Consider the following 144,179-nt stretch of genomic DNA (forward strand, 5'->3'; position numbering starts at 1 on the left):
TCCAACTCGAGACCTACTGAATCAGAAACTGAAGTGGGACCCAGCCACCTGAAGTTTAACAAGCCCCCTCAGGTGACTCTGCACATGCTCAGGTCTCAGAACTAACTGCAATAGAGCAAAGGTTCTAAAGCAATGGTTCGCACGGTTGCCTGCAAATTGGAGTCACCTGCAAGCTTTTAAATCTAAATGCTTAGGCTCTATCCCAGACTATTAAATCAGCATCTTCATGGGTGGAGATTTTTAAAGAACCTCACGTAATTTCGGGGCTTCCCTTGTGGCTCAGCTGGTAAAGAATCTGCCTGAAATGTGAGAGACCTGGGTTCGATCCCTGGGTTGGGAAGATCCCCTAGAGAAGGAAACGGCTACTCACTCCAGTATTCTGGCCTAGAAAATTCCATGAACTGTATAGTCCATGGGGTCGCAAACAGTCGGACATGACTGAGCAGCTTTCACGTAATTTCAAGGGCAGCCAAGGTTAACAACCATTTGTAGGAAGTGGGGAAACTGAGGCATCAGCAGGACTGTCTCACAATAAATAAACCCTCCCTGCTGGGATAGCCTGGTATTGTCCCCAGCCTGAGCCTCTCTGCAGTTGTAATCCTTACTATGGATGGGATAGGGTCCCCTTACCTCTGTGTGTTTGCATGGATTAAAGACTGAAATGTAGGACCTAAGACCATAAAACTCGAGGAAAACAGGAAACACCTCCTTAACACTGCTCTTGGCAATGTCTTTTTAGATATGACACCAGAAGCACAAACCACAGAAGCAAGAATCAGCAAGTGGGACAACATCAAATTAAAAAGCTTCTGCACAGCAAAGAAACACATCAACAAAATGAAAAGGCCATCTGTAAAGTGGGAGAAAGTGCAAACCATATATCTGATTAGGGGTTCATATTCAAAATACATAACGAACTCATATAACTCAATGGCAAAAAGCAAGCAATCGATTTTAAAATGGACAGAAGATCTGAACAGACATTTCTCCAAAGAAAACATACAAATTGCTAACAGGCACATGAAAAGGTGCTGGGCATCACTAGTCATCAGGGAAATACACACCAAAACCAAAATGAGATATCCCCTCACACCAGTTAGAATGGCTATCATCAAAAAAAAAAAAAAAAAACAAAACAAGAAATAACAAATACTGGCAAGGATGCAGAGAAAAAGGAATCCTTGTGCACTGTTAATGGGAATGTAAATTGGGGTGACCACTATGGAAAACACTATGGGGGTACCTCAAAAAATTATACCATATGATCCAGTAATTCCACTTTTGGGTATTTATCTGAATAAAATGAAAACACTAATTTGAAAAGATGTCTGTACCCCCGTGTTCAGTGCAGCCTTATTTTAGCCAAGATACAGAAACAGGCTATCCCAGCAGGGAGGGTAAGTGTCCACTGATGGATGGATGGAGAAAGAAATGTGATATATATATATATAATTCAGCTATAAAAATAAAGGAAATTCTACCATTTGGAACAACATGGATGAATGTGAAGGACATTATGCTAAGTGAAATAAGTCAAAGAGAGAAAAACAAATTCTGTCTGAAGTCTTTATAAGTAGAATCTAAAATAGTCAACATATGGCAAAACCAATACAATGTTGTAAAGTAAAATTAGTTAATTAATTAATTAAAACAAAGAATCGGTCAGTTATCTATTTTATATATAGTAGTGCTGTACATTTGAAACTAGCACAACACTGTAAATCAACTCTATTTCAGTGACAAAAATATTTCAAGTGTAAGGAGAAGAGGAAACTCCCTCCAGAGTATCATTCTGAATCAATAAGAATCGGTCTGTTCCTTTTCAACAAAGAAATTAAATAGTTCACTTTTGGGGGGAAGGTCTTTTTTAAATTTATTTTTTAATTGAAGGATAACTGCTTTATAGAATTTTGCTGTTTTCTGTCAAACACCAACAAGAATAAGCCACTTTTTCACCATGAAAATCAGCAAATACCCATCAGCCCTTCAGCATATAGAGCTGCAATGTCCAACAAAAATGAGTCACATATATAATTTAAATTTTCTAGCTGCCACAATTAAAATGTAAAAAGAAGCAGATAAAATTCAGTAAAATAACATATATAACCCAATATGGGCATCCCTGGTGGCACAGTAATAAAGAATTCACCTGCAGTGCAGGAGATGTGGGTTTGATCCCCAGATTGGGAAGTTCCCCTGGAGAAGGAAATGGCAACCCGCTCTAATATTTTTGCCTGGAAATCCCATGGACAGAGGAGTAGTGGGCTACAGTCCACCAGGTCACAAAGACTTGGACACGACTTAGTGACTAACACAACCACAGCCTAACCCAGTATGTCAAAAATATTATGTAAAAATGTATATATGCGGTTACTAGAGATATTTTATATTTTAAAAAAAGAGAAAGAGTCTGCCTACCAATGCGGGGGATGTGGATTTGATCCCTGGTCTAGGAACTAAGATCCCACATGCTGCAGGGCAACTAAACCCATGTGCCATAACTACTGAAGCTCATATGCCTAGGAGCCGGTGCTCCATATCACGAGAAACCACTGTGAAGAGAAGCTCACACCACAACTAGAGAAAGTCCGTGTGCAGCAACAAAGAGCCAGCACATCCACAAAATAAGTAAATAAGTTATAAAAAGAAAATAGTCAATTAATTTTTGACTATTAAAATTTTTGACTAAAAAACAATTTTTTAATTTTAAATTTTAATATAAAAATTAAATAGTCAAACTCATAGACTCAGGGAGCAGAATGGTGGTTACCAGGGGCTAGAATAAGGTGGCTGGGGCAAATGGGGAGATGTTGGTCAAAGGGTACAAACTTCCAGTTACAAGATGAATAAGCTGAGGATCAAATGCACGGCAAGATTATTACATTAATAGTACTATATTTTACACTGGAAATTTGCTAAGAGAGTAGATGTTAAATGTTCTTACCACACCCGCCCCCACAAAATGGTAATTATGTTGGGTGGTGGATATGTGGTAATCATTTCACTATATATGTGTATATTAAACCATCACATTGTAGACCTTCAATATATACAATTTTTATTTTCCAATTATGTCTCAATAAAATCAGGGAGAAAAAGAAAAAGGAAGGGAAAAAAAGAAAAGAAAACCACCAGTCTAGAGTAACATACGTCAACTGCACATCCACTGATAGTAATGCAGTTAGTAAAAACATTAAGATTCTGTTTACACCAAACTATACTAAATATCCTTTGTTTAAGAAAGTCAATTAGGTGCAAAACGCATGTTCATTTGTTACTGGGTACTAATTGCCTGCATAAAGTAACAACTGTACTTGAGACTTAAAATCATGAAATTTTGAAGCCACCAACTATCTTGAAAATAGTGCAACCAGAGCTCTGATTTATGAGTTTGGAAATTGCACATGTTCCTGTTTAAACATGTGCCATGTTCAACCATATGTGGTTCCTTTAAATCTATTTATAGACAGTAAGTATATTTAAAGCAGTCACGTGTAGCAAACGGGTTGTAGATAAAATTGCACAATGTCTTTTTCTTCTCTTTGACTATCAGACTGGAGACTTGCTTGTTAGTCAACTTTACTGTGCAGGAATCACCCGGGGACCTGATTCAGGAGGTCTGGGTTGGGACCTGAGACTCTGTATTTCTAACAAATCCCAGAGGGTCACTGCCATCTCTCTCTCTCTCTCTCAATTAAATGGGCACTCCGCAGTCTTCATCTTCCACTTCATGTCAGCATCGTGTGACATTGTCCTCATCACTCTCGATTCCTTGATTTCTTGGACACTGCTCTCCTGATTTTTCTTCTCTGTCTCCTCTTTCTCACTGTCCTTTTCAGGCTCATCTTCTGCCAGCTGTGAACAATTAGAAGTCTTCAAAGTTCAATTCCCATCATCTTTCCCTTTATTCCAAACATTGCCCTTAGGTCAGTGGTTCTCCACTGAGGTGTATTTTGTCCCCCAAAGGACATTTGGCAGGGATGGATGGTTTTCACAGCTTGAGGGGAGGGGAGGTGCTCGTGGTATCTAGTGGGTAGAGGCTGGGGATGCTGCTAAACACCCTACAATGCACCGGACAGCTCTCCCCTCAAAAGCATCCCCCCACACAGTTCATCCCAGCAAAGGACTTTTTGTCAGTAATGGTGAGGTTAATAAGCTCTACCCTAGGGCAGTGCATCTCACACTGTAATGAGCCTGGCAACCGCCTGGGTCTGTTGTTGAAATTCAGATTTCTGATTTAGCACGTACAAAGCAGGCTTTTCTAAGAAACTTCCATGAGGTGCCAATGTGGCTGGTCCAGGGACCACAGTTTGAATAGAAAGGCCCTAAACTATATCATTTCTGTGCAAGGCATCCATCACTGTCATCACCACAGGAGACCTGAACGACATATCTCCAGTTCACAGCTCTCTTTCTTGAGCGCCATAGACGATGGTCAACTACTGACTCAGCATCTCCAATGTGGGTATTGGAAACCTCTCCAAATCAATATTCCTAAGCCACACTTGTGATCTCCTACCTCCAAATACTGTCCTCTTCCAATGCTGTCTTGTTCAGTTAACTCATTTTCACATCTCAACTCTGGTGGTCTTCCATAGGCTGCCTGCTCTTCCAGTTTCCCAATCTGACTCAGTTCTCTGACCTGTAATGTGAGAATTATATAATCTTCTAGAACATTCTTCCTTTTCTCCAAAGTACTTGAATCTTCCCCAATATGATTATCTGAGTAATGAGTTTCTGAATAAGCTCTGAGGAAATGAAATATTTCTATTTTTGCTCATCAGCGTCTCCTGGGGCCCTAGAATGTATGCCTGGTCCATAATAATATTTATTGACTACCTGAATAAAATGAGTAAATGAATGAGTGAGTGAGTGAATGTAATTGACAGCTTATAAATACATCAATGTAATGCAGAATACAAATTCTAAATAACTTATTCTGCACTATCTCATAAATGCTTAAAAGGAAATTATGGCACCCAATCAATAATACACGACTGAGCGACTGAACTGAACTGAATCAATAATAAGGAGTCTTAGAAATGATAACTTTTTTTTTTTTTTAGAAATGCTATCTTTAGTGCCCTTGAAGGTAAGGACTCTGTCTGTCTCCTGAAAGGATGAGAAAACTTTAAGTTTTGGTGTTAGACTGTAAAAAGAAGAGTCGTCTTCATTTCATGAGTCCAAGCATGGCCTGATGTTGTAGAGGCTAATTTATTAATATAGTACATTTAATTGAGATTTTATTCATTTCTTATTGATTCAGAATGGTACTCTGGAGGGAGTTTCCTCCTACTTACACTAAAAATTTTTTTTATTGAAATATAGTTGATTTACAATGTTGTGCTAGTTTCAGGTGTTTAGTTCAGTTCAGTTGCTCAGTCATGTCTGACTTTTTATGACCCCATGGACTGCAGCACGCCAGGCTTGCCTGTCCATCACCAACTCCCAGAGCCTGCTCAAACTCATGTCCATCGAGCTGGTGATGCCATCCAACCATCTCATCCTCTGTTGTCCCCTTCTCCTCCCACCTTCAGTCTTTCCCAGCACAGGGTTTTTTTTTCCAATGAGTCAGTTCTTTGCATCAGGTGGCCAAAGTATTGGAGTTTCAGCTTCAGCTCAGTCCTTCCAATGAACATTCAGGATTGATTTCCTTTAGGATGGACTGGTTTGATCTCCTTGCAGTCCAAGGGACTCTCAAGAGTCTTCTCCAACACCACAGTTCAAAAGCATCAATTCTTCGGCGCTCAGCTTTCTTTATAGTCCAACTCTCACATCCACACATGACTACTGCAAAACCATAGCTTTGATTAGACAGACCTTTGTTGACAAAGTAATGTCTCTGCTTTTTAATATGCTGTCTAGGTTGGTCATAGCTTTTCTTCCATGGAGCAAGTATCTTTTACCTTCATGGCTGCAATCACCATCTGCAGTGATTTTGGAGCCCAAGAAAATAAAGTCTGTCACTGTTTCCCTTGTTTCCCCATCTATTTGCCACGAAGTGATGGGACCAGATGCCATGATCTTCGTTTTTTGAATGCTGAGTTTTAAGCCAGCTTTTTCACTTTCCTCTTTCACTTTCACCAAGAGTCTCTTTAGTTCCTCTTCACTTTCTGCCATAAGGGTGGTGTCATCTGCGTATCTGAGGTTATTGATATTTCTCCTGGCAATCTTGATTCCAGCTTGTGCTTCATTCTGCCCAGCATTTTGCATGATGTACTCTGCAGATAAGCTAAATAAGCAGGGTGACAATATACAGCCTTGACATACTCTTTTCCCGATTTGTAACCAGTCTGTTGTTCCATGTCTGGTTCTAACTGTTGCTTCTTGACCTGCATACAGATTTCTCAGGAGGCAGGTAAGGTGGTCTTGTATTCCCATCTCTTTAAGAATTTTCCACAGTTTGTTGTGATCCACACAAAGACTTTGGCATAATCAATAAAGCAGAAGTACATGTTTTTCTGGAATTCTCTTGCTTTTTCCATGATCCAACAGATGCTGGCAATTTGATCTCTGGTTCCTCTACCTTTTCTAAATCCAGCTTGAACATCTGGAAGTTCACGGTTCATGTACTGTTGAAGTCTGGCTTAGAGAATTTTGACCATTACTTTGCTAGTGTGTGAAATGAGTACAGTTGTGTGGTAGTTTGAACATTCTTTGACATTGCCCTTCTTAGGGGTTGAAATGAAAACTGACCTTTTCCAGTCCTGTGGCCATTGCTGAGTTGTCCAAATTTGCTGGCAAATTGAGTGCAGCACTTTCACAGCATCATCTTTTAGGATTTGAAATAGCTCCACTGGAACTCCATCACGTCCACTAGCTTTGTTCATAGTGATGCTTCCTAAGGCCCACTTGACTTCACATTCCAGGATGTCTGGCTCTAGGTGAGTGATCACACCATCATGGTTATCTGGTCATGAAGATCTTTTTTGTATAGTTCTTCTGTATATTCTTACCACCTCTTCTTAATATCTTCTGCTTCTAATAGGTCCATACCATTTCTGTCCTTTATTGTGCCCATCTTTGCATGAAATGTTCCCTTGGTATCTCTCATTTTCTTAAAGAGATCTCTAGTCTTTTTCATTCTCTTTCTTTGCATTGATCGCTGAGGAAGGCTTTCTTATCTCTCCTTGCTATTCTTGGGAGCTCTACAGTTTCAGGTGCATAGCACCAGTATATATAAAATAGATAACCAACAAGATCTTCTCCTTAGACAGTGACATCAAATCCTGAAGTGGGGTGTGTGGTCTGCTATGGGCCGATTGATGATAGTTGGAAAATGGTAACTGCTCCTGTCCATCCCAGTCCCCTGGCTCTTGTTCTATCAGGACAGCCTGCCAATGGAAGGGCACACCACCCCCCCACCCCTGCTTCTACCACCCTGAGGTAAGCCCTATATAACAGGGCACCTTCGCTCTGGATTGAAGGTTCTTCTTTTCTGCCTGTAGCTGGGTGGGCCAACTCCATGGAGTCGGGGGGTTGGAGAGGTGTCAGATGACAAGTCTATGCGATGGGCATCAAATTTAGCAAATGCTGTGTCTTAACCCCACCTGACGCTAGAATGTATAGCTCAGCAGGAGAGAAGTGTAAGGAAGTCGGCCCCCCCAGACCCCAACAATTCTGCAAACTTCACGTTCTAAATGGAATCCTAAATGTCCAAGGAAGCCTCACCAAGGCAGGACTTGATGCACATTTGGTATCCAGCACCTCTTAGGGAGAGATCAACCCTGCCCATCACATTCTCAGAAGAGAGCACTTTATACTTTTGTCTGTAAACCTTGATACAGTCTCTCTCCATAGGGCTTTTTAAAAGAAGTTTTTGGAAAAGAGCTGATATCAGGAAAATTGTAAACTCACGCGTGACAATGGAAAAAACCCATTATATCCAGAGTCAGTGAAAATATCAGGAGAGGGTGGGGGAGGGGTAAGAACGGGAAGAACTGCATCCTGATTCTTGCCAGTAAAGAAGCACACAGGCTCCTATGCAGATGAACATGGAGCTCCTCCAGACTTGTGGATTTTCTTCATCTTCTTGTAGGATCACAGGAAAAAGCAGAACTGGTGACATGTGGGAAATTGGATCAACGAAAAGGGACTTTCCTCTGATAAGTTTTGAGCAGGAAGTGGTCAGCGTTCTCATGGTATGAAGATTATGGAAAATGAAAACTTATATTTACAAAACAGGCCTAAAGAAATGAACTCTGGGTATCTGAGACATTTCTGGAAAGTCTGATGGACTTCAATTCAAAGAAAGCAAGAGACCAAACAGTGAGTGAGAATATGTAATGCCTGGAAGCACTAACAAATGAAATATCACCCTTCAAATAAAAAAATTTAATTATATGAATATAATACATGAAATACATAAACTTACACAGCAGAAAAGGCCAGAAGAAGAAAATTTCCAGACACTGTACACTAAGAGCAAAAGACTAAAAATATTAGTGAATATGAGGAATGAATTAGTGAATAAGAGGAATGTTCTATATATATAATAGCAAGTGAGCATGCCATCATCTTTGACTTGTTTAATGCTGCCTGTGGGAAGTGGTCATGAAACCCCCAAGCACCGTGCCCACCCAGAGACAGTTTTCATCAACTCACAGTTAAGTAGGATGGAAAAGACCACTAATCCTCAAACTATTAAATTACAGCAGGCTTTAAAGATGCCATTCATGGGCTGAGGGGGATGAGGAGGTGGTGGAGAAGAATAGGTAGATTAGTCAGAAATAGGAGACAGAGAGAGAGAGTGCTTAGTGAGTGAGACTGGAGTCAAGAGAGTGACTAAAGGGTGTCACTACTACACAAACCACAGTTCAACATGGCGGCCATGTTACATGAAAAGAGGAAATGTGTCATAGAGAAAAGAAAGCCACTCACCCGGTTAACTCAGGTTTTTCATTTACACCTGCACGTGCAAATGGCAATGGATGGCCAGCCCCATCTTGAGACAACAAGCCAAAGCAATGGAAATAAGTGGTTGAAACAAAGATTTAATAGTCTATGGTCCTCAATATTTTTATGTAGCCCTTTCATCAATAAAAAACATTGAACATACAGCCTTACATATTTCTGTATTAACACGCTGGGCATATGATAAAATAGCCACAGACACACTTTCTAAAAGATGATTATATCCATTATATTCTCTGTCCACCCCCCACGTTGGGACCTAGCCAAAGGTCGCAGTAGCAGACCAGCAACACACATGACATTCCACTAGGTGGCGCTCTGCACCGCATATGTACAACTACAGTCAGCATGGAACTCAGTCAGACACTAGGAAAACGACAGTCAAGACATCCTTGAAACCATGAACACAAGCAGCAACTCTACTGGTCAGGATCCACAGGACTTCGAATCACTTCGCCACCTGTCTCTGTCACTACTCAAATCTGTTCGGTGTGCCTGCCCAAACTGTCTTCACATTTTAGCCCTGAACGGAACTGCCAATCCTATATGGTCAGACTATGTCCCTCCTGAAAACAAGCGCCAAGAGGGAAGCAATTTGAGTTGAAGGGCAGTGGGTTAAGAGCGCCGAGGTTTGGACGCAGGAGAAAGAGAAATCGAGCATACCTGGGAGCTCGGGCTTTCCTTGCTGAAAGGATCCCCGTGTTGACCGTCCCTGGTATCCCAAAGGAAGGTGTGGTGCTTCCTGCACGGGCTCCGCAAACCAGCTGCTTCAGAAGCGCTTAGGGAGTTTCCAAAATGTCCTGGGTACGAGATCAGGATCTCTGGTGTGAAGGACTGGAACCACATGATATGTAAGCTCCTTGGGTGACTCTGAGCCCCTGTAAAATTGGGAGAACCAACTGGTCTGAGTGGACAGAGCTGGGTCAGTTTGGGGTGGGGCCATTTCCAGCCTCACAGACCTTGGCAGTTGACTTAACACATCTGATCGCACCTTCATCTCTGAGTTAATCCGTCCTCTTTAAGATGGAGCCCCTAATACCACCTTCAGGGAGCTGCTGTGAAGGTTTAATGGAATAAATGAAGCACTGAACTTGGCGTTCGCTGCTTTATAAATGTGACTCCTTCCCCTCCGCTTCCCTCTCCAGACCCCACTAGATAACACTGGCCAGATACCAGTGACTTCATCTTATGCCCTTCTTCCCAAGATCCTTCTCGTTCTCTCCTCGCCTGTCATTCCCTTGGAGGCCTGCCCTCAAGAGGAAGAGCAAATTGGTGATGATTTTAGTTCATTCTTCCCATTCAGCTTTCATTGAAGGGCAACTAAATGGTGGGAAATGAGGACCCAGGGGAGAGAGATGAGCACTATAAATGATTGTTATTTAATGCATTTCTTGTTGTTTAGTTGCTAAGTCATGTCTGACTCTTCTGCAACCCCAGAGACTGTAGCCCACCAGGCTCCTCTGTCCATAGGATTTCCCAGGCAAGTATACTCCAGTGGGTTGCCATTTCCTCCTCCAGGGGATCTTCCGGGATCAGGGATTGAACTCATGTCTCCTGCTTGGGAGGTGGACTCTTTAGGGGACTGAGCCACTGAACCACCTGGGAAGTCCACTTAATGCATACCACCTGATTACAAGGTCCTGCTTGGTGGGCCACCATTTGGGCCTGGCCCAGGAGTGTTACCCACTGTTTCCAGTTGACTTCAGGACAGCAGGCTGGTTCTAACTGTCAAAAGAGTCCACCCCCCTCACTCCCTGCCAGTTTTCTTAGCAGCACAGTCACCCTGGACAAAGAGTCTCAGACATGGGTTCATGGAGATGTTCCTACCAAGTTCTACGGCTCATGCAATTCACTACTGCAAAAGCTTGTGGGATGTCTGACCTGCTGCATTTCCTTGGCCGGTGACCAGTGAAGCAGTCATGTGTATCATACAAGACAAAGATGGTGTCCTAGTTGTCTGTCTGGCCTTTGCTTCAGGGCTACCACCAACCAGGATACTGAGAACCGTCTTCTTGTGTTAGAAGCATCTGCCCATCTCACCGTGACCGCTGGTGGGCTCTAGGGATGTCTGAAAATTGCCACAAGGCCACAGGGACTTCCTCTTACCCTCCAGAAACAGTCGAACTAACAGACTGTTTCTGGAGGGTGCTTGTGAGACACTGGGACTCAAACCTCCTCAGCCAATTTGTCTGGGCTCTTCCAAAACAGTTAATATAAATCACCAAGAGGGAGGTGGGATGTTTATACAAAGAAATACAACCACTGAAATGTCATGGCAAACATGCTAGAAGCTACAAATACTTACAACCCAAGAGCCGGGTAATCTTGAAGGCAGAGCACCAGATCTTATCCAGTTTCTTAGCCCACAGGCTTGAAAATTGAGATTAGTTGAAAGAATATGAATTTGAATGTGACAGAGAGTCTGACCCGTGTCAGCCAGGGAAAGTTTCACCATGTCAATTCAGAAGCTCAGGCTCACTGAAGCATGTGGGGATTGACTCTGCGTGTGTAGGAAAGAGACCAGTGTTACACCAGGACTACACACCAAACCAGTGCTTCCCAACAGAAGAAGCCACCTGCAACGACGGCTCCTTCTCTTCATTCTTGTGCAGGACACGAGACTTGCCATGGGCCCTAAAGCCGAAAAGGAAACTGAGAGGGAGGGGGAGACAAAAGAAGAGACAGAAAACCCTCAAACAGGGTGCAAGTGCCCTGCTGTCATTTCACTGTCACCAGCGTGGATGGGCCCCGTGTCACCAGGCCCTCCACCACGCAAGCTCCTCACAGGTTTGGGGCTTTTTCACTCTGTGATCCTCCCTCTTCACCATGTTGGTCGGTTGGTGCGTCTCACGTTTGCCTTCATTTAACTCAGTGACATGGATTCATTTTCAGGCCTCGGGTTCTCCAGAGAACATCTCCTTTGGAGTTGCCCTCAGTCACGTTCTTTGGTCGTTTTCCTCCCACACTGATATTCATACTTCCGGAGATACAAGGAATTCCCAGTGCTTCTCAGGCTCAAGGGTTCAGACTTCCAGCAGAGGGGACTCGTGTCCCACTACCAATTGCTCCTGAGGCCTGGCATCCCACCGCCCAGCTGGTCAATCTGCCCCCTAGCTAGGGTTCTCTGCCTGCTTGAGTGTGTGCAGAAGAGGTGGAGGACAAATCAAACCTTGTCCCCACTCCCCACTGTAAAACAGGGCCATAACTACCTTACAGGAGATGCAAGCTGGAGACCCTTGGTGAGGACCACAAGAGGTCAACAAAAAGCATGTTTCATGGGGGGGGGGGGGCGGTAGGGACAGCCTCCTGAAAAAGAGGCGTGCGCATCCTTGCTGTCCCCGCCAGTTTCCTTGGGAACAAGACAACAAGACGCGCAGACTGTTACATCACTGCGGCCCCTCTCATGTACTCTGTACTCCCTGACTACATGTAAGAGATCAGCTGGACCTAAGACTGTTTGGACAGAGCTGAAGTAGACGTGAGGATGGGCCAAGAGACCTTAAGAGACCCTGACTCAGCCGTGGGGTTGCAGTCAGACTCAGCCTTTCTCCGCTCTACAGGCTGCAGGTGTGTGCTTTGCCTTTTCCGCAGCCATAACACCTGCCCAAAGCCTCTCTTGGCTCGGATCCTACAAATGCCCAAGTCGTGCTAAGGTACAGTCTCTATCCGAGGAGGAAGAACAGGTTCAGGGCTGGAAGAGGCTGGGAACCCCTTCATGGTAGCATGGGATTCATGGACAATCCAGAGTCTCTTCCACACTCAGAGCTTGGCAGGGGACCTAGCACTCATGTTCTCCTGGTGGCCTGAGTTGGTGGCTTTCGATCTGAGTCATCTATGAACGGCTCTAATGGTACAGGACTCCACAGAGGACCCTCAGGAGATTAAAAGAGTGACTTGTCAAGATACAAAGGGATTAAAATGAAAACCATCTGTTAATGTGCTTTGGGTCATTTCCTACAACAAACCACTGTGCACAACCTTATGTTGAAATACACTGTGGTTCCTGAGTTGTGTTGTTTTCAGTTTCCCTTCCTCTTGATTCATTTCAGAAGATGCTTAAGTCATCTTTAAGTGCTTCATGGTTTATAAATCACCAAAATAACTTAAACCTTGTATAGTTATGTGTTTTAATAGAAGAAATTTATGATGCCAACAGCCAATTTCTATGACATTATCTTTGTTTTCACGTAGGCACCTGTGAAGTACAATCAAGTTTACCGAGGCTGTCAGATCGTTGACTCTGGTGATTCCAGAGATTAATTTGGGAGTTTGTGACCTTTATTGATTACATGTCCTTTGGAAATAATACATATAGCCATCTCAGAGTAAAACCTTTGGCTTTTCCATATATGAAGAAAACACAGTTATCTCCCAGATAATAGTCTGGGATTTGAAGCGATCTTCCAAAGGGCACAGACACCTCTGTAGATAACGTCTTTCATGAAATAAAAACAAACAGATCACATTTCAGACTTTGAACTCATGCAAATTTATACACACTTAGAAAGTATGTGTGTCTTCAGAACATCTTGGTCCTTTCTGGTGTTTGTTTTTTTTTTTGAGTACTGAAGCCAAAGCTCAAGACTGAAGCTTTCTCAGTGTTAATGGTGATAAACCTCTATTCCTCCCCCAGCCTCCAAATTTAAAGGAATCCACGTGGCTGTCATCCCTGCTTGCTAACTCTAAATAAATATATGCTCTTGGGGTTCTCCTTTAGAGTTTACCATCAAAGCTGTCTGACATTGATGGATCAAGTTTTCAGATAATTACAAGTATACAGTATTAGTTAATAAAGCAGTCTGAAAGATCACTGGATGAGGCAACTTTTCTTTGGAAACAGTACTTTGCCATGCAGATAAAAATATCTGTCTTAGCTCAGCTGCTGTAACAAAACATCACAAACTGTGTGGCTTAAAGAACAAACATTTATTTCTCACAAGTCTGAAGCGTGGAAGCCAGTCTGAAGGAGATCAGAGTGCCAACATGATCTGGTTTTGCTGAGGGTCCTCTTGTGTGTTACAGACTGCCAGCCTCTCTCTCTACCCTCACACGGTGGGAACACAGCAAGTGAGTCCCCTGACTGCTTCTTCTACGGCAGTAATCCCATCAGGAGGGCTCCAGTCTCATGACCTAACCACTTCTTAAAAACCCCACCTCCCAACACCATCACACTGGAGGATTAGGATTTCAATGTACAAACCTGGGGGGAAGAGAAACATTTAGTCCAGAGCCATATTTAAACAGGTGAATTATCGTCAAAAGTAAAGAGCATGACTTTGCATACAGAGCGCTTTATTCTTCTCCCATTTGTAAGCAGACTATGTCCATCGATGACAAAGATGTTTCTGTTTCCCCAAAGGACCCAATAACAGGCCCAGGAGAGAAAGAGCAAGGAGCATTGAGCCACAACCACCTGCCGGATGCCACACTTGGTCTGCACAGAACAGGGCACTAGATGGTTGAGTCAACTGGCTGAGGAATGAACTGTGTCTTTATTTTTACCACTAATTAACTGGTACATTTTAATGCCATATAAGCAGACTCTGGGCCTTCTTGTAACCCTATTTCTATACATACCAGTGCCTCTTAAGGGGAGAAGTGCAGTTCTTGGTGACTGTGTGTATATGTAATAATCACAATTACAGGAGAATCAAAGTCCCCCATCCTCTACCTGCCACCCTTCTCCCAACAGTATTTTATGCAAGGGCAGAAGACAGAGACTCAAGTGCAAATGGAGACAGAGAGAGCTGAGAAAGATGACTTGACACTTATATAAATCCCATTTTTCTGCTTCCTGTGTCATGTATTGGTGACTCCTCTCCAATACGGGCAATCCCAGGGCTTGGAGAATCTTAAAACGCTCTTCTGGCAAGACATGGATGAGCCGATGGAGGCAGCCGCGCTTCTCCTTGGTAGCAGTCATATTCGGCAAAGAAGGGCTAGGCTGTCTCTTTGAATACCTGACTGTAGGTCACGTGATTGTCTGTGGCCAGGGTGTTTTTCAGACACTGCCAGAAGTACGGGTGAGCCTGTGGGTTTGTTGGCCACTCAAGGACAGAACTGCCACAGAGCCTCTTCCGGAGTTGGAGAAACTTGGACTTCTGAAGGGGCTTCTCAAGGAATATCAAGATGATTACATCCACTTTTTCATCCATGAGCCTCTGATGGGATAAGTAAAATGCAATCTTAAAATTCTCAGTCTTTGCATACTTGTCTGTCATCACAAACACCGTCTTTTTGCTAAGCTGTATGCTCTGGGAAAGATTTTCCAGAACAGGCTGCCCTGGTAACCAGTCCCTTTCCTCGAGACATAAATTAAAACACTTCTCTCTCGGGTCTTCCAGTTTGGCCACCAGCTCTTCCAAAACCCACTCTGTCACTGCTGGGTCTTTAGTGTCATATACAATGAAAGCATCATAGCAAGAATTGGGTGATATCAGACGTCGATACCCTTTTATTTTGGCTTTACAGAAATGATAACTATACCACACATCCCAGAAATAGAGATGGTTTGCTGTTGTGATCATCATCAGAAAGAGAACTGCTGATATGGAAAGTGAGAACAGGATGAAGTTAGTCAGATCTAACTCACAGGTATATAGATCCAGAGAGACTACACTCTGGCCCTTGTGCGCTCCTGGTCCCATGCAAATCACATCCGTGGCCAAGTAAGGAATAGTCACCTCAGTATGGTTAACCCACCAGACAAACCACACAGCATCACAGTTGCACAGAAATCGATTGTGATGCAAAAACAAAATGTCCAGATTGTTGAGGACATTTTCTGGAAAACTTGTCTTTTGGATAATCTGAATTTTATTTGAGCTGAGGTCCAGATGTCGCAACTGGAAAGCACCTTGGAGAAAATACTTTGTCAGGCGCCTGATTTGATTATTCTTAAGTATGAGTTTCTTGAGGCTGCGGGAACAGTTGGATAATCTCTCAGGGACAGTCTTCAGCTGGTTGAAGCTGAGGTCCAAAGTTTCTAGATTCTTTAGACTCTGCAGTCTTCCCCAACTGAAAGACTTGAGCCCATTTTTGGCTAAGGAGAGAGTCTTTAGATTGGGAGGCATACTATCAAAAACTCCCACAGGTAAGAAACTCAGAGAATTTTCAGAGATGTCTAGCTCTTCTAAGTTTAGCAGATTCTTAAAGAATTTTAAGTATCTGTTATCACCATCTCTCCATAAAATATCCAAATGGTTGCCTCTGAACTCCAGGATTTGAAGAGATTCACTCTCCATGGTCCTGCTGGTGGAGGTAGCAATGTCATTATAGTTCATCATCAGTTTCTTCAGAACCTTGAGGTTCTTGGTAAAATTTAGCATGTGAGTAATTCCTTCTGACTGAAAATAATGGCTGTTACTACTTATATCTAGGACTTCCAGGTTGCGCAGTTCCTCAAATGCTGTTGAGTAGAGTAAATCAAGCCGATTGTTAGAGAAGTCCAAATATTTCAACTCCACTAAAGGCTGAAATTCACTCCCATTAAGTGTCTGGCTAATGCTATTTCCTGATAAGTTTAAGCATTTGAGGAAAGAAAGATGCTGGAAATCAGAAGACTTGATAAAAAATATATTATTTCTACTAAGGTCCAAGGTCTGCCCATACATATAACAATCTTCATTAAGAGGTAAGAAAGAAGGTGGCTCTTTGCTTTTGGACCGGCAACTCCTTGCATACTCATCATATCTGAAATAATGCAATGCTTCAAGGACCTGGGGCCCATGGCCTTCTACAGAAGTTCTCATGTTAGAGCAGAAACCACCTTCAGTTGAATCTCCCGAAGGTGATATTTTATTCACTGAAAGATCTATGAATTTCAATGTTTTAAATTGTTTAAATATGCTGAGGTCAGCAATTTTTATAAAGTTAGTGCCAAGATCAAGAACTTCAAGATTGGGAAGATTACATAATGGGGAGAGGTTTAAACTCTTCAGCTCTTTAAAGACATAGCCTTTGATTCGCAAAACTTTCAAGTTTTTCAGTGAAGAAAATGCATCTGATAGATTTATAACTGCATGGTAGACCTGAAGATCGTAATTGAAAGACAGATCTAAGTTGACAAGATTATGAAGAAGATTTAAAAATTTGGCATCCCCAATTTCTTTGGCCAAGAAGTTTTGGGAAAGATCTAGTTCTTTAAGTTTGTTAATGTTTTTAAACCATCTTTGGGGCACATGCTGAAGAGAGTTACTGTGTAGACGTAAAACTTGCAATTCTGTCAATGCATCAAAAGCATTTAGATCAATCTGTAGGGGAGAATTATTTTCACAGGGTGTGCAAGGAAATGGAACATTATAGCAACGAGGGCAATTTCCACTCAGGTCAAGAACTTGTAGTTGACTGAGGTTATTAAAATCATCTTCTTGGATTTTTGTAATGATGTTATTGTAAAGATAGAGTTCTGTCAAACTAGAGGGCAAAACAGTGGGGACAGCTGATATATTGTTATCTTTTAGGGAGAGCAATTTTAAATTTCTCATATTTAGGAAAGCATCTTTTTCGATGGTAAATGAAACATTACAAGGGTTACGATAGTAACAGTTCTGGCCCAGGTAGAGTATTTCTAGGTTGGCCAGTTCTGTTAGATTCTCCTTCATGATCAAAAAGATGTTGTTGGCCTCCAGGCTCAGCAGCTGTAAGCTGGGAGGAAGATCCTGAGGTATTTCTAGAAGCTGGTTTCCATCCAAGTAAAGAGATTTTAAATACGTGAGTTTGCTAAAGCTGTTGGGTTTAATCTGTAGCCTTTTGGTGCACACGTTGTCTTTTGGTCCCAGTCGAACAGGTACGCAGTTGCATCTGAAATCGATCTCCACCAGATGGTCCAGCCGGTGGAAGGAGGCTGGAGAGATGCCTGCTATGTGGTTAATGGTGAGGGTGAGGTTGGTGGCATTGGCGGGAATACCTCCAGGAATTTCTGTCAAATGCTTGTCTGTGCAGTCCACAATCACATGGGCATTTGGGGCATCCAGAGTGACATCACAGGGCAGAGTTTTAGGAAACCATCTATCCCCAAGGAGTCCAGAAATTAGGATCATGTTAAAAAGGATAGGAAACTGTCTCTTCAATGTCCACATTGGAAACACCTGAAAGTATAAGAAAGAAGAAATCACCTGTTTAAAATACACCAAGAATCAGAATTTAAAAGTCCCATTTGCTGCCTCTCTTTTGCTCCATTTGAAAAATAAACAGTTCCGGTTTATTGTTCTCAACTGTCTAAAGAGCATCCCTGCCCCCACCCCATGACTGTAGTTGTCAATTACTGAGGTTCATAAAAACTTACATATTTCGCTTTTAGCGTCTTAGCTTTTCAGTTATATTGCTTTTCAGATGGGGGAAGCAGCATTTTCCTGTTCCCTGTTACTTAGGATGTTACAATGGAAGAGCCATCAACATGCTGCCAAAGTCTGAAATGCAGCTACATCTGGTGAGAAAACCTTTAGTGCCATTAATGTTTGCTTGTTAAGCCCACTCTGGTACACGTTACAAGAGTCCTTTACCACATCTGAGCCTCTTAATATGCTAAGTAGAGAAACAGAAGTGATCCACTATGCCCATTTTACAGATTGAGACACAGCTCAGAGATATTAACTGATCTGTTTATGGTCACCCAACTCCTGACATTTTGGCACTGCTATCTATAAGCCCACTTTCTTCTCGGACTATTTGTGGAAATCATCTCCAAGATGACTTGGGGATGAACATTTTCCCTACACATTGGGTTGAAATTACACATGTTTATATTACACAGATTTGGGAAGGGGGTAATATAGTAGGGTACTGCCTGGGTGATCCCCAATTGATCAAACAGGATACTCATGGGGATGAAAGGGGAGGGCTTTAATAATTTATGCCAAGACTACAGGCATAGACTCTCTCAGACCAACTGGGACATGTGGGAACCTACTCTTACTGGTAATTCTTGGGCATCTATGTTTAGTATGAGAAACACTTGGACCCCGGGCAAAAAAGACCTTAAGAGGGAATATGGGACACACGGAAGAGTTTTACTAACCACCCTATTAACTCGAGCTTGCCTGGCATAGAGGGTGGTTTAACCATAGACTCTCTCTCAAGTTTCAGAATTTCTATCAATATTTTCCTCCAGAACACTGGTTTTCATTTCACCTGTGTTCATCCATGGGATGATCTAGCCTGGGTCTCTACAACAGTTTTCCAGCTCAACTAATGCTTTCATCCCCCCAACTGACTGAATCAACCAGTCATGCCCATATCCAATAAATCCACTGCCTACTTCCCTTAATTCCTTTAATAGGGGATAAATAAGCAAAATTTTCCCTCAGCATTTCCTCTACTGCAAGATGGTTAAAGAAGGAGTTCAAAGAGCTTCTTCACACATCTTTACACGCCTAAAGCTTGTTAATTTATTATCATTTTATTAAGTCTTTTCCTCCCATTTCTAAATGTTTTCTTGCACCCGTCCACTTTTCTCCTTGTCTACTCCCACCCTCTACTCCACTTCGCCATGAGGTTTCACCCGGACTATCATCACACTGGACTCAAGCCTGGTCTCCTTGACTCCCAACCTCCTCTACAATTCATCCATCAAGAGCATCAGAGCAGTCTTTATAAACATGAATCAGATCAACTACAATGATCACTCATTACGTTTTGAATGGAGTCCAAAGTCTTTGCCATTGTTTATATCATGCATGTTCTGACTCTAGCCTACCACACTGACCTTGAACCACTTTTCCCCTTCTTTGACCACATGGCAGATATCCGGCCTGTTTTCTGTTCTGCATTTGAGCCAGTCTTGGCACTTGCTGTTCCCACTTCCTGAAATGATCTTTCTCCTCTTCCTACAGCCAGGTCATTCTCATCCCCTGGGTGTCTGCTTAAATGACACATCCCCAGAGAGCCCGTCTCTGTGCAACTTTTCTAAATACCCTCCCATGTAATAACAGTGATAAAGACAGGAGCAGTAATTAACTTAGATAGCATTTAGCATTTGCTGGGCAAAGTTTTCAGTGCTTTACATATATTAACTCACTCATTTCATCTTCATATTAACCACATTAGGGCAGCATTACAGGTCTTTGATCCCTTATCCACAACCTTTGCAACTAGATGTGTTTCGGAACTCAGAATTTTTCAGATTTTACAAGGTAATGTGAGGCATGTACCTCATATTACATAACACTCGAACTGGAATCTGGGGTAGCATCTCATAATCAAACACATAAAAATGTCTGCAAGCAAAGCACAGGACTATCCACTCTAAGTGGGATTTAAAAAAGAACAAAAACAACAAACACTAGATCATCTGGTTCTGGTCTAAGATTCACCTCCAAATGAGTTCAGATTAAGTTGTGCTTGCCATCAACTGAGTTAGGACAAAGCTTTCAGTTTAGGGATCCTGGAATTGTAGACCTCTATTATTGTCCCCATTTTACATATGAGTCAACTGTGGCTCAGAGAGGTATATGTACTCTGTATTAGACTACTGGGCTTTATTTCTTTCATAGTCTTTAGCACAATCAGAAATAATCCTGTGGATCATTTATGCACTTCTGGTTTATGTGCTTATTTGTTTTATATCTATTTTGCATGAAAATGTTAGCTTCAAGAGAGCAGGGTTTTGTGTGCCCTCATGTAAAACAATGTCTCGCACTTAATGCTGATTATGTTTGCAAAATACATGAATGAAAGAATAAATGCATACATGAATGAATATTGAAATAGAGCAAAATAGTTAAAAGAAATTCTCCTTGGAGTAGGTTAGGTGTATAACATAATGATTTAATATATGTATATATTGCAAAATGATCACCACAGTAAGTTTAGTTACCACACATAGTTTCAATTTTTTTTTCCTTCTGATGAGAACTTTTAAGATCTACTGTCTTAGCAACTTTCAAATACGCAATACAGTATTATAAACTCTAGTCATCATACTTACATGGCATTCCCAGAATGCCAACTGCAGTTTTACTCTAAGAGGAAATTGCTTGACAATATTCCTAATGACGATTATGTGGTGATGACTCCTAACTGTTCTAGGCAATCTTATGACAGAAATGCCCTAGGGCTGAAGTTAGCCTGGGGGGGATGGGAAGCTAACTTTATTCTTACTAAATTCATTTATTTTAATTGGAGGATAATTACTTTACAATATTGTGATGGTTTTTGTCATACATCAACATGAATCTGCCACAGGTATATATGTGTCCCCCTCCAACTTGAATCCCCCTCCGACCCCACCCTATCCCTCTGGGTTGTCCCAGAGAACCAGCTTTGGGTGCCCTGGAAAGCTAACTTTAGTTTTAGTTCTGCAAGCAGGGATGGAAGGAAATACAGCGTCGCTAAGTGAGGTTTTCACTGCCTGCAGCCTGAACGCTAAAGATGATTAAGACTTCCTTAATTTGGGGCCTTCTGGGGTTGAAAAAGCCAACTGCCTTACCCCAAACAACAACAGATGTCATGGATACAGCTTTAAGAGGAAGTAAGTGTATGCTTACACACATTATTCTAGCACTTTCCATTAAACATTTTCTAGCAGACAGTTAAAGCCAGTCCAGGGCCCCCAAAATCTGATTAGGAGTGCTGCCTTCCCTTGACTCAGACAGCCTCTGGGAAGTTGATTAAGTTGAGAGACAAAAACACTGACAGAATACAGAATCTTCAGACTTAAGTGGTCTAAAGCTGCTCTGGCCAATGTGATGGCCACTGGTCACGTGTAGCTGTTTCAATTTAAATTGAAGTGCAAATTAAAAAATTAAATTAAAAATCAAATTAAAAAAAATCAAATTAAAATGAAGTGCAATTTTCAATTTCAGTCTCTCAGTCACACTAACCATATTTCAAGTGCTCAAAGTCACATCAGGTTCGTGGTTACTGTATTCAAGCATACAGATACGAAACATTTTCAATCACTGTACAAAGTTCTAGTAGACAGAGTGGGTCTAGACTAGGGTTTGGCAAACTTCTTCTCCAAAGGGCCAGACAGTCAACATTTTAGATTCAGTTCAGTTCAGTTCAGCCGCTCAGTCATTTCCGACTCTTTGCGACCCCATGAACTGCAGCACGCGAGGCCTCCCTGTCCATCACCAACTCCCAGAGTCTACCCAAACCCATGTCCATTGAGTCATGCCATCCAACCATCTCATCCTCTGTCGTCCCCTTCTCCTCCTGCCCTCAATCTTTCCCAGCATAATTGAGGCTATTATGTGGGTACTTAAATAACCACTTAGAACATAATCAATCAAGGTGGTAAAAAATCATTCTCAGCTCACAAAAACAGGTAACAGGACAGATTTGGTCCATGGGTTGTAGTTTTCAGGGCCCTGGTCTGGGCAAAACCTTCCACTTGCACATGGAATTACCTCGAAACAAATTCAGTTCAAGTCTGCCAAATATGAGAAGAAATCATATCACCTGTAAATGTCAAAGTTGCTTCATGGGCCACTAATTTCAACCAACAGCATTTAGCCAATTATTTCATCCTCATCCCAAGAAATAGGCTCACTGACAATGAGGACACTGAGATGTAGATTCTATAGAACTTGCCTGCCGGGAGATCTAGGTAACTTAGATGCATCGCTGGCCCTCAGCAATTCTCCTGGCTTACCCTCCCAGAAGTCTAGGTATCAATTCACCCATCTCTCCCTCTAGGGGGTAAAACACTCTAGGGGCTGTGGCCTTATCTGTCTTTACCATTTCTGATGATGCCTGCCACCTAGTGAGCACAAGACAAATATTGGCCGAGTAAACCAAGGCTTTGAACATTCTTAAAATCCCGTGGAAGGCTCTCATTCAATAATCACAAACAGTAAAGTCTTTCCAAAGATCAGATTTTTGATAAGGTGGTGAGGAGGGACCAGAAGGGCTGGGGGTCTTCTCAAAGAAGGGCTGAAATTGGAAAAGAGCCACAGAAGAAAAGGAGATGGTATCCAAGGGAGGCCCTGGGGAGCAGACCTGCAGAAGGACTCCTCTGCAATCTGTTTTGTCAGAAGTTCTGCCCCCCTGGAACCTGAAACCCGTAGCACAGAACTCATTTGTCTCTCCTGGGAACAAGCACAGCCAGGATGGGACTGTCCCTGACTTGTACTCAATCGCTGAGTCCCAGCCCAGGCAAGCTGGATGCCAGACAAGCCTTCTCTTGGCTCTCTGTGCCAGCTGCCTGGAACTCACAGATGGGTTCTGATCAAGCAGGAGAGGAAGAAAACTGAGTCAATGAACAAAGCCTTTTAAATTTGTTAATGGGAAATAATACCTTTCAGGCTTCCAAACAGAAAAGGTATGTTTGAGAAGATGATTGTAAAATGTGAAATAGTCCTCTACTCCAATTCAAATTTCCCAAAGTATGGAAACTTCCCCTTTCAAACCATGGGGAACTACATGGCTTCAGAATGAAGCTAGGACCTTCGCTTCAACTAAAGGCTATTTTTAAATGTAAGTGTTCATTCAGCATGATTCGAGGTCTGTTTTTTCATTTCATACAAATAACCCACATTATTTTTTTTTCATTTTTTTTGCAATAATTGCCAAAGACATACATCTTTCAGGAATTTGATTTGTAAAATAGCATAATTCACCATAATAGGTCTGGCTTTAGTCATGAATCGTAGCTGATTACACATGCAAATATACTGGGTAAATTTGGATGCTCAATTAGCAAGCTAATTATGGTAAAAATGGGACTGTTTGATTCTGTACTCACAGGTGTTCTGTTCTCTCAGTAAATCACCTCTTTTAAAATGGAAAATGTAAAATTCACATTGACTAGTCATCAGACAATCATTTGTGTTTTTTTATAATTGTCAATTATCAGATATTTATTATGTTCTTAGATGCCAAAGAAGATACTTTGTTTATATTACATCACTGAGCCCTGACAATGAAGTTGAAAAGACATAAATATTCCCATTTCGCTGATGAGAAAACAGAGATCAGAGAGGCAGTTTCAAACCAAGATTCAAACTCCATTTGACCAATCATCTTCCAGTTATTTCACATTGTTCCAACAAATGCACTTGGTATGATATATACATGCATCTTGGTTAATTTCCTTTTCAGTTAAAGGATTCTTGGCCATCTAATGTTTTGATATTGTGCTAGTTGGAGTTTTCATAATAAAAATGTCCAAATATTATGAAAAGGTATTTATGATTTGAGTGGGACCAACTCGAGGGAAAAAAGGCTTTTCAGATCATATAGTTCTTAGGTGTGCATTCATATCCAGTAATGCTATGCTAGCACAGTTCATGGATTTATAAATTTAAGGGCAGACTGAGCTTTAGCTTCCTAATAAAGAAATATATGCCAAGGCCCCCAGGTGCAAACATGCTGGAATCACCACAAAAATGGCAACAAAGGAGGAATAGAGAGTGAAAGGAGATGAAGTCAAAGAGGGAGAGGCTGTAGTCCTACGTTGAGGGTTCCTACAGGGCCTTGTCAGCCATCCCAACAAGGAGAGGAAGGTCGATCCATTGCAAATTTTTGAGTCAAAGAGTGCTGGAGTCTGACTTCCATGTTACAAAGATCATGCTGGTTACTGCCTTGAAAGAGACAACAAGGGGTGAGGTTGGAAGCGTGGAGACCAGTCAAGAGGCTATGACAGTAATTCAAGCAAAAGCCCTAGCTGGCTGGGGTGGAGGTGGTGAGAACGAGCCAGATACTTGGATAGATTTGGAAGGTAAAGCCAAATCAAATAGGACTTTCAAGTTCTTGGAAGAATGTGAGAACGGGGTTGGAGGCAGCCAGCATTTCTGAGAAGCCTCCTGCAAAGGGGAACAAAGATGCTGGCGGTAGTTCCCGGAGCCAAGAGGGTCAAGAGGATTTATTTGAGGATGGGAGGAATAACGGCACATTGTAATGCTGGTGAGAGGGAAAAAAAAAAAACAAACTTTTTTCAAAAAACCCCATCATTAATAATAGTACCGATGACAATGCAGGAGAGATGTGAGAATGCTGGTGCATGGAGCCCAGGGAGGGAAGCGGGGAGGTGACCCAGTGCACTAGTAGGGAGATTTGGCTTTTGTAAGGAGCCTAACAATTCCATCCTTAGTATAAGAGTCTGCAAACTGTTCGGCTATCTCCCACCTCCTTGGAAGCTGGGCAGGCTTTTGGGACTGTCTGGAGGACAGCAGTGAAGCAGGACTCCACAACTTCCCAGGCAGGGACAGACAAGGTGGGAGACTTTCATGGCACCCGGGACTCCATCTTTCCCTGTCTCCCTCTCCACCTGGAGTCCTGAGCCACCAGCCTTGGAAGAAGCCTGGGGACAGCACAGCTGCCATGTTGGAGAGACCAGCCGGAGACAGGGGCAGCCTGCAGCTGTGGAGCTTGCCCATCTGGGCACCAGACCTGTGTGGGCACAGCCCAGCCCCTGACATCAACTGCAAGGCGAGGGGGAACACACCCAGCACCAGAGCCGCCTTGCTGAGCCCAGTCAACCCATGGGCCTGCCACACCTAACACTCGAGAACAGTGGTTGTCTTGAGCCAGTGGGTTTGGGGGTGATCTGCTCCACCGTGGTGGGTAACCGGACCGGAAGTCAAGCAGGACGGGCAGGTGCAGAAGCTCTAGGTGGGCACACAAGTGGGGAGGAGCAGGTGGATAATCTCTTCCAATTGCTGTGATGCTCTCAGGGAGACAGGAGGCCAGGGCATCAGCGAAACAGTGAGCAGCCAGGAGGGACTGGGGTGGGGGGTGAGGGAGAGGGGAAGGTGAGTCCTCTAGGCAGAGGAAGTCAGGTGTGATTACCTGGTGGTAGGGAAAAACCCTTCACCTTTCGGTATTTCATCTGCATTTCGCTCGCAGTCTTTATTATGTAATTTTGCATAGCCCCTGATCTGGTTGGATGAAAGGCCTACAGAAAAATTCTTCACAGAAGGAAATTGACCTCAAGGTGAGAACGTGTGAGGCCAGGGAACACTCACTGTTATACTCAGCTAACAGAAGATCTGCTCCCTCCTTCACTCATCCACCCAACAGACTGTCTGAAAGGCCAGCATACTGGGCACCCCCTGCGGGCTGCAACATGCCAGCCTTCAGGGGACCACAGGTCAGTGCCCTCAGATGCTCCTCCCATTTATTTTCAAGAGGACAGAGCAGGAAAAAAAAAAGACTACATTGCTTGAGTTGAAAAGGAAGTGTTGGAATATGCATTTCCGGTGGAGGGAGTCACTGAAGCCAAGCTACTAAAGCAAAGCAGACCATCGCGCAGTGGGGTTCTCCCATATGGATGGGCTGGGTTGAAGCAGAGGTGATGGCGCGCTGGAGAATCATGAGACAGGGACCAGGAAGAGACAAGGAGTGGGGCACAATTGTGGGAAACCCTTGAATTCGGATTTAGTAACCTTTTGTCACGTTGCTGTGACACTGAATTGTTGATAACTAGATAAGCGTTGTATATATCACCCTAGGGGCTAACCGAAGTCTGTGAATAATGGAACTTAACAGATGTGATATAGTTTTATAGGCCAGACTCCACTGGGAATTCCCCTACAAGACTTACAATGACCAAATATCCCCTTTTTGCAAATTTTGAAATATTTCTAATTATATGCTAACCTCTGAAAAGTGTAATTACCATGGACATCAAAGTTTCATTATATAACAACCAGAAGATTAAGTACAAGGACATAACCTATTTACTTAAAAAATAAAGACACTTTTTATCATTTCGCTTCTCCCATTTTAGCCCAACAGACCTAGCTTTCAAAATAAGAGTCAAATGATATAAAGGAATCTTATATAAATTAGAAATTCAACAGCTACTTTGCATCATAACAGGCACCAAAGACCAGAAGATATTACATCTTTTTTGACCTCATACCCTACCCTCTTTTTTCCACAAAGAAAAACCTGTCAACTTGGCACACTTTTTCAGTAAAGAGCCAGTCAGTAAATATTTTGTTTTGCAGGCCATACGGTCTGTATCACAGCTACTCAAATTTGCCACTGCAGTACAAAAGCAGTTATAGACAATATATAAACAAATATGCAAATACTAAAGCTAACTGTGGGCACAAAAATTTGAATTTAATATAACTCTTAAGGGTCACAAAACAGTATACTTCCTTTGACTTTTTCAATCATTTAAAGAGATTAAAAAAAAAAACTCTTAGCTTGTGGGCTATACAAAAACAGGTGGCAGGCTGGCTATGACCCACACCCATTATTTGCCATTGCAACCTAAACTTTGAGGGACTTCTGAGATATAAGAATGCTCTATTCTTGGGGTGCAAAGACACTGGTTGGTTGGTTGATCTGTAATGAGTGCTTTTAATTTTAGTATGACTTTCCTTATTTTTAAATAATCAGTTTTGATTAGTTTAGTTAATGGACTGCTTATTATCTCTTTGTTTGGCCATGAAGGAGTATGCTATAATTAAGAGCAGAATAATGTTTTTATTTGTAAAATCGCTTAACGACTGTTACATCTTGGCATATTGCCTATAACACTCATCTCCCCCTTCCTGTATCTATTTCAAATAGTGGGAAGCACTTCAATACTACCAGGTGCTTCGTCTAGTAAAGATTTGATTTTAAGTTCTTATTCTGTCACCTAAACTCTCTCTGACATTAGTGAATCACTTTCCCTTATGAGCCTCTGATTGCTCAACTATAAAATGGTTTGAATACAGGGCTCTTTCGTGAAACTATTGAGAAAACTATTGAGAAACGATTGAGAAAAACTATTTATTCATGCAAACTGTCATTCCAAATGAACCAACATTTAGCAAGCATCTAGTATGTGCATTTAAAACATCAGGAATAAACAATACTTCACTACTAGATTGTTTTTTCCATTTACCATTTTATCACGAGTACTTTGTCATTCAGTATTCTTTTAAAAAATATGAGACTTCCCTGGCAGTCCAGTGGTTAAGACTCCGTGCTCTCAATGCAGGGTCACAGGTTCAATTCCTGGTTGGGGCACTAAGATCCCATATGTCAACCAGCGCAGCCAAAAAGACAAAATTAAATAAATAAATAAACAGATGATCTGATGGTTACATAACATGCTACTTAATGAGTGGACCACAATTAATGAACCCTTTCCCAACACCAGACATGAGATGTTCTCTTTGCTATGCTGCACAGACTACCTTCATAAATTGCTTGCGACATCCCTGATTTCTTTAAGCAGAGTTTCTAGAAGTGGAGTTTCCATATCAAAGGATCTGAACTATAACTATTAATAAGACCGAATAATTTCCCTATGTTTTTTTACCTCTGGTTTTTTAAAAAACTGTTTTCATGTTTTTTCTTATAAAAGATATCCCAATTTTTTTCTTAAGGACTACATTATCATACGTGAAGCCCACATTGACTGACCATGTCCTGAGTAGGAGTGTGTGCTGGGCTCGGTCTAGGTAGAACAGATGGGTCTCTAGCACGGCTTCCAGGGTTGAGCTGCCCAGCCAAAAACCAGAAGCTCTTAGGCTCTTGAAGCCCCGGCTCCCTCATCTATGACTCACAAGGCTGCTTAGAGGGTGAAATCGAAACAGAGACGTCCAGCCCTAAGCACAATGCTCACTGTAGTAAGCAGTCAATAAATGTGAGCGCTCTCTACTACCATCAATCCTATCACGCCATCCCTCAAGGGGCACAGGCAGATGTGGGCCTGGGTTTGCCTAAAAACAGACATCTGAGTTTCTAGGAAATGAAACTCTACGCTGTTGCTTCTCTGTCACAGAGCATCCTGTGGTTAACTCTTCATTAGACCTTAGACATGAAATGAGCCCAGGAGCCCACCTTCTAATCTAGAAGTCAGAGTGGGTTCCTGGGGCAAGTACTCCGTTGTGTCTCGTTAGGGTGACAAAATAATTTCAGCAAGAAGTCACTGGTGTCTTTTTCTGATGAATTTTGTGGCATGCCTAATAACTCACACCACATGCAAAGGATCTGAACACACATTCTGTTATTTGAGCCTCCACAATGGCCCAGCAAGGCAACTAGAGAGCCATAGTAATGGTCATTTTATAGTATAAAAAAAAAAAAAGCTGAGTTTCAGGGGGCTTAAGTGATAAACCTAAGGATCCCCCACTAGTAACTGGGAGAGCGAACACGGACAGAGTCTCTCCTTGACTAGACTTTAGTCAAGCTCCTCTGACTCAGCCTTGACATTTGGACTTTTGTGTCCATGTGGCCAGTTTTCGCAAGGATCCTGTTAGGTTGGTTTAGGAAGAGCCCCTCACCACAGTTTCATTATCCTTGCTATCTGATCAAATATCCCATCTCTACCACCCCCCAGGGGACAGTCCATCTGCCTGGCCTGCTTTCAGCAAGAACCCTGTAAGGTGGGTCGAGTCAGAACTACCCCACGCCCTGCCACCCCTGATGTTTCCTCTTAGTAATTTTCCACCCGCTGATCCCCACTCTGCTCCTGGACTATAAATCCCCACATGCCTCCACACTATTTGGAACTGATCCCAGTCCTATACTGCAGTCTCATTTCCCCGATTGCAACAGTTCCTGAACAAAATCTGTTTTTACAGCTTTATCTACTATCCGGTTCTGGTTTTCTTGGACTGCATGGGAGCCCAGGCTCCCTGTATTCCTAGTCCTTTGCATCCTGCCCCCTCCCTCCCCTGCATACTCGTTTAGACACCACCAAATGCTAGACAAACACAAAGGAACCTCAGTAATTTGTATGGTCATAAAGCCCAAAACGAGGGCTTCCCTAGGGGCTCAGTTGGTAAAGAATCTGCCTGCAATGCAGGAGACCCAGGTTCAATCCCTGGGTCAGGAAGATCCCCTGGAGAAGGAACTAGTAACCTACTAGGCAACCCACTCTAGTACTCTTGCCTGAAGAATTCCACGGACAGAGGAGCCTGGCAGACTACAGTCCATGGGACCACAAAAGAGTTGGACACGACTGTACGACTAACTTTCAAAGCCAAAAACGTAGGGTGAAAAAAGTTAAGACCCATAGAAGCTATTTCCCTAATTCAAACATTTGTTCCTCCTCAGGAAAGGATGCATTAATTCTTATAGGAAGGAGAACACAGCAAGTATTGATTAATCTTAATTAACTGAAATTACACAATACCCCCATGATTAATCTTGGTTATGAAAGATCATGAAAGTTTTCCTCAGTAAATAACTGAAGTACAGACAACTTAAACATCTCTTATGCTAGCCGGTTTCAGTTCTTCCCACAAAAAATGACAGATAACACTTTTTAGGGATCTCTTAGCTGTCCTTACCATTTTTAGTCTTCTTCCAAAATGAAACAGAGAAGTCTGGTTGAAGACAGCAGAACATGAGAGGTGTCAAGATCAGCCTGAGATGGACCCAGTAGCATCAACTAAGATAAAGAGAAAACACCAAGCTTTACCGTGCAAAGACAGCAAAGGATTGAAGCTTCAAAACATGCTAGAAAGGCTGCTTTAATATATGCTGTTGAAAACACCTATTAATAGTATTTACTTCCTCAAAATTATATAGACGAGAGACACACTCCAGAAAACCATTTCCAGCATTATTGTAAAAGCCTGACTTTCTCTTCAAAGAAGTGACATTTGAGACTACCAAAACTCTTCTTTAGATTCTAAAAAAAAATTTTTTTGCATATGATTTGGGTCCCCTCCCCTCTCCCCCCTTCTCTCTGAGAATGGCTCACAGATCTAGGTACTTAAATGATCTGAGTTTTTCCCAATGTTTAAAATACCTTTCTTTGCTGCATGGAGTGAGTCCAGGTCTGGAGTCTTCTGAGGTGAAGAGATGGGCTGTGGCAAACCTACCTAAGTCACGGAGACTCCAGGCTGCCAGTCGTGAACTTTCCAAGTGCAAAGACTGGTTAGGGGGAGGAGCGTGACTATTTAAGCCATCTCAGACATGAAGTTTGCAGAGGCAGCAGGTTCCTTCTATTTCTACCACCACAACCAGGGCAACCTCATGTCTAAATTCAAGTGACTTGGCTGACTGATTTTTTTCCAGAAGTTTCTCAACTGGCACACTCCTGCCATTTCTGGTAAGATACATCTTTGTGGCATTGTAAGACGCTGACAGCAACCCTGACCTGAACCCACGAGATGCCAGCCGCACTGCCCCTCGACAGTCACAGATGTCTCTAGACATTGTAACATAGCCCCTGCCTCTGACTGAGAACCATCATTCTACAGTTATCTTTGAGACATGTCTACATTTCCCTTGTTCTCTCTTTGGCTCAGCTGAAAGAGACTCTGGTTTCTAAGCAGGGGTAGACTTGGTCCTCTCACTTGGGTGAAACGAGGGCAGCTACACTCGCAGTCCAGGGTCAGGTACAACCTGTTTCTCAAAGTGGGGTTTCTGGGAGACTCATTCCCTTCTGAAGTGATTACTGGGCCTTTTAGGGGGTAGAATCAAAATATTGGTGGTTATGTTTAAAGGTCTTTAGTCCACCTAGTCAATCCAGAGAGAATTTGAAAATTGCCAAGTGTGCCACAGGAAAATCCGTTGATAACCATCAGTGTTACCTACTGGATTGAAAAGCAAGCAGTGCCCTAGATCAGCTGAAAAACTACTAGATACAATAATAAGTGATCTTTACTGGGAGTTTATTTTGAACTGGACTGTTCTAACTGCCTAATATGTATTATTTCATTGACTACTAAAAAGAATGAACTAAATATCTTCCTAGCCTTTTAAAAAAAATTTTTTTTTTACAAATAATGTAATTAATGCAGAAAAGATACTGGACTCTTCTCAGGTCACATATCATGTAAATGATATTCACACCAGCAAAAATTAAATGCCTTCTTATCAAACCACTTTGCCATGCAAATAATACGTAAAAATCAATAGCTTTCTCATATATTTTGTTGTTTGGTTGCTAAGACATGTCTGACTCTTTGTGACTCCATGGACTGTAGCCCACCAGGCTCCTCTGTCCATGGGATTTCCCAGGCAAGAATACTGGAGTGGGTTGCCAGTTCCTTCTCCAAATAAACATTTCCTTCTCACATATAAACAGTAACTAATACAGATGCCTAATAAGAGAACTTCCATGTAAAAGAGCATCAAAACATATGAAATATTTGGGAAGAAAATTGACATGAAACGCTTAGGAATGAAGAAGGTGGTAGATGGGCAGGGGACCTCGCAGGCTGCTTCCTATCCATTTGCCCCTCCGAATCCAGTTTCCATGCCTTCCTACCCAGCTGTGTGCCTGGGAAGGCTGAGTTGTGTGAACTTCATCACTAGCTGGCACACTTCTGGCTGAGTTCAGCCAATGTGGAGAGAGGTCAGAGTATCCCTGGGCTCCCTTCCTCTCTGAGGCTGTGGGTTGGCTGCAACCCTCCAACGAGGCTCTCATCAGGTGATGTTCCAGGGCCACTCTTTGTGAATTCCACTGTTTCCTCACCTCGCCATTTTAGGCCTGGGGTTGTAAAGACTCAACCCTTGAAATGCTGAACCCTTGTTTTTTATTTCCCTATATTCTGTGCACACTATCAAGAATAGTGACTTTTCCCAATTCATCAATTTCTTATTCTGAGTGTGCCACATTTTTTTCTTGTCAGGACCCTGGAAGACACAGAGAAGATGTAAAAAGATCAAGAGAAATAGATCGTTATTAGGGCGAGAGGTCACAGCGAGGCATTTTTGGTTTATCACAAAGATTAGGGTTATGCTATCCATAAATGTCATCTCCTCTGGATAGTAAAGGGTACATGACCAGATAGCTCTTATAAAAATGAGCCACTGGATCTGACTGAGTTAAGATCCCCAGTGAGAACAGCCAGAATGAAAAAGTAACAAGGGGAGGATGTTTTTTCCTGATCTCTAAATGCTTCATAATACTGCACTGCCTACAATGGCATAGTGCCAGCACATCAGTGAAAGGGACGAGACAGCAAAGTTTAGTAAAATCATATATGGGGGGGTGGACCTCACTTGTGGTCCAGATGTAAAGAATCCACCTTCCAATGCCGGGGACATGGGTTCAATCCCTGATCAGGGAACTAAGATCCCACATGCCACAGGACATCTAAGCCCACGCACCAGAACAAAATATCCCACATGCTGGAGCTAAGACCCCATGAAGCCAAATAGATAAATAAAAAAATTTTTGAAAGCACATCTGGGGCATTAAAGTCACATCAATGGCAAAAGGAAATATTAAGATAACATTGGGCAACTGGCTTAAAGTTTGGAAAAAAATTAAGTGGCAGTCTTACCTTGTATCTTACGTCAAAATTAATTTCATATGGCTCAAAAATTTAAATGTTAAGACCCTAATGCTGGGAAAGATTGAGGGCAGGAGGAGAAGGGGATGACAGAGGACGAGACGGTTGGATGGCATCACCGACTTAATGGACAGAAGTTTGAGCAAACTCTGGGAGTTGGTGATGGACAGGGAAGCCTGACGTGCTGCAGTCCATGGGTTTGCAAAGGTCGGACATGACTAAGTGACTAAACAAGACACTGAATATTAAAAATACTGGAAGAAACCACAGATAAATGTTTATATAATCTTGACATGGTAAAGCCATTCTAAGCATGACAATAAGAACAAACAAAAACTCAACAGCAACAACACCAGAGTCTGAAAGAAAACATCAAAAAATTTAGCTACAAGAAATATATCTGCTTACTCATCTATAAAGTGAGGGATGAGGCCATGTGATCAGTAAGGGCACATGTTCAGGTTTTATACTCTAAGATCTTGAGAGATGATGATACAATTCTGTGTTCTTGTATTGTTATTCATCTTTGATCCTATCTGCTAGGTCCCTAATTATATTGCAGACCCCTCGAGTCAAGAATGCGTTGTCCCCAGCATCTCGTCCATAGTTGGTACTTACAAATCATTTTCATGATAAAATGAAAGTGATCATGAAAACCCACATAATTCGATCACTTAAGTCAATTTTGAGAGGAGTCGGGGTGGCCCCCATGAGCTACCCGCATCTGGGTGACACTGTGGGCCCAGGCTCCCGCAGGTTAGTTAGCTCAAGAGAAACGACTGGATGACGAGGATGTGCTGTGCATGCTAAGTCACTCTAGTCGTGTCTGATTCTTTGTGGATGAAGAGGATAGAGTGCTTCTATTTATCTTGCAAGAACAGGCCTCTAGTTGGCTGGGACACCTCTTATTTGGTTTTCTAAGTCTCAACACATTTGTTTTTTCCTTTTGGATGCTCAGTTGTGTCTGACTCTTTGTGACCCCATGCCCACTAGGCTCCTCTGTTCGCAGGATTTCCCAGGCAAGAATACTGGAGTGGGCTGCCATTTCCTCCTCCAAGGGATTTTCCCTACCCAGGGACTGAACCCACATCTCTTGCATCTCCTACATTGGCAGGTGGATTCTTTACCACTGCATCACCTGGGAAGCCCCTTTCATATCTGAAAGGAAAAAATCCACTTTTTCCTTTCAGATGGAAATAAAAGAAGATGGAACTGCCCTTGGTGGGTAATTAAGGTTTAGGGTAAAGCGAAAGTGAAAGTTGTTCAGTTGTGTCTGACTCTTTGCAACCCATGGACTATACAGTCCATGGAATTCTCCAGGCCAGAACACTGGAGTGGGTAGCCTATCCCTTCTCCAGGGTATCTTCCCAACCCAGGGATCAATCCCAGGTCTCCTGCATTGCAGGCAGATTCTTTACCTGCTGAGCCACAAAAGGTTGGTAAATGTAGCAAACTGGAACATGTGGTATTAAAAGAGCATTTGTTGTTTGTCTGAAGTTCAACTTTAATTGGGTATCCTGTATCATACCTGGGAGTCTAAGCTTTGTGTCATACTTTCATCTAGAGAATTAAACATTGAAGATTAAGTTTCTGAAATGAAAAGGCAGGCCAGACTTCTGCAGCATCCAGAGTGCTCAGTGAACAGGTATACAGCTGGGGACAGAAACCCAAGGTTTGAGCCCCAGCACTGCCATTTGATGGACGAAGACATCAAAGGGGTTGGGTGGAAACTTAACAACATACATACTTTCCTAAAGCTGATGAGAACCTAAATAAATGCCTTAAATCAATTGCACTAGTCCATCTAAGGCTGTGTTCCCAGCATGGAGAAGTAGAACGTCTTAACATTTCTTTATTTGGGCGAGGATGGGAGTGATAGACCCCAGTGCTTCCCCAGTTTCTGTTGCCTGTTTCCACTCTTGCATACTTAAAGTCAGGGCTCGCTTGAGGTAAAGGAGAAAGAACTTTAACGACAAGCATCAGAGTATTTTTATAACAAGGCTGAAATTTTAACCCTTTCAGTTAAATACAGCCATGAATGTCTTTCAGACAAAAACCTTTATTAGGAATTTGCAGATACCATGAATGTGCTCTTTATAAAGGACACGTAGAAACAGAACACAGCCTCCATAGTTCCTTCATATATAGTGTATTTTTAGCACTGTAAAGTCCCTGTGTCATAATTAAACTTGTCTTTTGTTTCATTCCCCCCTCCTTTAAACTGAAATGTGAAGCAGTTCTCTGCTTAGTCCTGTAAGTTTCATTTTACCTTGAAATGAAAGTGTTCTGAAAAAGTCCTTGACAGGATATGCAAATTCATACAACAAAAACCGTCTTTCATGTTGAGGACTGGTCCCACGTAAATATTAGTTTACCAGATGAGTCCAAAGGGTCAGCTGCTTTGAAAGAAGGCCCTGATGCAAATACTGGAGGGCATGACTTAGTTAGAGAAAGGCTATTTATGGAGGTAGTGGTCGCTAAGCAGTTCTGCCTGCTGCCTTGGAAAATCAGAAGCAGTTTTGCTAGGTGGGCATCACAGATAATCCCTCTCACCATCTGGTTTGCATAGACTCATAAGTGGATTCAGAGAAGGCAATGGCAACCCACTCCAGTGTTCTTGCCTGGAGAATCCCAGGGACTGGGGAGCCTGGTGGGCTGCTGTCTATGGGGTCGCACAGAGTCGAACACAACTGAAGTGACTTAGCAGGAGCAGCATAAGTGGATTCATTAGTAGTGAGGTATAGTGGAAAGAACACTTGCTTGGGATTCAAGAGACATAGCTTTGTAGTAAATATGTGACCTCACACCTGTACATTTCTTCATGTTTGAGTCAGAAGTACCATCACTCGAAAAGTCTAAGAATAAAACACCTGAGAGACAGCTCTTTTTAAAATCTGGTTTGCCCACAAGGAAGCTGATACTCCAAGGAATCATATATCTAACATGCAAAACCAGTTGTAATTCATGTTTTCTTGACTCCACTGCCCACGTTCTTTCTGAGTCATCTAAACAGTGAGGACCTCAGCAATTTAACCAGATAAGAACAAAAAGTATGATTTTTTAGTTTATTTTCCATATGTGATGTAACTATTCATATTAGAAGTGGTCATCTTTCAATGATCTATTGCTGCGTAACACACCACTCCAAAATGTATCAGCTTAAAACAGTGACAATTATATTTGTTTACCCTTCTGTCGTTTGGCTGGGCTCTGCTGGGCTGTTCTTCTGTTTGTCTCAATTGAGGTCTCTCACCTGGATGCAAGTCAGATGGCTTTGTTCACAAGTTTGGTGCCCCAGTGGGGGCAGTTGGGAGGCTGTGACCTTTTGCTTTTTTACTTTCCATGTGGCTAGCTTGGGCTTCTTCTCTTGGTGATTAGGTCCTGTTGCTATTGTTCAGTTGCTAAGTCGTGTCCGACTTTTTGTGATCCCACAGACTGCAGCACGCCAGGCTTCCCTCCACCATCTTCCATAGTTTGCTCAAGTTCATATCTATTGAGTCAGTGATGCTATCTAACCATCTCATCCTCTGCCATCCTCTTCTCCTTTTGTCTTCAATCTTTCTTAGCATCAGGGTCTTTTCCAATGAGTCAGCTCTTCCCATCAGATGGCTAAAGTATTAAGTCCTAAGAATAAGCATTTCAATATAGATAAGCCCCAATATGCAAGCACTACTAAGCCTTGTTTGCATCATTCTTTCTAGTATTTTATTTACAGTAAGTTCCCTAGATACAAACCTTCAAGTTGCAAACTTTCAAAAATGCAAAACATGGAGCTTACTAATGAAGACTTGATGGAACTGGATGCCTACAGAAAGGACGAAGACATACTAGAGGAAGGAGTAACTGAAGAACCAAAGAGATTCACAACTAGGGGATTTTCTGTACTTGAAGAGGCACGTTAGTTTTTGAGGCACAGGATCCAAATGTAGAACAGTACACAAAGGCTGTAGCAGCTGTTCAGAATGCAGTCCAGTGCTACCGTGTCATCTATGACTAGAAAAAAGGAGTTACTTCCCTCATAGCTCTGTCAGTAAAGAATCTGCCTGCAATGTAGGAGACCCTGGTTCGATTCCCAGGTCAGGAAGATTCCCTGGAGAAGGAAATGGCTGCCCACTCCAGTATTCTTGCCTGGAGAATCCCACGGACAGAGGAGCCTGGCAGTCTGTAGTCCACGGGGTCTCAAGGGTCGGACACGACTTAGCGACTAAACACCACCACCACCACCACCCAGAAATCACTGGATCAGTTTTTTCGAGAGGGTAGATGGAATTGAATCCAGCAAAGAGTCAGAACCTGTGCCATCAACATCAGGCGTAAGTGACATTGCAGCTCTACCATCCCCCACCTCCTCTCCCTCCCCCAGCCAGTAATTCTTCTTGCCTGTTCACTTGATGCCAGCTCCTGTATACCAGCTGTTGTGCTATACTACTGTATTTTTCAAGGTACTATACTGTAAGATTAAAAATGTTTTATTTTTTGTGTTTCTGTGTTTTGTGTTTTTGTGTTTCTGTTATGTATTATTTGTGTGAAAACTATTATAATCTTATAACAGTACAGTACTATATAGCTGATTGTGTTAGTTGGGTATTAAGCTAACTTTGTAGGACTCAGGAACAAATTTGACTTATTACTACAAATGCATGAAATACATTATAATTTAAAACAGGAATTGGTTTGATGGAGCAATTCTATTCATAGGAATTCTAACTAAGGATAAAATATTTTTAAATTCTCCAAAATGTACGAGCTAGCTTGTCCTGATTTGTGGCATTAATGGTGGTGCTTTGTTCTTTTATATACTTTCCTCTGCTCTTTATATTTTCTAAATGTATAAATGCTGTACATTCACATGTTAGGAAGAGTCAGCCAAACTTGAGAGCTTCTTTGTGGCCATGACATTAAACCAGAGGTTCTTGATCTCAGCTACACACTGGAAAGGGATCAGTACAAAGTGACTGATGTCTGGCACCCAAAGATTCGGATTTCACTACTCCTGGGTGAGGCTTAGGTTATCTGGAGTTTTCCAAGCTGCCCAATTCATTGCCAATTGACAGACAAGGTTGAGACCAACAGGCATAGTAATTCTTTTGATTGACCTCTGTTTAAAATATGATTGGTTGACTTGCATTCTCCTTTCTATTGAAAAAAATGTTGACTCATCTCCAGGATCGATTTAACATTTCAAGTCAGTTGGCTAATAGTATGTATGCTCTTCTGTGTCCACCAGTTGAGTTGATTTCCAAGACTCAGCTGTATTGGTTTCCAAATCTTTTTATGCCAGTTACATGTTTTTAAATAAATACGAGTATAAGCAGAGACAGAGTTAAATGTTTTTGACCAGCAGCCAAAGCAAGCTGCTTAGAAAAGAAAACCACAATGGTTCATTTTTTCTTCTCTTCTTAAAAACTTATTTTCATGATGGTTCATTTTCTGTGTCAGCTTGGCCAGGCTTCAGTGATCCATTGTTTGGTCAAACATTAGTCCAGATCTTGCTGTGAAGGTACTTTGTAGGTGTGATTAAGCTTTACAATCAGTTGAGTTGAAGTAAGAGATTGCCACAGATAATCTGAATGGGCTTCAGAGCAAAAATCGAGCTTTCCCAGAGGAGAAGGAATTTTGCAGTAAGACTGTCACACAGAAATCCTGCCTGAGTTTCCAGCCTGCCACCTGCCTGGAAGATTTCAGATTTGCAAGCGCCCACATCTGAGCCAACACCTTACAGCAAATTCATATCCGTATCTATTTATCTTACTGGTTCAGTCTCCAAAGAATCCTGACTAAAAGCTGTCAAGTGAGATGTGGGTGAGATAAATGAAAAGGGGAAAGTATCTGGAAAGATCCTGTACTCAGACTGTTGTGCACATGTATTTAAGTTCTCACTCCAGTTAAAATTTTAAAAAATAAAGGTAAATAATAGTTAGTGTAGTCCAGGCACAGTTTATGGAAGACAGGTAATCATGGACCTGTACTCAAGGGGTCTTGGCTGTACCTGAAGACAATTGGTGAACATAACTGTCAGGCACTGTGAAAGGTTGGAGGTAGTACTGTACTTGCCAGCTAACAAGTTCATCTGCCACAGGTTCCTGGATGCTGAGGGAATATAAGAGACTCGAGGTCAGGGACGAGGACTTTAACACTCATAGCACTCATAGCACAGCATACAGATTCCCTTTGTCCCACCAATGCCACAGAGTGGCCCGGGGTGGATGCTATACAGGAAGTGGGTTTGCAACACAGCTGAGGGACCGCGAGTATAGAGAACCCTAACATTTGTGATGGGCTGCAAGCAAACCTAGCTGAACTTTGCCCAGAAGGAAATGCTGTCTTCATCAGACTGGACAGCAAACAAACCTGCCATCTGCCACAGAAAGGGATGCTAGGTCTGTCTTCTAAAACTAGCCACTATCTTCTGTTTGCTATACAAACATCCTTGACAAGACGATCCAGAACCAATGCTCTCAGTGCCTCTGCTCATGAGATGTAAAAAACTGCAAGAGACCTCTGGAGAACTGTATCCCCAAATAAGACAATTTATATAATTCAAGTTAAAACACAACACTTAAGTCATATATAGATCCTTTTTTAATAAGAGTCCTTGGGTGTGGAGAAAAGGGAACCCTCCTACACTATTGGTGGGAATGTAAATTGCAGCCACTATGGAGAACAGTCGGGAGGTTCCTTTAAAAGCAAGAGTTGCCATATGATCCTGCAATCCCACTCCTGGGCATATATCCAGACAAAACTATAATTTGAAAAGATGTATGCACCCCAGTGTTCACTGCAGCAGTATTTACAATCACAAAGACATGGAAGCAACCTAAAAGTCCATCAATAGATGAATGGATAAAGAAGATGTGGTACCTATATACAATGGAACACTATTCGGCAATAAAAAAGAATGAAACAGTGCTATTTACAGCAACATGGATGGACCTAGGTTATCATACTCAGTGAAGTCAGTCAGGCAGACAAAGAAAAATATCACATGATATCAAGTGGCATCTAAAAAAATGATGCAAATGAACTTATAAAACAGAAAGAGACTCACAGACATAGACAACAAACTTATGGTTACCAAAGGGGAATGGTGGGGGAGGGATAAATTAAGAGTTTGGGGCTAACAGATACACACTACTTCATATAAAATAGATAAACAACAACAACAGATACACACTACTTCATATAAAATAGATAAACAACAATAACAGATACACACCATATAAAATAGATAAACAACAAAGTCCTACTGTAGCGCATAGGAACTATATTCAATATCATTATAATAACCTATAATACAAAAGAATCTGAAAATATATATATACACACACACATATATAAAACTGAACCACTTTGCCCTATACCAGAAACTAACACAACACTGCAAAACAACTACATTTCAATAAAAAGTAAAGAATCCTTGATTTAATTGACTTTTGGTTGTTGTTGTTTAACTGACCAACAGTATTGAAAAAATAGTGTTAAATAAAACTGCTTCTATTATTTTTCTCTTGGTTCCAGCTTCCTTTCTAAAGGCACTCTTGTAAAAGAGATTCCCATATTAATAAAACCATTGGAAATTCCTTAGATATTAAGAAGTGTGTGTTGAACCCATTATTACAAATGATTAAGTACTGATAACTTTTAACAATTTTTGGCAATATCTGTATTTTTGCAAATGGAATCTTATACTTTGTGTTTCTAGAAAATAAGCACTGCTTTTTTCCATCCATAAAACCAAAGCATTAACAACAATTCAAATATTCCAAGCTACTAAGTGCCTGACAATTATAGTTTGGGGGTAAGTGAAAACAGGTATCAAAAACTTCTAATCTAGGTACATGTGAATCTTCAGATAAATTGAAAGCTGCTGTTCTCTCCAAATGTCCATAAGTAGGCATAAATGTCCAAGTAGGCAAAACTTTTCAGCTGAATACTATATTACAATTAAGTATAATTAAATTGATTGTAACTTACTAGAGTCAGAACCATTTTCTTAAAGAAGGAAAAGGAATCTTCTACGCAATGCATGAAACTCAGTCATCAGGGATGGTTCAAACTTGGGCGGCAAGTGGAATCGAGTCACTGAAGGTCTTTAAATAATCCTAATATCTGGATGTTCCATGCCATTAGTTCAGAATCTCCAGGGGCAAGGCCCGCATCAGTTTCTTTTTTTTCTTTTTACTGAGGTTAACTGACATACTCCTTGGAAGGAAAGTTATGACCAACCTAGACAGCATATTAAAAAGCAGAGACATTACTTTGCCAACAAAGGTCTGTCTGGTCAAGGCTATGGTTTTTCCAGTGGCCATGTATGGATGTGAGAGTTGGACTGTGAAGAAAGCTGAGCGCCAAAAAATTGATGCTTTTGAACTGTGGTGTTGGAGAAGACTCTTGAGAGTCCCTTGGACTGCAAGGAGATCCAACCAGTCCATCCTAAAGGAGATCAGTCCTGGGTGTCCATTGGAAGGACTGATGTTGAAGCTGAAACTCCAATACTCTGGCCACCTCATGCGAAGAGTTGACTCATTGGAAAAGACCCTGATGCTGGGAGGGATTGGGGGCAGGAGGAGAAGGGGACGACAGAGGATGAGATGGCTGGATGGCATCACCGACTCGACTGGCATGAGTTTGAGTGATCTCCGGGAGCTGGTGATGGACAGGGAGGCCTGGCGTGCTGCAGTTCATGGGGTCGCACAGAGTCGGACACGACTGAGTGACTGAACTGAACTGAACTGAACTGACATACAGAATTATCAGTTTCGGCTATACAATCTGATGATTCAATGCTTGTATATGTTGTCAAATGATCACCACTGTAAGTGTAGTCAACATCCATCACCACACAGAGCTACACATTTTTTAAAATTAATTTCATTTTAAACAATATTTTAAAAAGCTCCTTGGGGGCCCCATATGCAACCAAGTTCCAATTACTAAACTAGAGGACTTAGCCTTGCGGTATAGCTCTCAAATTTTACTGTATGGAACCCCGTGCCTGCCACACCTGTTTCTGATCCAATAGGTCTGGGGAGGGACCCAAGAATCTGCATTTCTCCTAAGCTCCCTGGCAATACAGATGCCACTAGTCCAGGGCCACACTTTGAGACCCACTCCCTACAGAATTAAGGTTATGTTAAAAACATCTGTGCCCCAGGGTGGTTATTTCAAATCTCCCCACATTAGCATGACTTTGAGAAAGGACCAGGCAAATGCCATGTGTGCACCGAAGACCTTTTTTTTTTTGAAGAAGGAAAGTGAACAACCAAATCTGCAGAAGCAAGCATCCCAGGCTGCTGGAAATTACCACACCCTATTTTGTGCTTTTCTTTTTCTAGTGCCCTGAGGCTTAGTGTAAACTCCTTCAAGGACCATCAAAGACCAAATAGTAGGCAGTGGCCCAATGCTTGGAAATCTCCACCCCTTCCCCAAAACAGCTGGAACAGTCCTCCCACTTATTACCCAGCCCACGTATTTCCAGTGACTGACACACACTTGCTTTCTGAGATGGCCCACACTGTCTGTGGAGTGTGTTTCTTAAAAATAAATCAGTGCACTTCTTACCTGTCACTTTGTGATGGGAATGTTGGAAGAAACACCTGGGCGAGAGGAAAGGCCTCCAGTGGAACAGCACGAGGACCATTGATCAACTACAGCATTTCTTCTAAGGAACAGGGTGGCCTTAACTGAGCCAGTCACCTTATCCTCGGGCCTTAGTTTCTTCATCTGCAAAATGAGTCTAGAATGTTTCATCTAACTCCGAAATCTTATCAATTCCATGACATTTAACAAGAGAGGTGCTGGGCTCTAGGATGTGACCACGGAAGACTCTGGCCACCTGTCACATGAAAGTTCAGTCACTGAAGGCCCAGGACCCCCATCACCTGGGCAGTGCAGAGGGATCTCTGCTCTCTGGATGTCACTGAAGCCAGACTAAAACCCAGCCACCTCTTTAACGCTTACCTTAATCAGTTTCTTGACTCAAGAAACAAAAACAGCAAACACACGTTGTGATCCATTCTAAAGCTGAAACCATTCTGAGAGGAAGTGGAGGGAGCAAGAAAGCACTTCGTGATGTATTAAAATCTCACCATAATTCATGGCCGACGTAGGGATCACTGTTTGAAGCCCTGCATCAAAAGGATAATGCAATTATTTTGGTGTAAATTTCATGTTGTAGCAAGTACTGGTGTTCATATATTTAAAGTGCCTTATGGGGACTTCCCTGGTGGTCCAGTGGTTAAGATTTAACCTTGCATGCAGGGAGTGCGGATTCAATCTCTGGTTGGGGAGCTAGGATCCATATGCCTTGCGGCCAAAAAACCAAAACAATATTATAACAAATTCAATAAAGACATTTCTAAAGTATAACTTATGACTACCATTGTCTTATCCACTTTGTTTTAAAATGCTTTTCTACTTGAGACTGAACCAGCAGAAGGATGGAGCTCCTCTGGAATTCTGACCCTAATGTCAGGACAGAGGATTAACAAAGAAGGTCCTGGTTAAAATAAATCTATGGTTCTCAGTAAGGGGCAATTTTGCCCCCAGGGAACACGTGGCAATATCTGGTGACATTTTTAGGGTTGTCAAAAATGTGTGTCCTGGCCCCAAAGGAAGGGAGGCAGGCTACCACCGGCTTCTAGACAGTAGAAGCGCAGGCATGCTGCTCAACATCCCATGATGGGAAGGACAGCACTGCAACAAAGAATTATTTAGTCCAAAATGCCAATAGCACTGAGGTTGAGAAACCCTGAAATAAATGTGTCTGGATATACATAACTAATAAGGACCTATTGTACACCACAGGGAATTCTACTCAATACTCCGCAAAGGATTATATGAGAAAGAGTGGGTATATATGTGTGTGTACATATATATATGCATGTGCAGTTGCTCAGTCGTGTCCAACTCTGTGATTTCATGCACTATAGCCCGCCAGGCTCCTCTCATGAGATTTCACCGGCAAGAATACTGGGGTGGTGCTATTTCCTGCTCCAGGGGATCTTCCTGACCCAAGGATCGAACTCATCTCTCCTACATTGGCAGGCGGATTCTTCACCACTGAGCCACCAGAGAAGTCCATATGTGTGTGTGTATACATATATGTGTGTACAGTGTATATATATATGTACATGGATGTATATATGTACAGCCGATTCACTTTGCTGGACGACTGAAACTAACACACTGTAAATCAACCATACTCCAATAAAAATAATTTTAAATTAATAAATATGTGCAATTCCCCCGCCCCCTCAAAAAAGAAAAGAAATAGATTTTCTGGAGGCAAAAGGAAATGGCCGGAGGGATGAAGAGGGGCAGGAGCAGAGAGACTCTGTCCCTGAGGGGAGATGTCTGACCCCAGAGAAAGGCTGTGCTCCTTCGTACATCTGGCTTCCCTCCCCCACCCCATCTTGAAATGCTTCCATCAGGGACATTGATTGAAGGTAAAATTGGTTCTGAGGAAAATACGTACTAAACATAAGAAGCTAATAAACACAGAGGAAAAATGATCAGCAGCAGAAGCACACCAGAAATGGCCATGAAAACAACAGAATATCTTAAAGCAGGTTTTTAACCTGGTAGAGATGTAGTCACACACCTTTGAAACAAGCTTGCCTTTGATCTATTTACATGTAATGCTGGGTATGAGCATCTTGGTAGGCTCAACATAAACAATTCTGATTGCAGATTTTTTTTTTTATAATACTGAAAGAAGAAAAATATACCAACAATATTAAAAGCAAACACCAAAACACCCCACAGCACTGCCCTTGCTCCAAATGAAGGATCATGTCTACCAGGGTGGGGTGATCATCCTTCCGTGTTGCCCACATCACATGCTTGTGTAGGAAATAATCCATGACGCGTTCCATTTATCTGGAACTTTCATCAGAAGCCCATCCTAACACAGTGATCTTCTAGCAATTGCACCACCAAGAATGAACAGTGAGTGAGTGTGAGACCCCCTTCTTCACTTTGCTGGTGGCAGAAACCATCAAGGCAGGCCGGAAGACTCCACATACAAATCTTCCATTTGACATCTGTCTGAAACGAAATGTTCAGAAGAGTCAAAATACAGAGAAGTATAACATATTTCTCAGATGGATTATAGTTCCTATAACTTGCACAAATATAACATCTCCAGTGACAAAGGTTGAGACTCCACTTATGGCTGCACCAACACAAATCAGTAAGGGATTACTGACTGCAAAAACCAGCCTTCTTGTGCTAACTGGCTGTCCTCCATGTGTTCTTTTATTCACAGGACATTGTCCATGAGTTGTGTCTTCATGGATGAGCTGCTCTTTGTAGGCTATGAAAACCATCAGTGGGGAAATGAGTGCAGAGTTACCGCAGAGTGGGATCTGCCCCTTTCAGTACTTTAGGAGGCTGCTCCCAAGACCTGGTCCTAAAAACAGGATATTCTGAGACTTCAAGAAATTTGGGACCCTTCCTTGGTTCCTTGGATGAGTTTCAGTGGCAGTTTCTGAGTTTTTTCGTTTAGTGTGGACCATTTTTTTTTACAGTGTTTATTGAATTTGTTACAATATTGCTTCTGTTGTTGATGTTGTTCTTTTGGCCGCAAGGCATGTGGGATCTTAACTTCCCAACCAGGGATCAGACCCGCACCCCCTGCATTGGAAGGTGAAGTCTCAACCACTGGATCACCAGGGAAGTTCCCATGAGTTCATTCTATAGCAAATGTACGTGAAAATGGGCCCCCAAAGGATCACTCTGATGATCTGACAAGGTGACACAAATTCAGTGTAAGGCCTCACAATTTTTTGTAATTCATAATCAGTCTTGGTGTTGAGGCAGGAAGATACTACATTGAATACTCTCTTCAAAGCAGAGGGTGATGTCTGTCAGCGAACATTTGGGATTCTCTGCCTTCTGCCTGCACTGTTCCCCAGGGTCTCTAAAGGTCACTTACAGCTTCAAAGGCAGCTCTGCCAAAGGACTGGCAGTCAAGTCAGACCTTGAATATTTTTCCTAAAAGAGTACCCTCTTTTCCCTCTTTTACTTCTGACTAAAGCCTTCAGCTTCTACAGGTAACTGACAATGACTTTTTTAAAAAACTGTGATACCATAGGTCGCTGGCACATTGTTAGGTTTATCATATAGCCTCCTTTATGTTGCAACTGGCACAAAGCCAGTTCAGAGCCATGAGCATGGGATCCTTTAGCCAAGGTGATGCTGGGAAACCAGAACCATCCACGTTAGAAGAAAGAGAATCCGAGTGACCAAGCAACCTGGCATGCCTAGGACTGCAGGATTTCCTGGGATGTAGGACTCCCAGAGGTAACACTGAGCAAGTCCCCTGGAAGTCCAAACATGCTATTCACCTGATGGGGAAGGAACCATCTTTGCCACATTAGAACCACAGCCTTCAAATAGTAGAAACAGTCCAGCTAAATCTAGCATGGAAGTCATAGCCTATTAAAACTGCTGGAACTTGACCAACCATCTACCTCCTCATTTTCACAAAGATACCAGACTCAGAGTGGTTGCTGACCTTTTCCCCAGGTCACACAGCTTGCTGATAGTATATCAGGGACCAGATCCTGGAATGCGACACTCCCAGTTTAGGGCACTTTCCACTGCATCACATTTTTCGCTTTGCTCTTAACGCTCTTGTAGAATGAGTTCATCTAAATTTTCTTACAGGACTTGACTGTTAAAACAGTGAAAATTGCTGTTTATATTGGGCAACACTTTTTTTTTTTTTTCCATGTTGGGATAGTGAGTGGCATCAGGAGGCTGTCACTGGCCTCAACTGGCTATTCCCATTACTACATGGCATCCACTCCTGTTATTTTAGAGCCCAGTGAAAAATCTTCAACACGCAACCACTAGTCATCACGAGATGCCACGCTTGGCGGAGAAGGTCTCATGACAGGACAATGTACCCCTGGGTGATCGGCTGGTTTGTGACTAGCTCACAGGCACACAGATTAGCATCTACAAAGTGAATGAAAATCTTGCTTCTTCATACCTTACATTCTTTCAGGGGGAAGACACAAGATGCCTGTCCTAAAAATTGAGGTTAATGTAGAAAACAATCAGTTCTAAGCACTTTACAGGAATCATCTTATTTAATCTTCATCACCTCCTGAGTTATTATCATCTTGTTTCACATACAAGGGAACTGAGGCATAGAGGGGTAATTAGCCAGCCCCCAAAGGTTCTGTTGTTGTTGTTGTAACTCTAGTAAGTGGTGGAGTGTTTCTGAGCCTCACGCTCTTTAAGAAGAGAAAACAAGCGCTCGGGAGGGCAAACCAATCCAGAACTTGGACTCTGGAAGGTAAGGGCCAAGATGGAAGGCTGTTCCTGGGGTGCAGGAGATAAACCAACACGGTGAAGATCTGCAGTGAAAAGGAGGAACTCTGCCAACTTCTGTGTGCAGCGCACACAAAGGATAACATAGTATGTTTCGGCCCGACCTCCATCTTCATTGGCTATCCTCACTTAACCATACACCAAACACCTTATGCTGTCCCGCATCAGTCCACGCTGGAGTACAGCCACGGGTTCTGGAAAATCCCACCATGAAGTACCATCGGTAACAGTCCCTTCACAAAGTTCCTTCTCCGTTTCCCAGCCTCACTCGATCCTCTGAACCCCTTAGTATCACATCTTCCCCTTTGACTTTTAGCCCACCCACCCAGGAGCTCGGCCAGTGGGTTGGATAGGACCTACCACATGAAATCAAACACTTCCGAAGAAGTGTGACAGCATTAATGAGGTGAAACTGGCAAGTTGGCGATTTTGATATTTCCATCTCTCAATTTTCTTCCTCCCTTCTAGTACATTCTATCCTGTTCTGTCTTAAACTGTGATCTTCTGCAGCAGGCTTAGTTTTAGGTCTTTTTATTTCACTGGGAATATATTTCACTGGCACCATTTAAGACAAAATGGTGCCACTCTCAGCATTATCCACACATTAAAGCTGAGCTTTCCTGGGAGAACCATAACCAGAAATTTACTTTGTCCCTGTAAGAGTAACTTAAAGCATCACAGAACAGGTAGTTGTTTTATGGGAGCAGAAAACTCTTCCTGGTGCTTCTGAAATCAAAGCATGTGAAAAACTTTTAAGGGGCCTACATTTAGGTTTGATCGGTTCCAACTATGAACTCAACTACTCTGATGTGAAAACACAGTGCAGTCTTCAATTTTATAGGAAACATCTGGAATTCCTAAGTGGCCCAGATACTATGCTTTGGGGTAAGGAAACTGCTCACCAGTTCTTCAGAAACACCTTCAAAATGGAGAAGAGCTGACCTCAATGAACTTCTGCTTTTCTGATAATTTTATATGCTAGGCTCTAGCCATGTTGTAGCAAACACTTCAAGGTACCCCATAAAAAAAGTCACTCCATCAAAACATTACTCCATAATGATTATACAAGGTATGAAAGAAAGAAGGAGCATGAATTTATTGAAATCTTTTAGTACAGTGTTGGAAGATCTTCGAATCCTATATTCTAAAGCAATACAAGCACTGCAAATGATGTTAGTTCCTGAATCTAGTTGACATCATCTCTATCACAGGAAAGTTATCATACAAATCTCTTGAAGTTGATGGATGTAATTTAAGTTGAAAATGGAGCAACTTTGGTATATTCATATTTCTCTGGATCCCCTTTTTGGCTAGATGCACACCAAGTCGATTGCCATTCAGTAGAGTTGGACAGAACCAGCAGTATGTTTGGTGGTTTCATTGAAATGTTTCCGCATGAGCAGCAAGGGATGCACATGCTCAAATTAAGCAGCTCTCAAGGCCGTCTTCATCATCTTTCTTTGAACTGGACCATCAAATGCCACTGCGTAGGGCTAAGTCTAGTCTAGTTAGTTGACAGATGAACCAGAAGTACTTTAAGATACAAAAGTGAAGCTAAATAACCATGGAAACAATCAGCTCTTAATTCAGAGAATGACAATATCACTTTTTTTATATTTTTATCTGAACATCATTTTTGAAAATGAACTTTAAAATTACATGTCAGCTCTATAGCACACTTAGATCTATGTGTTGGACTAAATCTTTGAGGAAATCACTGCTTTAAATCAACTGGTTTTAGTCACTGTTAACATGTCTATGCTGGGATGCCAAGATGTCTAGCTGCGTGCATTAATAACTACATTTTCACTCCACAGAAATTTAAGAAATACAGATTATCACTCATTTGTCAAAAAGAATAATTACATACATCTAAATAGACTCTTTATATATCTCAAATCAACTCTGTCTAGATAGAGTCCATCGCATTGCATAGCTGACTTTAAGCAGGTTACACCATCATTTTTTTCTCAAAAGCCATTTTAAGGTACAGCAAAATGCTAGTTTCTGCAAGGATTAAAACAATCCTTTAAAACTTTGATTTAACCTCTGCTGTGATGAAGTTTGAAATCTTAAAGATTGCTATTCAGGTTTGTTAATAATTTAAAGAGATCTCATTTTTCCACCCAATGAATTTAGATCCGAGACTTTCCTCTGAGTTTTGAGATTCGGCAGGAGGAGGAGACTTTTCTTTCTTTTTCCTGGGCTTTGTCTACGTAGGCACGTTTGCTTTTTTGTGGGTGGAAGCACTCAGCTGGTTGTCCACCACCGTGCCCTTAGTACAATTCAGAGTTGCTGCTTGCTGCCTGCCACTGAGGAGGGGGCACCTCACTCAGGAGCCGTCAAAGGTCACCTGTGAATAAAGCTCGCTTCCCTCCACCATCACTCCTTGGGCCACCACTGAACATTCACTTCATGGAGCAACTAACGCTTACCTGTCTGTCCTTTATTTGGTAGGCCCTGCTACTTGTGATTACAGAAGACCAAAGACCACAAGGTCACCACTAAGGAAATAACGTTTAAACATGTATTTGGAGGCACCCACAAAAAATTTACCCTTTTATCACGTTAAAATGCAAAATAGAGATGGGACTAGTAAAGCTAAGAGGACTTGGGGAAGAAGTCTTTGTTGCGGTGGAGATCCACAACATGAAACTCTTGGGGAAAAGGGCAGAGTAAAAGCTAGAGCTAAAAACAGGACGTTAAAAAGACAAGATGGCAGGACATGAGGTGCATCTGGCGTGGACAGAGCTTGAATGTGACCGTGAACCTGGAGATCATCTCAAAAGAGTTTCTCAATCAGATCTATTGCTGGACAAACTTCTGGAATTTTAGAACAGTGTATTTCATGAAAGTGACAGTCATGCTTTTCAGAAGTGGCAATAAAAAAATACACTGCTTCTGAGGTGTCTATTGTTTACCAAAAATAAACGTGCCAGTGGCCATCTTCAGTTATTGATGCATTTCATCCTAATTAAGCATAATGACCAAAATGGTTTCCTGGAAACCTGATCACTAAAAACAAATATTCAAAATTCAGGGTGTTATTAATTCTCTAAGGTTCACTCAAAAGTGAAAGACTAAGTGAAAGACAGGGTTTCACCCAAATGTCCATAAACATTATCATTTTATATTTACAAAAAGGTTTTAATCTGAAGTGACCTTTGGTAGCCCCGAAATTCTTAAACTATGAACTTCCACAATGAAATTATAAACTTGAAAGTTGTGGCCTCAAAGTACTGACAGAACAAAGGGGTGGGGGGAAGGTCACTTATCAGAACAAGTCAAGATAACAAAAACATTTCTCCTTTAAGACTGTTCACTTAAAAGATCAAATAACCACTGCCCTCCCCACTAAAGTGAAAATAAATGGTCACGATCTTTAAGAGGGGGAAACAGTGGCCTTGGAGTATACACAGACCTGATGCTTTCGCATTAACATAACTGCTCAGTCCCAAAGCTAAAAAAATCAGACAAATGCACGCAAGTTAGAAGCCAGACCAGGCTTGCTCCACACCTCACATCTTTACAGTGGGACGTGGCTGAACAGGTAAGACACAGATTCACCGTTGTGGGTCCTTCGGATCGCCTCAGCCAAGATCATCGAAATGTCAATAACCTAAACACCAATGAAAAGACAGAAAAGTGGAGAGGAAAGTGGGACATCTCAGTGACGTTTAATTAGAAACTTAGAAGCCAGAAAGCCTAGAAAAGCTTTCTCCAGCACATAAGATGTGCTACTAGTAACCCCCACCCCACATGCACTTCTTCTGAGAGGACAGTTTGTGCCTGTCTTCACAGTACAATCCTGGGTGGGATCCTGGAAGTGAGATTTTTCAGTGTAGATACTTCAAAGGCTGTTCAGGGCTGCTGTTAAGCAGAGACATCCTTTTCTTTGGGCACTTATTGTTTTTAAATTATTTTTACTCAATCATTTCATGGAAGATTTTTCTCTCTTGGATTCTGAAAACACAGATACTATAGCATCTAACAACACAGCTGTAATCACCAAACTCCAAGGTCAGCATTAGAACTGCCATAGACAATGGAGAAAGCAATGGCAACCCACTCCAGTTCTCTTGCCTGGAAAATCCCATGGACGGAGGAGCCTGGTAGGCTGCAGTCCATGGGGTCGCTAAGAGTCAGACACGACTGAGCGACTTCACTTTCACTTTTCACTTTCATGCATTGGAGAAGGAAATGGCAACCCACTCCAGTGTTCTTGCCTGGAGAATCCCAGGGACGGTGGAGCCTGGTGGGCTGCTGTCTATGGGGTCGCACAGAGTCAGACATGACTGAAGCGACTTAGCAGCAGCAGCAGCAGACAATGCATAAATGCATAGGCAGCTGTGTTACAATAAAACTTTATTTACAAAAGCAGATGGTGGGCTGAATTGGGCCTGTGGGCCTTAATTTACTGACTCTCAACTACTCAGAATCAGACATGAAAATCTAAGGCAAAGCTATTTTGACCGTTTTCAAAGAAATCTCCTGGGGCCAAATGAACTGCGTTGCTCTCTGATAAGACGAGAAATCACCAGGCGGATCACTCTGATCCATCTTCATGCTCTAATGATGGGAACGGAGGCTTCCAGCAATGAAAGGACTTGCCAAGGTTCACCAAGCTACAGAGGCCAAACAAGAATTCAAACCCTTCAACTTATTTCAGGCCAACTGGTGCACAGCGATCATTGCCACCTCTCTGGGGGCCCCCAAGTCAGGAGGGATAGAAGGAGTAAAGCTTGGAGACCCTTGGTACAGCCTTATCATTTCAAACAGAAACCCTGCACCCATTAAACACTAATCCCCTAACGCCGTTCCTGGCAACTGCTACTCGACTTCCCCTTTCTATGCATCTGACTACTCTAGGGCCCTCAGGTTAAGTGGAATCTAGTTTAAATATCACACAGCATTTGTCCTTTTGTGACTGGCTTCTTTCATTTAGCATACCATTTTCAAGATTCATCCACGTTACTGCATGTGTCAGAATTTCCTTCCTTTTTAAGACCAAGGAATATTTCACAGTGTGAAGAGACCACACTTTGGTTATTCATTCAACTGGTGGTGGACACTTGGTCATTTCCACCTTTTGACTATTGTGACTAGGGCCTGCTATGAATGTTTGTGTACAAGGTTTTGTTGAACACCCGTTTTCAGATTCAGGGGAATAACCCTAGAGGCGGACTTGGTGGATCATATGGTAATTCTGTTTAGTTTTAGCACTGTCTGTTTCCTAATGGTCTTTATGTGGCTTTATTCACTTACTATGTATAACTTTGACCTCTGCGGACCCCAGCTTTTCCCAGATATCTAACATGTATCAGATCTTCCCATTATAGGAAGCTACAACATCTGCCAACATCTGCCTTAGCAAGGGGTCACACATGCAAGATGCAATGCTATTTTTCGGGAGGTGAGCTCTGCCAGCCGTGTAGCCAGTACCTGAATCTTGGAGCAGTGTTTCATCTTGTCCTCTTGGGGAATAGTGTTTGTCACAACAACAGCCTCAAAGGCAGCATTATTTATTCTGGAAATAGCTGGCCCAGAGAAGATCCCATGGGTAAGGATAGCATACACTTTGGTGGCTCCAGCCGAGAGTAGTCTATAAAATAAAAGACAAAAAAGTTAAATGCACACAAATATTCTTGAAACATTCTCCCCTTTGTGTGAATGTAGAAGCAATAGTGTGTTCCATACAGGAAAACATGAAACCAACCTCACTCACATTTATTAATAGTCTAAGACATGATCTTTTAAGCTATGTGCTGACCAAACACTTTGTACTTCCTTACATCAGGGATCATCACCCTTGGCTTTGGGCCCGGACAATTCTTTGTTGTGCAGCACAAGTCCCTGGCCTCTACCCAGCAGCAACATCCCTCCCCTCAGTTGTCACAACCAAAAACGTCTCCCGACATTGTCAAATGTCTCCCAGGAAACAAACCTGCCCAGGTTTAAAAGAGCAAGGCCAAAACGGCACATGCTGACATACAATCAATACAAGAAGGTGAGCTATTAGACACTCTCTGCTTTGCTCTGTCTTTGAAACCCGCGGGGCACTGCACCCTCCCAGCACACCTCAGTCCATGCATTCCGCAGCGATGCACACAGGCGGGCACTGGCTCCTATGCAGGATGGCCCAGCTCTAAGTCCCTGGAAGCCCACAGCTGAGAAAGCTGGAGAGAAAGCAAGCACAAGGAAGGGAGGGCCTGAAGAGGCCCAAAGTCTGGCTTTTCCCTTCTGTGCTCAGTTTTAGAAGCATCTTCCCTGAACTTTTGAAAAAATACACTGAAAGTAAAACCTTGAAAAGGAACACCAGGCCATAAAGGACCACGGTTTTTTCCCTACCAAGACAAAAACAAATGGGCCTAGAAATTGACTTTGGTCTGAAAATCCACTACTAAGCAATCAGTAATAATTAGGAGGACTGATCCTGGTTTTTAGCAGCTGACGTTTCTCCTTTCTTAATGAGATGTCCTAACGTTTTCCTGAAGGGTCCGAAAGCACCCTCATACTTGTCCGCAGCATGGCAGATGGTGCCACAGGTGTCAGCCATATCATCCACGAGGATGGCCACGCGGTCCTTCACGTCGCCCACCAGAACCATCCGGTCCACTTCATTCGCCTTCTTCCTCTCCTTGTGAATCAATGCAAATTCCACATTCAACCTGTCCGCAATTGACGTGACCCTGCTCAAAGACATATACAAACACAGACTTAGTGAACACAGACGTCTGGTTATTGCGGGGGCGGGGTGGGGGAGCAAGGTGGGGAAGGCTGGGAAGAAGGGATAGTTAGGAAGTTTGGGGTGGACATGTAAACACCAGTATATTTAAAATGGATAACCAACAAAGATCTACTGTATAGCATAGGGAACTCTGCTCAATATTATGCAACAAACTGAACGGGAAGAGATTTTGAGAAAGAATAGAAACGTGTAGATAAATAACTGAATCACTTTCCTGTATGCCTGAAACTAACATAACACTGTTAACCAACTATACTCCAACATAAAATTAAAAGTTAAAAAGATATATAGGGAAAATTACAGCTGAAGTCTGAAAACATATTCCCAAAATGACATTAGAAAACTCTCGGTTTACAAAATAAGAAAAAAAGAAAGCCATAGACAGATGTGTCAAATATTGTCAAAACAAAACAAAGAAAAACTGTGTTCTTCACAGCTGTATTTTAGGACTACTGTAACCAGCCCCACTCAAGTTAATGCAGGAATCAGGCCTTGCCTGAAAAGCTGGGCCTGGTGTGGGGTATGTGTTAAGCAATCTACAGGGAGGAACATGCCAGGACATGGCCTTGCGCCTGGGGGCAGCTGGGGAAGAAAGCCAGGGCGCCTTGACCACGGTCTAAAACTCTTGACACTCAGCAGGTTGGTGTTTATGGGCATCTTTTAAAGTAAGAGGCCCAAATGAAAGTAAATTATTTAGAAACTACTCACTGCTCAGTTTGGGGAGCAGCGATGAGGGACAAAGTCCGGTTTAGCGAACATGCAGGCTTATGACAAAGGGCTTGACTGCACTTGAGGCCTCTGAGATTGTAATCACAGTCCAGGCCTCTGCCCATCTACAGCAAATGCTCAAAGCCATCAGCCCTGAAAGGCCTGAACTGGCTAAAGGAGAAGCTGGCAGGCTAGGCTTGCTGGTGAGCCCGGGGCATTCTACATTTTTCCTGTGAAGAATAGACTTCAATGATGAAACTTAGCATAAAATAATTCCACTGACATAGGGAACATGAAATATCCTGTTTCACTTCTTAAAATGACAGTCTCTTCTTATGCAATGCAGTTGAAAAAAATTTTTTTGAATGACCAAAACACAGACTCACACACAACCCAATTTAGTATGCAGTGACTAGACGATACAGTCTCTGGATGCTTAAGTCCTGGTAGCATTCACTGTGTCCTCCTCAGGTGGTGACCAAGTGGAGCCCGGCCAAATCATTAAGAAGAACCCACTTTCTGGGGCCAAGAGGGCAGCAGGAAGGGGACTGTGTGCCACGGGTTACCCCTGCTTGTCTCTGAGAACATTCAACAACTGGTATCATTTTTAACTGTGGTAGAAAAAGCTATACATATTACATAGAGGTATGTATACCTAATAGAATTTGAATGCTGACAAAAATTCTGCCCCATAATCGCCTTAAAACATATACTCCTCTCTGTATGCCAATTTCATAAAAGATACGTCCTTTAAACTCCAATTAAGGAAAGCTAGTAAGACAGATTTTGCCAGGAAAAGCCTTCTTGAACATCTTATGTATGAGCATATATATTAAAATTTTGTTTCTACATAAGGATCAGGAAGACCTCGGTACAGCAGGGCCCAGGTCCACAGCCTCACACAGGGATGCACTGCCATGTGGGGTGAAGTTGGCATCACCTGTGTTCACATGTCTGCCAGGTGATGGGCTCTCCTGAGCCTGCGAATAAACACACCAGCAGGGGACGCAGCGGCCTGAGTGGGAAGGAAGCTGAGCTATGCAGTTTGGTGGGTGGGGTGGGGGTGGGGGGGATAGAGGAAGCCATGGAACATAAGTGGGGCGCCCCAGCCACTTCAGGTACCCAATGGTAACGTCAGAAGCAGCAAATCAGGCAAACTATTCCTGCAAAAAGCTCCCAGGGTTGCGACAATATCCCTATTTCTCCACAGGTTCCAACGCTTCTCTTCTAGGTGTACAACTGTGACTGACTGCCTGTTTCTAACAGACGACTGTTGAGACGGTATCATACAGAAATCTCGGGTGGAAAAAGCTAGAACAACAACAACAAAAATACACAGTTTGATTTCTATTTCTTCAGGATACACCATTACAGTCTTTCCAAAAGAAAAAGGAAAAAAAAGTCAAATCTGAAATAGTTGCACCAAATTCCCAAACCAGTTTTATGTGAATATTGACCATCTCAACAGTGGCGTGCTTCCTTCTTAAGGTGTACTTTTTCTCAGCTTCAAAGACTACCCACGAGTGACCTCTTGTGGTGATATTAAGTTTTAACTCAACAAATGAAGCCTCAAAGTTTTTTCTACAGCAAGTCCCCATTTCTCAGACACCTATTTGTGTGTGTGTGTGTGAAAAACAACTTATCATATCAAGCAAAGAAGTCACAGATAATGTGAACTGCATGTATCATGTGTTACTTGTGAGGCTATTTTGTTGGTTGGGGAACAGCTTACTCCAGGATATGAGAGATGTGTAGCAAAAATTTAAGGGAAAAGAAACAGGTGACAAAAATTCTGAAATGCACACCCTTAAAAAGTTTGCTTTTCCCAGCAGAGAGGGAGCAGTAGGGTAGTCTGAGTGGAACTGATTTGAAGGGGCTCTGAACAAAAACAACATCTTGCTGTTGGCTGTTTCATCTAGCTGGCTGATTCTGTTATTTTTATTTTTTTTTAGCAGGGGTTAGCAAGTAGATGAGGGAACTTGGCATATAATAAAAGATGGTATTTCAAGTCAAAGGGACAAGAATTGATTACTTAACAGTTTGGGGACAATCTAGATAGCTAGGGACAAGGGAACTTGGATTCTTCATTCACTGTTTATTCCAAAACAAATTTCAGATGGAAGAAAAATCAAAATATTAAAAAGGAAAAAAGCAACCCTTAAAATCTGTCAAATTAGAGGAGAGGAAAAATGTTAAGGGTGAATCCTTCATAAACCCAGAAGCCATAATGTGAAAAAGAGATAAATATGACTACATAAGAATGTTTTAAGAGTCTTGCAGAGAAGAAAAATACAAGAAGTGAAAAACTTGGGGAATTATTTGCTACACAGAGAAGCAAAGATGTCACTTCCTGCCTGCATAGAACTTCTAACAAACCAGAGGAAGAGGCCTCCAGCTGATAGAACAAGCAAAAGGTACGAACAAAAAATAAACGTGCTGGAAAGAGCACTCGACCTTATGCACAGCAACTGGAATTAACAGGAAGACATGCCCTGGACCACTCAGCTGATCTGTAAAGTAAAACAGGTCAGATCAAGTGCTGAGCGAATGAGCCTATGTACCAAATCACTGGCACACATAGTCAGGAATGTCAACTGGTCTCTTCCTTTTTAACTGAAGTATACTTGATTTACAATGGTGTGTTAGTTTCTGGTGTACAGCCAAGTGATTCAGTTATACATACGTGTATATATATACTTTTCCAGGTTCTTTTCTATTATGGTTCATTATAAGATACTGCATATACTTCCCTGTGCTATACAGTAGGCTCTCGCTTGTCTATTTTATACATAGCAGCTTTATCTGCCTTTTATCTTCTTTGAAAGACCCAATTTTGACAGGGTCAAAACCGAAATAGCTCATGCTCTTGGACTTGGTGACAGTAGTTCTAGGAACACTTGTACTTCCACTACTTGCACGTGTATAGGCAACGTGAAAGAGAGTGTCGTGTTGCAGGAAGGTGCCTGAGAACACCACCAGCAGCACCAAGGGCACATGAACTAAGTAAAGTCGCTCAGTCATGTCCGACTCTTTGTGACCCCATGGACTGTAGCCTACCAGGCTCCTCTGTCCATGGGATTTTCCAGGCGAGAGTACTGGAGTGGGTTGCCAAAGCCGAGCTCCTCACAGCTGTGGAACTCTTGCCCTGGTGGAACACGCTTTTAAAAAACACAAAGAAGTATGTGCAGTGTATTATCATCTGTGTGAAATCAAAAGGGAGATACATGTTTCAACAGCATTTCCAAATGCTACTGGAAAGACTTTGGAATGATTTTGGAAAGAATAGAGGCCTCTCGAGAAGGAAGTGGGAGACATCACCTCATCCAAAAAAAAAACAAGGAGGGGGCTGGGATGGGAAAAGACAGGACCGAGTCCGGAGTCTCGGCACGCAGGACAGCACTCTATCGAATCGGCATTCCACCACCTTCACCCTGATCCTCAACTGTCTCCACTGACGGCTCAGGACCCTTACTGAGGCCGTTCAGCGTGCCTACGCTCTGTTGCTTTTAGTGCCAAGCCAGTTTCTGGCCAGCATCCTCCTTTTCCAGCCTAGCAACTGCTCTGTGACCCCACGAGGCGGGCTGCCCGCCGCCCAGTCATCTGCAAGCACGGGCTCTCCGCGGGTTGCACCCTCTCGCTTTCCTAATTGGATCATCAGGTCTTCATCGCACGAGGTGGTCTTCGGCGGGGAGTATTTCCTGAACAGCTGGGCTTGTGGAACTCTCCCTCTGCCATTCTGAGGCCTGGGGTCCATTTTCCCATCCCTGGGACCCCCACACCAGGGTGCGAGTGCATATCCCACCACACATCCAGCCGTGGCAGAGACCCTGGGCTGGCACTCTCGCAGGTGGCGCCTGTCTCCCTGCCCTCTGCCTTCTCTCCGGAGGCTCCCCTGTGGGTACCAGCCTCTGCCGAGCCACCCATCTCTTCCTGGATCCGACCCATCACCCAGGTCACCCTGAGCGCAGCTCTCAGCCTTTTTTATTTCTTGGCCACAAGTATCTCCCCTTCCCTGGTAGCTCAGTTGGTAAAGAATCTGCCTGCAATGCAGGAGACCCCAGTTCGATTCCTGGGTTGGGAAGATCTGCTGGAGAAGGGATAGACTACCCACTCCAGTATTCTTGAGCTTCCCCTGTGGCTCAGCTGGTAAAGAATCCTCCTGCAATGCGGGAGACCTGGGTTCAATCCCTGGGTTTAGAAGATTCCCTGGAGAAGGGAAAGGCTACCCACTCCAGTGTTCAGACTGAAGAATTCCATGGACTGTATAGTCCATGGGGTCGCAAAGAGTCAGACACAACAGAGCAACTTTCACTCACTCACTCATCTCCCTTTCTCTCGGGCTGCTCTGCAGACAGGGATTTTAAAACTCTTCTATTTTGGCTTCCACTGCTAAGTGTTTGTAGTAAGAAGGCCAAGCTTGGTCAGTTGTGTTGTGAAGTGAAAGCCTTATTTTCCAATTATGCTCATGGCTTCTATCATCAGAAATAAAAGTTTTAAAAAAAAACTCAGGACATTCTTTGCTGAAAATAAATGTCTATGTGTATTTTTTTTCTTTCGTGAGTGATGAAACGTTAAAGATGACAGCTCTCTGCTCTGGAGGTGAAGCCTGTGACTACTTACTTGGTCATCTGCAAAATACACTGGTAAGTCATCAAAGACATGCTTCCTTACCTAACACACACAACAAGGACAAAGCAGCTAGCAAACCCAGAAACATGTCTTGTGCCACCTGAGCCTGTGCAATACCTTTTGGCGCCCCCGGCGTCAGGTGAAACAATGATACAATTTTTCCAGTCGGTGATGTTCTCCCGAATCCACTGCAGGACCGCAGGCTCAGCGTACAAGTTGTCCACGGGGATGTCAAAGAAGCCCTGGGGGAGAAGCGGGCGTCGTGTTACAACAGGGCTTTCTAAAAAAGATCTGCTCTGCCGTGAGATAAAATCGGAATTTTTTATTCAAAAGAAGCCTTTTCAACAGATTCCCCTTTTACTTCTTTAAAAAAATTTTTTTTTCAATTTAAGTATACATTGTATTTCTTTTTTAAAAAATGTTTTTGTAACTGAAGTATAGTTGATTGACAATGTTGTGTTAGTTTCAGGTATACAGCAAAGTGATTCAGACATACATATATATGTTCTTTTTAAGATTCTCTTCTGTTATATGTTACTACAAGACGCTGAATATAGTTCCCTGTGCTATACAGTGGGTTCTTGTTGTATATCTATTTTATATTTTATCCTTCCCCCATTTTCCCTTTGGTAACTGTAAGTTACTTTTCTATGTCTGTACAGACTCCCTTTTCTTAATTCGAGTGGAATTAAATCAAAAGACAGATATGTTTCAGAAGCAGATTTCGGTTCAGCTGGTATCTTTGGGGACATGGTCTATTACCTTATGATCACCTCTATTCTAAGAATAGGAGACTGGCTTTGTAGATCAGTGGGGGAGAGATTTGCCATTTCTTAAGCATCTTATTGTAAGCCAAATAATTCACAGTTAACTGTACTGCAGGGCAGGCATACTGTAATTTGGCCTGTTTTATAGATGAAGGAACTAAGTTATGAAGAGTATTTTAAAAACTTAACAACTTTCCCATTCTAATTATTGGCAGAAGTTGAGGTAGAATTACAGAGTTTACTACCAAGAAGCCATTCCTGTTCCTCCAAAAGTGAGTGGAGGCAAGGTGGTGGTAGAGACAGGTGATATCAATGTTAAATTATCTAAGTTTGGTAAAAAAAGACGAAACTCCCAGAGAGTCGCCATTTACAAACTTAAAAACACAAGCAGTGTTACCTCCTTTGAAAACTAACCTAAGAGAGAGCTAGAATTTAACCACTTGCATTAAGCCCTCACTATAACCAAGAACAACAAAGAAAATGCTGGAACCTGGATCTGAGAGGCATGCAGGTCCATGGTGATGATGTGATCCGCTCCAGCAACCGAGAGCATATTGGCCACAAGCTTTGCTGAAATCGGAGCACGACTCTAAAATACAAAGGCACAACTTTTATAATAAGGGAGAGATGGCGACATCCAGATTTCTCCCACTGAGATCTACAGGAGAAAGATGAATCACAGATGCTTTATTACGTGTGAAGAGAAGCAACATTAACAACTTAATTCCTCAATAATTTGAACTTAGTAATTTAAATTAATTAATAAAGAAAGTCATAGGTTATAACAGCAAAAGAGACTCCTCCTAGTTTTATTCACCAAATACTAATTATTCACTTTTGGGAGGCAGTGTGCCTGACACTGGGTACAGAAAACAAATGTCAAAGAAGCAAATAATTAAAGATAACCACATGTCATATCACAATTTATATAATTCCAATTGTGACAACTAGGTAGAATAAAAGCTACCGAGATAGAAAGTGAGAGGGAGACAGAGAGAGACACAGACAACAGCATGAAGGACAAGAAGTAAAAGACATTAGCTGTCAGAGGCCCCTCTAAGGAAAGTGCTTTTTAAGGCGAGGCCAGCAGAGGCGGGAGACCAGTGGTGCAGAAAGAGCCCATGTGCCGTCATGGAGGCCGAGTGGTCACTCAGATCCAGGGATGGACAGAGCCTCGTGTGGCTAGCTGGTGGTCCAGGATGCAGAGCGAGGGGGTCCCTGAGGGAGGCAGGGCTACATCCTGCAGAGCCCCAAAGGCCAGTCCTTAAAGCTGTTTCTGCACTACAGCTAGGAGCAAAGGCTGTTAGGAATTCAACAAAAACCAGAAGGAAGAAAGAACAGCTTAAGGTGATGGATCAGCTGATATTTAGAGAAACAGACCGCAGTGTGACATTGTGTCTTCTTGAAGGTACCTAAGTTCTTCATAGCTTTAGCTTCCACACCCTAAGTGACGGACATGAACTCTGCCCACGTCAAAACAATCCAAGGGACTATACAGGCATGATTAGGCCTAGGGAAAGAGTTCAGCACTTTGCTATAAACCAAGCATTCCTACATATAACAAAAAAAATGTAAGCTGAAAAGAAGATTTCATTCAAACTTACAATGTTATGTTATATAAGTTTCAATTATATCTCAAAGCTGAAAACAAAGATTTCATTCAAAATAGTAATAAATGATCTCTGTTAAATACACAGACACTCACACAGTATATTCCTGTAAAAACACACACATGAATTAAATCACAATGTGAACCGATTATTTTTATTTTCTCTAGTATCATTCTTTTCTAAAAAAGAAATCTATTATATTTTATGATAATTCACACCCCCCCACACACACACTTTTTTTTTTCACACACAAAGGATGAGAGGAAACGTCCCAAATGTTAACAGTAAATGTTTCCAGAAAGTGAGATGATGGGGAAATAGTTTTCTAATTTTTTGTGAATCATTCAACCTGCTCAACTAACTCAGGTTTTTTCATCATGTAACTCCCCTGCTCTGTTCCACATTGCCCTTGAGATAAAGAGCCCTCCCGCCAGTGTGGCTCTAGCTACTTAGAAATGGTCTGCCCTGCACCCTCAGCCTCAAGGAGGACTCCTCCCCAGAGTGGGCTCTGGGCCCCCTCTCTCCCTCTTCTGGAGAATACTGTAAGCCTTGCTATCTACACCCACACTCCCACCTTACCCTTAATCTGCCCCCATCTCTGCAGACCCTGTATGTCTGATCCTCCAGATCTCTGGTTCCAATCTCCAAACTTTAAGGCACTTGGAGAATTCCAGAGAGGAATGATCTGTCCGTTATAAAGGGACACAGCATTTGGCCCCCACCACGTGGGACCACCGTAAGCCACCTGCTTAAAGATGGACATCAGAAGATAGTTTACGTAGAATGCATAGTTCACAACTAGACTGTGTGTCCCTCAAGTGCAAAGGATTCATTTTGGAGATTCCTGCATCACCTGCAACCCCAGCTCTGTACCTTGCATATGACAGTTCTTCAATAAATATTTAATAACAGGATCTGTAGAACACCGAGTTTCCAAGGCTTAGTCATTCACCTCACTGACTGGGAGAGTTATTTAGTCTAACAAAATTCCAGGGTAATTAAAAGAACAAATCTACCGCTGGGAATGCGATTCACTATGCTGATCAACTCCCTCTAAGTTGATAACCTGCAAAAAGATTCCTCTAAGTTGATAACCTGCAAAAAGATTCCTCTGTCTCTCCACGGCGTCAAGCCATTCTTACTTCTGAGAGCTGGGGCACAGGAGCAATTTCTAAACCCATACTTTCTGCTCTCCTTCAAACTGTTTGAGAAGTTAATTTTCGGGCCATCTTTCATGATTTGCCTTAACACCCAACTGCATCTTGCAAGAAAAATGATTCACAAGTTTTAACTGACTTTATGGCCAAGAAAGAGAAAAAATTAGTATGGCATTTCAACAAAGGTAGTCAAGGTACAGCAATTGCAAATAAAACAGTTGACTCCCCTAATGAGAAATGGTAAAGGTCAAATATTTTGTGAGCCAGACCAGTCTGGACAAAGACTCTCCAGAGAGTCCAGATTTCATTCAGCATATTATCTGCCGCTCTGATAAAACGTGTAAACTTCACAAGCTTTAAAAATGGACAAGATTATAGAAATTTGTGTCAGCACAACTGTCCTCAATTTTCCAAGTTAAGAAATCAAAAGAAACAATGTGATCATTGAAAGCAGATCATAACTTTGAAAATTTTGAAAAACAGCCCTCTGTGATTCCTTTTTTGCTATCAGTTTTTCTCCAACAATACAGCATGCCATTTCTGAATTCCGTGTTCCTTCTGCTGCTGCTGGTGCCAACTCTCAACTGCTTTCATGGCCTTGCTTCTGTGTTGCTGACAGTGATCACCTTGGCTCTTCTACCAGTGCTTAAGTTCAGAAAGTTGTGGGATTGTTTGATTGAGGTAAAAAAGAAAAGTACCCACCGTACTGCTTCCAAGAAATGTACTGCCAGCAAAGTGACTAAGTAACAGTGAAAGAAAGGAAAGAAACTGGGGTTCAAAATGGCCTCCACAAGAAAACCTATCTAAATGTCCAACAATAGAAGCTGGATCAAGAGGTAGTTGGACAAAGCAGATTTAGGGGATAGTTAAGTCCACTGGGGGCTCTGGAGGGCTCTTTGCCAGCATGATGGCAAATGGAGGCCAGAGGCCAGGAGCGACCTCACATCCCCTGCGGGAGCAAGAGATCAGCCACACAGACCCTGCGGGTGTCTCTACAACAGAGACTTCATGATGATCAAATGGAAGAAACAAAGTTTGAAAATACAATCTTGGAACAAGAGGTAACTTCCAATCAGATACTTGCAAACAAAAAATGCAGGAGTCTCAGTATTTGTGTCAGTTAAAAAGAAAGCTAGGGTAAAAAAAAAAACAAAAACCAGCTAGGGTTCCAAACTGTTAACCCAGTGGGAGATGGTGAAGTAATAATAAAAGGAGTAATTTACTGAAAAAGCAGTAATGTATCAAATATCTTAGTGCCAAGTGCAAAGGCTACTAGAAATAAAAGGAAAATCTGATGACAAATGACAGAATACAGAATTTACTAAACCTCCTGTTATGTAGAAGAGAGATGGTAGCAGAATATTAGCTTCTCTAGGACATAGACAAGAATGAAGATGCTGAATAATCCCATGGAAACGCACAAATGGGAGGAAGAGCTAGAACAACAGATTACACTGATGGAACAAAAGATACCAATTTAAATTTAGCAGCTAAAAATGCACATAAAACTTGCAAATCAAGTCTGGAATAAAAGCAGCTTGACAAAGGATACGTGGGAGGTCATATGCCTCACAGGAGCAGACGGGACCTACACATCAGCTAAAGCCAAGTCACAAAGTGAAGGACACACACACATACACACACACACACCTCCCCACATACTACACACACTCCAATATTTCATGGCAATGGCAATTACCTGCTATTCAATGTCCATAAAGAAATGTTGCACTGGGAAGACCCAGAGGGATGGGATGGAGAGGGAGGTGGGAGGGGGGATCGGGATGGGGAACACATGTAAATCCAGGGCTGATTCATGTCAATGTATGACAAAAACCACTACAATACTGTAAAGTAATTAGCCTCCAACTAATAAAAATAAATGGAAAAAAAAAGAAATGTTTTATAGACATACAGCCATGCCCATTCATTTATGTCCTGTCTCTGTCATACAACTAGAGCTTGGTAGTTACCACAGAGACCATGCAGACCTTCACAGGGTCAGACCATGCTGACCCTTTCTAACATACATGCTGAGTCACATTTCAAGTGCAGAATGGAGTTCTGGATATCAAATTTTTCGTGGGCAATTCACTGACTAAGCTGTGTTCAGCCGAGTCTGGAAACCACACCTGAAGGAGTTGACATTAAAATTTACGGGGACCTTGCTACAGGAATCCATATTTATAAACAGACTTCTTTCACATGAGGGAAATCTTATGTACTGTTGAGAAATTTGCATTGTTTCAAAAAAGCAATGCTGGAAACAAATGGAGGTATACTGGAGAAAGTTTCTCTCATAACTAGTTATCCCATCACAGGACAACAGTGTGGCTGGCGAACTAAAAGGATTCACTTGGAACTGACCATCTATTCACAAAACCCAAGGAGGGCAACAGCTTAAGTGTTGCTCCCATAGAGGGCTGAATGCTAACCCCAAAACTCCCGTTCACCCAGAACCTCAGACTGTGACCCCATTTGGAAATCAAGTCTTTGTGGATGTTAAGACGGTGATCAAGATGAGATCATTCTGGATTAAGGGGCTCCCTAAATCCAATGACTAACCTTTTACAAAAGAGGAAAGCACACACAGAGACGAGTAGAGATGGCAATGATGCTACCAGATGCCAAGGAATGCCATGAGCCCGCAGAAACAGAAGAGGCGAAGAAGGGTCCCCCTGGAGTCTTCAGAGGGAGTGCAGTCTGCCGGCACCTTGACCTCGGACATCTGGCCTCTAGGATGATGAGGGTGTACATTTCCATCATTCTAAGCCTTCCAGTTTATGGTCATTTGTTCCGGCAGCCCTAGCAGAGTAATATGACCCCTTTGCAAGTTCCCCTCCACCTTCCCTGATTTTTCTTGAGGGCAGAGACCGTATCTTCTTTGGTTTCTTCTACAACCTCACAGGGCTTCCTACAATGCCAGTGTTGCAAAAAGGATAATTCAACAATACTAACTTCATTCCTGTTAGAGGGTTAAAAAGGGTTACTGGGATAAATGTAACTTAGTATCCTGAGAGAACTGTAGACACACACAGCTGTAAGAAATAAGGCTGAGATGGTGCGTCCTTATCCTAGTATTTCATGGTAACATTTTGCAGCCCTAAGGGAAGAAATCACAACCTGGATTCTGACATGGATACAATCCAGGGGTCTGCCTGGGACTTCCACCAGCGTTTTACACTCACCAGAGAGTGTGTGTGTGTTTATGTATTTAGTTCTACTCCCCACCACAAAGACACATACCAGTTTCATCACAAGGACTATAGTAAGTGTATTTTCAGACCCGCAAAAATACTCTTTACCTGTTGCTATATTTACAAACATGACGGCTGATTCAAAGATAAACCTTGGATAAAGGCAAGAAAGCATGTTTACTCCATCACAACAGTAGAAAGCCAACATTTCCGAGGGAGTTGGAGGTATGAAGTGAGAAAATAAATGCAGCCATCAAGCCAGAGCAGGTTCCTCCAGCAGCAGCCCCGCACCCATACCTTGTCCTTCTTGTCTTGCCGGGCGTAGGGGAAGCACGGGATCACAGCAGTCACCCTGGAGGATGATGCGATCTTGCAGGCGTTGATCATGATGAGTAGTTCCATCAGGTTGTCGTTGATCTCGCCGCAGCCACTCTGGATGATGTACACATCTTCCCCCCTCACACTTTCGCCAATCTCCACGCTAGGGAAAGGAAGGTGCCGCTGTTAATAGCTAAGCCTCCCTGTGCCTACTTCTAAGGGCTGCGACTAGCGAGTACTCAGCAGGCGGTGGTCCTTGCGGGTAGGACATCTTCCACTGAGAGGAGACAGAGCAAAATCAGCGAAGGGGAAGAGGCACATGGGCAAGGTCCGAGCAGATTAGGCACAAGCTTCCAACACTTCTCACCCGAGTGCAGTCACAGAGGACATGTGAATTCCCCCAGCGACCAGTTGTGACAACACATACATAAGGGAAGCCCTGTCGCCCCGGGATGCTCATCGGAGACTCCACTGCCTTGGGTTTTCTTGGGGGCCAGGGACTCAGTGTTAAGCACGTGGTTTTCACTGGGACCCTTTCCACATGGGCAATGGGGGAAACCTTGCATAAACTAAGTTCCCAGAAGCCAGCCAAAGGTCGTCCTATAATGGGACCTTTTTCATATACGAGTGACTCTAATATGCTCTTTAGAAACTGTCTCTGGCCTGTTACATTACATTAACCCTTTTTGGCTCAATACTGTATTCTAGTTTTTTACTGTTACACATATACATTGCTTTAAAAATTCCAACCATTCTGTAAGGCCTGTAGCAAATAAAATAAGCCCAAAGGCAGCCAATTTCATCTCTTGATGTGGTTTTGACATATTTATCTTCAAAGTCCCTCACTAATGCTTGGATTGCTTCATCTGGATTTTTCATTTTAGGCATCATGGGTTGACTTCTCACTCTGGACCATGAGGACTGACCTGTCTCCTCCCCATCCCATCCCCTGCATCAAGCGCAGCCCTCCCATCTCATGTCGCCATCCTCCCAACACAGATCAGTATCTGCCAACCAAATCTGAGAGCTACATTTTAACTGTCGGTGCCATTCAGAGCTAAGCCATACAGTAAACTGAAAACCAAGTTCACGTTGCCTTTCTGTACACAATTTGGGGGGGGGTGGGTTGTTCACCTTGGAGGAAATGATCCTACCTCTTCATCTACTAAGTTTTCCAATACAAATGGCAGCCTCAATACTGGGCTAACAAACTAAATCCCACAATGTCAGTGTCAAAGGCCTCGAGTGTGATCTCTATTCCACGGCCTGCTCGAGGCTCGCCCCCAAGCTGGCTGACCCGGGTTCTCTTCCTGCCTGTGACAGCTGTCTCCTAGGAATTCCCTTCCCCCCGTCTCCTGCCCTCGATTTCCCACTTTCTGTACCCTTTCTTGGTGCACTTGCTAGTTTTGCTGATCAACATCCTCTGGTAGCATCTTGAAAAAAGCAAACAGGAGCTTAACTCTTTGAAAACTGCCTGCCAGGAAGTTTCAAGTGTAGGATTTTGGGGGTTCAACAAGAGAATGAGTCAATACAACACTGGCATACATATACAATTAGCTGTGCCCTTTCTCTTGTGATCAGAAGCCAATTATACCCAATAGTATTGTTTTATTCAAAGAGCTGATTATTTCTAAAGAAAATGGAAATATAAATGGTATTTGGAATACCATATAGTAGTCTATCTGAACCAACGGAAGCTTCTATCTAACTTCAAGTAGAATAATTAGAAGATAAAAATGCCATTTTTCAATTTGACTTGATCTGCCAACAGTTTTGATCACAGTGGGCCAGCCTCCCACATACTCTGCTCTGCCATGGATGGAAAAAGTACAATGCCAGCCTCAGGATGAGCATGTGACAGAGGTCGATGTACTCCTCTCGAGCTCAAGTACTAAGGAGCTAAATGTAATTCCTTTGTGAACATCACATCAAATGTGAGGTGAAGTTGATCAAGAAATCCCAGTATTATAGCTCAGAGGTGGACAATCTACAGCCCGTGAGCGGAGAAGAGTGTGGTGGGCAGAATGACGGCCTCCCAAAGACATCAATGTCCTAATCCCCAGAACCTTCAAATATGTTCATTTACAGGGCAAAGGAGAAGCAAAGTGGCAGATGGAATTAAGCCTACTAGTCAGGTCACCTGAAGACAAGAGAGATTAGCCTGGACCATTCTAGTTGGCCCAATGTGATCACAAGGGCCCTTAAAGATGGCAGAGGAAGAGAGGTCAGAGAAAGAGATCTGAGGGCCGAAGCAGGGTCAGAGATGTGCTATGTGGCTGGTCCTGAAGATGGAAGAATGGGCCAAGAGCCAAGGAAAGCAGGCAGCCTCTAAGAGCTGTGAAAGCAACGGATGGATCCTGCCCTAGAGCCTCTACAAGGAACACTGACCCACGATGGATTTCTAACCCACAGAACTGTAAGATGCAACAGCAACAGAGCCGCTATGGGCCCATGAAGCCTAAAATGTTATCTGGCCACTTACAGAAAAAAATGTGCCAATAACTCCTGATGTTATGATCGTTTAGCCCCAAATTTCAGGGGGATAAACTTCTTTGCCCTATTTTTTCTAAGGAACAACCTCAATCCCCATGGGGAAGACAGAAACTACATATGATCACCATGGCAACTTTTTCCCAAAGCTATTCCTGATTCCACTCATATAGATGGTCACGACTGATCTTTATTCTAGGTCTTTCAAAAACTGTGGGCAGAAGGCAGCATCCACTGCTCTTCACTGATCCTGAAATAAGGCTGATGAGTTTATCTGAGCCAACAACGAATGGGTGTGGTAATTAAAAGACAGCCACAGACTAACATTTTTTCCACCAAGAAGGGCAATCTACGGCCCCTCCCCCTGGATCTGGGAGGACTCTGCACTTGACAACACAATGTGACAGAAGTGACGATTCCCTGACTTTGGGGTCCAGGCCTTCAGACTGGGAGCTCTGACTTCCTGTGTTTTGAAGTCCTTGTGCTTGGACGCCAGTTTCCACGCTCTAATAAGGAAGCTCCAGCAGGCCTGTGGGGAGAGGTACAGAGGTTCCCAGCCAAGCTCCCAGGCCAAAGCTACTGCCAACTCACCAGCCATGCAAGCCAGCCAGCTCAGAAGTGGATTCTCCAGCCCCAGATGCCAACACGTGGGGCAGAAAGAAGCCTTCCTTGCTGAGCCCTGCTCAAGTCAGTGTGAGAGTCAAAGAAATAACGATCGTACACAACAGATAACCAGGACTTTGGGTCTTACAATCCAGGTAGCCACTCTGGGCAGGTTAACTGACCAGCAGAAAGGGTTACAGATGCCATCCTCCATGCTGTTCTAGGACGTCATCACAGCCTTTCAATGGTCAACTGGAAAGCTGGAACTGACATCTCCCTGTGGAGCTTAAATGATTTAGAGATGAGAAGATAAAATCATGAGGCTCTGTGTCCAATTAGACAGTGTTTTTCAAATGGGTAATAGGAGGAGTTGAGGACTAGCAGACGCCAAACCAGATTTATGGTCCTGGCTCAGGGAGAGATTTAGGAAGGGGCCCCTGGACCTAAACTGAAGCTTTTTTCTCTTCCTTTTGCCCTCTGCTTTTCATCTTTAGGACCACACAGTAAAAACCAGATTACCAGCACAGTATCTGGTACAGGGAGGCCTATTTGTAAAAACTCAACCTCTAGGCCTAGACAGTTCATGGGAAAGAGGGAAGTTAGGAAGTTAACCTCTGATAGTCTAGATATTAAAAACATAAAATATAAGTATACAGCAATTCCCAGACTTCATGGTGAGTGGTTTCTGACACCGATTTCTAATTACCTGGTAATTATAAAATACTCAGAAACAATAATTTCTTCTTGACCTATATGACACCACCTCTGGAACACAAACTGTTATCCCTTTCTTCTGAAAGCTACTGTAATTTGAACAGGACTGCTAAATATTGTCATATTCAAACCTAAATATACTATCCTTCGCCAGAGCCCTGGCCATCCTAGGACACTTCTGTATGGAACTCTGTAAAGTGGAATTCTTTAGCTGAAAGACTTGCGCATTAATACTACCTGCTACTCATTCACAAATGTGTCTTCACTTATATTATCAGCCTAAAAAGCTGACTCAATAGCAAATACCACCATCTCTCTCTGTCATAACAACCACTCCTCTGTAGCTAAGCAATCTTTGCCTATGCCAAGCTCATCAAGATTTTTCTCCCATGTTTTCTCCTAGAAATTTCCAGTTCTAGGTTTTACATTTAGGTTTAGGATTTCAAGTTCATCTCTGAAATGGTAGGACGTATGGATGGAGTTTTTGGGGTTTTGGTTTTTTGTTGTTTTTTTTTTTTTGCAGCTCACCAACACTTGTTCCAGCCCTGCTTGTTGGAAATGTTGGCTGAACTGGGTCTTTGCCAAAGATATCAAAATGATCAGTAACTTTTAAAAAAAAGATCAGTAACTGAGTACAGTGGTAGATATTTAAGGGGGGAGGGGGAAGGAATGGGGCCAACTTGAAATGAGTTAAGAGCTGCGTGGACGCAGGTAAGTGGAAAGAAAGGAGCCCCTGGCCGGGCTTCCGAGGGGGCCACCAGCCTGACCTCACTGAACGGAGGTCACCGCTTCTTTCGGACCTGAGATATGAGGGGCAGCAGTTACACTCAAGCCATGGCCTTGCTGCTGGACACAGCAGTGTCCCAGGACGATGAAGAAGCTGGAGAAGGAAAAAAAAAAAGTCCATCATCTCTGAGGCAGAAAAGTTAGCCAAGGGATCCCAGCACGTGAGCCCTGAAGTTCTCAGGCTCTTTAAACCCTTTGTAGGACCACACCTGCTGGATAACTCAGGAGCCGGCACCCGAGCAACTCAGGACTGTCACCTGGGGAGCTTTCAACATTGGGACCCTCACAGCCCTCGGAAGAAACCTCCGGGAGCGCAGCGCAGCTGCCTTTTCCACAGCCCCGGGCGAACCCAGCGCGCCGCCCGGACTGGGGACGTGGGCGGGACGTTTCCTAGCGCGCCCTGGGTTTGGGAGCCTTGCGGCCGGCAGGAACGCGGACCCCGGGGCGAGCACGCCCCGGGCCATGTCCCTGCCCGCGTGCCCCGCACTCGATTCGGCTCCAGCCGGCTGCACCCACCTAGCCCCGCGGGCCGCCCGGGGGGTCGCTCTTCCGGGCTGGGGCCGCTCTCCTCGGTTTCTCACGGACGCCGCGGCGGTGGCGCGGAGGCCGCGTCGTGGCCGGCCCGCCCCGGAAGGGGGAGCGGGCGGCCGCAGAAGGGGTCCTAGGCAGACGCCGGCCCCAGCCGGGCGGCGCAGCCGCGCGCCAAGCGCCCTCCCCGGCCTGGCCCCCACCTGGTCTCCTGGTTGCTGAACTTCTTGGTGATCACCTTGCCCAGCTCCAGGCCCAGCCGGTCGGCCACGCGCTGGGACAGGTCCTGGTGCGAGCTGCCGCTGAAGAGCACGATGTTGGGCATGGTCGGGCGCGGAGTTCCGAGCGGCGCTAGGCGGCTGAAGCGGCGGTCACTCGGCAACCTGCGGCGAGAGCGGGAAAGCGCGACTGGCGGACACCTGGGAGGAGCGGAGCTAAAGAGGAGCCGGAGGGGGCGGGGCTGAGGGGCGGAGCCTGGGGGAGGAGGAGGTGGAGGCGGTGGCGCTCAAGGGGCGGAGCTGCGGGGTGGGAGGAGTGGGAAAGCGCAGCCGCCGGCTTCGGGGGAGGAGCTGGAGGGGGGCGGAGGCGCGGCAAGGCGCAGCCGCGGTCCCGGAGGCGGAGCTGAGGGAGGAGGAGCCGCGCGGTGGGAAGCGTGGGTTAAGCGCCGCCGTGAGTTCCGGAGGCGGAGCTGGAGGGGAGGGCCTGAGGGAGGAGGAGCTGCAGGAGGAGGCGGAGTGGGAAAGTGCGGCGGCAGGACCCGGAGGAGGAGCTGGAGGCGGAGGAACTGGAGGGGCGGGGCCGGGGAGGAGGGGCGCGAGGCGCTGAGAGGATGGAGGCTGGACGGGTAGCTGGAGGAGCGAGGGAGAGCGGGGCGAGGGGGAGAGCAGGAAGAAGAGCCCCGAGGGTGTTGCGAGGCGGGGGCTGCTGCACACCGAGTGCGGTAGGATGAGAAACCTTGGGTGGTCTGGCTCCGTGGGAGAGCTCCAGGCTCTGATCTTGATCTTTCCGTCCAGCTTTGCGGGGGAGAGTCGGTGAACCTGTTGAACTGTGCACAGACGGAGGGTGCGGGGAGGGGGGAGGGAGATGCCTCCCAGCAGGAGCGCCTCCCAACCTGACAAACCCCCAAACCCGTTGCAGATCGCTAGGGCAGTTTACAAGGGTCTGCACACTGGCCTGCAGGCCAGATCCACATCCTGCCTGTTTGTACCAGAGAGCGAAGCATCACTTTACACTTGAACATTTCTGCATGTACATGATAACAGCTACCATGCCATTGAACCCCGATTAAGAGAAGTATTTTCCTTCCTCTTATTAATGGGTGTCTACTGCAAAAAAAAAAAAAAAAGTGTATTATTAAGTTTGGATTTCATCAATAAAAACATTGTGAAGTTTTTTCCTCTCTTGTTATTTAAGTACCTCCATAATAGCCTCTTCATTTTGCCTCTTGGCCCACAAAGACTAAATTATTTACCATTCAGTCCTTCGTTAAAGAGCAGAATTGCCTGGGGTCCTTGCAAAAGACACAGTATCAGCGATCATCTGAGCCCTGACAGCAGCTAAGGGGCGAAGTTGCTTTCGATGTTGGATGGAGCCAAGGCCCCTCCAGATTCCCCATCTTTAGGTCGACCCGGTGGCCCTCGTATCAGCTTCACAGCCTCCTACCTGTTGCTTTCTCAAAGGCTTGACCCCAGGAACAAGACGGCCCAGGTGACTCCCAGCCACAGCCCTCCACATCCCTGGAGGCCCTGCCTTCCCTTCCCTCCCTGCAGACAGAGCAGAAAGGTTTTCTCAAGAAGCAAATACAAAGCTAACATAACATTGTAAAACAACTATACTCTAACAAAAAATTAATTTTAAAAAATAATAAAATATTTTTTAAAGGACATGGCAGTAGTTCACTATTTAAGAATGTTTGTGGCACAAGGAACTATATTCAATATTCTGTAATAAACCATAATGGAAAAGAATGTGAAAAAGAACATATATATAACTGAATCACTTTTCTATATGAGACTACTACAACATTGTAAATGAACTAAATTGCAATTTTAAAAAGATAAATAAGCAAAAGTTCTAAAAACAAAACAACAACAAGCAAAGAAGCAGATACAGTCCCAAAGCCAACCTCTGGGCACAAACCAGATGTAGGGGAAAGAAGTGTGTTACACGGGGGTAGAGGGCCTATGTGTTCATGATGCTGGTCACAGTTTAATGGTCTCGATGTACACAAATTGAACAGGGTGGATAAATGGCTAGGTTTTACCTTATGTTGCCAAGAATTGGCTCTCCATCAATAAGAGAAGGCCACTTGCAGGCGGGTGGTAGCCTGCTCTAATTCAACTTCATATTCTTGGGCTATGGGTGATTGTTGGGATTATTCATACCATTGGAAATTTTCATGTGGGTCCATATAGTCTGCAAATTAGACTATCTAGCACATCAAATGTTTCTTTTAAACTCCTGCATCTGCCTGCTCACCAAAAAATTGGCCAAAGCACTAATTTTGGCAGCACCTCTGCCCCTTTTTCATTCCGCCTGGAGATGTGTATGTGCTCTATTGTTTTAGGAGGAAAAACCCTACTTGCAATGACTTTTTTTTTTTTCCGCAATGACTTTTTATCTATGTATTTTATGGATAATCACCGTGGCAATGAGATTCATACTCATACTCAACCATATGTTTAAAGTTTTCATTGAATGTCTTTGCCAATGTAATTATTTTAAGCTCACCTAATAAAATTTACTACCAACAGTATTACTATAATTTTTATGTCCTTAAAATTTCTCTCACAGACAAAAATATATACACATTCTTCTCAGAGAGTGGCCTCTTGTTAGCATGGTGGGGCTGCAGTTCTTTGATAACAAAACATATGGACTCTACAACGGGAGAAGTTAAAGACCCGGTCCTCAAAGTCTGTTCATAGTTGGGCATTTGGAAGCTATGATCGAAGTGTCACAAGCCACAACTTCAATACTACCAGGGAGAAGCAATATCTGAGTTGGGGCAACTAATAAAGATGGTTGTGGACACAACACTTTGATGAGTTACTCTGCTTAAATGCTGAGCATAAACAAGGGGAAATGTACCACTGGGATGGATCTGAGCCACCTAAAACTACTAGGAGTAGCAGACTGTCCAAAAAGCTGATTTTTATTTAAATGTGAATACTTTCTCTCCCAAGCCACTTCATCCCTGATCCATAACACCGAGTTTGTGGGGAAACCTTGTTCTAGAGCAGCTCTCTCAGCCTTGGCACTACTGACATCTAGACTGGGTAATTCTTTGTTGTGGGCCCTTTCCTGTTCCTTGTAGGATGTTTAGCAGCAACCCTGGCCTCTACCAGTAGCAACTTCCCACCAGCTGTGACAACCAAAAGTGTCTCCAGACATTGTTAAATGTCCCTGGAAGAGTAAAATCACCCCAGGTTGAGAACCACTTGTCTGAATGAACCACCATCCCTTTCTTCCTCCACATGAACCTCTCCTCGGAGCTGCTTGGGCTTCCTCACACACAGCATGGCTGCAGGATTCCAAGATGGGTCACAAAAGAGTTCTCAATGAGTGAGAGCTTATCAAGCCTCTGCTTTTATCCTGTTTGCTCAGGTCCCACTGGCCAAAGCAAGTCACATGACCAAGCCCAGCGTCCAAGTGGTATGGGACAACATAAAGGCATGAGTACTAGGTCCACCAGATGTCTACTCCAGTACACTGACTTCTTGGACAGAATGTGGGTTGAGGAAGCCTCCAGGAGAACGTGACACACGTTCAAAGACTCAAGATTCAGAGGATGAAAAGAACATCTGCTATGTTTACATATGATCTCAGACAACAAACATATTGTAAAATATTATTTTAGGAGAAAATATTAATGGAGAAAATTAAAATGATAAGGTATTTCCACTGCTGACTTCTATTTTCACTGACTCATGGATAGAGCTGAAATGGGAAAAACACTGATTTGAGTTTGTGAATTGTTTCTTACCTTATATTTCCTGCCAATCTTTTAGCCAATTTCTGTCTATATAGTGAGAGCTCTAAGTATTTGCTGAATGCATTTATTTTCCACTATCCTAAGGCTGAGAAAAGGAAGAAATGGCTCAAATCATATGGCTAGTAAAAGGCAGCAAGGGGATTAGAATGCAGGCCTTCTAGCTCAGTCCTTTGTTCTCTGGAACAATGCTGTCCAAAAGAAATGTAATGCAAACCATGTATGTAATTTACATGTTTAGTAGCCATATGTAAAAAGAGTAAAAAGAAACCACTGAAGTTGTCTTAATACACTATTTAATCAAATATATTCCCCAAATATTATTGCTACTACTTATAATCAATATTTAAATTGAGATATTTTTCCATATTTATACAAAGTCTTTGAAACATGATGTACACTTCACCTATAGCACATCTCAATTTAGACTCACTATAGTTCAAGTAATCAATATCCACAGATGACTAGTAGTTGCCATATTAGAGAGAGGATCTCTAGAACACTGGTCCTTAAGATTAAGAGCAGTGCCAAGACACACTGATTCATCCATTCTATCCTGTGTCTTTATTAGGAGTCTGACAAATAATTTACAGCTAATTATAAAATGCTAATGCTTATAAATAACTTAAAGTATAAGTTAAAATGAATGTAAGTTTATTTTTCGAGCAGTGGCATTTTTCACTCATAATCAAGTATTTCTTCCAATTTTTATTTTGATATCTTTTCCTTTTACTTTCTATTATTTAAAGAAAAATATTTTCTAAATAATGAACCCCCATAGACTGATCGCCTAGATTGAGCAGCTGTCACACTTTTGCTATATTTGCTTCATCTGTTTTTTTTCTCCTCATTCATTCTTGCATACTGACGTCAAAATTATTTAGTCTGCATCTATAAAAAGATATAGATATCATCCGAGTCACGGCACCAAAAAAAAAAAAAAAGATATAGATATCACACAATAAACAAAGATTAACTCAAAATGGATCAAAGACCTAAATATGAGAGCCAAAACTATAAAATTCTCAGAAGAAAACATAGGTATAAATCTTCAGCCCTTGGATTAGGCAATGATTTCTTTATTACGACACTCAAACACAAGCAACAACAACAAAACCAGAGAAGTTGGACATCAAAATTAAACATTTTTGTGCTTCAAAAGACACCATCAAGAAACTGAAAAGACAATCCAAAGCATGGGAGAAAATGTTTTCAATCCATGTATCTGATGAAAGACTTGTATCTAGAACATATAAATATGACCACAACTCAGTAAGAAGACAAATATTTCAAAAATGGGCAAAGGAACCTGCAGCTTTATTCCTAAGTGCCAAAATTCGAAAGAATCCAAGATGTCCTTCAGTAAGCGAATAGATACATAAATTGTGGTACATCCAAACTATATACCAGGATGTATTCAGTGATACAAAGAAATGAGCTATGGAGTCATGGAAAGATACAAAGGAACCTCAAAGGCCTATGGCTAAGTAAAAGAAACAAACAGAAAAGACTACATAGTGTATGATTACAACTGCATGATATTTTGAAAATGGCAAAACTACAAAGACAGTAAAATGAGCCGTGGTTGCCAGGGGCTGGGGAGAGGGAGGAATTAATAGGTAGAACACAGATGATTTTTAGGGCATTTTTAGGCAAACTATTCTGTATGATACTATAATGGTAGATACATGTCTATAGATTTGTCCAAACCTATAGACTACACAACACCGAGAGTGAACCCTCATGTGAACTACTGACTTAGGCTGAGGGTGACATGTCAACCTTGCCTCATCAGTTATAACAAATGCAGCACTCAGGCACAGAATGTTGATAGCTGAAGAGGCAGGGGGTATGTTCAGAACTCTCTGTACTTTCCACTCCATTTTACTATGAACCCAAAACTGCTCTTAAAAAAAAAAAAGTCCATTAAAAGAATGAGAATAATAGGCCAAGGGTTTGAACAGATATTTTTCCAGAGAAAATGAACAAAAGACTAATAAACACGTGAAAAGATGATCAACAGCATTAGACATCAGGGAAAGGCAAAAGAAAACCACAGTGATACCACTTCACACCCATTACGTTGGCTGTAGTCAAGAAGACAGTGACAAATGTTGGTGAGAATGTGGAGAAACTGGAACCCTTGTATACTGCTTGAAGGAAGGTAAAACAGTACAGCTGCTTTAGGAACAGTTTGGCAGTTCCTCAGTTAAACACAAAATTACCACATGACCCAGCAATTCCACTCCCAAGTATATAGCTGAAAGAATCAAAAATAGGTACTCAGAGAAACAATGTACATGAATGGTTATAAAAGCACTATTCACAATAGCTAAAAGGTGAAAACAATCCAAACGTCCATCAACTGATGAGTGGGATAAACAAAACATGATCTTTCCATACAATGGGATATTGATCCAGCCATAAAAAGGAATGAAGTTCTGATCCATGTGATGACATGGATGAACCTCGAAAATAGTATGCCAAGTGAAAGAAGCCAGTCACAAAGGACCACATATTGCATGACTCCATGCCTAGAACAGACAAATCTATAGACAAGTACATTAAAGGTTACATAGAGCTGAGGGATGGGAGGATGGAGGGACTAGGGGGTGATGGCTAAGGCTTGTGGGGTTTCTTTGGGAGTCATGAAAATGTTCTAAAATTTATCATGGAGATGGATGTATAACTCTATGAATATACTAAAAGCCACTGAATTTTATACTTTACAAGGATGAATAGTGTGTGAATTATATCTCAAGAGATATTTTTAAAAGGCCATTTCTTTATGACTCCAATACTATGATCACATCTAACATATTAACATGTCAAGTTGCCCTCCTATGAGGGATATTGAGGATGACCCTGGCTTACGGTGGTGATAGTCTGATTCCTTCATTATAAGGCTCTTTTCTACTCTTGCAAATGCTGATTTTCTAATTTTGTCATCCTTTCCTGTCTACAAATATTCACTGGAATTCTCCAGTAAAAAAGAGCATCCTCTATCTTCTGAAGCTACATAGCTACCCTCAAATATAGTTTGTACTAGAAAATCAAGACTAGAGTTTCATTTTCTTCCTTTTAATGACCAGTTTTAAGAATATGGAGTTCAGTAAGAATGTTATCTCCCACTGAAAGGAACCAGGGTCCTTGGAGATCTGGCATGGCCAAGGTCCTGAGCAGGGACAGACAACACAAGCCAGGAAACCCTGTGGCAGCTCTTTCCAAGGCCAAGGAGAGAGGACTATGTCTGCAGGATCAGGGAGCTGGCTTAAAGTGGTTACTTCTCACTTCTCACTTAAAGTGGTTACAAAGGTGGGACAGTGCAAACAACAAAAAGTCATGGAAGGATAATGGGCTGAAATACACAAAGTATCTAAAACTCAACAAGTCCAGACTAATAGGCAATAAAATGAAAACCAGAACAAAAGAGGAATAGAAGTCAATCTCACTTGGACCCAAGGAAGATGAATATTAAACTAACTCCTTTCCGTGAAAATTGGTCATTAGAGAGTTTGCTTTCTTGAGAGGAGAGGTGAAGGTAGAATTAGCTGATTTCTTGGGTTATTACATATAATCTGATGCTACCCAGGGGAATCTCCTTTTCATGTAGGTCAGATCAGTCACTTCTGGAAATTAGATCAAAGATAAAGACTTCAGTGCCCTCAGTGATCCTAAGAGAGCTGGATATGGCATACATAATTCAAGTAGAGGAGTCCAGCAAGTTAAGCAGCACAGGAATTCCCAACCAGGGCATAGATGGGAGCGTGAGGAAGTTTTTTTGTTTTCTTTTTTCGTGAGGAAGTTTTATAATGGCAGCGCCAGAGATTCTTCAAGTGGATAGAGGGATTTCAGGGTGGTGAGACGATGGGGGAGCTTTCTGATGAGAGGAGCAACACAAAGTCAGTTAAACTGAATTGAGCTTCATTTTACTGTGAGCCAGACAGATAGAGAAGGGAAGGGTCTAAATTAAGTAAGGACCAAAAAAGCAAGTTGCTGCAAAACCCTTTCTAGAATAAGGTAGTCACTGAGATAAGGAATAATATCGCACGTGCATACAGCCAATACTTCGGCCACCTGATGCGAACAGCTGACCCATTGGAAAAGACCCTGATGCTGGGAAAGATTGAAGGCGGGAGAAGAAGGGGATGTCAGAGGATGAGATGGTTGAAAGGCATCACTGACTCAATGGACACGAGTTTGAGTAAGCTCCAGGAGTTGGTGATGAACACAGAGGCCTAGCGTGCTGCAGTCCATGGGGTTGCAAAGAGTTGGACACGACTGAGTGAACTGAACTAAACTGATACAGCACTTGCTACATGGCAGGCCTTCACCTCAACCCTAAGGAGGTTGGTCTTATGACTCTCATCTCCATTTCACAGGCAAAGAAACTGGGACACAGAGAGGTTAGGTAACTTGCCCACAGTCCCACAGTTATGTAGTGGAGTCAGGCAGCTTTTACTACTGTACCCACTGCCTCTCACATCACTCCATCATGTCAGTAGGAGAAACTGAAGATGGCTTTCCATTTTAGATCAATGTAATATACAAAAAAGGTATTTCTTCCTTATGATAATATTTCCTGCTTCTAAAGAAATTACAGTAATACAATTTTGATAAAGATGATCCTGCCCACCCAACATTTCTTGGGATGTTGTTGGAATGCCCCGGCCTGCCTTGTCTCCTTTGATCTTTCTACAAGCTCTCTTTACCATCATCCAGGCCCGTGACCTGGAAAATCCTGATGATTTACATGTTCACATCTCTAGCTCAGACCTCTCTCCTGAGGGCTAGGCGTGAACATCCAACTCTATAATGGGTGGGCAAACCAAGGCCAAATGCTGTTCATAGCCTGTTTTGTTAAGCTTCACACATTCACACACGGGTGAAAATGGTCATTGACATGCTGTCTATGGCTGCTTTGTGCCACGAGAACAGATTTGAAGAGTTGTGGCAGAGATCATGTGACTTTAAGGCCTCAATATTCACTGTATTTACAGAAAAAGCTGGGCCTCTTTGATAAGAAGTCTTCTTCCCACCCCCCACCCCCAGCTTTGTTGAGGTATAATTGGTATATACCTTGTGTAAGCTTGACATATACACTGGGTTGTCTGTTACACTTGTATATTACAAAATGATGACCATTATAGTGTCAGCTAACACCTTCAGCACATAATTACCATTTCCTTCTTGTGGTGAGAACAACTAAAATCCACTCTCCTAGTAAGTTTCAAGTATATAATACAGTAGTATTGGGTTGGCCAAAAAGTTCATCTGGGTTTTTACATATGATCTTACAGAAACACCTGAATGAACTTTTTTGGCAACACAATATTAGATATAATCACTATGCTGCACATGAGATGTCCAGACCTGGTTAATCTTGCAGCTGAAAGTATGTTCCTATGGCTAATATTTCCTTCTCTCCTCCACCCCCTACTCCCCCAGTCCTTGATTCTAATCTTCTCATCACTTTTCATGTGCTGAAGTTGTTGGTTCTGTTTGTAAAGTCTCAATCTCAAGTCTGATCTCTTCTGTCCATCGCCATAGCCACCAGTCAGCCCCAGCCTTGGCCTCTGTGATATTCGTACTAAGATCTTTGCCTCTCCGGTCCCTCTCCACACAACAATAAGAATGATATTTTTAAAAAATCAAAGCCAATTATATCACATCACTTTCCTGCTTACAATCTGTCAATGGCTTCCCATTGTGCTTGGAATTTGGCCCTGTTTAACCCTCCAACTTCACGTGCCCTCACTGACCTTCAGCTTCTCTGGTCTCCTGCCTACACCACAAACAGCCCTCTGGCCACAGGACCTTTTCACATGTGTCTTCCTTTCTTTAGGAAGCTCGTTCAACTGACTCCTCCATCACAGGTTTGGCTAGTTTGCTCTCCTGGGCTCAGTTTATAAATGTCACTTCTTTCATCTCCCTGCAAACCACAATTCTCTTTGCTCCCCTCACTTCCACTCTACTTTTTCTTTACCTCCTCGCTCCCTGTGCTGACTGCCTTCATAGCATTTATCTTACTACAGAATTGTCATCGTGCTGCCTGCAGTTGCATGTTGCCTATTGACTAGACCATAAGTAACACAATCCGGGATTGAGTCAGTCTTGGTCACAGACTTATCCTCAGAGTCTAGCACAGGGGTTGGCCAGATGGTAAATATTCTCAACTTTATGGACCATAGGGTTTCTGTTACAACTACTTAAGCCTGCAACTGTAACGCAAAAGCAGTCATACATGTAAATAAATGTACATGGCTGCCTTTCAATAGAACTTTATTTATAGACACTGAAATTTAACTTTTGTTATGTTACAAAATATTATTTTTCCCTCCATATTTTAAAGTGTAAAAACCATCCTTAGCTCGGAGGCTGGACAGAAACAGGGGACAGGTTAGATCTGGCCTGTAGGCCATAAGGAGTTTGCCAGTCCTTCATCTAGCACACTGCTTGGCAGATTCACATAATTTTTTTTTCTTCCTTTTGGGGGGAATAAAGAAGACAGACTGGGAAGAACTTAGAAATATTCTCCAACCAATACTCCTTAAATTAGCATGTGGATAGAGCAAACACATGGTGAAATGAAAACGTAATTATTTTGCAACTGACATGATCAGCACAGACAGCAACCAAAAATCCCCTCATCGTTTGGCATCCTCCTAAAGATTCACTTCTCTTTATGCTGTGCAGACACAGTCACTCTCATAAACATTCCAGGGATAAAACGGGAATTATTATAGTATCAAATGACCCCTAGAAAATTCTTAAGAGTGATAAGGAATAACTCAACAAAACATGTTTTTCTGATCATCCTGTAATAAGGGACACTCGTGCACAAACACACCCTTCATCTTTCCAGTTCCAGCAGTGACTTTTTGTCTCTCTGGATCCTTTTCTCCTCTTTCCCCAGAATACTGAGTTGCTTTTCTTTGGAGGAATTGATAGTGAACCCCAAAATCACACCCAATTTAGTGGTGCTTCTGCTGTTAGTTGGGGTCATTTTATTCTTGGCTTAGTTCTGTGGACCACCATCCTCTCTTCCTGCCATCAGTCATGCCATTAGGGCTGTGATACAATACAATGTCTCCTTATGCTACCATATTACAGATCTCCTGTTTCTTAGGCTCAGAGGAATCACTTAAACAGATACAAACTGTTTATGCCACCTAATTATTTTAGCAAAGGCGGCAGGGAAATGTTGAAATCAACGTTTTCTTGGTGTTTAAAGAAAAAGTGTTTTGTTTTGAAAACTGTTTATTTTCTTTAAAAGATAAAATGAATACTTTTGGAAGCCTTTTTCTCCAAAATAAAATTCTAAAGTACATCAATGAGTTCAGCATGTACTTTCCAAAGGTTTATCATATGTAAGAATCTGATTTATGAGCATAGTTTTATAACAAAAAAGATGTTTATTTCCCTGAATGCCAACTGTATGACAACAACTATCTGCCCATCAGTCCTCAAAAGCATGAAGTGATTGTCTTAATCTTTTAAAAGAGGAATAATGTGACCTTATTCAGGCTTGAAAAAGCTTCAGCTCAAGTGTCTTTGGGGAAAGAGCCATACTGTGTCAATTATTAACTCACTGGCACTCCTTCAAGGTTACACTATCATAGCAAGAGAAAGCTGCCACAAGCCATGATCACAAATTTTAGTTCAAACGCGTTCTTCTGGAATATTTAGGCCCTTAAATTGCAGGTGCTTTAATTTAATCCAATAAAATACATTTAATAAACACCCATCATATGTGAAATACAAAGCATCAAGTATAAATTGTATCAGTTTAATTTAGAAAAAGTAAAGCGGCCAAAGTTAGAGGTGGGCAAGGATTTGAACTCTCTGTTATCTGTATATAAGTTTGATTTGTTTTTAAAACATTGAAACACAGAAGACAATTGCTCATTCATAAATAATGGGTAGGGTAAGCTGTCCTTTGGAAACTCGTGGGATGCAAAATATCTGACGATAGGTCACTGGTGAGATGAACGTATTTTACAACTGTAATGGGAATAAAATTAATATAAAAATCATACATATATAAAAATATAAATGTGTTCCCTTTTAGTCTCCAAATAAACTAAGTTGTACCACCCAAGAGTGCTTACCAAGTAATCTAAGGGGTACCATCTTGCTCCTTAATTTTCTAATACTTTCCAAATTGTCCCTGATTTTTAGAAATTGTCCACATGATCTTTTGTTTGATGCAACTATGACCAGCTAAAGGATGCCCCTGTCTGAGCTGTAGTTTGACACAAGGAACCACATCTAACTCATCCAATGATGTCCCCCTTAAATGGGTATCACTAGGGCCCCACGGGTAGCTCCTGGATTTGTTGCAGCCCAGGGACCACCAGGCTGGGTGCTCCACATCTCAGCTGGCTCAGCTTGCAGATACCAGAACTTTCGACATGGTATGGACTGTGAGAACCATGCTCTTCAGACTTGGGGCCACCAACGCTCCCTGCTCCAGCCAGCCAGGCAGCCTACACTGGCATTATCCCCACCTGCCTTCAAAGCTGCCAGAGAGCCATACTGTCTGGGGATTTCTTATCTAATCAGCAGAGGATATATGTTAATAGCAACCACATTATTCTCAGTGCTTAATCCACTTTCAACTTCTGATGAAGCAATAGCAAATTAATAAAAACATTTTCCAGCCACTTTTTCTAGCTGGGATGTGAACATATTTAATATCTCCCTTAGCTGACCAAGTTGCACAGCCACCCTGACGATTGGTTTTCAGGACGTTCAATGACATGGCCAAAGCTGGCACTAAGTTTATATTAGAATGCATGTTATTAACGATTCTTAGTAGTCATAGCAGCTACTATCTTGCTATTTACCATTTAGTAGAAAAGTACAGCCATTTCAGGTTGAGACATGAAATGACTGATATTGAACCATTTATGACCTACAAAAACAGCTATGGCCTGTGATTCTACCTGATAGTTCTAACAACTTAAACACCAGTACTGTGCAGTACACTCCCTCATACATATGCTTTTCTCTTGGCCAGTGTTTCTCAATCAGGGATACTTTTCCCCCCAGGGGACACGTGACACTGTCTTGGGGGCTAATACTGGCATCTAGTGAACAGAGACCAGTCTCAGACACAGCTAAACATCTTACATCACAGGACAGCCCCCCACAACGAAGTATCCAGTCCAAAATACTGAGAAATCTGGCTCGAGGTAGATTTAGAGACTCCACAGTCATGTACGTGTGTGTAGCTATGTCTTACAGCTACAGTTTTTTCCTCTTCTCCTGGCCCTTTAGTCGTGCTTAATCTTTTGTAGTACACACCCTGTATTTCATTAACTTAGTGAAGGAAAAGCCATTGAAAATCAGAAGTTAGGAAATTGGCAGGCCACAGATGAATACAGAAGCCTTCCTGTGATTATGAAAGGGTATTTTAAGAGCAATGAGTGATGCCATGATCTGCAGTGTCAACACGGAATCCTGCTCCATACCAGTGCACTTTCATTTTCTTTCAGAGTTGTCACCTACAACCTTCCCTAACAGACCTTCTGGCCTACCAACATTGGTTAACCCAATCGTCTGAAGATATTGGGTTGGCCATAAAGTTGGTTTGGGTTTTGCTGTAAGGTTTTGTGGAAAACCTGGATGAACTTTTTAGCCAACCCAATGTATTGTTCTTTTTTTTGAAATTTTCACTTTCAGCCACCCCCCCTCCCCAACCCGAACTCAGCTATACATTAGCCCTTGTTTCTTGTTAGCCTTGTTAGCCTCGTTGTTAGTATTTGTGCCACATACTACAATAATGCTTATGGACATTTGGCTTGTTCAATGTGTCTTATAGCTGAGTGCATGTATTTCACACCTGTTCTTTTATATACAGTTCACGGGTTTGAACCGTGTGGGTTCACTTATAAGCAGATTTTTTTCAACAGTAAATACCACAGTAAGGGGTGGATTGAATCACAGATGAAGAGGTACCTCAGATCAGGAGGGTCAACTAGAAGTTATATGTGGATTTTCAACTGTGAGGAGGGTCTGGCCACTACCCCCTGTATGTTGTTCAAAGGTCAACTGTAGTTCATTGTAAAATAAACCCTGTGTCATGGAATCATTTTAGATATACAGAAAAGTTATTGAGCTTGCATAAAAGTTCCCAGAAAGCCTTCACTGAGTCTCTGCTCACATTCAGATCTTACAAACTGGGGCCCACTTGTCAAAACTAACATTGTTTCAACACTACTACTAAACTCCAGACCTGATGTGATTTCACTCCTATACCATTATGTTTTTGGTTTTTTCCTTCGGTTCCAGGATTGGATCCAGGACATCACAGTGCATTTAGTGTAGCTTCTTTTCTATTTTTTTAATTGATATATAGTTTCTTTACAATGTTTTGTTTGCTTCCAGAAGGAAGCTTGATAACAGTTCATGACAGGCAATTTTATCCTTCATCATTCAAAATAAGAGACACAATTCAAACTGTTCTTTATAAAAAAGTGTGGGGGCTGTGGAAAGGAAAACTTCTAGGTAAAACCTTGTTTCTCTCTGTAGAAGTCTCCCCAGTATTTTTTCTGAATTTTTCTATCTTTGTAATGTAATTTTAGTCAAATACTGGTTTATTAAGACAGTTCAAGGTCTGATTTGCATGCAGTAATCTTTAATTCAAGACAATAAGATGCTATTCCTTCGGAGTTTTTCCCCCCAGTTTTAAAAATCGACAGTATATGATCTTAACAGACATCATTGAAAGAAACAATAAATGAAATATGTGTTAGCTTCAGGTGTCCAACTTTTTCAGATTCTTTTCCCCTTATAGGCTATTACAAAATATTGAGTATACTTTCCTGTGCTATGCAGTTCATTAGCTTTTTTTCCTTTAATATTTCTTATAGAGAAGAGTTTTTGACAGAATAGCGATTGTCTCAATTTTCTATTTCAAGGTGAAATGCAACCTGAAAGAAAACTTCATAGTCTGGGCCAGAGTGAGGAAATCAGTGCCTTGCAGTCCTGTTTTCTGTGGTCATCATAATGATGTCACTGCATTGTCGTCTTTCACTTGAATGACTTGCTGACTTTTAAAATAGAGACGATTTCATCTAAAAGCCAGATCTTTGAGTTCACTTGAAAAGTCAGAAGATCTGGCAGTACTGGTCCTGCTTTTGTGCTGAGCCACAGTTGTTTGTTCCGGAGTCGAGGCTGGCCCCTTTTGAGGGGCAGCAATCTCCTCTCTGCCATGTCCCTGCAGGCTTTATTTTATCCCCAGGGAGGCCAAATGTCAGTTGTCACTTTCCATCCCTTTGTGCCTCTGTTTGTCATTCCACCTGGCCCTCGTCACACATTTCCTTTGCTGTCTGGGCTCTTGCAGGCAGCTGATTTAGTTTGTCTACCACTAAGCCTTAGGACCCACTTAAATTAGACAGCAAATAGCTGCCTGGCTCCAATTATCTGGGGCCTGCAACTCAGGACATGCCTGCAATCTGGAGAAATTTAATTATCCTCCTAGACAGTGAAAGTGTATCCACTGTTGCAGGAAAAAAAAAAAAACCAGAGCATATCTCACAAGTCTATATCAATGTTGCCTTAAGATGGAGTCTGTTTTTAAGCAGGGGATTCTGCACCGGCCTCAGCAGAGCCTGGCAGTCAGGCCTGAGACAGGGGAATGGAAACCTGGGCTGCGCTCCTCACGGCCAAAGACCTGCATCCTGCCTTGTAAATGCTTGTAGAGAGTTAAGCAACATCTCAATTTTCAAGTGAATGATGCAGCCCTAAGAAACAGGTACTAGTAGCACTGTCGAATTGTAGATTTTTGTTGCAGATACAGTTGGTCAGCAATTCTCCTTTTCATTTGAATTGTATGCATGTGGAACTGGAGATTTGCCATTTCAGTTTAATTCCCCAAATAATCCTTATTTTAGAAATACGTTTATATTTTCAATTTCTTTCAGAGAAAGGCTTTTTTTTATTGTATCATCATTGTTTTGGTAATAATTTTCCATTTTTATTGTGCATATTTTGTATAATTTAGAAAATCTATAATGTGGAAAGTATATTGGTCTCATGGAGAAGCCGATCAAAGGGAAGGAACTATAGCTTCCTACTTTTCTGAAATAGTGTGCCTTCCAGTGAACTTATTTTTCTAACAGTAAAGGAAATTTACAAATATTTCACTTCTTGGTTCTTTCAGTGGTATATATTAAGATCATATTCTGTTGATGTTTAAAACTGGGGAAAAAACTCCAAAGGAATAGCATCTTATTGTCTTGAATCAATGTATGGCAAAACCACTACAATATTGTAAAGTAATTAGCCTCCAATTAAAATAAATAAATTTATATTAATTTTTTTTAAATTAAACTAAAAAAAAAGATTACTGCATGCAAATCAGACTCTGAACTGTCTTAATAAACTAGTATTTGACTAAAATTACATTACAAAGATAGAAATATTCAGAAAAAATACTGGGGAGACTTCTACAGAGAGAAACAAGGTTTTTCCTAGTTTTTCATTCCACAGCCCCCACACTTCTTTATAAAGAAGAACAGTTTGAATTGTGCATCTTACTTTGAATGATGAAGGATAAAATTGCCCGTCACAAACTGTTATCAAGCTTTCTTCTGGAAACAAAATTATAAAACTATCCTTATCATATTTGGCTTTAATGTATATTAAGTCCATATTATGCATTCTCCAAGCACTGTGCTAAGTGTTTGCATTCATTATCTCCAATAACCCTCACAAGAGCAGAAGAATTGTGAATTACAGGCTTCCATGACGGCTCAGCGGGTAAAGAGTCCACCTGCCAATGCAGAAGCCGTGGGTATGATCCCAGGGTGGGGAAGATCCCCTGGAGGAGGGCATGGAAACCCACTCCAGTATTCTTGCTTGGGAAATCCTATGGACAGAGGAGCCTGGTGGGCTACAGTCCATGGGGTCACAAAGAGTCGGACACAACTGAGTCACTGAACACACAGCATCCCTATTTTACAGGCACATAAACTGCAGTGTGGGGAGAGTAGGTCACGTGATGGACAGCTGGCAAGGGACAGAGCTGGGATTAGAACGCATGTGTGTGCACTCACCTGTCCCTGCCCACTGCGATGGCTTTATGTCCCACGCCTCCTACGCATTAAGAAAAAACACAGGTACTTCCTTGAGGGTCCAGTGGTTAAGACTCTGTGCTCCCAATGCAGGGGGCCTGGGCTCCATCCCCTGTCGGGGAACTAGATCCCACATGCTGCAGCTAAGACCCAGTGCAGCCAAATAAAGGAAGAAGCACAAGCTGGAATCAAGATTGCTGGGAGAAATATCAATAATCTCAGACATGCAGATATCACCACCCTTATGGCAGAAAGTGAAGAAGAACTAAAGAGCCTCTTGATGAAAGTGAAAGAGGACAGTGAAAAAGTTGTCTTAAAGCTCAACATTCAGAAAACTGAGATCATGGCATCCGGTCCCATCACTTCATGGCAAATAGATGGGGAAACAGTGGGAACAGTGGCTGACTTTATTTTTTTTTGGGGGCTCCAAAATCACTGCAGATGGTGACTGCTGCCATGAAATTAAAAGACCTTACTCCTTGGAAGGAAAGTTATGACCAGCCTAGACAGCATATTAAAAGGCAGAGACATTACTTTGTCAACAAAGTTCGGTCTAGTCAAGGCTATGGTTTTTCCAGTAGTCATGTATGGATGTGAGAGTTGGACTATAAAGAAAGCTGAGCACCAAAGAATTGATGCTTTTGAACTGTGCTGTTGGAGAAGACTCTTGAGAGTCCCTTGGACTGCAAGGAGATCCAACCAGTCCATCCTAAAGGAGATTAGTCCTGGGTGTTCATTGGAAGGACTGATGCTAAAGCTGAAACAATATTTTGGCCACCTGATACGAAGAGCTAACTCCTTTGAAAAGAGCCTGATGCTGGGAAAGATTGAGGGGAGGAGGAGAAGGGAATGACAGACGATGAGATGGTTGGATGGCATCACCGACTCAATGGACATGGGTTTAGATAGGCTGCAGGAGTTGGTGATGGACAGGGAGGCCTGTCGTGCTGCGATTCATAGGGTCACAAAGAGTCAAACATGCCTGAGTGACTGAACTAAAAAATAAAAAGGAACACAAAAGCAATTTTTTGTCCCTAACCCTAGCCATCCCTGCCGTTACCATGAGCAGGAAGGTGAGTTCAGGGGTCCCCTGGCCTCTGGTTTCCCTGGCGCCTGCCTCCAGACTAAATCTCAAAGGCTCAGCACTGGAAATACAGTAAATGCATATTTTTGATTCATGTGCTTGTTTATTCTATTCCGCTTCCTAAAGGGATCTGGGGCAGCACAGAATGATAAAAACCAAACATACTAATACAAGTTTTAAGAGACCAAGTGGATTTGGAAGAATTAACTTAGAAAGCCAATTTCAAAGAGAACATTCAAAACCCAAAAGAGCTCTGAGCTTCCTTCCGGGTGGGCAAAGGAGGCCAGGAAGGCAAAGTCGTGTACATGACTCTCCTGAGAAACACTGCAGGGGTGAAGGGACATCTCCAGACTCAGGATTTTGAAAGAAGGCATCTGACACTTACTGAAGATCTGCTTGTAGGAAGTAATGAAAGGACCACTGGCCTGAAGCTGGACAAACTCAGCAGCTCTGTTCTTAACCCATCAATTTTATGAGCTGTTATACTTGAGGACAGATAATCCAAGGCAGCAAAAAAGGTTCACTCCCTTCCTCCCCAGGAATTGCTGGGTGATCCCCAGTTGAAGGAGGCTTATGCTCACAAGTAAACACACTTCAAAGGCCATTTGAAACACAAAACTGACAATATATTTGAGAAGAGATCAAACATGTGTTTGAATATAAAGAGAAACAGCCTTTGCACAGGAAAAGAAAGGAGAGGATGACGCTGAAGGTTGAGAAAGGGTCAGTGTGAATGCTCAGGGGAATAAACAAGATCTTTCCATTAGCTGAGTTGTTCATGTCAAGAGTACAGGCATGATGTTCTTTTGAATATAGATGAGCTGAAACAAGCCTTTAAAAAAAATGTTCTCAGGGAAAGTATTTTTAAAAAGAAGAAAAAAAAAAAGATGTTCTTCATATGCCTGGAGAAGTGACCTAGAACCAGCATGAAGCTATCACAGGAGAAGCAGCACTGGCTTTGAAGTGACAATGATTAGGTTTGGCTGTGGGGTCTTCCAAGACTAAGCTGGTGAATTACAAGCTCTCAGGTCAGAAGCACAGGTCAGGGCAGGCGTTTCTATTTCTTCTGCAAGATCTAGAATCACAGCAGCCCCACCCTGTTACACAAACTAGCGGGTGCTGTGACTCACATCACTGTCCACATGGAGTTGTGCAGTGTACAACCTATGCAACTGTACATGGCAACCCAGAGAGAGGGGAACCCAATGGGGCCTTGGGTTCTTTTTTTTTTTTTACTGTCTGCTGGATGAATAAGTATACACGTGAAGAGCCCATGACTTGGACAATATTTCAATGAGCTTAGCCTTAAATCAAAAGTGATCCTGAAAAGGTGAATGAAGAGTTGGGTTTTTAAATTGAGTAACTAAAAATATAGGAAAGGGTTTGTTATCTTAAGAGAGGCTGTGGCAATTTTTGGCATAAGAGAGGAAGCCTTTCACAGAGTACAAAATCATCTCATATAATTAGAAGAATCCAGATTTTCCTTCATTCAATTTGCTTAAAACGAAGGCCATTGAAAAGCATAGCTCCAACTCTGTGAGTGGAGCCCTCTGACCTTTTCACTCAGACAACCAAAATCCCACTCAGACCCTCCTGCTCTCAGTCATCACAGTGCCACCTCTGAGAGTAGCTTGTGTCCAGAAAATAAGAGGCGCCGATACAGAAACTCAGAGCAGCCAAGGAGATGGCTGTGCTTGCTGCACGTGGATTAGATGGGAAAACCTCTGCCGCATGCTCTTGCCACCAGTAAGTGCCATACTCACGTAAGACACCGTTACATTGGGACTTCCCGGGTGGTCCAGCGGCTAAGACTCCATGTTCCCAATGCCGGGAGCCTGGGTTCAATCCCTGGTCAGGGAATGAGATCCCTCATGCTTCAGCTAAGAGCTCACATGTTGCAACCAAAAAGATCCTTCATGCTACAACAAAGAACGAAGATCACATGTGCTGCAACTGAGACCCGGCACAGCCAAACAAATAAAAATAAGTATTAAAAAAGACACCACTGCATGGAAGTAAGAGCTAACGACCCACAGGCTAGTAGACCCCCATGGGTGTCTGCGCATGAAGACCCCAGGGAAACTTCAAAAATTCTGATGTCTGGGTCCCTCCCAGACATGGAGATTTCCTTGGTCTGGGATACAGTCTAGCTTTGGCATTTTTTAAAGCTCCTCAGGTGACGTTAATGTGTAGACAGGAACAGGCTTGTTCTGCAAACTTACCTTCCATCCACGCCAGAGGTCCCTCATCTGGCTTAACAAATGTCAGAACTACTGCCACAGTTCATTTCTCCCCCATTCTCCAGGCAAATCTATTGTTGGTTCCTTTTGTATGGATGACGATGACAATAATGATGAAGGTGCATAGAATAACTCAGGACACTTGCCCACTTAAGGATTTCTTAGGAGAGATCACTTGACAAAGGAGCATAGCCATCAATTTCGTCTAATGTCTGTTTCCTTTCCTTTCCCTGCGTGTGTCATGTACCAGCTTGAAACTTTTAGTGGAACTACATTTCATCTTTGCATCAAATGTTTTTGACCATCTGCTCTGCATAAGGCACTTAAATTTCACATTTTGGGAAACAGATCACAAGTCTTGAACAAAGAACAGCATGTTCAACAGAGAAGATGTGCTATTACTTTGGCCACTAGATGGCAGGAATCTTAAGCCCAGAGTTTAGTAAATCAGAGCATTGTTTCTACAAAAACAAATCAATGGCCCCAAGGTGAGGATGGGGCAGTCTTAGGTGGTGTTTTAAAGAAAATGCCATTTATCTTTGATGCCTCCAGACTTCTCTTTCCCCCATATGTTTGGGTACAACTGGACCCCACCTGGCTGTGTGCCTCCTGGTTCTGCTTTGCCTCTTGGTTCTGCTCCTCCTCCTGGGAGCTCTACCTCTCTCCTTTCAGGGTGAGTCATTACATTTTAGATCTACTTGTTAGAGTGATTTAGCTTATAACAAAGGATGTGGATGACTGCTGCTGCTGCTGCTGCTAAGTCACTTCAGTTGTGTCCGACTCTTTAAGACCCCACGGACTGTAGCCTACCAGGCTCCTCCATCCATGGGATTTTCCAGGCAAGAGTACTGGAGTGGGGTGCCATTGCCTTCTCCGTGTGGATGACTATATCTCAATTAAAAACAAAATCACAAGAGCTGGGAACAAAAACAAGTGGATGGGGCTTCCCTGGTGACTCGGTGGTAAAGAATCCACCTGCCAATGCAGGAGACACAGGTTCGATCCCTGGTCTGGGAAGATCCCACAAGCCGTGGAGCAACTAGGCCCGTGCACCATAACTATTGAGCCTGTGCTCTAGAGCCCAGGAGCCACAACTACTGAGTCCGTGTACCATAGAATTTGTGCTCCGCAACAAAAGAGTAGCCCGCACAGCAACAAAAACCCAGCAACAGCCAAAAATAAATACATAAAATTTTATCTTAAAAAACCAAGTGGATGATTCCTATTGGAACTCTCAAGCTTAGGCACCATAAACCTCATTCTGGGAAAATGATAGATCTCTCATCAGCATATACACTCTTGGGCATTTGAAGTGTTACTGACAACAAGCTAGAGTAATATTGTACAATGGAAAGCAAAGAAAATCACATTCAGAGCAATGATTGTGTGCTCAGATCAGTGTTCTTCTGGAAAGTTTAGAAGACTCAGCTCTATGCAAGCTGTACGGTTCACAGCTTTCACTGTAGAATGCTAAATTAGAATTCTTGGTGACCCCTAGTCACACACTGATTTTAATTCATGAATACCTTACTTCAGTAACTTTTAAAGACTTACCTAGATGGAAAACCACTTGAATACAGCCATAGATGAGAAGGAGATAGCAGCTTGGCGGTGGGTATGGATTTGAGAGGGGAATCAATGACCTGGAGATTTCTCCTAGGTTTACTCACTACCCTACAATTCAGATGAGCTATGTCACCTCTCAGAACCTAAGTTTTCTCACTTAAAAACCAACATAGTCGCAAATACTCTCACCATTTGTCTTTTTTTTTTCAATTGAGTTTAACTTTTTATCAGTTAAACAGTGATGGTTTAGAACAGGGGCTGGCAAAGTTTTATTCTGCAAAGCGTGAGATAGGACATGTTTAAGGTTTTCTGGGCCACGTGGATTATCCCAGTTACTTAACTCTGCCACTCTGTGGTAGGGAAGCAGCCAGATGTATTCACAAAGGTCCTTATAAGTGAAGGAGGCAACCAGGATTAGGCAGAGGCAGAAGAGATGTGACAATGCAAGCAGAGGTTGAGATGAGGCAGGGCTGTGGGTCAAGGAAAGCAGGCAACATAAATCATTAGGTGGTACATCTTAAACTAATACAATGTTAAATGTCAATTATATCTCAATAAAAATGAAAAAAAAAACCAACAACAACCCTGTTCTTTGCTTAGTGGGGTTTGGAATGGAACAGTGCTTCATTTAACTGGCTATGTTTAATTGGAAACCCTGGCCATTAAATTGATATTTGTGTGTTTCAGTAGAGACCAAAAGAAATTAATAACACAAAAATTTGACTTTTTGAAACTTAGTATCCCTTTGAAAATAAGTCAACTTAGGTATTGTATTCCATTTTAAGCATTCTAGTAAATATATTAAAAGCTTTAAAGTGAGTAACAAGTCTCTGTATTTGAATGTATTTCTTTCTTTTCTGTTTTTTGTTTTCTTTTGGCAGAGTTAATACTTTATTTTTGGCATGATGCATGGCTTGCAGGATCTTAGTTCCCCACCAGGGACCAAACCTGGGCCCCAGCTGTGAAAGCCCAGAGTCCTAGCCACTAGAGTGCCAGGGAATTTCCAGGGTTAACATTTTACACCAAGTCTTGCTGATGCAGAAGCCCAGAGCCATCAAACTGCCCGATACCCAGAGGTGCCATTTGCACAACCTCCTCCAACCTCTTTTCTTCCTTCTAGTTTTATTGAGATACACGTGTTATGATTATACTGAGAAATAATTAGCATACAGCACTGTATAAGTTTAAGGTGTACAGCATGACTTGACTTACATACATCATGAAGTGATTATCACAGTAAGTTTAGTGAATATCTATCTTCTCATATAGATACAAAATTAAGGAAAAAAATTTCCTTGTGATCAGAACTCAGGATTTACTCAACATTCAGATATATAACCAGCAGGGTTAATTATATTTATCATGCTATACATTATAATCCCTATAACTTATTATTTATCTTATTATTGAAAGTTTGTACCTTTCAACTGCTTTCATCCAATCCCCCCTCCCTCAACCCGTCTGTGGTAATCAAAAATCTGACCTCTTTTTCTACGAGTGCATTTGTCTTCAAAGTACAGTTGACCTACTGTGTTATTTCCTAGTACACAACATAGTGATTTGATATTTCCATATATTTCGAATTGATCATCATAATAAACATACTTATGATATGTCACCATACAAAGATAAGATGTAGTTATTGACTATATTCCCCACAATTTACATTTCATACTCCTGACTCACTTATTTTGCAACTGAAAGTTAGTGTTTCTTAAATCTGCCTCACCTATTTCTTTCCTTCATCCACTTCCCCTTTCTGTCAGGCAACCACTTGTTCATTCTCTGTATCTATAACTCTGTTTCTGTTTTATTTGTTCATTTGTTTTGTTTTTAAGATTTCACATATAAGTGAAAACAAAGTATTTGTCTTATTCCATCTGATTTATTTCATTTAGCATAATCTCTAGGGCCATCCATGATGTCACAAATGGCAAGATTCTTTTTATGACCGCTACTACTGCTAAGTCACTTCAGTCGTGTCCGACTCTCTGCGACCCAGCAGATGGCAGCCCACCAGGCTCCCCCGTCCCTGGGATTCTCCAGGCAAGAACACTGGAGTGGGTTGCCATTTCCTTCTCCAATGCATGAAAGAGAAAAGTGAAAGTGAAGTCGCTCAGTCGTGTCCGACTCTTAGCGACCCCATGGACTGCAGCCTACCAGGCTCCTCCATCCATGGGATTTTCCAGGCAAGAGTACTGGAGTGGGGTGCCATTGCCTTCTCCGTTTTTATGACTAATACTCCATTATACATACATACTAATACTCCATATACACATACATATATGTATAATACTCCATTATACACATACATAGATATAGGTGGATAAACAGATCATAATTCCTTTATCCATTCAACTATTGATAGGCACTGAGGGCTGGATGAAGCACAAGCTGGAATCAAGATTGCCGGGACAAATATCAACAACCTCAGATATGCAGATGATACCACTCTAATGGCAGAAAGCAAAGAGGAACTAAAGACCGTCTTTTTAAAAAATCAATTAATTTTAACTGGAGGCTAATTACTTTACAATATTGTAGGGGATTTTGCCATACATTGACACGAATCAGCCATGGGTGTACATGTGTCCCCCATCCTGAATCCCCCTCCCACCTCCCTCCCCATCCCATCCCTCAGGGTCATCCCAGTGCATCGGCCCTGAGTGCCCCGTCTCATGCCAAAGAGCCTCTTGATGAGGGTAAAAGAGGAGCGTGAAAAAGCTGGCTTAAAACTTAACATGCAAAAAACTAAGATCAAGGCAACCAGTTCCATCACTTCATGGCAAATAGAAGAGGAAAAAAGTGGAAACACTGGCAGATTTTATTTTCTTGGGCTCCAAAATCACTGCAGACGGTAACTGCAGCCATGAAATTAAAATACGCTTGCTCTGGAAAGGAAAGCTATGACAAACCTAGACAGTGTATTAAAAAGCAGACATCACTTTGCCGACAAAGTTCTGTCTAGTCAAAGTATGGTTTTTCCAGTAGTCATGTATGGATGTGACAGTTGGACCATGAAGAAGGATGAAGGATGAGTGCTGAAGAACTGATGCTTGAGAGTCCCTTGGACAGAGAGAAGATCAAACCAGTCAATCCTATAGAAAATCAATGCTGAATATTCAGCATTGGAAGGAATGATGCTGAAGCTGAAGCACCAATACTTTGGCCACCTGATGCAATGAGCTGACTCGTTGGAAAAGACCCTGATGCTGGGAAAGATTGAGGGCAGGAGGAGGCAGAGGATGAGATGGCATCACCAATTCAATGGACATGAGTTTGAGCAAACTCCGGGAGATGGTGAAGGACAGGGAAGCCTGGCATGTTGCAGCCCATGGGGTGACAGAGTCAGACACAACTGAGCAACTCAACAACAAGGCACTGAGTTTGCTTCTATATCTTGGCTATTATAAAAAATGCTGCGATAAGGGTACATGTACCTTTTCTATTCCATGTTTTCATTTTCTTTGGATAAATAACCAGGAGTGGAATTTCTGGATCATATTGTGGTTCTAGTTTTAATCTTTGCAGGAATCTTCATACATACATAGAGGCTGCACCAATTTACATTCTCACCAGTGTATGAGGGTTTCCTTTTCACCACATCCTGGTCAACACTAACTTTACTGTTGTTGTTTTTTTTAATAAATAGCAATTCTAACAGGTGGGCGGTGATATCTCATTGTGGTTGAATGTATTTCTTTAAAGTCTACATAGCAAATGATGGATTCGTGATAATTATCTGGAGAACATGTGGCCAGAAAGCATTTTGATGTTTTAGCCTCTATTTAAATAACCAGTTCATTTGGCCCACATGATTGCATTTTGCACTTATTCTCACAAGTCCATCAAGATGATGTGCTTCATAAAGCTAGAATATCCATAGAGACGACACGAAGGTTCTTAAGTGGAGTACGCTATGAGAAAGCAACAGATGTTTCAAATGATCTTCAACCCAAATAGCATCTCTTCCGCACTATTTGGCAGCAACTGTAGGGCCTTATATATCTTTTAAAAAGATTCCAAGTTTTTGGCTGAGAAAAATTACTGCTCCTCCTCAAATGGGCCCCTCTATTTCCCACACTTTTCAGAAAGTGAGTTGATAATCCATGTAGCTGGAAATAAAGTCGGACTCTTCATCTTTCTCAGATGAACATGGATTTCATAAACCCCTCTTTCTCTCAAGTCTCACAGCCAAATCTTGTATCAAACAGAAAACCCTATTTTGAAACACCTCCCTGGACAGGTGACTACTGGTTCTTAAAGTGGGGGCCCTGAACCAGCAGTATTAGTATCACCTGGAAACTTGTCAGAGAAGTAAATTCTTGGGCCCTGCCCAGACCTAGAGGTCAGACCTAGGCTTCTGAAAGTCCTGGGGCTGGGATCATGTTGCATACTCCAGTTGGAAAAGTCCTGTCTTGGAGGACTTTGGGGTAAACTGACGGCTATTTAAGCCCCTGGCACAGTGTTTGACATACTGAAGATACTTAATAAAATTTTCAGAGAAGAAAACTAAGAATCACTTAAGACATACAACATTGGAGGAGATAGCCTAACGGGGCATAGTACAGCCTTAATTATTTCTAAAGGATCAAAAGAATATATATGTATGTATAATTAAATCACTTTGCTGAACGCCTGAAAATAACACATTGTAAATCAACTCTCCTTCAATTAAAAACACACACAGAGACTTAACGTAGCCTTACTGGCTCCACCATCAGAAAGCCGAGAGGACTCCCTTTGTCCCCCTCCCACGGGGTCCTTTATTCTCGAGTGACCCCACTGTGCGTTTGGCTTGATCATGTGCGGGGCCTCCGAGTCTTGGGAAACAGGCTGGGTATAGATTTGCGATAAGAAGGTGCATGAAGGGCTGCAGGCAGCCCCGAGGCCAGGGTCAGCGCACAGAAGCTAGGCTGGCAGTGACCTTTGATCACTCGGGCTTGCCATAAACATGAGGAAAAAGCAATATGCGGGGGCCGTTATCAGCTTGCACCCGACAGCAGGTCAGCTTGAGTAGAACTCCAGAGCGGTTGGTGAGAGGGGATGCCAGCTGGAGCTGTGGGAACAGCAAACATGGACTTCTGGAAGGCCGAGACCAGCTCGTCTCTGATCGGCTGGACGGCTTGGGGGACTGCAGAACTCAGTGAAGCTTGTCCCTCCCCTCAGGGGTGCCCCGGTTTCCTTTTGTGGCCAGAACACTCATGGGTCCTCGATATTATGTAGCCACACTGCAGGAATTACTGGGATCTTTCCAGCAATTGTATCCTTGTCCTGTTGGGACAAGCAAGCAGTCATTTGAAATAAAAATGACTGAGAGGTGATGGTTGTAAAAGGTGCCTGGAGGAGTGTGGAGAAAAGGGTAACTTTCCTGCACTGTTGGTGGGAATGGAAATTAGTGGAGCAACTATGGAGAAGAGTATACAGGGTCCTTAAAAACTAAAAATAAAGCTACCCTATCATCCTGCAATCCCACTCCTGGGCATATATCTGGGCAAACCTTCCAAAAGATACTTGCCCCCCAATGTTCATTGCAGCACTATTCACAATAGCTAAGACAAGAAAACAACCTAAATGTAAATGGACAAAAGAACGGATAAACAGTATGTAGTGAATATATACACGATAGAATGTTACTCAGCCATAAAAAAGAATCAAATAATGCCAGCCACATGGATGGATTTACAAATTATCATACTGAGTGAACTAAGTCAGACAAAGACAAATGTCATATGATGTGGAATCTATATATGACACAAATGAACATATCTAAGCAATAGTCTGATAGAACAGACTTGTGGTTGCCAAGGTTGACGGTGGTGGGGGAGGGAAGGATTGGGAGTTTGGAATTAGCAGATGTAAACTATTATATATTGAATGAATAAACAGTAAGGTCCTACTGTATAAGACAGGGGACTATATTCAATATCCTGTGATAAACCATAATAGAAAAGAATATATATACATAACTGAATCACTTTCCTGTGCAGTAGAAAATGACAACATTGTACATCAATTATACTTCAATTAAAAAAAAGCCTGCACTTTGCCGCAAATGGGTTCATTTTACTTCACCTTAAAACACTAATGGCTAATATTATCAGGGCTTATTACAGGTCAGACACTCTCCTAAAGACATCAATGAACTCATGTATTTCTTATGAGAACTCTGTGATAGCAGCTGTTTTATCCCCATCTTACAGATAAGAAAACTGAGGCACACAATCATTAGGTGAACTCACCCAAAGTCAAGGCTGGGATGCGCTAAGAGCTAGGAAAAAGGGAAATATGGATTTTTAATTCTATTAACTGGAAAAGTGTTTCTGACTCAAAAGTAAGTTCTAAAATCTACAAAACAAACACCTAAGTACCAAAAGATTTCTTTTATTAATGAAAGTTTTTACAGTAATAAAAGACTCAGTTTATTTATAAAAGCAAGGCCCTACAGGAAAACTTTCCTTAATAAAGCTTATGATAAAGAGCAGCTGTAAAAATACTTACCTGCAAAAATAATTCCATGTATCATTAAATCTCAAAAATTTTTTCAAAAAAAGATCATTTATAGCTCAGCAGCCTAACCAGGGATTTGTCCCTGGAGAGTCGTATTAAGTATTGAATTATGTGTCTGTGTTCCCAGCGCTACCTGGTGGGGTATTCTATTCTAATCGTACTTCAAAGCAGCTAAAATTAGAGAATTAGCATAAAGCCAGGGCCTAAAGGGCTATTTGGAACCCAGGTTTATTACTTTTATTCACTCAATAGTAAACATTTAATGAGTATCTGCTCTTTGCAGGGATATCTCTGGTTACTTGAGAATAAATATAGATAAAACTCATCTCTGCCCTCAAGGAACAGTTTTACTGCAATAAAGACACACCACTACAGTGCATGAGAGTATAAGACAAAGGTCTCGGGAGATGGGAGGTCAGACTTCCCTGGGGGAGATCCAGGAAGGTCAGAGAGCAGGCAGAGAGATTGGAGTTTGAGGAGGTTCAGAAATGCCCCAAGGGGTTGTAAATGACAGCTTCAAGACCCAGGATTGGAAGCCAGGTCTTTCTCCACCTGATCCAATGCTCTTTACTCTTTGCCAACAAGAGGATGAATCTCAAGTGTAATGGACGACCAACTCGCACGTGGCAGGCACTCCAGTTTGATCCTCCCACATCACCTGTCAGGATGTTTGGATTCTGCCAGTCACGAGGGAATCGGTCATTGAGCACAATGGTTGCAAGGTGAGTCTTAGAGCAATGGTTCCCCAAGTGTGAACCCTGGACAAGCGGCATCAGCCCCACTTGGGAACTTGGTAAAATCCAAGTCCCCTAGCCCCACCCTAGACCTGCTCACAGAACACTGACTGAGCTGGGCTTGAACAAGTCCTACAGGTGATACGGATGGAGCTGAAGTTTGAGAACTGCCATTTTAGAGACGTTTAGCAACACTTGCTTTCACATTTGTCTGCTTGCTGACCAGTTGTCCAAATGTTGGAGCTACATTTCATGCCTTCGGTTAGCAGGGGGAACTAGGGTCTTGCTGCTTGTGTGGCTGGTGGATGAAAAGCCTCCTGTTACATAGGAGCTTGTTAGAATTGCAGGATCTCAGGCTGCCGCAGAGCTCCTAAATCAGACCCTCTATTTAACAAATGCCCAGGTTATTCATATGCACGTTGAAGTTGGAGAGGTACTGGGCTAGATAACACCCATTTCCAAAGTTCAGGTTGTATAGTTCTGTGAGTTTAAATGTGGTCACAAATCAGATTGTATTGAAAGTTTTTTTTTTTTTAAATACAACTTTCCCCCTGCTCCCTGGAACTGTTTCATCACTGTGGTAATACATTTTTAAAAACCCTTGGTATTTTAGTTCATTTTAAAATTTTATTTGACACTGGCATATGTATGACTGAGTCCCTTCACTGCTCACCTGAAACTATCATGATATTGTTCATTGGCTATACCCCAATACAAAATAAAAAAAGTTCAGAAGAAAAAAGAATTATTTTATTTATTTTTGCTTTTTTGGCCTTGTCACAGGTCATGCAGGATCTTAGCTCCCTGATCAGGGATTGAACCTGTGCTTCCTGCAGTGGAAGTTCAGAGCCCTAACCACGGCACCAACAGGGAATTCCCTCAGTTCAGTTTTTAAAACAAGACACTTATTTGGTGCTTGCTGTGTGCTACATACAGTTCTGAGTTCCAGGAAGACAAATGTGAGTAAGATTCAGGTACTTCCTTAAGCAGAACAGATTAAAAAACAAAACCAAAGACCTAATGCTGTGTGAGTAAGGCAGTAATAGAAGTATTGAGACATGGGGAGCTCAGAAGAGGAAGCGTTGCTCCTGATTGGGGTTGGAGGTACAATCATAGAGGGCTGCCTAGGGAGGTGACCTCTGAAGTTTGATTGGAATAACTAATAGGACTTCATTAGTTGGACAAAACAGAGGAAAACTTCAAGACAGAGAGCTAATTTGCTTGGAAAAGGTCACTTAATATGGTGATTAGAAATATTTATCAAAAACCAACTGTTATTATACTTTTAATCTGTACTTATTCCTGTCTCAGGCGCTTAGGAGCACTGCTCTGTCTTCTGCTCTATATTCTCAAAGACAGATAAAAATGTTTTCCTGGATTTAGTTATTCTTTCCATTATGCTTTTTCATTTAAGATACGTTCAAGTGTGATTTAGTGATATTTTTACAAGATTAAATGTTATAATTATGTCTTATTCTACATCCATTTGCCTTTAACAGTATGAATATTGTATAATAGAAAAATAATTCTAAAATATAGAGTAATCCTTCACTTATAACAACATGAATGGGTGACATATACAGGCTGGGTTTCAAAAATAATTTTTTTTTCTTTTCAAATTGCAATTTACTCCCAGGAATGTAATTCTTATTTAATAAACCTGAAAATAAAAGTTCTTTCACCCCATCACACACTAGAGAATACAGTTTACATACATTGTTCAATTTACCCTGACCCCATCAGCTGTGTGGTAATAAAAGGGATCAACTTAATGGAATTTAACCATGGCTTGGCTGCTCTTGTGCCCACCTAACAATGTAAGCTTTTTCTTCCCTGTTAATGTCTCATCCAGTTTTTCCTGGGAGTTCTTGATAGTATCTCACATAAGTTCACCAACAGGTCTGACCAGAATGGGTGATATCTGCCTTGTTCTTCTGCCTCCGTTCGTTCTTGTGATCTGCTCGCTGGAAGCTGGCGGACAGCACCTCAGGCTCACCCCAGGCCACGTCACCACAATGCAATCTGGTCACACGTGTTCCCTTCAGGGAGTCCCAAGTGAACCAGAAGCAGAATGCAAATAACTTAGATGGGATACACACCACCATCCCCAATCTGTCCGCCCTGTGCTATTCTAAGCCTCAGAATATGCTGCTTGTTACACAGGATGTGATCAGAGATCTGACGCTGAGGAAAATTGTCTACACCCATGGAAAAAAATAAAAGTGGATTCCTACTTTGCCTTCATATTAAAAAAAGTTTTGACAGGTTTCAGATGGATTAAAAACTAAATATGGCGGGGGGAGAGAGAAATCAGGAGTTTGGGATGAATAGATTCACACTACTACATATAAAATAGATAAACGACAAGGACCTACTGTATAGCACAGGGAAGTATATTCAATATCTTGCAATGATCTACAATGGAAAAGGATTTGAAAAAGTATATATGTGTGTGTATATGTATATATATCACTGAATCACTTTGATGTACCCTGAAACTAACACAACATTGTAAATCAACTATATTTCAATTAAATAAATAAATAAAACTAATAAATAAATAAAAGTACATGTCAGTAAATGTCAAAAAAAAACCCTAAATATGAATGGTGAAACTACAAAGCAAGTAGAAGAGAATGTGTGAGGATACATTTCTCACGAACAATCGAGGAAGGACTTTTAAACAAAACCTTCAAGGCCAACATCATAAGATTAAAGACAGATGGGCTTGATTATTTCCATACTAAGCTTTTCAGTTTTTAAAGGAAACTATGGACAAAGATTACAGATGATGGATTGGGAGAAAATATTGGCAATGTCCCAAACCAACGAGGGCTTTATATCTAAATGCATAAGAAATATCTGCAAATCAACATTAAAAAAACTTGATTGATAATTGAGAAAGAAACATAAAAGGAATTAAAGGAAAAAGAACCCATATGGTCAACAAATCTATGAAAAGAGGCTCAAACTCCTTAGCTATCAGAGAATGCAAATTCAAATAATAAAGAAAGATAAATCCATGAACCAGGCAAAGTCAGAAAGCTGGACAATGCACATTGTTGGTGGGGTACATGAATCAACGTCTTGTGGGTATGTAGACAGGTGCCACCATCTTGGTCACATTAAGGATACACATACCTTATGAGCCAGTATTTTTGTGTTTCTATGTGGGTGTGTGTTGCTGTCGCTGTTAACATAGGAGGACAAATGATGTTTTGATGTTCTATGTAACAATGATGTTTTACATAGGAGGACAGATGATGTCTCAGCTTTGTAGGAGAAAGTTGAAGATCGTTAGATGTCCATCACTGAAGAACTGGATAAATAAAGGTGGTAGATGTACACTGTGGAATATTTTATAGCAATAAGAAACCATGATCTGATCAAAGAGTACACATAGCAACATGGGACAGATCTTTTAATAATAATAATATGAAAATAAAGATCAAGATGATAATTGGAAAATAAAACATAGGCAGAACACTCGAAGACATAAATCAAAGCAAGATCCTCTATGACCCACCTCCTAGAGTAATGGAAATAAAAACAAAAGTAAACAAGTGGGACCTAATTAAACTTAAAAGCTTTTGCACAGCAAAGGAAACTATAAACAAGGTAAAAAGACAACCCTCAGAATGGGAGAAAATAATAGCAAACAAAACAACTGACACAGGATTATCTTTTAAAATATATAAGCAGCTCATACAACTCAATACCAGAAAATCAAACTACCCAATCAAAAAGTGGGAAAAAGACCTAACAGACATTTTTCTCCAAAGAAGACATACAGATGGCTAACAAACACATGAAAGGATGATCAACATCGCTCATTATTAGAGAAATGCAAATCAAAATTACAATGAGATACCTTATACCAGTCAGAATGGCCATCATCAAAAAGTCTACAAACAATAATGCTGGAGAGGGTGTGGAGAAAGGGGAACCCTCCTGCACTGTTGGTGGGGATGTAAACTGATACAGCCACTATGGAGGACGGTATGGAGATTCCTTTAAAAAACTAGGAATAAAACCACTATATGGCCCAGTAATCTCACTTCTAGGCATATACCCTGAGGTGTATTGAAAAATTGAAAAAGACACATGTACACCAATGTTCATTGCAGGACTATTTACAGTAGGTAGAACATGGAAGCAACCTAGATGTCCACTGACAGATGAATGGATAAAGAAGCTGCAGTACATATACACAATGGAATATTACTCGGCCATAAAAAGGAACACATTTGAGTCAGTTCTAATGAGGTGGATGAACCTACAGCCTATTATACAGAGTGAAGTAAATCAAAAAGAGAAAGAGAAATATCATATACTAACATACATATGGAATCTAGAAAGATGGTACTGATGAATTTATTTGCAAGGCAGCAATGGAGAAGCAGACATAGAGAACAGACTTATGGACACGGAGAGAGTGGAGGAGAGGGGGGATGTATGTGAAACAGTACCATGGAAACTTACATTACCATGTGTAAAATAGAGAGCCAATGGGAATTCACTGTATGACAGGGGCTCTGTATCAACCTAGAGGGGTGGGATGGGGAGGGAGGTGGGAGTGAGGTTCAAGAGGGAGGGGACATATGTGCACCTATGGCTGATTCATGTTGAGGTTTGACAGAAAACAACAAAATGCTGGAAAGCAATTATCCCTCAATTAAAAAATTATTAAATTAAAAAAAATCTTCAAAGAAAAAAGATGATAATTAGAATGAGATCTATTGTACAATACCATTTGATTAAGTCATGATATATGCAAACAAAACAACACTCCCTTTTTCTTTGAACTTACCAGAAGACGTGTTATTTAGATGATGGGCTTCCTGAACTGATTTGATTTCTTCCATTCCCTTCCTTTCCCCTCTCCTTCTCCCTCCCATGTCTTGGTCTGTTTGATTTATCCAAATTGTGTGTGTAACTGTCAGTAAACACCCACTATGAATGTTTTTCTACACTCAAGTCATGCCATCATGAAGAGGAACAGAATAATGTATAGAAGAGTTTAACATGAGCCTAGATACTCAAGAGTACTTCTGGGTTCTTTGGTTTGGGTTAGTGTTGGGGAATACATAATTTATCGCAGAGAGAGCAATCAATCTCTTTCTCTCTTTCATCTCTATCTCTATCTTTACCTTTATCTCGATCTCTCATCTCTCTCTCTCCCTAAGAAACCAGCCAGCCTAATTTGGTAGCCTGCTTAGAAGGAAACCTCAGAGAAAGCAGATTTAGACCATATCAGCCTGCTCCTCTGATTGCTTTTCCTGCTCTTGCAATTGTCATGGATCATTGGGCCTGTCTAGGAGGGAATCAATATCTAGTGAAGTTGAAGAAAACCTATTTCTCAAATTCCACACTTCAGCATACCTCCTGAGAAAAATCATAACATGTATGCACAAAGAGACAGGTACAAGCATGTTCATTGCAGCAGTGTTTTTAATAGCAAAAAAACAACAACCTAAATATCCATTAACAGCATAATCTAAATTCTAATATGCAATAGACGACTGTAAAGCCATAAAAGGTCAATGAATGAAAGCTCTCTCTTTTAAAAGGCATAGATCTTTCGAAACTGGTGTTGAATAACAAAATCAAAGTGTGGAAAGGATATGTACAGTATGATACCATTTACATAAAGTTTAAAAACATGCCAAACAATATCACACATTTTTAAGGACATGTAATCATGTGGTAAATATATGAAGAACTGCATGGGACGGGTACAAAAGCAAAATCAGGCTTGATGATACCTGAGGAGGGAGACACAGGGCACTGGGGAAAGTTACTCAGAGTATTCCAACTGTCTTTGATACTTTACAATCAAGATCCAAAGCCATATGGTAATTTGCTAGGATCTGACAAATCTGGGTGGCAGGTACACAGGAACTGACTGCAGAATATTCTAGATAATAATGTATGCTTCAGGTGTGTCGTACAAAAATCACAATGTTAAATCAATGTGTTAAAGTAGAGAGAGAAACAAAGTAACCCACACATGTAGTTGTGCACACCTAGAATATGGCCAGGTCATGTATTATTCGCCTATGACCTCCACACAGTCCATTGAGCACACTGTAACCAAGTCAGAGAAGTGTGAAACCAGCACTCTGTAGTTCATTAAAAAGAATTTCATGAAAACAACGTAGCTGATATCTCTGAAAAAAAAAAAACCAGTTCTGTTCACTAACCACTAGATAATGACTACAGTGAAAACTGAGAGGAAAAAAAATTAATAGAACGAAAACAATCTAGAATTGAAGAAAGGCATGAAACCTCAGAAGGAAAAGATGCACTAAATTCCAAGCAAATTGAACAAAAGACAATTCCAGATCTAGAGACAACTTTGTGAAATTCACATTGCGAGTCAACAGAAGAAACAGATCTGTGGGGAGATGGCAGATCCGCTGAAGGAATGAGAAGAACATTCAGCAAGCTGACGTAAAAAGATGATGGAACAATGACATCCGTCCAAGGAATGTCATTTTGAACCTGGAATCCCATATGCCAAATGATCAATTGAGCAAAAGGGCAAAGTGAAGGTATTTTCAGACACACAAGATGCAAAAAGGTTACATTCCATGAAATCTTTACGAGAAAATTCCCCTAGTAATACTGGATACAGGAAACTGTGTGGTCCATTCTAAGAAAGTTGGGAAGGGAAAGTCCTAGGATGATATTTATTCAGATAAAAATAGGTTTATACTAGAAAAGGAAGTCAGACGGCTCTGGCAAAGAGGAATGCCTTCAGCAAGAGCTTATTCCATGGAATAGACAACACAATGGAGGTATTGGATCTCTTAAGGCTTTGATGGAAGCACGAGGGAGAGATTAAAGAAGGCTGCAGGCTCTTTGTCACTCCTCCAACTGAGAGCTATAGCCTAATTCTCCTCTTTTTGACAATGGTGAGGCCTCAGGTGACCAATAAAAATTTACTGAGTGACTTTCCAGACTGGGTCATAAGATTTGAAGTTTCTGCCTAGTTCTCTTGGGACCTGGTTCTCAGGTGACCAGTAAAAAGTTACTGAGTGACTTTCCAGACTAGGTCATAAGATTTGAAGTTTCTGCCTAGTTCTCTTGGGACCTGGTTCTCAGGTGACCAGTAAAAAGTTACTGAGTGACTTTCCAGACTAGGTCATAAGATTTGAAGTTTCTGCCTGGTTCTCTTGGGACCCTCGTTCTCGACATGCTCCATCTTGGAAGCCAGCCACCATGGAAGAGGTGCTGCAATCTTGAAATTGCTATGTTGTGAGAAGCCCAAACCTCATTTAGCGGTCCCATGAAGACTCTGTTTGACAGCCTCCAATGAACTCTTGGCTAGTTGCTAGCCAGGTAAGAAGTCATTGTGAAGCCTTGTCAAGCCTCAGGTGACTCTGGCCTCAGTAACCACTTAAATGCAGCTGCATGAGACATTGCAAGTGAGAATCAGCCATCTGAGTCCAACCCCAGACCCAGGAGGGATGCTAATAGTTCTTTAAGCTCCTACATTTTGAGGTGGTTTTTAATGCAGTGCTAGATATTCAGAATAGCACATTTTAATTTCATGAGAAAGAAAAAAGGGAAACCTATAAAAACTTCAGGGAAACTTTTTTAAAAAAACCTAGAAACTAAATACAAAGGAAGCTATGGTATGATTTTGAAAAATCAAAGCTATTTAAGGAAAGAGTCTATTTTATTTTGATGCTTTGAACATTCTTTCAAGTGACTTGGGAGCCATGATATTGAAGGTGGATAAAATGAATCCTCTTAGCACAATTATCATCACAATATAAATGCTGATTATTGGCTTGTAAATTGTACAGCCAACCTAAGTCTGATGAATGACTTCATTTTCATGAGAGAAATGAAAATGCTACCAATCTTGACTAGGAGGAAACAGTAGGACAAACTTGCCCTTATAAGGAGGAGGAATCAGATTTGTTAAAGTGGCTCTATGAAGCAATGACACTGAACTTCTATTAGGCAAATGTAGGGCAGAAAACTAGCTTGCTTTGGCATATATATGACTATTCTGGCAGCTATAGAACTTCTCCAGGTTGAATGCAATTCAAATTGTGTTCTGTCTACTTTCTCTAGTCTTATGAAACTTCTTCCCTTAATGTCTCCTGATGTTGAAAATCCAATCTGGTGAGAGCTCTCTTAAATATGTATGCGGGCTGTTGTCATCTCTTTTGGAACTATTAATCGTAGCCACTCTGTGTATTTCAATGTTTAAACACATTTTAAGTAATGTAAGCTTCAGTCACAAGACAAGGTTTAGTGCAGAACAAACAGTGATTTTCAGACTTGAGCACTCATTAGAATTACATGGTGGCTATTCAATCCTATTGGTGGACTGCACCCCCGCCACGGCCTCCCACCCCCCAGAACCTGAGTCAGTGGGTCTAGGTAGAACACAGGAATCCGCATCTTTATGTTACCAGTGGGTGGTGCTGCTGCTGCTGGTTCAAGAGCCACACTTTGAGAATCACCAATTTAAGACATAATGAATTCACAGTAAACACTTTCTTCTTTCCTTCCACATATAGGGATCTCTGTTTCACCTTCTAGAAGAGCTCTGGATAATATCATGGTTTTTGCAAAAGCAGTTGACTATGCTGGTTTTCCAGGCTGTAGTGGTTTACAAAACATTGGTCCCTAAACATTGTGACCAATGTTGCTTTTAATAACAGTGTAAATGATATCAATGCAGTGCTACTCATGGCCTAAAATAGGAGGAATGAGTGAAGAAGTGGTGAGGGGGAAAGAAAGATATGCTGGGGAAATAATTTGCTCCATTCCACATCAATGAGGAATCAACAGAGACCGTCTAAAGATGACTGAACAAGAAGCAGAGATTTAACTATAATATTTAAAGTTAGATAATGAAGACTAGAACACAGTAACACCCCTATTAGACATTGGATAGGGGAGGAGCAGGAAAGGTGAGGGGTAACATAAATAAGTGAATTCCTCATTGTTCAAGAGGTGATTGGCAGCAATTGTCCAAAGTCGGTAAGTCAACAAATTGTACTATTTAGAATTAAGGAGAAAACCACTAGATAAACTAAAAACAGAAACTGGTGAAATGGGTTGTCTCTTGGAACTGGGACTTAGTGGGGAGTTTGGGATGGGAGATGGTTGCTTTTTATTCTATAAGTTCTTTGGTGGAATTTAAGTTTTTAAAAGATGTGTGCTGTATTTATTTGATTAAAAACAATCGAGCTAGCTACTTGGCCCAAACCTGGTGAAGAAAACTGCAATTCCTGAGTTCAAATCTTGATTCTGACTAGCATCCATGATTTGGGGCCAGTCATATTTGGATTCTCTAGCCTCAATGCTCTTTCTTAAAAAAGATGAAGATTATTAGGTATAAAATAAGCTACAAGAGGATATTGCACAACATGAGGGATATAGCAAATAATGAAAAATAAACAAGGCATGATAATAATTTCTCAGAGGTTGTTTGAGGAAATAGATGCAATAATTATACAAGAAAATCATTGGGCATAGTACCTGGCACTTTTGCCTGAATAAATGTTAGGTATTGTTATTAATGTCATTCTAATCATACCAGTCACAGATTAGAAATCAAATTTGCAGTAGTGAAGAACAGACGCAGATAGGAGGCAGAAAAGACAAGCATGTATTTCTGGGTGATGTGACACTACATTTATTTACATCACAGGCATGTGCATGGGTGCATGTGTGTCTGTTTGCCTTGTCTTAGCTTTCTCAGAAATCCAGGGAGTATGAGCAGAATACTTCAGTATAGCCTGATTCAACAATATAGTTTTACATAGCTTTGCAAAACAAAAGGAGAGAATCCATAAAGAAATGAGCCCTGTTCCATATTCATCTCTGCTGAAGCCCACGTGAAGGAAAGGGCATCCTTTCAGGGTACTCTGGCCAGCAGTCCCAAGTGGGCATGGAGGGCAATTGAACTTCACTGTGTGAGCTCCACTTCCAGATGAATAACTTAGGAGCAAGTGACCTGGAGCCCATTCATCCCCCTTCCCATAAATACATGAGAAAGACATGCTTATGCTGGCTAAAGTTTAGCATCTTTAATAATTCATCTGCCAGTTTAATTGTTTGATGGAACCTGACCTCAAAATCATACTTGACTCTAAAATGAGTGCAAAGAAAAAAGTCATACTGCTGCAGAAAGTTTACCTATGGACTCACCACTAATGAAATCCTGACCTGCACAGGTCAGTGCATCATAAGTACTGGCGTTTCCAGCCCCAGAGAAGCTTGGCATATTAACATGGAAATAAATCTAGAGAATGGGCCAGGGCCAAGACAGAGCGGCCAAAGGCTGTCCACGTGGCCTCTGATGGCTTACGTCAGAGCTGTGGGTTCTGAAAGACTTTGAAGTTTGTATTTCAAGTGTCTACACTGTATCTTCTGTTCAGAGGAATATGTGACCTGTTGAGTTTGTTTGAAGGCTGAAGAAAAAGCCTTAGATGGCAGGGCTGACAGCCCCCAAGGTGATCCCCATGATTCCTGCCCCTGCTGTTCACACCCTGTTCAGCCATCTCCCCTTGAGTGTGGGCAAGACCTGGAACATGCTTCTAACCAACAGACTATGGCAATGGTGAAGAAATTTTGGAGATGTACTTATGGTCCCAAATCAGTTTAATTTTGAGTTGATTAAATGAGTTTATTCTGGGAGGACCTGACTTAAACCTCTTTGCAGACTTGATAAAATAAGCAACCACATTGGAGATGGCCCTGTGGCAAGCAGTTGTGGGCAGCCTCTATGACCCTGGGGCAGCCTCTGGTCTCCAGCCAGCAAAACAGCAGGAATAATGGCCAGTCCTAAAGCTGCAAGAAAATGAATTATTCTAGCAATCTGAATGAGCTTGGAAACAGTTATCACCAACCAAACCTTCAGATGAGAATGCAGCCCAACCTAAACCTTGTTGGCAACATTTTGAGACCCTGAGCAGAGGACCACTTAGGCTGTGCCCAGATGCCTGATCTCCAGAAACTGTGAGATACTAAATGTGTGTTATTGCAAGCCACTAAGTTTGTGTTAATGTGTTACTCAGCAATAGAAAAGTAGTACAGAAAGGTGGGGGCAGGGAGTGTCAGGGGAGGTAAGGACGGGAAAGAAGACAAAAGCAATAATGAAGACAATAATTGATAGTGAAGATTCAAGTTAGATTGGCTTTCATCAAACTCTGAGCTTACACCTTCCTTTATTCCTTTCTACTTTGTATATATTTTAAACCTCAGAATGGATTGGGTCACATCTGAGTGGACTTGGGATTGGGCTTGGAACCCAACCAAGAAGGAAGTTGGGCCCAAGAACTAGTGGAAAGATGGGGAAAAGCAGTGGAAAGTTCCAGCTCTGGACTGAGGGTTGGTGTGGCATCAGACTGTGTTTTCAGGAAAGACATATTTTAGGGAACAAACTGCATATGCTGCCTGTTAGGTCAGTATTTGACACAATTCCCATATACCATCATATGTGGTAATTGTCACAAAATAATCTATAGTCAAAATTCACAGTGGATTTTCAGATCTTGGGGAAAATGTAGTTATCCATGTAAATCATACATGATCATCTAAGGCACCCAAAGGCTAAGAACAAGTGAGTGTTGTTTGAATCTGTGTATGTGTTGGCATTGTTCAGGGGCACTCTAATGAGGGATACTCTTTAGCTGCTACTGTTTCCATTACATACACCCTTTACATGTCTTTAGCATAGCATATGTGAAATGGGGGTCATGTGTACTAAATGATCAGAGTTAGCTCCATCCTGCCAAATCTAGAAAAATCTTCCTTAGCAGCCTATCAATTTCCCTCTTAGACTTTACTGCAATCTGTCAAAATTATGCTTATTTTTCTACATTTTTTTGTCTGTTTGTCTGCTAGAGCTTCATTGTCCAATATGGTAGCCATTAGCCATGGGTGGGTGTTTAAATTTAAATTAATTAAATTGTATGAAGTTAAAAATTCGGTTGCCACATTGGAAGTCCTCAATAGCCATGTATGGCTCTTTGCTACCATATTGTACTTCAAAGATTTAGAAAATTTCCATTATTGCAGAAAATTCTATTGGACAGTACTGAATGCTACCTGTTCAGTCATTTTTATCACAGGCTTCAGACCCTTTAAACACCTAAGTACAGAAAGTCTTCATTCTGGATGGCTCTGATATATGTGAATCTCCATTAACACAGTTTAACTAAACACCAGTCCCCCAACAACATGATTTAAACTTTGGTTACCATGGTATGTTAACTGTGAATAACTCCATAAAGTACAAATTTTGCTACTAACTCTTTAATCAAGAAACTACTATATAAATAAAAGATGGGGACTTCCTTGGTGGTCCACTGGTTAAGAATCCCCCTTAGAATGCAGGGGACATGGGTTCAATCCTTGGTTGGATAACTAAGATACCACATGCTGTGGAGCAAATAAGTCCTTGTCCCACAACTACAGAGCCCACGTGCCACAACTAGAGTGTCCATGCGCTGCAACTAAAGATCCCGAATGACACGGCTAAGACCTGATGCAGCCAAATAAACAAATATAAACAAATAATAAAAGGTGTGCCTGATGATCAATGACTAATCATATCATCTCCTTCATAGTCTGCCACTGATCAGTCAATGTGCATTCGGTTCATGCACAGACAGCAAAGCATGAAGTCGTGTTTCCTCCCTTTCTTCTGAGTGATAAAACAGAACCATATAACATTTTATAAAAAATGGATGATTACAACAGGGAACTGGCCAATAAAGGCAAAAGTGCAACAAAGAAATAAAAAGTGGTTACTTTGGAAGTAGAATCATAATCGAATGTAAACAGAGTAAACAGAAGCAGCAGGTGACTGTGGGAATGTCATCATTGTCCTCATTTGGGATTACAGATATGCAGGTCGGCTGGAGGGATGCATGGAAGGCAAACTTAGTGACAGAAAAAAGGGAAGTGGTTGTGATGAAAAGGACGAAGCAGTCCCCAAGGAAGTGATACTGGGGAAAACACAGTCACATTAAGGAACTCTTAGAGATATTTCACAACAAAGAGAGCACGGATGATAAAATGTTGGAAGTTGATCCATACTGAGAAAGAAGTATGGAAACATGCTGAAGCATACAAAGATGCTAATTCCATACTGTGAGTTGTCGTTGTTGTTTAGTCGCTAAGCCATGTCCGACTCTTTTACAACCCTATGGACTGTAGCCCCCAGGCTCCTCTGTCCATGGGATTTCCCAGGCAAGAATACTGGAGTGGGTTACCATTTCCCTTTCCAAGGGATCTTCCCAACCCAGGGATAGAATCCACATCTCCTGCCTTGGCAGGCACATTCTTTACCACTAAGCCACCTGGGAAGCCCATACTGTAAGTTACATGATGCAAAAAAGGCAAGTACTGTTCAAACTACTCTTTATAAGGTTTTACAAAAAGACTCATTTTAATTCTCAGAGTTTCTAATGTTTTAAATGACTGTGTACTGGATATATAGGCATTTTATTATATTGTCATATCCCTATACATTAATAATTGATAAGAGAATGATATTTTGAGTAAAAGTCTTTATGGATCACAGAACAATTGTAATTTTTTCACAGTATTAAGATCACTTTACACATTTTGGGCCTGCACGGTCTTCTCCAGTCCTGTGCTACCATACAAAGTGAAGACGGCCTACACTGACTTACTCTGAGCCCCTTCTTTCTTGAGAAGTAACAAAGGATTACCCATTCTAGAATGGGTAGACCATGTTAAGAGACCATGTCAAGCATATTGTACCCTGCCTCCAGAACCTAGCAGTGTGTGCCCAGACTAGGACATTGTTAATAGCTATTTGAACAAATGAATGGACTCACCCTGGGAGCTGGGAGACAGAAAGGAGTTATGGGTCATGTAGTCAAACGGCAAGATGTGCAAAGGGTATTAATTCAACAGGAAAACAGAACTATTACTTGGTTGGAGGTTACCAAGAAGACTCAGCTTCCCCAATCCCACCTATATTAACAGTCAAAGCTAATTCTTCCTAAAGTTGTGAATGACGAGACTGCAAAGGACATCCTAGTCAAGAATTTTGGTTTAGACTGCAGAGTGAAAAATGAAGGGAATTCCCTGCTGGTCCATTGGTTAGGACGTCATGCTTTCACTGCCGAGGGCCCGGGTTCGATCTCTGGTTGGGGAGATATGATTCCAGAAGCCACGCAGTGTGGCACATTAGTTTTAAGGCAACAGAAAACTGAGATGTGATTATAAATATGGAGGAAAGATTAGGGCAAGTTCAGCAGAAGGCAGTGGGTTAATTTCAAGTTGAATGGTGAAATAAGTTATCCCAATACTTGGGATAATTGGTTATCTACTTCTTTCTGCTATGCAGGATTTAAATTCCATTATTTTCTACAGCGAAAACAGTTGATAAAGACATGGATTGTTCGTCCATGGATTTCCTATGTATAGGCTTTGAAATTTATTTATTTTTTAAATTAAAAAAATTCTAATACAATTTCTGAAGGTTACTTTCCAAGCTTTGAAATGAAAAAGTGAGAAGGGTAGGCTAGGGAATAGATGGAATAAAAAGTACCCAACTTTGTGATGTTCAAGTTGGTATGAATAAAATTCAGTTCAAGAGGTAAGACTCCAACCCTTTGATCTTTCAAAGCTGAGAAGCTATTTCTGCAATCTGACTTGAAAGTTTTATCATAGTTTTAGGACTGCCAGAGGGTAAACTTGCACTGAAATCCAACAAACTAAACTGAAAACTATTCTCACAGACAGACACACACACTCAAACACCTCTTTTGCACCTTTATACTCTCAAACACCCGCCCCCCAAATCAACTCCTTTCACAGCACAAAATCAGGTTAGAGAAACAATGTAATAATATCCATATATTTTGACTCCTGTGAAGATTCTCAATTGTTTAGAACAGAGAAGGAATCACCTGAACATAGCTAATTTGCCTTGTTTTTCAATTTCAAAAATAGTTAACACAATTACGAATGGTGATAATCAGTCCAAGAGAACAAACACTGCCAAATTAAGAGTAAACCAGGGGGAATAAATTACAGTGCCATCCTGAGGAGCTCAGAAATAACATTCAGAGAGTAAGTGACACTTAGAACTATATAAAAGATGAACAGAAATGCAAATTGTCTTTCCTAAGATGGGGCATGATGAAAGAGGAAATTCACAGCAAAAGGAATCGATCTATTGTAATGTTGTTGTGGCTGGTCATTTCAATATAGTCAGTTTTTCTTCTCTGAAACATAATTTCTTTTGTGATTAGACTAACTTCACCTGGGCCGAGGGGGTCTGTTTTAATTTTAATGTCTAATGCAATTGCATGAGTTGTTGGATTTTACTGGCAGCCTAATGCTGTGAGGGTGAGTCATCTGAGCCCTCCGTCTTTCCATGACAATCTGATTCCTCCAGCCAATCCACTTACATAAGATATGGTGAAACTGAGACTCAGAAAAGGGGCAAATGTGTTCAGATTGAGTCAAAAGTTATACTCATAAACACCTACGATAACAATAACATTAGCATAGATATTGAAAAAATTGAAAGCAGATGTCCTAAATTGTTGACAATGATTGTCTTTGGGGGTTTCTTCATTGTTTCTGTAACATTTATTTGATGATATTAGGGAATTATTAATTTTAAAAAGTGTAAAAATGGCATTATGATTATGTTTAAAAACTCTTATCTATAGTAAGTGCTTACCGAAATATTCATGGATTAAATGCTATGATGTCTGGGATTGGCTTCTACATACGCTGTGGAAGGAGGTGCCTAGAAATAGAGAAAATAAGATTGGACATGAATTGGTGTGTGATGAGTACATATGGATTCATTATATGATTGTGTCTACCTCTGTATATGTTTGAAAGCTTTATAATAAAAGATTAATTAAAATGATAGGTGATACACCTCGAAAACTAGGCTGCAGACTAAGTGTAAAGGACCTTAGGGACAAGAAATTTTTGTTCTCTGGTTCAGTCGTTTCCACACTTCAGTTAGTGCAACTCTGTCTGTGACAATATCCCATATATGCACCAGGCATATGCTTATTAACTGATTTATTGAAAATGATGTACATATACCACTGTGCTCTTAGCCTGTTATAAAACATACACAAACATAAAAAAGGCTAGATAAAAATAAACACACGGATCATTCTGATACATTCTTCCTACACTCTAGTGGATCTTGACCCTACCTAGGAGCAGCACGTTTAGCAACAGGGGGGCTTTTGAGGTTTTCTAAGTAGTAAAGAGTTTGTTTATATGAAACAAAAATTTATTGGTGTACCCAAAGGTTCTGGGAGATTGATTAGAAAGACCCAGAGTTGTTTCACTGAGGCCTCCCAAAGAAATGAAATGGACTGGGACGGTGTTCTAACTGGAGATGTCACTTTCTTGTATAGTTCTTTTATACATATGCAATACACTAATGTATTCTGCACAGTCAGGATACAATATGCATATAAAACAAACAGCCCCCACGTGTTATCTTGGGCAATATATTTAATGCAATGCTTATGATGATAATGATATATAACACTGAGTACTTACTCTCTGCCAGGTATTGCAGTAAGAACTTCATATACATAATTTTACTTAAAACTCATGACAATCCTATGGAAATAGATCTTATTATTGACTTCCATTTTACTAGAAGGAACTTGAAACTGAGAAAAATTGACTATCTTTCCCAAGATGAAAGGAATAGAAAATGGCAGAGCCCAAATTTAAATCAAGAGGTGTCTGACCCCAAACTCCATGTCCTTAACTACGAAACCATATTGCCTCCATACGGAATTAATGATAGCGTCCAAACCATGAGATCATTGTGATGATTAAATGAGATAATATATATGTTTCACACATTGTCTGACATAGAACACAATCCTATTAATATTTAGTACACAGAATATTTACCAAAATTTTCCACAGTAAACACCATTAATACTTCTATCAAACACCAATATTTATAATTGTAATCAAATAATGTTTTATTAAACATTGTAATAACACATGTCTAAACTCCTTTTGTTTGCTACCACCTATAAATATGTGTGGCTTTTTTTATTGAGTCTCTATGGAATGACTGATGAGAGAGATAGCAACTGGGGACTGTGTTATGCCTACAAAAATGGAAATATTTGCACTGGGCACACTCCTGTCATAATTTAAGAAGCCACCTACATAAATAAGAGTGTGTGTAGCTTGAACACTAAAAGAGCCATGAAGTACATATGTACATTATCAACTTTATTTTACAACTGCAGAATTTGCATCCTTTTGCTTTGACCCAAAGATACATTTTTAGAGAGACGATGGTTCTGAAAACTTCTTTGCATTCCATCAGGTTCACTTAAAGTGGTCAAGTTTACCACTCATTTTTTTCTCTCCCAGCTTACATATTTCTATCAGCCAATCCAGACTAGAACATTTCATAAATACTTCATTATTTATTTAAGTATGGCTTCCATATTAGAGTAACTATCTTTCCCTGATTTTTCTGTAACATTCCAGATTCAAAACTTTGTCCCAGTGTTAGGCTGGCATTGCAAATTTGGTTGGAAGCATGGGCTCCTGCAGAGGGGATGCATGAAGCTCTTTGCTGAGAGCTGTGATCTGCGATGTGACTCATAGCCTGGTGTGTGGTCTGCTTCACATTACCGGACCTGCATTTACTTGTGAGGATCATTTTCTGTTCCTTTTTGTAATTTTGCAAATACTTCTCTAAATGCTCTGTCACTCTGAAGGGAATCCTATGTTTCATGGCTGAAATGGTGGGCAGAGAGGTTATGTCTTTGGTTTGTATATTTTGACACTGAGTCAAAGCAGAGCTTTCTTTTCATCAAACAATTTTAATTTTGGTATTCTGAATTACTTTCACTTTCCGTAATTAGTCTATAAGTAGGTATTATCCAGAAACCTGCCCATCGTTTCCTCTGTTGTTCTATTTGGGAAGTACATTCATTCTAGAAACATCATGAAGAGCATTTGTGTTGACACAATAGAATCCATTCCCACCCCAATTCTAGCCCAAATGGCATAAGCCAAAATGAAATATGTAGGATTCTTGGAAAAAAGCATCAGATAACCAAACACTATGAGCAAAAATTAATTTATTATATATATTCTCTAATAATTCATAATAGCTTTTTGAATTTTAAATGTCTTTTTGCTATTTCCAATGCTTAAAAATCATAGCTTTAAAACATAAGTACTGTTTTATATACATTGTGATTTTTCTTTCCTTTTCTTTTCTTTTTTACTTCTAAATATGAATGATATGGTCTCCAAGTATCAGCTTGGAAGGAAAGGGGATAGGATTCATTGTTTTGCTCCAACACAGTAGAAATTAAAATTTCACATCACACACCTGGAGTTTCGACTATATGAAAAATAGCCAAATGTCACCACTTTCTTGTATATTTCTTTTACATGTCTATATATGTATAATATAAACAGAATACATCTGGATTAGTACATTTCAACTTTTCATCAATGTGACTTTTATCTCCTATTTCATAGAAAATAACAAAATATACAGAGAGAAGAAAGGAGACATCTGTTCATCGTACACATAAAGTAAATAAAAGTTCATGTATGGCTTTGCAAAGGTAGATTATGACGTGACTTTCATACTTTATTTATTTAAAAGCATCTTGAGAGAACGTGTTAGTGTGCTTACGAGAGCGGCCATGGTGGTTGAATGTCGCATCGAGAGTCCAACATTGGGATCACCAGTGGTCTTTCCAGTGGCTGCCTCAGCAGCTTTCAGGAGACAGATGTAGTTTATGACCACTTCATCAATCTTCGCTACTATTTCCTGCCGCTGTGTTTCGGAGTTCACGACTTTAACTAATCGCATGCAGGCTTCTGTTAGGCAACAGAGCACTTGAAAGCTGGAAGTCATAGCTAGGAGCATCTCTTCTGGGCTTTTCTCAGCCATTGCCATTTTCCGACAGGCACTTCCCAACTGTCTGGACTCAATGGATAACAGCTGCTTGTACTGAGAAAGTGTTAGGTCATATGCTTCGGGGCGTGACTCCTCTTTCTTCCCCTTGGTTGCCCTGACAAGGCAGAGCAGCTCATTGGCATCATTTTGGGCTGCGAGGAACCCATCGGGCATTGTATATGTGCTCTCCTTAAGGGCATTTATCCTTGCAATCCGGGCATCAAAAGCTAGGTTGCTGAAGTCCACATCATCTGGGCCACTCAAGTCTTCGGCCCAGACCTTCAGCACTGAACCTCTGGACAGCTCTCCTCCTTGCTTCTGAATTCCAACAGCCAGGGGTGGGCTGGTTGGGTCTGGCACGGCTTGAGTCACCTGTGGTCGAAAGAGGCAAGAGACTTGGTGGGTGGCCTCTCCCTCCTCTTCATCCTCATCATCGTCTTCATCCTGCCCTCGTTTCAGGAAGCAGTAGCTGAAAGGTCCCCGGCATCTCCAATGGCTGCCTTCCAGCTTCCGCAAGGGCAATGTCCTATAGAGCTTTGAGTCCTTGTGAGCCGCCGGGGACCTTTTGTGAACTTTCCCCTCAGAGCTAAAGTGCATCGAGCTTTGGGAAAAACTTTTGGTGAGCTTCTTCCCTAGGGGGAGTTCTGCTCGCCTTTCGGAATTGGTCTCCTGTGCTTCTGTGATACCTGGACACTTTAAGCTGACCGCACCCTGGCTTCTCTCCCGGAAGGTCTCCAAACTGACAGATCCTGAGAGGATACTGCTGCTCCGTCTCAGAGCCCTGTGGCTGGGGGATGTCATGAGGCTCCCCCTTCTCAGATCCAGTGGCCACCAGCTCACAGCCTCTCCATAGGCCTGGTTTGCTTGGGAGAAATCGTTAGGGTCTTGATTTGGAATTGGCACCTTTGATTCCGAGTGAATGTTTGATGGTAGCAGGGTGGGATCAGCTTCAGGATATTGAGACCAAGCTGAAGGCATGCCTCCTCGTCTCTCCTTCCCAGGCTCTGTCAAAGCTACACTAGGGGTAGCAGAAAAACAGAGAATCATTAAGCACCTCATGGGTGGTCATTTTTATTAAATCTCTATGTGATGTCTGTGATCTCCCAAGGATATATTCGAGAGAACACACGTTCTTACAGAGATTATTCAAGCATATTTATGACTTTGAAGTTCCATTTTAAGGAGTTAGATTAATCCTGGCATTGGCTATCTTTTTAAAAAGAAGTGGCCTAATTTAATTAATGCAAATTAAATATACTAATCTTTTAAAGAGGACCCCATGAGGTTTTCCTGGTACAGGGTTTGAAGCTGAGACACTGGGAAAGTGCCAGAAAAGTTGTCATGTGAAGAGCACAATCTCCACTTCATAGAATTTTTGTGAGAAGCAAGGGGTAAATTAGGTGCAAGCTCTTTGTAAACTGCAAAGTATCCTTTAATGAGTTTAGAGGAAAAGATGCTAGCTGGGAGACGAGTTAAGCAACATTCAGAGATGAGTTTCCCAAGGCAGGTGAAACTAGTGGTGAACTTTGACAAAGGAGATAATCCTAAAAGGGCACGAATGGAAATTAACTGACATCACCGACTCAATGGACATGAATATGAGCAAACTCTGGGAGACAGTGGAGGACAGAGGAGCCTGGCGTGCTGCAGGCCATTGGGTCGCAGAGTTGGACACAAATGAGCAACTGAACAAAAACAAGGTCTCACTGACATCTACTGACCTACTGGAAAAGACACTATTTGAGGGTATAATTTGAAATTGGAAAGTGTGAAAGAGCGTCTGTTTGCCCCATGATGGCCAGCCAAGTGGATCTTGGAGACCAACAAGTGCCCACCTGGTGGCCGAATGGTGAGGATGAGCACAGAAGATAGCAGTGTTTGTGTTTCTACCTGTGCTTATTATTTTATTATTTGCAGGAAAATAAAACAGCTCATCATGTACCCCCAGACCTTCCTGACACTGCAGTAGGCCTGACACCTCAGAATACTCATCTTGGGGAGTTTTACAGAGTAGGGAGGAATCTGGAAATATTGCTGAAAGGCAAATGATCTCCCCCAATCCCTCCCAACTCCCAGATCCCCTGCTCTATTATCCTTCCCTGAATCTTAAAAATGAAATGGCAAAATGAGAAATTCGATATCTTGAGAAGGAAATCAACCTTTTGTGATTCTTGTAACTTAAAAGTCGCACTGGGCCTGGCTAAAAGTCTACATTTAGAATTCAGGGGGAAAAAAAATTGCTCCATTAAATTCTAAAAGCAAGACAGAGCAGGAATCTAAAGGGCAAATGCCATTTCTGCTACTGCCCAGATCTAGAAACGTCAGTATGTATTAAACACTGGGGGACTGATGAGTGACACTTAACCTGGCCGCAGTTTGGCAGCTTTTTAAATAAAACCCTAACTTTTACTTTTCTTCCAGATTTTTAGTTTTAGGCTTGTTGTAAATTTGTTTTACGAGCTCTTGGTGGGTACCGCAAAGCGCTAAATCCATCATTGCTGTACCTGTGGTTTCCTTAATCTTGGGGAGTCGGTGACATCCGTCTCTCAGAGTGCCAAACAGGGGTTCGGCATTAATGGCTGTGTGCAGGGCAGGCACCGTCATCCGCGGACACATCCCTTCTGTCTGTGGGTGTAATTCCTTAAAGGTGGCCCCATGGTTGGGCAGCCCGGGGGCTCTCTCCTCGGAGGGAAGGTAAGTCACGCCTTTCCCGGAGGCCTCGGCCATCAGGTGCTTCCCCAGCGAGGGGCAGAGGGGGGACTCCACCGGAGTGGCGCACGTGCTGCTGCTGCTGCCCGTGCCGCAGCCTGCGTCCACCGAGGAGCCTTGAGAGCTCTGGAGAGAAAAATGGCCCTCACTTTGCAACGACGACATCCGCTTGGCCAAGTGGTAGTCACACAGGCGGCCCACGCCCTCCTCTGCTTCGGGGAGCTTGGCGGGACGGTCACAGCCGGAAGGGTCGGCATCCTCCGGGTTACCTAAGTCTTTGGCGGAAGACACACAGGTGACGTCCGTTAAGAAGTGGTCCCGCGGGGCCAGTCCTGAAACCTCGATGGCTTCTCCCTCGGGAGCCCCGTCATCCTTCCCTTCGGCGTCCCTGCTCCCCACACCAGAAGCTCTGGGAAAGGTGATGCCTGGTGCTGCTTCCAATCCAGCTTTTTCAGCCACAACCCCCTCAGTGGCCACGTACCATCTTTGGCTGTCCTTGCGGAAGGCAGTTCTCTCCAGGTTAAAAGTGCTGAGGTGTTGACTGTCCCTTGAAGACACAGTAGCAAATTTACCGCCTTTGGCGTCCTCCTCTGCCTCGGCTGTTTTGATCCCCTGCTGTTTTTTCCCCGGCACGCTCCCATTAAGGGGTGCTTTCCCCTCCCCATCGGCCGGCTGGCTTTTCCTTTTGCTGGTGCAGGAATACGCCATCGGTCCAAGGTGCAGTTTGCCAAAATAGTCAGTGACTGACTTGGTCTCCATGGTTTCGGGCTCCATCTCCATGTGGTCCGAGTGAAGCATCTGCTTGGAAGGCACAACTTTGGGCGGCAGGTCACTCACCGGACGGGCGGCCAGACTGTGGGAGGCCTTTGGGGGCAAGCCCCCAGCAGGGCTTTTGGAGGCGGGGAACTCTGTCTGCTCTTCCGCCAGGGGGTGGTAGCCTTCATGAGTGGCCAAGAACATGCGGGAGAGGTTTTCTGACTGCTTCTGGGCCGTGGCCAGTTCAGAACTCTCCGTCATTTCAGAAGAGTTAGTCTCATTGCCCGAGTCAGAGGAGGACTCGGGACTATAAGCCCGCAAGATGGCTACACCTGCAGGCCGTAAAAAACAAGAACCGGTTAATGGAGGCATCACAGGCACTAGGAGACACGTAAGAACATGGGTTTTAAAAACATGGGTATTAAAAACAATACCAAGTTTTTCCCTTTTCAGTAAGGACTCTGAGTTTATTGCACAGTTGTTCCGGAAATAGGGGGGAAAAAACGTGCCACATGTTTAAAAAAAAAAAAATGGAAACCACATACACGAAAAACCCATGATGGTAGTTTCAGCACATTTGGGAAACGGGACATGCGTGAAATGAGGAAACACACGACAGGATTCCAAGGGCGGATGGCTTTGAAGGGATGGAAGGATATGGCTATCAGTGAATAAACGTAACAATCGTGAAAGAACCTGAATTGTCACTGGTCTGCGGATCTTCTGACACGGACAGAGCTTCCAGAGTGTCCAGTGTGGAAACGCCGGTGTTATCCAGGCCCTTGTCACACTTGCCCTCGGTGCTGGTGGGCACAGCGTCGATGAGGGACACGGGGATCTCGTCGTCCTGCAGGGTGCCGCTGGGCCCCTTGTCTTCGAGGAAGGAAGCGGCCTGGCTCTGAGAGTCCTCCTCGTCGGAACTATCTCTGAAGCCAGGGGGTGGTGCGGCGATGGCCATGTTCAAGGAACGCAACAGGAAGTCATCCTCATTGTCGTCCCCTTCGGGAGGGGGCAGGGACGTGAGGTCGATGATGTCATCGCTTGAGCCGGATAGGTTGAGGATGGCCGGCTGGTTCATCTCTCCCACCACGAGGTCCTCCTCACAGCTTACCTCATCCTCGTCCTCCGCGTCATCCGTGTTCTCGGCGTAACAGATGTCGTGCAGCAGGGGCTCCTCTATGCCCTCGGCGGCCTCGAAGTTCTTCACGTCGCCTATGTTTGCGTACACAGAATTGGCCACGAACTGGATGCTCTCTGTGTCTGGAGTGAGACCCAGGCTCTTCATGTCGTTGGCACCGCTTATGTAGAGATTGCTCTGCTTCTCCAGCAGTTCTGGACTCTCGTCCAATAGCCTTTCATAGCCAAGGGTGGGGGCAGTGACCCCCTCATCCAAGGCGAGATCTCCAAAAATAAAGGACACTTTGGCTCCTCTCGGAGACTCCTGTGCTTTCTTAAGAGTTTCTGGGCCTGAGAGGGTCAGCAGGGACCGCTGAGCTAGACTTCTGTAGTCTGCCTCACACGGAGCCTCACCCGGCTGGGTCAGCTGCTGGGTCAGCTCATCTGAGTTATAGCTGTTGTCCACATACAAGTGCCGGTGGTGGTCTTTTGGACACAAGGTGCCATCTGGAATCTCAACTGCCTTCTGCTTTGCATCTATGTATGTTATCTGCGCTTCCTGCTCCTCTTCGCCAATGAAGGTGGTCATTTGGGGTATACAGTTCCACTCGGGACCAAGCATGTTGTGCTTTCCTTTATTTTCAGTTCCTAAAGAGAAAGAGTCATGCAAAGACACATTACTGTGCAGGCTGGTTTCTGGGACACTTTGTCTCTGTTTCTTAACTTAATGGCTTGTAGCATCACTTTTGTGAATATGGTTATTGTTCAGCTTTCCAAATAGGGGAGTAGTTGATTTAGGCTTCAGGTGTAAAGATTTCTTGGTTAGGAGAATTGAGACTGCGGAAAATAGAACTGCTACTTGATAAAATAGAATACCATCTGAGAGTAGGGAACTACAGCTTCATTCCATCTGATCTCTGGTTCTAGTATTTAAAAGACCTTATTTATGTCTATAAATGTGAATATACAACATACCTTTAAAAATCCTTAAAGGTGATAGTCCAGTGGGCTGTTATACCAGGAAAGATTGCCCTTTCTTTGGAATGCAAAATCTAACATTTCCCACTTTGCATAAGGAGATGCTAGACTTTTTCCTCATTGAGTTAAGAGAAGGTCAAGGATCCTCGTACTTCTACCATGTATTTCAGGAAATAGTGTAATGACAATATAATAATAAATATATATGTACATAATGTATAGTAACACAAACTGTAATACTACATATTGCAATGGTAGTACAAAAACTTCTCTTTAGCCTTTTCCTGTCTTAGTGGGTTTGTATATTTTTACGTGTAAGTGCCAGCACACATGCCCATAAGCACACATGCACACATAGGCAGGATGTAGAAGGTGGAGCACTGACAAGTTGTGTACTCCTCTCTGCTATTTCATAGCATAGCTAATACTTTGATGAATTTCCATCTTTATTTGTATCATGAAAACTCCTGAAGATGTGTTTAATGTTCCTCCAGAATTAAAATGGCAAAATCTTAATTTAAACAGCATTGTGTTATTTGATCTTTAAGGGTCTTCCAAAAGAGAATTCTGCTGTGGAAATTTTGCTCTGATATTTACCAAGACAGGGCAGTGAGTCACTGTGTCAATATTGCTTTGTCAATTCCAGAGGTGACATTTTGAGGAAATGTTAGGGCCACATATTCTCCCATTTGTTTCCTCAAATTGCCCTCTGGCCCAAGTTTGATTAATGCCAATATCAGATATACAAGAGATATAGGAAAAATAAAAACAAAAACAGTTTTACTGAAGAAGTTTTGACTCTCTCCCAAATATATAATGGACTCAATGTTGAAGAATGTTCCAAGTCATTTTACTCAATATATATATTTTTCGTGAATACCAAGTAAAGATAAAATTTGAAGACACTGAGTTACACAACAGGCATACTCACATGTGACCTAATAATGAATACACCTTTGGGGGTTCAGCATTGTTTTATTGACAATGACATGAATTATGACTGGCTCTGTGTGTGAGTGTGTGTGTGTGTGTGTGTGTGTGTGACTAGTGCAGGTTGTTGGGGGGAGGGAGAGTGGTTGAGCAAGGATGTAAGAGAGCTCTGGGGTTAAACCCAAGGGTTAGCAGATTTTTTTTCTGTAAAGGGAGGGCCAGAGAGTAAATATTTTAGGTTTTGTGGGGTCAATAGCTCAGTTCAGCAACTATTCAACTCAACTGTTGTAACATGAAAGGAGTCATAGCTGACAAATAAGCAAACAAATGCGGTGACTTGAATGGTGACCCTGCAAAGGTTATGAATGTGACCTTATTTGGAAAGAGTCTTTGCAGATATAAGTAAGGATCTTGAGATGAGATCACCTGGAATTATCTGTGTGGGACCCTAACTCCAACAGAAAGTGTCCTTATAAGAGAAAAGCAGAGGCACACTTGGGCCATACACAGAAGAGGGGGAGGCTGAGTGAAGGTGGAGGCAGACACTGAAGTCATGCAGCTATAAGGAATGCAGATGGCCACCTGGAGCCGCAAGAGGCAAAACAAGATTCTCCCCTAGAATCTCTTGAGGGGGACTGGCCCTGCCAGTGCTTGGATTTTGAACCTCTAGCCCATCAAACTGTGAGAGAACAAGTTTCTGTTAAGTCTTCAAGCTTGTGATAATTTGTTACGGCTACCCTAGATATTTAATACAATGTACATGCCTGAGTTTTAATAACATTTCATTCACAAGAACATGACCTGATCCACGGGCCATGGTTTGCTGACCCCTGGTTTAGACCAACCAGAAAACCAAATAGGTCAGCAGGCTAAAAGCAATTTAGTAAGACTTTCCTAAGGCCCAGAGATGCTTAACTACATAGGTTCAGGGATTTTGAAAGTACTTGAAGGGTTAATTTTCAAGACTGTGAAGAAGAAAGAGGGGTTGACTGTTCCTAGCTAGAGGTCTTGATGAAGTTCTCTGATCAGTTTGAGACAAAATGAAAACACGCACTCTCTCAGCTTTCTTCCAGAAGGGTGTACTGATGTGGCTTCTGGAATGATCTGGGAGACACAGAAGGATGTCTCCTACAGATGAGCTGGTCTTAACAGACTTCAGACTCTACAGTTTTTGAGTCTCAGGAGACCTTTGGGGGAATTTCTGAAGAGAAGGGAGGCTTTTCAGCCATTAGAGGAGGCTGCGCTCTAAGCTGCAGCTCTGCTTGGGCCAACCAGTTAGCTGTTTTTTGGAGTGTGCCATCTCTCTCACTCATCCTCTCTTATTAAACACGCACATGCACACGTGCAGGCTTGTGTGTGCTGTTTGGAACATGTGCCCTCACCCTCAGGCTCACTGTCGAACCAAGAGAAATGACCGAAAGGTTGAAGCTCCATTATTTCCCCATGGTGATGATACTTTTTGGAACTAAGTTTTTGCCTCATGAAACTTTATTCAACAACACATTGTGAGTCGCTATACATTGGACAGAACTGAGGCCCCTGTTACTGTAATCATTTGTAGAATGGTAGCTTTGGCTTTCCTCTTGCACCCATACAATTTTAACCGTCCATGGGGAAAAGGTTTGATTTTAACAATACACTTTAGGATTTTAAGATTTTCCAATGCAAAAGGAATATGTTAAATTGCGGAACTGCTCTTCGTAATTTCAAAAGTCACAGTTCAATTGCTCTAAATCTCCTTGCTCAAAGAAAACATGTGGTCATACAGACATTCACCACTGAACCCAGCAAACACATCCACCTCCTCTTTGATTCAATGTATTTTTAATCAAACAGACACTTCAAGGTGGGTTGGGATGAAATCTAGCTGCAAGTCCCAGTTGCCTTCCAGCATGCCTTGTTCAACTCTTTGGTTTTCCTTTACCCTTTGACTGTAACTGTTACCACTCAACAAGCTGTCACAATAAACTGTGTACCAGCCTATCTGTATGTATGCCCAGCTGCATATTACTATATTTTCAGGGAATAATAATTGTTGTTTCCTGATAAGTTTAAAAGTAGATTTTCCTTCCCTTCTTTTCTCTTCCATTTTCTTTCAAAAACTGACAATGGAATTTGCTCTCCAGAATTTCCTTTTCTTTTAAAATAAACTCTAATTATGGAGCCTCTGATTATACATTTTTCACAGGTCAGTATCTCTGACTTGAATGGTAGGCTCTGTCCATCAGCCATATTTACCGACTGTCCACTATAGATGGAGGAAAAAGTTCAAACACTGAAGAAAAATCTGCAAACTATTTTATATAGAATGGAAAAACAATAAGATCCCACTGTACAGCACAGGGAACTATATTCAATATTATGGGATAAACCATAATGGAAAAGAATGTATACACACACACACACACACACACACACACACACACATATATATGTATAACTGAATAACTTTGCTATACAGGGGAAATTAACACACACTGTAAATCGACTATACTCCAATAAAATAAACTTCAAAAAAACAGTTCTAGAATAAATGAAAACCATCTACCCTCAAAGAAATTCTCAGTTTAACAGCTACCACCCCCAATATCTGCACTTTTGGGGCTTTCTTTGTGTCAAAGGGCTGAGATGAAGTATTTGATCTTTGCCATTTCGATGCTTCTGCAAAAAAGCTAATATGATGTCCAGGGTCCCTTCTAGAGCCCCAAGTCCAAGGGTTGGACAATTTCCATGTCTTCCCAAGACAGAGTTCCCAGAACCCTGAACATGAGTCTGACGTGGGAGGAGGCACTTGGCGTCTGGATGTAGGGCGCCTTAATAGAGGGATCAGCTGCTTATAAAGTTGGAGGCTCACAACTACTAGGCATTCCATCCTAAATTCTCTGCACCCTGACTGAGTTCTGAGAGAATGAGGCAGTTAAAAATCAGACATAAAGGCTGAGACCTACACCCTTCGCAATAGTTAAATCACTGCTTTGGAGGTAGGTACCCAATATTTGCCAAGTGACATGTGAAAAAGAAAGTGAAAGTTGCTCAGTTGTGTTTGACTCTTTGCGACCCCATGGACTATACAGTCCATGGAATTCTCCAGGCCAGAATACTGGAGTGGGTAGTCATTCCCTACTCCAGGGGATCTTCCCAACCCAGGGATCGAACCCAGGCCTCCCGCATTGCAGGCAGATTCTTTATCAGCTGAGCCACAAGGGAAACCCCATGTAAAATGTGATTTAAAAAAAAAATCAACATTTTCATTAAAAAAAATATTAGAACATATCAGAAGTATTTGGAGGCTTTTGTGTTAAATTTGGACATTAGATGTTTTTATGGGTATACTTTTTAATTTTTCAAGAAATATCCTTATTTTATTATTTTTTGAAATATTAATCACTTTAAAGTAAACAGGTTCGGTCAACATATCTTAGATCATTCTTTTTAATAATTCAAACCACAACAACAGCATTGTACCAGATTGGTTTGTCATGCTAGATTTGCTTCTGCAGTGCTAATTTACCCCTAGTTTATACCAGCAATACATTGTCCAGTCTCAAAATATGGAATCTTTTTTACTTCTTCCTCTAACTATATTAGCCTGTATGTCTATAATAATTAAATCTGCTCATCTCTCCTTAAAAGGAAACATCCTTATTACTGTTGTCAGTTGGCATGGGGAAGGGAGGTCGGTGCCTCGTGAGTTTGGGAAGAGAATACCTGTGTCCTGGGTCCCTGCGTTTTTCTTGTTGGCCATGTTAAATATTGACCTCCTGGAATCCACAAGCAGACGGTAGTATCCAGCCGTTAAGCAGGCCAGGTTCATGGCGTCCGAAGACTCCATCAGGAGCGTGATGGGCTACACAGAAGAGAACGCTTTGGTTAAAACCATCTCCCTTTAATAACCTCCCTCAAGTGACAACAGTGACATTTGTGCTTATGAAATGTGAACAAACGAACTTTTGGAGTGACTGTTTCACTGGAGAAACACAAATGAGGGAAAGGTCAGGTATAACGGAAAGCCTGACTGAAAAATGTTCAGGTGACACCATTTTGAAAGCCTAGACATTTGGAGTCTTTTCCAAGTCATATTGGGTTAAAACAAATAACACTGGTTTTGTCTCAAATCGTTATTCTTTTAAAAAGTCACAGATAAGGAATCAGTTACCAGATATGAATTCACCATCTGAAAAAAAAATCACAGGAAGACTAAGTTTGGGTTCATGGTGAAAATTTGTATTGAATTAAAGTAAAAATCAAGTGGAAATTACTGTTAAGACTGAATGAAAAGTGTTGAAGCGATCCAGGATAAGGATACTTCTAAAAGAAATTGCAAATTCACAGGAGGGGAAAACAGACATGGGAGTTGAGAAAAGGCCTTACCCCAACTTTCTAGAAACATAATTGGATGAGGATCTTGGGCATACAGGGAAGCAACTATCCTCGTTGAGAAAGGAAGGGTGGATATGCTGATGTGTTCTTGTTGAAAGAGAGAGGAAGTGAGAGGAAAATAAGGGAGCAAGAAAAAAGCAGACAACTGGAGAGGCACAGAAACAGCGAGATGACAGGTCCCTTGCTTTCACTGCCAGGGGTACGGCACTGGCCAGGATGATGGCCTTGAGTGATGAAACCTAACTTCCGCCCCAAGTCCCTGATCAACTCGACTTGCTGCTTTTTGCTTCCATTTCAATGGCAGTCTCCCTCCAAGCAGCCCCGCAATTCTTTTATATAAACAGGAAACCATCCACAGGGTCTTGTCACCTCCTTCTGTTTGAGACAGATTATCCCCGTTATCACATCTGTGATGACTGCACCCAATACACCCGTTCTTCTGCCCCTTTCACATGACAGGCTATATTGCTCTTAGCATCTTTGGTCATGGACCAGAATAGGTGTGCCAAGTCTACTCTTGGACATTCATTGCCATGAAGTCAAGTGCAGTGCCCTGGATTAAGCCCATGAAACACCATGGGCCATGTCCGGCGTGCCTGAGCTCCACGCTCTCCCTTAATGCGTCCCTTCCATTGTGTAGAAGCCCATTTCCACATTATCCTCTACTCTTAATCTGCCCCTTCCACAAAACTGTGGGGGGGGTGTGAAGCTGGGAGTGGGTCCTTCCCCCATTATCAGAGCACGACTTCTCCTGTGTTCTGAGGTTCAACCTGTTTCCTCTGCAGACTCATTGGACCTTTTCTCTACAGAAACATCATATACATTAATGCTGCCAAAATCCAATGACTCATCTATGACTGGGACAAGATGGCGGGGACAGGGGACCTGGATTGCTTGCTGTCAGCTTCTGTTTGGGGAGGAAATGTCTGCCCTCTAAGGACAATCTCAGATGGCTGTTTCCAGTCAAATGGCCATGATATTCAAGGGGCCAGATGTTCGGCCACCACTAATTGCTACAGCGTGAAAAGACAAATTGACTGAAATACTCAGTCTTTCCAAAAGAATAAGCACATATGGATGCTACATCAAAAAGGGAATGGGGAATCTAAACAAAGTTGGGAAGACTCTCCCTGACTCTCTACATAAAAATCACATATTCTAGAAAGTAAGTAGGGAAACATTTCCCCCACTCCCCATCACTCTGGAGCCAGACGGGACCTTAGACACAAACTCATTTGCTTTCTCATATAGAGCTGAAGAGATGGAGCTCAGAGAAAGAGAGGGACTTGTCCCCTAATCACAGAGCCATCTAGTGAGGACTGGAGCCCTCATGCCTGAGTTGAGTGGATTTTTTCTTTACCCATTTCACCACTGATGCCTTCCTCAGCGATCAATGCAAAGAAATAGAGGAAAACAACAGAATGGGAAAGACTAGAGATCTCTTCAAGAAAATTAGAGATACCAAGGGAACACTTCATGCAAAGATGGGCTCGATAAAGGACAGAAATGGTACGGACCTAACAGAAGCAGAAGACATTACTTTGCCAACAAAGGTCCGTCTAGTCAAGGCTATGGTTTTTCCAGTGGTCATGTATGGATGTGAGAGTGGACTGTGAAGAAAGCTGAGCATCAAAATTGATTCTTTTGTACTGTGGTGTTGGAGAAGACTCTTGAGAGTCCCTTGGACTTCAAGGAGATACAACCAGTCCATCCTAAAAGACATCAGTCCTGGGTATTCATTGGAAGGACTGATGTTGAAGCTGAAACTCAAATACTTTGGCCACCTCATGCGAAGAGCTGACTCATTGGAAAAGACCCTGATGCTGGGAGGGACTGGGGGCAGAAGGAGAAGGGGACGACAGACGATGAGATGGCTGGATGGCATCACCAACTCAATGGACATTACTTTGGATAAACTCCGGGAGTTGGTGATGGACAAGGAGGCCTGGTGTGCTGCGATTCATGGGGTCGCAAAGAGTCGGACACGACTGAGTGACTGAACTGGACTGGGCTGCACAGGTTGAAATTTTGCTTGCTTTGTAAATATCAGAAGCACTATCAGGAAGCAAGGTCATATGTCAGTATCTGAAAGACTTACCTTCACATCCAGCACATGGAGCTCCACCCTCACCAAGCTCTCCTCTTCAGTAAACATCTCGATCCTGTTGACATGGCTGAAGTCAGCTAAAAGAGCCACCAGGTTGGTTTTGGTGTTTATGACGTGGCTTATGCCATAGCGGGGTCCCACCAAGAGGGTCACTTCCGAGCGCTTTTCCGCCTGCTGAGAAAGACACGTCCATAAAATTTAAAAAATACTAGACCTCTGGCAATTCCCTGGTGGTCCAGTGGTTAAGACCCCATGCTTTCACTGCCCGTGGTCCAGGTTCCATCCCTGGTTGGGGAACTAAGATTCTGCAGTTTTCATGATGTGGCCAAAACAAATAAATAAATTAAATAAAAATGAAAATGCTCTGAAGCACCAGGCATAGTTGAACCTGAGAGACATTTTTCTAAGATTACATTTTCTTTAGAAAGTATTCCCGGGTTATATTGTACTAAATCACCCAATTAGAAGAACCAGATATATGATTACAGCAAGGCTCTGATAAATTATGAATAATGTAGGAAGTAAATGTTATCATAGCATGCATATTCATTATCATGAGAGGCTATCAGAAATGAGGATATTTTTTTCTCTTTTTCAAATCATTCTGGTCCAATGATTTAAAAGGAGGCCATTGTGAGAGTGCACCAATTCTCTCGGCTCTTCATATTTCCTTTTCTGGGGCATTCTGCAGTGGTGTTATCTAGTTTAACATTTCTTCTGATATTTTCAGACTAGGGTGCAGTCAATTAGAAATGAGGGCTGGAAAAGATTCACAGCTGATTTGCTTTTGTCATCAAAGGCTGCTCATTCAAGACAGCCTAGGCAGTGACATTTTGAAGGCCTCTGTGACTTCCACAAAAAACCAAGAAAAAGAAATTACCACTAATGTTGCCTTGAACACACGGCCCCCATACAGTCGGAGGTCACTGAGGAACTTGAGATAATGGACCTTGGCTTGCAGTGCGGAGAGCTGAGGAGAGAAAAGAAATCTCAGGTGTTCACTCCATCAGGTGTGATTTTGTTTCTGCTGGAGACTAGCCGAAAACAAAGGCAAACGAGAAGGATGCTTCCGCTGCCAACAGATGGGGTGTGACAAGGGCTCTTCATGAGGAATGAAAGTAAGCTGATTAAGGGCTGTAACAGGACATCTAGTTTAAAATTTTTTTATTTTATTGGTGGCGGGGGGAGTGGGGTGGGGGTGGGGTGGAGTATAGATATGCTGGGCCAGGGCATTCAACAAGTCAGAACAAGATAATAAAATTCTTCACTGAAATGGGGTGTGCAGTTTGTGGGAGCTCTTTTGAATACATACCTTCAATCCATAGAAAGCCTTTTAAACAGGCTCTACCATCCCATCTTGTTTCTTCCAGTCTTTGTAAGTTTTTAGGGAAAATGAGCTTTCTGAGCATCAATCATTGTGGAAATATTTGAAATTCCTATCTAAGTCTCTAGCAATGTAATTCCAAGAATCTAGTGAGTTTCATAAATGATTGACAAATGAAATTTTATCCAGTAAAATTGATCCTTAAGAAGACTTAAAAATGTAGATTCCCATATCCTAAAAAAATACTTGATTGAAAAAAGTCCACATTTCAATGTAAAATATGATATAAAACTACTATATAAATATAAAATAGATAAACAACATGGTCCTACTGTGGATAATAGGGAACTATATTTAATATCTTTATAATAATCCATAATGAAAAAGAATCTGAAAACAAATATATAATGTATATACACACACATATACATATAAGTGAATCACTTTGCTGCATACTTGAAATATTTTAAATTAACTATATTTCAATAAATCTTTTTTAAATTTAAAAAAAATGAAAGAAAGAAAAAAGTCCACATTTCACAACAAATATTCCAGAAGAGTTTATTAGGGGTGAAATTTTCCAACAAGGTGCAGAATATCAAGTGGCAAGGGTTGTAAAACTCTTGTTTTCAACTGCAGATAACTTGCCAACTCATTTGTTAACTGTACCTCAATGCGCTATCCTTCATATAATTGTAATTTAGGACCAATCATCCAGCCTACTTCTTTCAAAAGTCCAAAGCACTTTGCAAATTGAGGCGAAAGCAAACCACTCACTCTTAACTAGAAAAAATGACCTTTATAGAAGGACAGTGATAGACCGATCTTAGAGCCGTTATCCAAATTATTACAAAACCAGTAGGCCAGGCTTGGGGGGAAACAAATCACACCAAGTCAATTAAAAGAAAAGTAGCTTTGGGCAAATCAGAACTGACATTTAGAACATCTTGACCCATGACATCCTGCTGTATTTCCATAGGCTGAATGCTTACAGAAACTGAGAAGTAAGTCAAAGGTGACTGGTAGTGTATCGTACTTGATTACATGTTTAAAAATAGTCATTAGGGTGATGAGGGAGCAGAAATAAGTATTGTTAGCCAATAAAAGGACTTAAAACCAGATACTAAGATCAAGGAACTACCCACATAAATAATTTGTACTAGTGTCACACATATATCTATGGCCAAGATCATTGAGAAAGTGTTCTTGGGTTGGCAGGCTGCCTTCAGTTTTACAGTTTACATAAGGCTCCTTCTCTCTCTAGTTTCTAAAACCTTTTGCTTTTTATTATAAATAAACATAACTCTCTATTCTGACCAACAGTATATTTTTAAATGTCCTTTCTGTTTCTTCTACTAGATTAAAAGAAAGAAAAAAAGATTTTAACGCTAATGATGGTGAGTGACAGAACTGAACTTATCTTCTTTCTAAAAGTACAATTCAGTTCAGTGGTTGTCAATTGGGGTGATTTGGGCAAAATCTGGAGACATTTTTGTTTGTCATGATTGAGGGGATGGGTGCTGACATCTCGTGGGTAGAGACAAGAGATGATGCTAAATATCACACAATGTGCAGGACAGCCCTTCTCCCCAGTCAAAAATGATCTGATCCCAAATGTCAAGAGAGCCAAGGGAGAGAAACTTCGTTTTAATTAATGTGGCATCAAGTCTGCAGGGACCCTTACTGACTGCTGTGCACTTAAGCTGGTCTGAGTGGTAAGCAAAACTACGATGAAAATATGAAATTATTAGGCAATTCTGTCCTCTAATCCCAAGGTCTTAGAGGCTTTGCAAGGTTCTCCTGCATGCACATGTGAACGTGCACATACTCTATACAATAAGGAGTCTATAGTGTGCAAGGAATAAAGAGGTCTCCATAAGGATACTTATTTTTCATTAGTCTTAGAAACATGTGAATAGTTAAAGTAAGAGAAGGTTATATAGTGTTACAGCTTCTGAAAATCTGGTGCTAAGTATTTTATTCATGGGCTAATTTTAAACATTTTAAAAAATGCATGCAAGCCTCTCTCTTTAAAATCCATTTTCTATTAAGATGCAAATGTGATACCTTTTTACCGGGTGGTACCAAGTTTTGATTTGCTTTGACAAGGTGTGAAAGTGCTTTCTTTATGTTCTTCTCTTTCATGCTTTGCAGCACAGCAGAGGGAAGAAAAGTCTCTAATCCCCATTCTTTTCTGCAATAAAGAGCAGATCTTTAATTTCACATTCTTGTGATGATTAGTTATCTAAGACAAAATGGCGCTCTGATGTTTGTTGGAACAAACGAATTCTTAGTAAGGCAGAGAATGGAGACCAGTCCCCAATTAGGGAAGCAAGCTTTAATTTACACCCAGGAAACATACTGTTTGATCATTAATCCATATGTTGGCATTTTAAAAGAAATATATTCCTCACTGTCCAGAGAGGAGCATTTGGGATCAATGGAAATTGAAGAGACACTTTATCCATCCCACCTCTGAGTCTCTTAAAACTCATTCACAGGTCTGAGTTTGTACTTCCAGCAACTTTTCTCCATACCTTTGTTTATTGTCATTGTCACCTCCCCCTGTCTGCCCACGGTCATCTTTATTCTCTTAGAAGGATGAGTATACCTCCTTCCTGGTCCCAAACCATTCTTTCCTCCCCATCTCCCTCACCAATGGTGATTTCTTTAGAACAACACAATTCTCTTTTCTCCCACCCAGATAATGTCTATCTAACTCCTTCCATCAATAGTTCTTGCTGAGGTGGGGAGCAGGTTGCCGGTATGGAGTCAGGGTAGGGTTCAGGACCCTTAAGTGTGTTTGGTACTGAAGGGGAGATATAACCATCTCTCACAGGTGTGGCTATGCTAGGAAAAAACAAACAATGAGACTGGGTTAGTATATTCTTGCCAAAAATCTATTTCTCCAACAATGACTAGAACCCTATCCTAAGACGGTTTCACGTTTTGAATTCTAGGAAATTTATCCTGATTGGTCATGTGCCCAACAAGTATCTTTTAAATTCTATGAAGACTTTTGAGAAGGTTCTGGTTATTTCTCCTGCTCCAGATTCTCTCTAAAGAAGAGTAGGAAGTCAGCCTCCTTCCACTTGGCCATTCACGCACTTTTCCTTAGTTAAGATGGTGTTTCTCATGATCACCACTTGCTTCCTCCTCCTCCTCCTCAACTTGTACTTATTTTCGCCCATCATTTGGCACTTCTTATGGGCTACCTTGTAATTCTACTTATATCATTATTTTACATCATTATTTTTCATTCTATGTCTTGTCTTTATAATCAGATCACAAATTCTTCAAAGGTTAAGATAATAATTTAAACTTAATACTATTTTCTATTCTCCTAGTAGAAATATCATATAAAATGCTCAGTGAACATTTGTTGTGTGAATGAGTTAATTAATGAGAACATTAATTAATCATCACAGGCTCTGCAAGATTCTTGGGCAAGCTAGGTATCTCTGGAAGTTGTTCACTGTACCATGTCCAACCTGGTAAAATGTGGGTACAGAAAGTAGGAACAGAGATGCATTTTGGTTGTCTGAAAATCATCTCAAGTTGTGCAGGCCACCTTTTCAAATGGGATCCAATTTCATCTGTCCCCAAAAACCTCAGAAAGGGGATTGGGTGAGGGTGTGAAGGGATCCACTTGGGTGTGAGACCTCTTTGTGAGCTGAATCTCTCTTGGATTCCAGAGAAACCAAGAGAGAAAGAAACAAACTGTCTGCAAAAATAAGTGGACTGAGATTGGAAGACCTATGGTCCTCAAGATGCACACAAGGATCTGTCCCTAGGCAGCGACAGGACAGCTGAGGATGGCAAGATCAGGGCACTAGGAGTCCACAAGCTGGAAGCTCTCATCTTCCCCCAAAAAGGCTCTCAAGTCTGCTGAGAAGAAGCCATTTTGCTATGTGGGAGGGTCAACCTACCACTGTGGAACCTGGGGAGCCAGCCCATGGGAAACCTTTTTTGGGATGGAGGGTTTCAATCAGCCATATGCCACTTGGAGGTGGAGCAGACATTAAGGCTTTCAGTGTTACATGAAGATGAGGCTTCAGCCCCACCATAAACTTTGAAACACGACTATTGACTATTTCTTTTTCTTAGCATTAGAGCTGCCAGGATTAAGAAAATGGTGGCTGCTTTAGGCAACTGGATCACCTGCCAACGGGAAGTGTCAGAGGGTTCGCTTTTAAAGGATAACTAATATAATCTTGTCAACTGAGGGCAACATAAACTGCTTTTTTCTAAGTAGGTGGGATCTTTTCCAGCTAAAGAGATAGTATGCTATTGTAAATGCCATATTCAGCAAGAGAAGGCATTTATGTTCCAAACTTTTGATTCATGAAGCAAAGTTTGTATGGCATCCTTTCCCATGGTGTCACAGTTCTTTATTACCAATACCAACTTACCTGATTATGACTCAAAAAATTACTTTTTATACGGCATTTTGATAATCCAAAGGTAATCTCTGGTTATGCACACCATCTTCGAAACACAGGTCTTCAAATGATCACACAAACGACAGTGCAATGCAGAATCCCACCGCCTTGGTTCAAATCCTACCCTCCCTAGTTAATAGTCAGTGTGATTTGGATAAGTTACTTAACTATTCTCAGCTTGCTCATCTGTAAAATGGAGTGACAGTTCTACTGATTTCATAGGGAGGTTGTGGGAATCAAACAGCTTAATGTCTGAAAAGTGCTGAGACCAGAGCTTGGCTTAGAGCCAAGTTCATTTAGGAATTTTAAAATGTATGTACACTTCATTTGCAATGTGACTTTCAATTTAACCATAATTCTTTGAAGGTGGATTACAGAAGAAATGGTGTCTTCCACCGAAAATGAACAGAACATTCATATATTTTCCCTCTGGTTAACAGATGCTCTGCCACAAACAAGATCAATTTTGGAAATAGACATACACATCAAAAATACCCTTGGGCATTAAGGAGACAGCATCTTTGTCTCCAAAATGGTTTGGAGAGTCAGCACTTACTCGATGTACTTGAGGGAGATTTTCTGCGTTTGCTTGGTGGTCACGGTTGCGATGTACATTTGCAGCGCTGCCAGCCTCAGGGCTATGTCATATTTCAGCTCCGGCCCAAACCTCTCCTGAACGACATCGTTACAACTCTGAAAAGACACCAGCAGAGGGCGCAGCTTGTCAAAGGATGCATCATGTGGCCTTAGAGTGACACGCATTTCTTCTGTGTCCCACCTTCACTTCCACGTGAAAGTGAAGTGACAGTGTTAGTCGCTCAGTTGTGTCCGACTCTCTTCGACCCCACGGACTGTAGTCCATCAGGCTCCTCTGTCCATGGAATTCTCCAGGCAACAATACTGGAGTGGGTTGCCATTCCTTCTCCAGGGGATCTTTCCGACCCAGGGATTGAACCTGGGTCTCCTGAATTGCAGGCAGATTCTTCACCATCTGAGCCATGAGGGAAGCCCAAGGCAAGGGGCTAAATGTGGAAACATTTCCACTGCTGCTTGGAATCAAGTCAGTATTTAAGTCTACACACACAGACCACACAAACATTGAACATTCATCACGAGCGAGCTGCTAAGTAAATATTTAGCTTTTTGTAAAAATAATGAGGAATTTAGGAATGGAATTCCCAAACACAGGTGTCATGACTGAAAACGTGAAACCCTGGTAGCATGATGTGGCTTCTGGAACTAGGCTATCAGGATTGGAATCCTCGGTCCCAATCCTCTTTCTCCACTTTCACCGTGTGACCTTGGGCAAGCCCCTTAGTTGTTCTGTACCTCAGTTTCCTCTTCTGTGAGTTGGGGATAATACTCCCCATTCACTGAACTGAAACAAGGATTAAATAAGCTAACAAGGTAAAGCCCTTAGAACTCCATCTGCTATATTGGAAGCTCTCACACATGTTAAGAGCTGTCATCATCAACATCACCCTCTTCCTAGCATCCAGAGGCGCCAGGGAGGCAGAATTAGAAGGCGATGGAGAGCAGCTGCTCTGAACCTACACCTGCTTGGGAGTCCTGGCTTCACTAATGGCTACCTCTGTGTATAACCTTCAAGCAGTTAACTTTCCTCTTGCAGCCTCAGTTTACTCATCTGTACAATGGGAATTCATACTAACACCGTGGCCGGAGTAGGGAGGGGGGTGAGGATGAGGTGAGATGCACGCTTTGTCAACGTGCCTTGGTGCACTCAGTGGAGGGTGGCTCTGGAAATTGCCAGTCCGTTCCAGTGGGCACTGCCCTCACTGTGACTTTGAGGGAGTCTCTTGGCTTTACTTTGTTCACGTGTAAAAGGGCAACGCCTACCTCACAGGGTTTGGGGTAAGCAACAGACTGAAGAGGTGCAGAGAGGGTGCTGTAACATGCCAAGTCCTCCAGGACCACAGGGTTTGAGGGTGCCATTCTCAGATCCTCATGGATCAAACACTGAGCCGAATGGTGATGAGAAACATGGTCCCACATAAGCATATTATGCATGTGTGTTTACTTATCTTTGTTATGGGAAACTAAACTCTTGGGCTAGAAAATACAGGTAGCCTCTTTCTCCCTTCTTTTATTCTTTGCCTTGCCTCCCAAAAGATTTCAAACAGAAAACTGTATCAGGACTTGCTTGGCTCCTTTCTGAGATAAGTACACTTATGACCACTTCATGCATTGATTTGACTGAACAGGAACATGTACCCTCGCAAAGGTCCATCTAGTCAAAGCTATGGTTTTCCCAGTAGTCATGTATGGATGTGAGAGTTGGACTATAAAGAAAGTTGAGCGCCAAAGAATTGAACTGTGGTGTTGGAGAAGACTCTTGAGAGTCCCTTGGACTGCAAGGAGATCCAACTTGTCATTCCTAAAGGAAATCAGTCCTGAATATTCATCAGAAGGACTGATGCTGAGGCTGAAACTCCAATACTTTGGCCACCTGATGTGAAGAACCGACTCATTGGAAAAGACCCTGATGCTGGGAAAGATTGAGGGCAGGAGGAGAAGGGGACAACAGAGGATGAGATGGTTGGATGGCATCACTGACTCGATGGACATAAGTTTGAGCAAACTCTGGGAGTTGGTGATGGACAGGGAGGCCTGGCATGCTGCAGTCCGTGGGGTTGCAAAGAGTTAGACACGACTGAGGGACTGAACTGAACTGATGGTTTCTGCACACAGTATCTGCCCTTCGGATACCTCCCCATGCCGCTCTGGCGCTATGGAGGTATGCCCTGCCCACCTGCTCTGGCTGTCTGCCTCTCAACCCACCCTCACCCCCAAGAGTAAAGCCACATTCCCTCCCCTCCATTCTTCATATGCTTTTCCTTCTCCACTTCTCCTTAAAAATCTACGTCTATCTGGACTGGACTGGACTCTGGTTGGAAATGGGTGTGATTAGAGGCAGGAGACAGGGTGGGTCTGAAGGAAGACAGCCTCTGGGAGCAATTCCAAGCTGCCATTTTGTTTTTGTGGCGTTAGATTTACCAGTTACTTCCAAGAGCTCAGGGCTGTCCACAATGGGGCACCATACATTTGAGGGTCCAGTTAGGGTCATTTTGAGAGATAGGGTGCCAGGCCATAAAAGGCATTCAAAGAACCAGTTTTTTTGATAAATTACTTTATTTTAGGACTGCTAAAAGGACTTGCACGACAGATGTGAAACAGTATTTTAGCATAGATTTTAGAGACAAAAGCTCCAAGTGGGATCCTAGGCTCTGTCAACTACTAATCAAATGACTTTGGACCTGGCATCCCATCTCTCTTGAGTCTCAGTTTTCTTATCTGGAAAAAAAAAAAAACTTAAGCTAACGACTGCTAACTCTCAAGGTTGCTAGTATACCTGTGAGGATGTTTTATAATACGGACTGTGCTTTATAAAGGTGAGTCATCACTATCACTTCTCAGAATTGCGACTGAGGTTGTTGTTTCCCACTCCTGTTATACCCTGTATTTAACCAGACTTCTGGGTGAATTTTTTTGTCTAGGTGATTAGTCACTAATTACATTATATAATTAGTTCAAACTGATCCCAGAGAACTACTGTGACATATGACTTATACATATTTTTGGTACAAATTATGCATTTATTACTCTCAAGTACATTATTTAAAATAGTTACACATGCAAATGGCAGTCACTGATTTGCTTAACAGAGATCTCAACAGACTCCACTTTAGACCTACAAAAATTCGTTTATAATGAACATATGAGATACTAAAAAAAAAAAAAAAGATACTGCTAAGGTGTTTGAACACATTTTGTGGCCTGATTATCCTGTTTACCAATTGGTGTACCATCTTTTTAAAAACTAGACGGTGGACAGTAAAATGTCAGCAGAGCTTGTTATAATTATGAATTCGAAGAGTCTGGATTATTAGGGCTTAGTGTTATTAGATATGCTAAAATCTGTAAAATACTTCATGGTCCACTAATGGTTAAGACATTTCTACATATTATCACTATCAAAACCTCTGTGGTCATTGTCATGGCTCACCTCATCAATGGCCACTGCCCTCAGTAAGAGCTCACTAAGTTGAATTGATTTTTGGCTGTGTAATGTGATAGACACGGTTTCTGTTTCCTCTTTTGTTCTCTAGGCTAATTTTATTGCATCTATTTAGTACCTTAAAATCAACACTTGGGACATAGAACCATTCATAGGTCCAAGGACTCACGCTAGACACATACATAATTTTAGACAAACTGCATGTTCTATGATACAAGGCATTTTGAAACAGTGGTCTGAGTCCAAGATATTTTCATTTCCTATTCTCAGTGAAGGATAAATGAGATTATAATAGATTAATTTTGGTCTCTATTACCCACCATAACATGGTCCCCGCCCCCATCCCGCCACCCATCACTGGCTACTCCTTGAAGGAGTAGCTAATCCACCAGCCAAACAACACTCAAGGTAAGAAAGCAGAAATATCTTCAGTCTTCAGCTAGTCCCAGGGCAAGAGTCCCAGAAGGTTTTCCTGTTCTCAGGACAGTTCTACAGGTATAAAGGATGTATCTTTGGAATAAGAAAGATCTCCATGAACTGCATTAGACTTGAGCAAACAGACTTAAATAGAACCATGCTCAGCAGTACTCCCGGGGTACTTAAAAGGCCTCCCCTCCCAAGACAAACACAAAATTTGTGATGTTTAAATCAGAAGCCGAGTAAACGGTTTTAAAGCATCGTCTTGCTAATGGGATGAGTTTATAATTATAGAGAATGACAACTGAATGCATATCACCTTCTACAGCCATGCGCTGATAGGCACCTGTAACTATGTATTTGCAACTAACAAGCTTAAAACATAGTATATGCGATATGAGTTGCAGTGGCAGAGCCCTGGGTCGGTTCTCAGCAGGAATATGGGGAAGATGCAGTAACAGGTCAGCTGAGAATCAGGCTGTCCCGTGCAGTCAGGTCTGGGTTACCTGGCCTTTGGGGAAGAGGGAATATTGTTGAGGGGTTGAACCAAAGTTTAACATTTAAGGAAGCCGAACGCATGGCGGCTCATTGTTCTGGGTAGAAAATGGAGTGAAGTACACCACACATCTCTCTATATGGAGTAGGATTACCTTTTCCTGATGATTGCGGGTTATCTACATAAACAGTAAACATCCTACCAAGCTCTTAATACCACAGTCTCCTCCAAAGAGGTGGGAAACATTTAACAGGCCTTTGCCTGAGTGCCCTCGTCAGTTGAAATGTTCCAGTATGTTCTGCTTTTCTCCTCCCACTTAATTTCTGCTCTCCAGGGCTTATTGACCACTTAATTTATGTCACTATTCCTAACCTCTGACATTTATCTTTTCTACATCTCTCTACCAACTTCTATTTTCTTTTCACACCCAACTTTTTAAAGATCACAAAAGCTTTGAAATGTACAAGAAAATACTGAGAATACTAAAACAAATACCAGTTTATCAACTACCCAGAGTAAATGAATATTTCTTTTCTTTTTCCTACATTCTTTGCTTTTTCTTTCTTTCTTTTTTTTTTTTTTTTTGCTTTTTATTTCTTACTTAGGGCTCCAACAACCTTTGACTTAACATATATCCCCTAGCCCAAGACAGCAGCATTTTTTTTGGCCTGC

General features: G+C 42.1%; 3 protein-coding genes across 10 annotated transcripts in view; all 3 read right to left on the reverse strand.

Annotated features, from left to right (window-relative positions):
• Nucleotides 1–13,820: 13,820 nt before the first annotated feature.
• TLR7 (toll like receptor 7) lies at nt 13,821–45,104 on the reverse strand. 4 transcript variants are annotated; one of them, XM_043459368.1, is made up of 7 exons: nt 44,861–45,104; nt 44,662–44,768; nt 43,020–43,186; nt 42,621–42,782; nt 30,563–30,687; nt 30,099–30,199; nt 13,821–18,002 (listed from the first exon to the last, which is right to left on the reverse strand). In XM_043459368.1, the coding sequence occupies exons 6-7, from the start codon at nt 30,099–30,101 to the stop codon at nt 14,853–14,855; spliced, it is 3,153 nt and encodes a 1,050-aa protein (XP_043315303.1). In that variant the 5' UTR covers nt 30,102–30,199; nt 30,563–30,687; nt 42,621–42,782; nt 43,020–43,186; nt 44,662–44,768; nt 44,861–45,104; the 3' UTR covers nt 13,821–14,852. The 4 variants fall into 4 exon arrangements, with proteins under 4 accessions (XP_043315303.1, XP_043315302.1, XP_043315304.1 ...); XM_043459367.1 differs by having other exon boundaries at nt 44,662–45,104; XM_043459369.1 differs by lacking the exon at nt 30,563–30,687 and having other exon boundaries at nt 44,662–45,104.
• Nucleotides 45,105–48,474: 3,370 nt separating this feature from the next.
• On the reverse strand, nt 48,475–72,112 carry PRPS2 (phosphoribosyl pyrophosphate synthetase 2). The gene is made up of 7 exons (XM_043459126.1): nt 71,861–72,112; nt 66,516–66,699; nt 60,745–60,843; nt 59,605–59,729; nt 53,918–54,091; nt 52,845–53,004; nt 48,475–51,021 (listed from the first exon to the last, which is right to left on the reverse strand). The coding sequence occupies exons 1-7, from the start codon at nt 71,980–71,982 to the stop codon at nt 50,929–50,931; spliced, it is 957 nt and encodes a 318-aa protein (XP_043315061.1). The 5' UTR covers nt 71,983–72,112; the 3' UTR covers nt 48,475–50,928.
• Nucleotides 72,113–118,096: 45,984 nt separating this feature from the next.
• FRMPD4 (FERM and PDZ domain containing 4) overlaps nt 118,097–144,179 on the reverse strand; it is a 514,452-nt gene continuing 488,369 nt past the window's right edge. For 4 of the 5 annotated variants that reach the window (XM_043459256.1, XM_043459255.1, XM_043459254.1 and 1 more), the window contains 8 exons: nt 139,115–139,251; nt 136,184–136,310; nt 133,673–133,762; nt 132,784–132,966; nt 130,014–130,152; nt 123,978–125,045; nt 122,321–123,613; nt 118,097–120,829 (listed from right to left, as the gene is read on the reverse strand). In XM_043459256.1, coding sequence (XP_043315191.1) covers nt 119,505–120,829; nt 122,321–123,613; nt 123,978–125,045; nt 130,014–130,152; nt 132,784–132,966; nt 133,673–133,762; nt 136,184–136,310; nt 139,115–139,251 — 4,362 coding nt within the window. In that variant the 3' untranslated portion in view covers nt 118,097–119,504. Of the gene's footprint in view, nt 120,835–122,320; nt 123,614–123,977; nt 125,046–130,013; nt 130,153–132,783; nt 132,967–133,672; nt 133,763–136,183; nt 136,311–139,114; nt 139,252–144,179 lie in introns of all 5 variants that reach the window. The other variant, XM_043459258.1, reaches the window with a different exon arrangement.

The sequence above is a fragment of the Cervus canadensis genome, chromosome X, assembly GCF_019320065.1.
Source record: "Cervus canadensis isolate Bull #8, Minnesota chromosome X, ASM1932006v1, whole genome shotgun sequence".
NCBI classification, from domain to species: domain Eukaryota; kingdom Metazoa; phylum Chordata; class Mammalia; order Artiodactyla; family Cervidae; genus Cervus; species Cervus canadensis.

What these genes read in the sequence shown, in the direction of transcription:
- PRPS2 (XM_043459126.1), bottom strand. Translation starts at nt 71,982, where the DNA reads ATGCCCAACATCGTGCTCTTCAGCGGCAGCTCGCACCAGGACCTGTCC. An exon ending in GGCAAGACAAGAAGGACAAG is followed by an intron (nt 60,844 to 66,515) that starts GTATGGGTGCGG and finishes TTTGTATTTTAG; the next exon opens with AGTCGTGCTCCGATTTCAGC. An exon ending in TGCATGCCTCTCAGATCCAG is followed by an intron (nt 59,730 to 60,744) that starts GTTCCAGCATTT and finishes CTTCTCCCCCAG; the next exon opens with GGCTTCTTTGACATCCCCGT.